Source organism: Salmo salar, chromosome ssa24 (genome assembly GCF_905237065.1).
Source record: "Salmo salar chromosome ssa24, Ssal_v3.1, whole genome shotgun sequence".
Classification (NCBI taxonomy): domain Eukaryota; kingdom Metazoa; phylum Chordata; class Actinopteri; order Salmoniformes; family Salmonidae; genus Salmo; species Salmo salar.
The window spans coordinates 41389029-41519269 of record NC_059465.1 but is presented as its reverse complement, the minus strand read 5'-3'; the positions used below and the strand labels follow the sequence as shown (position 1 = coordinate 41519269).

The following is a 130241-nucleotide window of genomic DNA, read 5'->3' as shown; positions in this document are numbered from 1 at the left end:
ATGTTAACGTGAATGCTAGCTGTCATGAAAATGTATATTTCAAATGAATATTTCCAATAAAATATAGAGTTTTTTGTAAAATGTTTGTTATCTGAGACATGATTCTACCCAAAATGTTTGAATTGTCGTACTTTATTGGGGCAATCATAACACATTTTAATAATTTATTTATAATTTTTCCTGACATATTGTCCAATAAGACGCAACAAACTATTTTTAAAACTTTGTTTAACGTGCTATTTGAGTCTTTATATGGTTTACTTGAAACCTTACAAACCATTTTAAAAGAGACAACATGAAAAATGTACTTCTGTGACCGTTTATCCTTTATGTTCCACACCTATAAGGTGTGAAACGCAGGTTTTATATATTACAGGTGTGAAACGCAGGTTTTATATATTACAGGTGTGAAACGCAGGTTTTATATATTACAGGTGTGAAACGCAGGTTTTATATATTACAGGTATGAAACGCAGGTTTTATATATTACAGGTGTGAAATGCAGGTTTTATATATTACAGGTGTGAAACGCAGGTTTTATATATTACAGGTGTGAAACGCAGGTTTTATATATTACAGGTGTGAAACGCAGGTTTTATATATTACAGGTGTGAAACGCAGGTTTTATATATTACAGGTGTGAAACGCAGGTTTTATATATTACAGGTATGAAACGCAGGTTTTATATATTACAGGTATGAAACGCAGGTTTTATATATTACAGGTGTGAAACGCAGGTTTTATATATTACAGGTGTGAAATGCAGGTTTTATATATTACAGGTGTGAAATGCAGGTTTTATATATTACAGGTGTGAAATGCAGGTTTTATATATTACAGGTGTGAAATGCAGGTTTTATATATTACAGGTGTGAAACGCAGGTTTTATATATTACAGGTGTGAAATGCAGGTTTTATATATTACAGGTATGAAACGCAGGTTTTATATATTACAGGTGTGAAACGCAGGTTTTATATATTACAGGTGTGAAATGCAGGTTTTATATATTACAGGTGTGAAACGCAGGTTTTATATATTACAGGTGTGAAACGCAGGTTTTATATATTACAGATGTGAAAACACTTGGAGTAAATGAAGCTGCTATGGGACTATCTGTTATTCATTAGTAACTACCCCAGGGGCAGCAGAATCAGTAGTATCTGCTATAGTAACTACCCCAGGGGCAGCAGAATCAGTAGTCTCTGCTATAGTAACTACCCCAGGGGCAGCAGAATCAGTAGTATCTGCTATAGTAACTACCCCAGGGGCAGCAGAATCAGTAGTCTCTGCTATAGTAATTACCCCAGGGGCAGCAGAATCAGTAGTCTCTGCTATAGTAACTACCCCAGGGGCAGCAGAATCAGTAGTATCTGCTATAGTAACTACCCCAGGGGCAGCAGAATCAGTAGTCTCTGCTATAGTAATTACCCCAGGGGCAGCAGAATCAGTAGTATCTGCTATAGTAACTACCCCAGGGGCAGCAGAATCAGTAGTATCTGCTATAGTAACTACCCCAGGGGCAGCAGAATCAGTAGTCTCTGCTATAGTAACTACCCCAGGGGCAGCAGAATCAGTAGTATCTGCTATAGTAATTACCCCAGGGGCAGCAGAATCAGTAGTATCTGCTATAGTAACTACCCCAGGGGCAGCAGAATCAGTAGTCTCTGCTATAGAAACTACCCCAGGGGCAGCAGAATCAGTAGTCTCTGCTTTAGTAACTACCCCAGGGGCAGCAGAATCAGTAGTCTCTGCTTTAGTAACTACCCCAGGGGCAGCAGAATCAGTAGTCTCTGCTATAGAAACTACCCCAGGGGCAGCAGAATCAGTAGTATCTGCTTTAGTAACTACCCCAGGGGCAGCAGAATCAGTAGTATCTGCTATAGTAACTACCCCAGGGGCAGCTACACGAGGCAGGAGCATATTGCTGCCCCTAGAACGAACACATGCACACACATGCTTTCAAATGAATCTAGGGGAATGACCCCAAGAGGCCTAGGTCAAAGGTTCTCCATCCTGTAGTGTTACCCAGGGTGCACTAGGGCACTGCTGGGAGGCGATGAGGGAGATGCTGTGACCGCGACACCATGACTCTTTCTCAATAAATGTTCCTGTGATTACCCACATCCTATCAACTCGCCTTTTTCTCAACAACATTGAAAGAGAAGTTCCAAGCCCCCCCGGACACAAGGAGAGATGATGCAAGCGAATGCAGAAAGATGAATTGATAAAGAGCCAATGACCTAGACACTGTGCAGTTTCCTTATGTTCAATCCCTCCTACATATACAGCCTGGACACACAGTACCTACATTCATTTCCCGACACTGTCTGGGAATGTGCCAAACTCTGCTCGCAATGGATGTCCTTCTGCTTCAGCTTATTCTATAAAAAGTGTGAAATCCAGTAGTCTGGGGAATTACCCAAATCATTCCAGTAGTAGAGAAACCACTTCCACTTCCAAGAAACACTTAGAGGAAAATGAAACCTAACTCTGTTTGAGAGTAACTTGCGGTTTTATTGACTCTCATAACACTTAAAGGGGCAATTTACAATTCTAAAAATCAACAAAGCGTTCACCGTGCCTCTTAATTTGGCACAAACAGCGGAGGGATGGGGCCACTCATATTTCTATACAGAGCTCTGGATGTTTTAAAGCTATACAGGGTTTGTTTATAATTAAAACAAGATTACATTTTTGGGTTCTGATGGGGTACGACAGTTGAACTAAGCTCATGTGGCATATATAAATGATATATTCTTCAAGAATCAATGGGTATACTATTCATTTAATAGTCAAATAATGTATGACATAATTGTAGATTGCCCCTTTAAATCCTGCAATACCCTGCTAAAGAGCAAATATTTATTGTTACCGGTATTTTCTATGAAAGAGCTAGTTACACACAGATATTGATGCGATCCTTTGCAGAAGTGAAAATTCCATTCCAATCAGGGCATGTACTCACAACCCTCATTGCTGTAAAAAGCACACCCAAGAAGAAGTACTGTCAATACCACTGATCCCATGAATCCAGGGCCACAGTACTGTACTTCTAGGTCTCTGGCAGGAAGGCAGCAGCGTTGCACTTAGCCATCGACTACACAGTGGGTTCAGGGGACCACGTTGGAAACAAGTATAATCACTTTAACGTGTTATTCCCTGGGTTGTAATCAGTGTATCTTTTTCCAATAAATCAGCGTACTGATTGACTTCCTCATATTGACATGATATCGGGCTAAGAGAGGTTAACCCACGGTATTATGTTATATTTCTATGTGTTAACCACTGATACGTAACACAAGTACATTGGAGATTTTGTTAGGCACAGTCAGTGTCACACAAAGATCAAATCAAATTAAAATGTATTGGTCGCATATGCATATTTAGCAGATGTTATTGCCGGTGTAGCGAAATGCTTGTGTTCCTAGTTCCAACAGTGCAGTAATATCTAACAATACACAACCATACACACAAATCCAAAAGCAAAATAGATAATTTTATAACGAGCAGTGTCGGAGTCCGTAGCATAAATATATATATGGACTTGGTCTTTTACCAAATAGGGATATCTTCTGTATACCATCCCTACCTTGTCACAACACAACTGATTGGCTCAAATGCACTAAGAAGGAAAGAAATTCCACAATTTTTAACAATGCATTCCAAAAATGCATTGAAATGCATTCCAGGTGACTACCTCATGAAGCTGGTTGAGAGAATACCAAGAGTGTGCAAAGCTATCATCAAGGCAAAGGGTGGATTCTTTGGAAAATATCTAATATAAAATATATTATATTTGTTTAACAATTTTTTGGTTACTACTTGATTCCATATGTGTTATTTTATAGTTCTGATGTCATCACTATTATTCTATAGTAGTAAAAACAATTTAAAAAAAAGAAAAACCCTGGAATGAGTAGGTGTGTCCAAACTTTTGACTGTTACTGTATATATATATATATATATATATATATATATATACTACCGTTCAAAAGTTTGGGGTCACTTAGAAATGTCATTGTTTTTGAAAGAAAAGCACATTTTTTTGTCCGTTAAAATAACATCAAATTGATCGGAAATGCAGTGTAGACATTGTTAATGTTGTAAATGACTATTGTAGCTGGAAACGGCAGATTTTTTTATGGAATATCTACATAGGCGTACAGAGGCCCATTATCAGCAACCATCACTCCTGTATTCCAATGGCACATTGTGTTAGCTAATGCAAGTTTCTCATTTTAAAAGGCTAATTGATCATTAGAAAACCCTTTTGTAATTATGCTAGCAAAGCTGAAAACTGTTGTGCTGATTAAAGAAGCAATACAACTGGCCTTCTTTAGACTAGTTGAGTATCTGGAGCATCAGCATTTGTGGGTTCTACTACAGGCTCAAAATGGCCAGAAACAAAGACCTTTCTTCTGAAACTGGTCAGTCTATTCTTGTTCTGAGAAATGAAGGCTATTTTTCCATGCGAGAAATTGCCAAGAAACTGAAGATCTCGTGCAACGCTGTATACTACTCCCTTCACAGAACAGCGCAAACGGCCTCTAACCAGAATAAAAAGAGGAGTGGGAGGCCCCGGTGCACAACTGAGCAAGAGGACAAGTACATTAGAGTGTCTAGTTTGAGAAACAGATGCCTCACAAGTCCTCAACTGGTAGCTTCATTAAATAGTACCCGCAAAACACCAGTCTCAATGTCAACAGTGAAGAGCAACTCTGGGATGCTGGCCTTCTAGGCAGAATTTCTCTTTCAAGTGTCTGTGTTATTTTGCCCATCTTAATTTTTTATTTTTATTGGCCAGTCTGTGATATGGCTTTTTCTTTGCAACTCTGCCTAGAAGGCCAGCATCCCGGAGTCGCCTCTTCACTGTTGACGTTGAGACTGGTGTTTTGCGGGAGCAAGACGTCAGTGTCCGTGGCGTGGCTGGTTTTCCCTTTGTAATCCGTGATTGTCTGGAGTCCCTGCCACATACGTCTCGTGTCTGAGCCGATGAATTGCAACTCCACTTTGTCTCTGTACTGACGTTTTGCCTGTTTGATTGCCTCAAGGAGGGCATAACTGGACTGTTTGTATTCAACCATATTCCCAGTCACCTTGCCATGGTTAAATGTGGTGGTTCGCGCTTTCGGTTTTGCACGAATGCTGCCATCTATCCATGGTTTTTGGTTTGTCTAGGTTTTAATCGCTACAGTGGGAACAACATCTCCTATACACTTCCTGATGACCTCAGTCACTGTGTCAGTATATATGTCAATGTTAATCCCAGAGTCAACCAGGAACATATCCCAGTCCGCATGACCAAAACAATTTTGAAGCATAGATTCCGATTGGTCAGACCAGTGTTGAATAGACCTTAGCATGGGTACTTCCTGTTTAAGTTTCTGCCTATAGGAAGGGAGGACTTGAGTTCCTGTACATTACCACAATCACACCATGAGTAGTTAATCATGAAACATATACCTCTGCGTTTTTTCTTCCCAGCTGGCTGTATGGACAGGGACAGTATATCTGGAGAGAGCCAGGATTCCGTGAAACAGAGTACGTTACAGTCCCCGATGTCTCTCTGGAAGGAGATCTTCACCCTGAGCTCGTCTACTTTATTGTCCAGTGACTGAACATTAGCGAATAATGTACTTGGAAGGGGTGGATGGTGTGCATGCCTCCTGACTTGGACTAAAAGTCCACTCCGAATACCTCTTCTCTGCTGTCGGCATCTTGGAGCAGCCTCTGGGATAAGTTACATTGCCCTGGGGTGTACAAACAAAGGATCAAATTCCGGAAAGTTGTATTTCTGGTCGAAATACCGGTGAGTTACCACTGCTCTGATATCCAAAAGTTATTTCCGGCTGTATGTAATAATGCAAAAAACAATCTGGACTAATACTGTAAGAAATAACACACACAAAAAACAAAATACTGCAAAGTTGCTTAGGAGCTAGAAGCAGAGCAGCCATGTCTGCTCAGTTAGTTGACCGTTTCAACATCTACAGATCTTTAGGACACAATCTAAAAAAAGTGGTATTTGAAGAGACGATATTAAGGTAGGTCTCAAACACACATTTTATTTAACCAGGGAGTCACATTGAGATTCGTAACGGTCGTCTGGAAGAGGGGACCAAGATGCAGCGTGGTAAGTGGTCATAATGATTTTTAATGATACACTTCAAAAAACAAACAGGGAAAACGAAAGCCAACAGTTCTGTCGGTGCAAACCACACAACAGAAACAACTACCCACAAAACCCCAAAGGAAAACAGGCTGCCTAAGTATGATTCCTAATCAGAGACAACGATAGACAGCTGCCTCTGATTAGGAACCATACTCGGCCCAAAACAAAGAAATACAAAAACATAGAAAAAGGAACATAGAATGTAACACCCTGGCCTAACCAAAATAAAGAACAAAAAACCCCTCTCTATGGCCAGGGCGTTACAAGATTAAAAATCTATTTTACAAGAGAGGCCTGCACACATTACAATAACAACAGAATGATAAAACAACACACACACGTGTATAAAACAATATAATTCAGCACAATAAACAAAAAAAATAACATTTCATAAAAGGAATCACATTCAACTACATAGAGGTTCTCAATCACACACACACACACACACACACACACACACACACACACACACACACACACACACACACACACACACACACACACACACACACACACACAATAGATATATGGGTTGATGAATGACCAGTAGGAGGGGCAGTCTGAGGTTTACCAAAAGACCAATGGGGAGTTTGTGTGACTAAAAGTGAAACTGGATAGAGCCTATAAGGACAGGGAGGTAGTGTAATCACAAAGCAGAGCTAACAGCATGCTAGGAACCATCACACAACAGGGTAAGACAGACTTGTGGAAATCCTTACATAACATCAATAACAGACAAAATCTACACTTCACACACTTCACTTCTCCAGAAGGCATCCTCACTCACACACACATATCTTCAGACACACAGTTTTAGTCCAGTCCAGACCCATCAGAACAGCTCAGGTTATCGGTGACCAGTCATGATGTCTGCCGTGGGCATTGCCAAGATCCTCTTCTGTGTTCTGTTCCTCTACAGCTGCTGCCAGGGTAAGTCCTCTGTTACTGTTCCTCTACAGCTGTTGCCAGGGTCAGTCCTCTGTTACTGTTCCTCTACAGCTGTTTCCAGGGTCAGTCCTCTCAGTTACTGGACGGCTTGGTTACTTAATCATCATAACGGGATGTAGATATGTCTTTATTAGTGGGTTTATTACTTTACAACAAGATAAACAGATACTCACGAGGCACACACTCACACAACAGACAGGCAGGCAGGCAGGCAGGCAGACAGACAGACAGACAGACAGACAGACAGACAGACAGACAGACAGACAGACAGACAGACAGACAGACAGACAGACAGACAGACAGACAGACAGACAGACAGACAGACAGACAGACTGACTGACTGACTGACTGACTGACTGACTGACTGACACACATACACCGTAAAAATGTAGTTGATTCAATTAATTATTATTCAGCAACTGGTTCCTGTCTTTTTTTTGGTTTACTCAACTTTTTGGTCAAAGTGCTACCTGAACATAACATTTTTAGTTGGTTCGAACTTAGCTCCTATTTGGAAAATTTAGGCAGAAAGTAGATTAGGGACATTCAAATAGTGCTTTTAACATACGACATTTTCAGATTACATATTTGACACACGTTCACTTTGTGTATGTAACATTAACCTAATAAAAATGAGGTTTGTGCAGTAGGTCTAATACATTACCACATCATATTGGCTACATGCCTGGCTTGACAATATTGTTCTTCTCAGACCATATTATATTTCAAAACTCGAGCTTTGATAACAAAATAGATCTGTTGGTGTAGCACTTGCGAGGCACAGCTGAGCATAAATTTAAATAATTCACTTTTTTATTTAGCTGGACTGATGGTACCTACATCTGATGGGCATGGTGGGTTCAATGCCGCGTTCATAACAACTGGGAACTCGGAAATCTTGCGAGCTCCGACTGGGAAAAATCGCTTTGAACGGTCATCCACCTCGGAATTCCAAGTCGGGGAACTTGGGCCTCTTTGTAGATCTCCGACTTTCCGACCTGAAGATCACGGACATCATGACTTGACCTCAGAGTTCCCAGAGCACCACATGACAACTGGGAATTCTGGTTAAAAAAAAATGTGTTTAAATCAGGATGTCAGTGATCTTCAGGTCGTAACATTGGAGCTCTAACTCAAGTTTCCTACTTGGTATTCCGACTTTTTCCCAGTCGGATCTCAATTTTTTTCTGAGTTCCCAGTTGTCTTGAACACACTGAAGTCTGAGATTCCCGAGTTCCCAGTTGTTTTGAACACACTGAAGTCGGAAGTCTGAGATTTCAGAGTTCCCAGTAGTTTTGAACACCGCATTAGTCTCAGCGGAGGGAGGGAGAGAACAGCAGAGGGTCCGCCTCACACGGTCCTGCTCTCTCCTTCCTTTCCTCCGGTGAGACTGACCAGAGAGAGGGGACAACGTCTTCCACCTGATGGCTAAAGTCGAGTCACACCGCATCTGCCTCCGGCACAAATTCATGTTGTTCCTATGACCAGAGAAAGTTAAATATCCCTCCCTATTAAAATAGACAGGACGAGCTACTACTAATAATAAAAACACAGCGCTATCGATACACTTGGCAACTCATTCACTGCATTTGCAGCTCAAGTGGAAGTGGAAGTAGAGAGAACACGTTTTATGTTTTGTAATAGTGTTGAATAAAAACAGTGTTGACAATGCTGAATAGAAAGTTAAAAACTTAAACTCAGCAGCTGTTTGCTGTATTCTTTGACAGTCTCTCTCTCTGGTCGTGGTTTTAAACATTATGAAATCTCACGTAGGCTGGTATCAAACTTTTCTATGGCCAGGGTCGTGGAATCTGTATGCACGGTTATGTGAGCTATCTGACTGGCCAGTGCAGTAGATTGGACCAACTAAAATGTAAAAAATATTTCAAATCAGGTCCCATTTTGATCAAACATTTTCAGAAACTAAAAAAGTGCAGGCACACACACACACACACACACACACACACACACACACACACACACACACACACACACACACACACACACACACACACACACACACTAGAAAATACTTTGTCATCATATGAGGTCCTTGAATAGTCAACTCATGTTATAACCTCTCCCACCAGGAAACTAAATGTTGGCACTCAGTGAATAGAATTCTGTTAACAGAGAAGGAGTGTGTGTGTGCGTGTGCAAATGTGTGTGTGTGTGTGTGTGAACGAGCTATTACCTAACACTACCATATAGTTTGACCGTCTAGTGTCTGTAGTGTTATAAAGTTACAGGGGAATTCCCAGCCAGATAAAAGAGATAGACATGCATCATTTAACTACAGTGTCAAATCAACATGAACACTACTGATTTCTCTCACTCTCGCTCCCTTAAATCTCTCGCTCTCTCCCTCCACTTCCTGTCCATGTCTCTCTCCCTCTCTTTCTCCCGCCCTCCCTCTCACTCACTCACTATCTTTATTTCTCCCTCTCTGTGTTCATGTGTGCTCTGCTACGTCCACAATAGTGTGTTGGACTGAAATAACCATTAGAAATCATTGGACATGGTCCATCACCCTGTTTCCCACAACTAAAACGACATAACTCCTGAGAAAGTCAAGCCATGCCTAATCAGAGGCTCACGATAAAGGGAGTGTTACATTACAGATGTAGTCTTACACAACTTAAAACTGTTTAACCATATTTCTGTTTTCAGATACCCAAAAAAGGGGACACTCAATCACTCCCACAAAGACACACATTGGCAAACACACACCCGTGCACGCGCACGCGCACACGCACATGCGCGCACACACACACACTAATCTCTGTAATACGTGTGGCCTGTTCACCTCAGGTTCCCTCCTCCCCTTTTCCTACATCTGTTTCTCTCTCTTTCTCACATTTCGTTCTTTAACCTCCATCTTTCTATCCCTCCCCTCTCTTTCTGTATTCAATAAAATGCTATCTCGTCTTATTTTCAATGGTTGCACAGTTAAACAATAGTTATTTTCTCACTTTTAGGTGTGATGCATTGTTGCTCTGTCCCAGGAATGGAAATGGTTGCGTTTTCAAAACCAATGGTCAAACTCCCATGATGCGTCAATTGCCCCACGTTTGAAACCGTGGATGATGCGTTGGTACACTTGTTTATTGCAGGAATGATCATCATCTGAAGATCTCAAGTCATAGTGGTTTGCTAGTTTCGGAGAAATTCCCCAAACTTTGGTGAGAGATACCAATCTTTGAAATGCTCTTGAAATAAAGACAACCTGGACCATGCCCAGAATTTTTGTGTTGACACTTACATCATGTCACAGTGCATTGTGAAGAATCAGGATGGATGTGGCTATGATAAGTGTGCAAAGGCCAGATGGAAGAGATTGCACAAAATAAACATTGTTCACAAGATAAAAAATGGTGACATAGGAGAAAGGGTACATTCTCTATGCAATTTGTTTCACTTTTGGATACAGAAGTTCTGCTGCAAAGCTAATGTTTGCTAGCACCTCTGTCCTACCTAGCTAGCTAGGAAACGTTAGCTAGCTAGCTAACTAGCTTTAGGTAAAATCTAAAACATATTTTTGAATGTAGAAATTCTGCTAAATGATTTAGCACGAGATAATCTTTGGCATGATATAGTTAGCTAGCGAAGTAGATCATGTTTGCTGGCTAGTTTAGATTAGTACGCTAGCTAGCTAGTTATCTAACCTTTGAACTCAGGTACTGTCTTTAGCTAGGTAACGTTAGCTGGTAATTTAGCTAGCTAGCATCCTTTGTCAGCACAGTAGTAGTTCCAATTTTAAGACTAACTTACTATCTAGCTAGCTAGCTAACAGGCTAGTTAGTGTATTAGCAAAAATAGGGATAACTAGCTAACCCCTTTAATCAGTGGTTGCTGGCTATTAGTGTTGGCAAGTAATGTTAAACACTAGCTAGCTAGCTATTATTATTATTAGCTAGCAGTGAATAACATAACTAGCTAAGCCTAAATCATGATAGCAGAGATATCTGTAGCTAGAGTGTCTATGCTAAATTGACATACATCCTACATTTAACCCAACCCCTCTGAATCAGAGAGGTGCAGGGGGGCTGCCTTGATTGACATCCACGTCTTCAGCACCTGGGGAACAGTGGGTTAACTGCCTTGGTCAGGGGCAGAATGACAGATTTTTACCTTGTCAGCTCAGGGATTTGATCCAGCAACCTTTCGGTTACTGGCCCAACGCTCTAACCACTAGGCTACCTGCCGCCCCTTCTTTTCAACCATACCGGGCAGATGGTGTTGTGTGGGCAAGCGGTTTACTGATGTCAACGTTGTGAACAGAGTGCCCCATGGTGAACGTAGGGTTATGGTATGGGCAGGCATAAGCTATGGACAACAAACACAATTGCATTTTATTGATGGCAATTTGAATGCACAGAGATACAGTGATGAGATCCTGAGGCCTATTGTTATGCCATTCATCCAACGCCATCACCTCATGTTACAGCATGATAATGCACGGCCTCATGACGCAAGGATCTGTACACAATTCCTGGAAGCTGAAAATGTCCCAGTTCTTCCATGGCCTGCATAACAGACATGCCACCCATTGAGCACGTTTGGGATGCTCTGGATCGACATGTACAACAACGTGTTCCAGTTCCTGCCAATATCCAACAACTTCGCACAGCCATTGAAGCGGAGTGGGACAACATTCCACAGGCCACAATCAACAGCCTGATCAACTCTATGCAAAGGAGACGTGTTGAGTTGCATGAGGTAAATGGTGGTCTGATCCATGCCATGTCACGCCTTGGCCATAGAGAGGGTTTTATTCTCTATTTTGGTAAGACCAGGGTGTGACTAGGGTGGGCATTCTATGTCCTTTTTTCTATGTTTTGTATTTCTTTGTTTTGGCCGGGTATGGTTCTCAATCAGGGACATTGACATTTACATTTACGTGATTTAGCAGAAGCTCTTATCCAGAGCGACTTACAAATATCGTTGTCTCTGATTGGGAGCCATACTTAGGCAGCCTGTTTTCCTTGGGTTTTGTGGGTGGTTAATTTCTGTTTAGTGTTGCTAACCTGACAGAACTGTTTGGCCGTCGGTTTTTGTTTCTTTGTTTATGTGTTCTCAGTACAATAAATACATGATGAGCACTCAACACGCTGCGCCTTGGTCTACTCCCTGCAACAGCCGTTACAGAACCACAAGAAGACCAAGCAGCGTGGATTGGAGCACCGGGGAGAAGGATGGACATGGAAGTTGGAACGTCGATTCTGGCAGAACAAGTTAAGGGAGCTACAGGAGCCTGAGAGGCAGCCCCCAAATGTTTTTTTTGGGGGGGGCACACGGGGAGTTGGGGTAAGTCAGGCAATAGACCTGAGCCAACTCCCCGTGCTTACCGTGGGGAGCGGTTGACGTGGAGAGCACCGTGCTATGCGGAAGTGCGCACGGTGTCGCCCATCCCCACGCACAGTCCGGTGCGGTCGATACCAGCCCCCCGCAAGTGCCGTGCTAGAGTTGGCACTCAGCCAGGAAGAAGTGCGCCGGCGCAGCACATCTGGACACCAGTGCATCTCCTAGGTCCAGCCTACCCTGCGCCTGCTCTACGCACGGCAGCCATCATTCCCCAGCACAGCCCAGTTCGCCCTGTGCCAGTGCTCCGCCCATGCCGGGCTATAGTGACAACTCAGCCAGGACGGGTTGTGCAGGCCGTCCGCTCCAGACCTCCAGTGCGTCTCCAGGACCCGGTCTATCCTGTGCCTGCTCCCAGAGCCAGACCTCCTGCAAGTCTCCCCAGCCTGGTGAGTCCTGTGCCTGCGCCCAGAGCCAGGCCTCCTGCAAGTCTCCTCAGCCTGGTGAGTCCTGTGCCTGCGCCCAGAGCCAGGCCTCCTGCAAGTCTCCCCAGCCTGGTGAGTCCTATGCCTGCGCCCAGAGCCAGGCGTCCTGCAAGTCTCCTCAGCCTGGTGAGTCCTGTGCCTGCTCCCAGAGCAAGGCCTCCTGCATGTCTCCTCAGGCTGGTGAGTCCCGTGCCAGAGTCGCCCGCCTGTCCGGAGCTGCCGGAGTCGCCTGCCAGTCCGGAGCTGCCGGAGTCGCCCGCCAGTCCGGAGCTGCCTGAGTCGCCCTCCAGTCCGGTGCTGCCGGAGTCGCCCTCCAGTCCGGAGCTGCCGGAGTCGCCCTCCAGTCCGGAGCTGCCGGAGTCGCCCTCCAGTCCGGAGCTGCCGGAGTCGCCCTCCAGTCCGGAGCTGCCGGAGTCGCCCACCAGTCCGGAGCTCCCGGAGTCGCCCACCAGTACGGAGCTCCCGGAGTTGCCCTCCAGTCCGGAGCTCCCGGAGTCGCCCTCCAGTCCGGAGCTCCCGGAGTCGCCCTCCAGTCCGGAGCTCCCGGAGTCGCCCTCCAGTCCGGAGCTCCCGGAGTCGCCCTGCAGTCTGGGCCCGAGGCGAGGGACCCCGCTCTAGAGTCGCCACCAAAGAGCCGCCACCGCGGATAGATGCCTACTCGGACCCTTCCCTATAGGTTTAGGTTTTGCGGCCGGAGTCCGCACCTTTGGGGGGGGGGGGGTATACTGTCACGCCCAGGCCATAGAGAGGGTTTTATTCTCTATTTTGGTTAGACCAGGGTGTGACTAGGGTGGGCATTCTATGTCCTTTTTCTATGTTTTGTATTTCTTTGTTTTGGCCGGGTATGGTTCTCAATCAGGGACAGCTGTATATTGTTGTCTTTGATTGGGAGCCATACTTAGGCAGCCTGTTTTCCTTGGGTTTTGTGGGTGGTTAATTTCTGTTTAGTGTTGCTAACCTGACAGAACTGTTTGGCCGTCAGTTTTTGTTTCTTTGTTTATGTGTTCTCAGTACAATAAATACATGATGAGCACTCAACACGCTGCGCCTTGGTCTACTCCTTTTGACGGCCGTTGCACGCCCCTACTATTTTTTTAAGGTAAATGTGACTAACAGATGCATATATGTATTCCCAGTCATGAAATCCACATTAAAAAAAAATAAGTTAATGTTGCCAAATCACGCTTTAGTCGGCAATTTTGAATGATTTTATTTACATTTGTATAGATAGGAGTAGGCTAATTAGGCTATATAATTTTGGCAATTTAATTAAATTTACTTTAGGGATAGCTTCCACCAGCCTCATGGACCGGCTTATATATTAAAACAGCTTTAACACATGTAACCTCCATTCGCTATTCGAGCGCAGGCTACGAATATTTTGTTTGTTTGTTTGGGGCCATTCTAAATAAAAAATAATTCCAAATTTATATCAGTAGAATACATGTAAAGACCAGATTAAATTAAGAATCAATAGTCTGATTGGTGAGATAAGTATTAAGTGCTTGTCAAATCAAATAGTGAATGAGAGAAGTGTCTGCACAAGAAACAGAGCTCATGCCTTTCATGTTACTTTTTTTTCGAATCATCATTAGTGTCGAACATGCAGCCTTAGAATGTAATAAAAATCCAAACATATAGCCTGATGTTTGTACTGTATCACAACTAAAGTTGCATAAATAACTCTAAATTAAGTGTATAGGAGGCAGTGCTGTGTATTCATGGATGCCAAGGGAAGCCAGCTAGCGAGCATTTTAGCCAGGACAACAAAAACTAAAAGCATATGAAAGAGTCAATAAAGGGGCGAGGATGGCATTTCTGGGTGAGTCAACATGTTTGTTTCTACTTGCGCACACACACTCGCACACACACGCATACAGTGCCTTCTGAAAGTATTCAGACCACATGACTTTTTCCACATTTTGTTAGGTTACAGCCTTATTCTAAAACTGATTAAATTGTTTTTCCCCCTCATCAATCTACACAAAATACTCCATAATGACAAAGGAAAAACTGTTTTATTTTTGCAAATTTATTGTTTTGTTTTTTAACTGAAATATCACATTTACAGAAGTATTCAGACCCTTTACTTAGTACTTTGTTGAAGCACATTTGGCAGCGATTACAGCCTTGAGTCTTCTTGGGTATGATGCTACAAGCTTGGCACACCTATATTTGGGGAGTTTCTCCCATTCTTCTCTGCTGATCCTCTCAAGCTCTGTCAGGTTGGATGGGGAGCGCTGCTGCACAGCTATTTTCAGGTCTCTTCAGAGATGTTCGATCGGGTTCAAGTCTGGCTCTGGCTTGGCTACTTAAGGACATTCAGAGACTTGTGCCCGAAGCCACTCCTGCATTGTCTTGGCTGTGTGCTTAGGGTCGTTGTCCTGTTGGGAGGTGAACCTTCGCCCCCAGTCTGAGGTCCTGAGTGCTCTGGAACAGGTTTTCATCAAGGATCTCTCTGTACTTTGCTCCATTCATCTTTGCTTCGATCTTCACTAGTCTCCCAGTCCCTGCCGCTGAAAAACATCCCCACAGCATGATGCTGCCACCACCATGCTTCGCTGTAGGGATGCTACCAGGTTTCCTCCCGACGTGACCCTTGGCATTCAGGCCAAAGAGTTCAATCTTGGTTTCATCAGACCAGAGAATCTTGTTTCTCCAAGCGGGCTGTCATGTGCCTTTTACTGAGGAGTGGCTTCCGTCTGGTCACTCTACCATAAAGGCCTAATTAGTGGAGTGCTGCAGAGATGGTTGTCCTTCTAGAAGGTTCTCCCATCTCGACAGAGGAACTCTAGATCTCTGTCAGAGTGAACATCGGGTTCTTGGTGACCTCCCTGACCAAGATCCTCCTCCACTGATTGCTCAATTTTGCCGGGCCACCAGCTCTACGAAGAGTCTTGGTGGTTCCAAACTTCTTCCATTTAAGAATGATGGAGGCCACTGTGTTCTTGGGGACCTTCAATGCTATAGACATTTTTGGTAATCTTCCCCAGATCTGTGCCTCGACACAATTCTGTTTCAGAGCTCTACAAACAATTCCTTCGACCTAATGGCTTGCTTTTTGATCTGACATGCACTGTCAACTGTGGGACCTTAAATAGACAGGTGTGTGCCTTTCCAAATCATGTCCAATCAATAGAACTTACCATAGGTGGACTCCAATCAAGTTGTAGAAACATCTCAAGGATAATCAATGGAAACAGTATGCACCTGAGCTCAATTTTGAGTCTCATAGCAAAGGGCCTCAATACTTATGTACCTCTTTGGGATCGGTGTCCCGCTAGCGTGCCACTACGACAACATCCGGTGAAATTGCAGAGCGCGAAATTCAAAATACAAAAATCGTAATATTAAACATTCATGAAAATACAAGTGTCTTACATCGTTTAAAAGCGTAACTTCGTGTTAATCCAACCGCGTTGTCAGATTTCAAAAAGGCTTTACGGCGAAAGCATACCATGCGATTATCTGAGGACAGCGCCCCACATGAAAATACTTTTTCAAACCAGCACAGGTGTCACAAAATCCCAAATAGCGATAAAATAAATCACTTACCTTTGAAGATCTTCCTCTGTTTGCAATCCCAAGGGTCCCAGCTACACAATGAATGGTTGTTTTGTTCGATAATGTCCCTCTTTATATCCAAAAAAGTCAGTTTAGTTGGCGCCATTTATTTCAGTAATCCACTCATTCAACATGCATACAAACGAATCCAAAAAGTTACTTGTAAAGTTCGTCCAAACAAGTCAAACAGGTACTCTAATATCTAAATAAACAATAAAATTCACGCGCGCAACAAGACTACTTTTCTAATGAAGGACACCTTGGAAAAACTACAACTACTTGTTCATTTGTCAAGAAACAAGCCTGAAACCCTTTCTAAAGACTGTTGACATCTAGTGGAAGCCATAGGAACGGCAATCTGGGTCCTATCTATTTGTTTTTCCCATAGGCTAGCATTGAAATGGCCTGTGACCTCAAAAACTAATTTTCCGGATGGATTTACCTCAGGTTTTCGCCTGCCATATCAGTTCTGCTATACTCACTGACATTATTTTAACAGTTGTAGAAACGTCAGAGTGTTTTCTATCCAATGCTACCAATTATATGCATATCCTAGCTTCTGGGCCTGAGTAACAGGCAGTTTACTTTGGGCATGTCATTCATCCAAACTTCCGAACACTGCCCCCTAGTCTTAAGAGGATATATATTACGTAAATAAGGTATTTCTGTTTTTAATTTTTAATACATTTACAAAAATGTATTACGGGGTATTGTGTGTAGATTGCTAAGGATATTTTTTTATTTAATCCATTTTAGAATAAGGCTGTAACGTAAAAATTCTTGGAAAAATTCAAGTGGTCTGAATACTTTCCAAAAGGCACTGTATAGCCGCAGGAAGTAGTTTAGTCTCCACTATACTACTATATCGGTCAGCTAATACAGGACTAGTAAAGGCCCAGGCACCCTCAGCACCCCTACTTCCCGCGGCTATGCACACACACACAGAAATCAGTGACATGGACAGCCATATCACATATATAATTTTTTAATTAATATTTGTTTGTTATTCAGATTTTTTTTGGGGGTGCTGCAGCCCCCTCAGCACCCCTACTTCCCGCGGCTATGCACACACACACAGAAATCAGTACCATGGACAGGCATATCATATTTCATTTACATTGTTTGGACTAAATTGTTTTTGGTATCTTAGTTGTCTTAGCTATCACTATTAGACTAAGCATACTGTAGGTGATTAAATGATGTTGAAATATTGAAGTTGAAATGGTGCTGGAGTAGTGGAGGCAGCTCCTGTTTTCTTTGCAACTTTCGGTAACTAACTGTGGGTCTAAATCAATAGTTGTTTAGTAGTCAGAAAATGTCAGAAACATGAACTTGCTTGACCATGCTGTAGATCATGTAACTGTTCGTGGACTGGACAGAGGTTGCTCTCTGGTTTTGTGATGAAACAAAGGTGTGGTTGAATTTATTCTGCCAATGTGTCTTCTTATTGTCTTGACCGTTAGGCCTATATTTCACGGTGGCAAGGGATGTGAACTAACAGGTTATAGAGCAAACAACACAAATATGTAATATGGCTTTTTTTTCCTGGCTTCCTTTGTGATTTTACCCACGCACCATTTCTGATAGGAGGACCTGTTTTTTGTTAACCGCCCAACAAAGAATAGTCGTTTGGGGAAAATATCCCTTCTATTTCATTCAGCTATGTTCAATGATGCTAAAAAGGTTTATGTTAATTAATGACCAATTACAGTGAGACCGGCAGTTATTTGCATGAAAATCACAGGCTGACAAAATTTCATGACCGTCACAGCCCTAGGTATCAGTAACAAAACATTCAACGTTGTGAGAGGATGCCTCCTCCGCTGTTTCACCAACTAGTGATATTAAGGTTACCATTTCACACCAGAGCGTTCACCATACTTGGACGATTACAGAGAAGTGGTAAGTGTGTTGATATAATCTGGTAAGGAATTAGGAATGATGATTGAATAATGTCCTGGATGTAAAGGGTTTCAAAGGTGGGTCAAGACGCATCATGAAAACCAACCTTTTCTATTCCTGGGACAGAGCACCAATTATATCACACCTAAAAGTGAGAAAATAACTATTGTTCAACTGTGCAACTATTGAAAATAAGGATGCATGATGATACATAAGGGTTCAATATTATAAGCGTTTGTAAGTGCATTTATAAATGGTTAGTAACTGGACATAATATTGGCAAACACTGACCAGTTATTGAACTATTTTTATCAATGATTTATAACCATTTATTAATGGTTTATAATGCATTTACAAATAATTAAATAATCGTAATTTAAAAAAGTAATAACCCCTTTACAAATGAAACATTATTGTAAAGTGTCCATTATTTGTTGTTGAGGCAATTATCTGCTGACTGTTTGATTGATTACCTTCTCTTTCTCTCCTCTCTCAGTGACTCAGGGCCAGATGTTAATGGACTGCTGTCTGACGGTCAGTCAGAGAGAGATCCCTAGACACGTTGTCGTAGGTTACCAGTCTCAGGTCAGAGGTCAAGGCTGCTCCATCGACGCTGTGGTGTAAGTGAAAAACTTGTATTTCATTGGTTTGGATTTACAACGACCACCCACTGTGGAGTTGAGAGGATTGTATAGGTATTACTGCATTGTCGGAACTAAAAGCACAAGCATTTCGCTACACTCGCATTAACATCTCCTATCCATGTGTATGTGACAAATAACATTTGATTTGATTTGATTTGGTATAAGAAATATGGTGAAAACTCCACATGCCTTATAAGAAAGCAAGGCTGGGCTGTTATTATACTTAACAAAGACATAAACGTAACATGGAACAATTTCAAAGATTTTACTGAGTTACAGTTCATAGACGGAAACCAGTTAATTGAAATAAATTCATTAGGCCCTAATCTATGGATTTCACATGACTGGGCAGGGGCGCAGCCATGGGTGGGCCTAGGAGGGCATAGGCCCACCCACTCAGGAGCCTGGTCCAGCCAATCAGAATGAGTTTTTCCCCACAAAAGGGCTTAATTACAGACAGAAATTCTCCTCAGCACCCCCTCCCCCCTCCTCAGACGATCCCACAGGTGAAGAAGCCGGATTTGGAGGTCTTTAGTTGGCATGGTTACATGTGGTCTGAAGTTGTGAGGCTGGTTGGATGTACTGCAAAGTTCTCTAAAATTACATTGGAGGAGGCTTATGGTAGAGAAATTAACATTCAATTCTCTGGCGACTGCTCTGTTGAACATTACTGCAGTCAGCATGCCAATTAGACACTCCCTCAAAACTTGAGAGATCTATGGCATTGTGTTGTGTGACAAAACTGCACATTTTAAAGTGGCCTTTTATTGTCCCCAGCACAAGGTGCACCTATGTAACGGTCATGCTGTTTAATCAACTTATTGATGGATTATCTTGGCAAAGGAGAAATGCTTACTAACAGGAATGTAGACAAATTAGTGCACAAATTTTAGAGAAATAAGCTTTTTGTGCGTATGGAACATTTCTGGGACCTTTTACTTCATCACATGAAAAATGCCACCAACACTTTACATGTTGAGTTTATATTTTGTTCAGTATATCTTGCTTATACCTTACCCTGTCTACTTACATAATTCTAATCAATGAAGGTGTTGTATTGTCTAGTCCGTACAGTGCGTGGTAGGTCTATAGCAGAAACCTTTCCAAAGCATTGTCTAGTAGTGGTAGCACTGCTGACTAGACTACACATGCCCCCCAGTAGCCATAGCAACGGTAGTTTGGGGATACTGGGCGGGATTTGCTGAAGATGTCTATATATCTGTCCACTAATACAGGACTAGAAAAGGCCCAGTTCACTACTTTAGTGAAAACATTTCAAACTTGAGTCTGATAATTATCTGTACAAAACAATTAATCTGATAATACTTGTGGAATATAAGAATACTTGCTTGATACGTATATGTTTTCCAGGTTCTTGAAATACTTTGCAAATTATTTCTACGTGAAAACTAAAATGGTCTATTCATTCCTTTTCCATTTTTAGTAGACTCCCTCTTGTCCAGAGTAACTGCATACATGTTCATACTGGTCCCCCTTTAGGAACCGAATCGACAATCCTAGCAAGCACCATGCACTCTCTATCAACTGAGCCACATCATCATTAACAACTTGTTGTCTCAATGTACTCAACTACTGGATTGGTCATTGTTTTATCGTCGTGGGGATGGAAAGACTACAGGTACAAACCTAGATGACCAGCCTACAGTTGAAGTCGGAAGTTAACATACACCTTAGCCAAATACATTTAAACTCAGTTTTTCACCATTTCTGACATTTAATCCTATTAACAATTCCCTGTTTTAGGTCAGTTAGGATCACTACTTTATTTTAAGAATGTGAAATGTCAGAATAATAGTAGAGAGAATGATTTATTTCAGCTTTTATTTCTTTCATCACATTCCCAGTGGGTCAGAAGTTTACATACACTCAATTAGTATTTGGTAGCATTGCCTTTAAATTGTTTAACTTTGGTCAAACGTTTCGGGTAGCCTTCCATAAGCTTCCCACAATAAGTTGGGTGAATTTTGGCCCATTCCTCCTGACAGAGCTGGTGTAACGGAGTCTGGTTTGTAGGCCTCCTTGCTCGCACACACTTTTTCAGTTCTGCCCACAAATTTTCTATAGGATTGAGGTTAGGGCTTTGTGATGGCCACGCCAATACCGTGACTTCGTTGTCCTTATTAAGCCATTTTGCCACAACTTTGGCAGTATTCTTGGGGTCATTGTCCATTTGGAAGACCCATTTGCGACCAAGCTTTAACTTCCTGACTGATGTCTTGAGATGTTGCTTCAATATATCCACATCATTTTCCTACCTCATGATGCCATCTATTTTGTGAAGTGCACCAGTCCCTCCTGAAGCAAAGCACCCCCACAACATGATGCTGCCACCCCCGTGCTTCACAGTTGGGATGGTGTTCTTCGGCTTGCAAGGCTCCCCCTTTTTCCTCCAAACATAACGATAGTCATTATGGCCAAACAGTTCTATTTTTGTTTCATCAGACCAGAGGACATTTCTCCAAATAGTATGATCTTTGTCCCCATGTGCAGTTGCAAACTGTAGTCTGGCTTTTTTATGGAGGTTTTGGAGCAGTGGCTTCTTCCTTGCTGAGCGACCTTTCAGGTTATGTCGATATCAGTTATTAGGTTTAGGGGGCAATTACTTTGTCACATAGGGCCATGAAGGTTCGGATAGCTTTTTTCCCCTAATAAACAAAAATATCACTTAAAAACTGCATTTTGTGTTTTCTTGGGTTATCTTTGTGTAGTATTAAAATGTGTTTGATGATCTGAAACATTTAAGTGTGACAAATGTGCAAAAAAAAAAAGAAATCAGGAAGGGGGCAAATCATTTTTCACAGCACTGTAGATACTTTTGTACCTGAAATTGTTCCCAAGGATGAACCAGACTTGTGGAGGTCTACAATTTTTTTTCTGAGGTCTTGGCTGATTTCTTTTGATTTTCCCATGATGTCAAGCAAAGAGGCACTGAGTTTGAAGGTAGGCCTTGAAATACATCCACAGGTACACCTCCAATTGACTCAAATTATGTCAATTAGCCTATCAGAAGCTTCTAAAGCCATGACATCATTTTCTGGAATTTTCCAACCTGTTTAAAGGCACAGTCAACTTAGTGTATGTAAACTTCTGACCCACTGGAATTGTGATACAGTGAATTATAAGTTAAATAATCTGTCTGTAAACAATTGTTGGAAAAATGACTTGTGTCATGCACAAAGTAGATGTCCTAACCGACTTGCCAAAACTATATTTTGTTTTTGTTGACTTCACCCTAAGTGTATGTAAACTTCCAACATCAACTGTATGTACAATACAGTAATGCACATTTACATTAAGTGGTTTGTAAGCAGTGGCGGTCAGTGAGGGAAGACAATTATTTTTCCATGAGCATGACCTTACTTCTATTACAGCATATTAGATGACTCTCACTCATTTTCCATTCACCCAGTTCAATGTAACAGTGATAGGTTTAAGCTACTATACCGATCATGAGGTTGCTACAACCTAGCCTCTGTGGCAATAAAAAAAAAAGGTTTACCTTAACTTGGAAGAGTTCCAGTGTTGTGTTGGATAGTCATAGCCAGCTAGCTAACATAGCATCCCTCTGTTTGAGCAGGGTGTTTGAGTAGGCAAAACTAGCTAGCTGCATTTGCTAGCTAAGTAAGTGAAACTGAAAGTGGGGGAAAAAATGATGAAATATCTCTCTCTTTCTCTCTCTTAATTCTCCTTCATTTTGGAAGATATTAATTTGTTTAAAACTGTTCAACTATTGTCTTTCTCTCTCTTTGAGTCAACTAGCTAGCTGTAGTTTATGCTTTCAGTACTAGATTCATTCTCTGATCCTTTGCTTGGGTGGACAACATGTAAGTTGATGCTGCAAGAGCTTTGATAGCTTGGAAGACGTTCTCCGGAAGTTGCCTTAATTACTGTGTAAGTCTATGGATGGGGGTGAGAACCATGAGCCTCCTCGGTTTTGTATTGAAGTCAATGTACCCAGAGGAGGACGGAAGCTAGCTGTCCTCCGGCTACACAATAGCGCTACCCTACAGAGTTCTGTTGATGCTACTGTAGACTTTAATTTCAAAATAGTGTGTTTTAATCAATTATATGGTGAAATGTGATTATATTTAGTATAGTTTCATCTACAAAGGAAAACTTTTAAAATGCTTTACATTTTTTATTTTTATGAAATTCACTGAGGAGGATGGTCCTCCCCTTCGTCCTCTGAGTAGCCTCCACTGTTTGTAAGGATGGTAAATTAATACTGCACAAAAAGTGGTTATTTGCCATATTATTTGATCAAGAAATATATTTAATTTGATGTAGATGTATTGTGTCTTTGCCCATAACTTTGCATCTTTTGAAGTAAATGTTTGACAACGGGGTTTTGTTCTTTCTGGATCCCATTAGAATGACAATAGCAGAGAAAGGGACAGGGCAACCAACAACTTTTACAATTACAACTATTAAATCCTGCAAGATACTGTTCTTAATTATACAGCTACCTTTTTTTGTCGAAGCAGAGATGATGAAAAACTGTTTTTGCTCATGCTACAGACGTCTATATCGGTCCGCTAATACTAGTAAAGGCCCAATGGACTACTTTTGTGAAATATACATTTTTCTAAAAATACATTTATTTATTTTTTATTCAGATTTTTCAGTGGGTTCTGCCGGCACCCTCAGCACCCCTACTTCCCACGGCTACAGTGAGGGGAAAAAGTATTTGATCCCCTGCTGATTTTGTACGTTTGCCCACTGACAAAGAAATGATCAGTCTATAATTTTAATGGTAGGTTTATTTGAACAGTGAGAGACAGAATAACAACAACAAAAAATCCAGAAAAACGCATGTCAAAAATGTTATAAATTGATTTGCATTTTAATGAGGGAAATAAGTATTTGACCCCCTCTCAATCAGAAAGATTTCTGGCTCCCAGGTGTCTTTTATACAGGTAACGAGCTGAGATTAGAAGCACACTCTTAAAGGGAGTGCTCCTAATCTCAGTTTGTTACCTGTATAAAAGACACCTGTCCACAGAAGCAATCAATCAATCAGATTCCAAACTCTCCACCATGGCCAAGACCAAAGAGCTCTCCAAGGATGTCAGGGACAAGATTGTAGACCTACACAAGGCTGGAATGGGCTACAAGACCATTGCCAAGCAGCTTGGTGAGAAGGTGACAACAGTTGGTGCGATTATTCGCAAATGGAAGAAACACAAAAGAACTGTCAATCTCCCTCGGCCTGGGGCTCCATGCAAGATCTCACCTCGTGGAGTTGCAATGATCATGAGAACGGTGAGGAATCAGCCCAGAACTACACGGGAGGATCTTGTCAATGATCTCAAGGCAGCTGGGACCATAGTCACCAAGAAAACAATTGGTAACACACTACGCCGTGAAGGACTGAAATCCTGCAGTGCCCGCAAGGTACACCTGCTCAGGAAAGCACATATACATGCCCATCTGAAGTTTGCCAATGAACATCTGAATGATTCAGAGGACAACTGGGTGAAAGTGTTGTGGTCAGATGAGACCAAAATGGAGCTCTTTGGCATCAACTCAACTTGCCGTGTTTTGTGGAGGAGGAATGCTGCCTATGACCCCAAGAACACCATCCACACCGTCAAACATGGAGGTGGAAACACTATGCTTTGGGGGTGTTTTTCTGCTAAGGGGACAGGACAACTTCACCGCATCAAAGGGACGATGGACGGGGCCATGTACCATCAAATCTTGGGTGAGAACCTCCTTCCCTCAGCCAGGGCATTGAAAATGGGTCGTGGATGGGTATTCCAGCATAACAATGACCCAAAACACACGGCCAAGGCAACAAAGGAGTGGCTCAAGAAGAAGCACATTAAGGTCCTGGAGTGGCCTAGCCAGTCTCCAGACCTTAATCCCATAGAAAATCTGTGGAGGGAGCTGAACGTTCGAGTTGCCAAACGTCAGCCTCGAAACCTTAATGACTTGGAGAAGATCTGCAAAGAGGAGTGGGACAAAATCCCTCCTGAGATGTGTGCAAACCTGGTGGCCAACTACAAGAAACGTCTGACCTCTGTGATTGCCAACAAGGGTTTTGCCACCAAGTACTAAGTCATGTTTTGCAGAGGGGTCAAATACTTATTCCCCTCATTAAAATGCAAATCATTTTATTACATTTTTGACATGCGTTTTTCTGGATTTTTGTTGTTGTTATTCTGTCTCTCACTATTAAAATAAACCTACCATTAAAATTATAGACTGATCATTTCTTTGTCAGTGGGCAAATGTACAAAATCAGCAGGGGATCAAATACTTGTTTCCCTCACTGTATGCCAGTAGTAGGAGCTTGATCCCAGCATATGCCTTACTCTCTGTACCTCCCTGTAACCTGTCTCCCCTCTCATTCCTTACTCTCTGTACCTCCCTGTAACCTGTCTCCCCTCTCATTCCTTACTCTCTGTACCTCCCTGTAACCTGTCTCCCCTCTCATTCCTTACTCTCTGAACCTCCCTGTAACCTGTCTCCCCTCTCATTCCTTACTCTCTGTACCTCCCTGTAACCTGTCTCCCCTCTCATTCCTTACTCTATATACCTCCCTGTAACCTGTCTCCCCTCTCATTCCTTACTCTCTGAACCTCCCTGTAACCTGTCTCCCCTCTCATTTCTTACTCTCTGTACCTCCCTGTAACCTGTCTCCCCTCTCATTCCTTACTCTATATACCTCCCTGTAACCTGTCTCCCCTCTCATTCCTTACTCTCTGTACCTCCCTGTAACCTGTCTCCCCTCTCATTCCTTACTCTCTGAACCTCCCTGTAACCTGTCTCCCCTCTCATTCCTTACTCTCTGTACCTCCCTGTAACCTGTCTCCCCTCTCATTCCTTACTCTATATACCTCCCTGTAACCTGTCTCCCCTCTCATTCCTTACTCTCTGAACCTCCCTGTAACCTGTCTCCCCTCTCATTCCTTACTCTCTGGACCTCCCTGTAACCTGTCTCCCCTCTCAGTCCTTACTCTCTGTACCTCCCTGTAACCTGTCTCCCCTCTCATTCCTTACTCTCTGTACCTCCCTGTAACCTGTCTCCCCTCTCATTCCTTACTCTCTGGACCTCCCTGTAACCTGTCTCCCCTCTCATTCCTTACTCTCTGGACCTCCCTGTAACTTGTCTCCCCTCTCATTCCTTACTCTCTGTACCTCCCTGTAACCTGTCTCCCCTCTCATTCCTTACTCTCTGTACCTCCCTGTAACCTGTCTCCCCTCTCATTCCTTACTCTCTGTACCTCCCTGTAACCTGTCTCCCCTCTCATTCCTTACTCTCTGTACCTCCCTGTAACCTGTCTCCCCTCTCATTCCTTACTGCAGCTTCACTACCAGGAGGGGACTCAAGCTGTGTGCTCCCGCTGACCCCACCTGGGTTACAGACCTGATGAATCTCATGGACCGCCTCATCAAGAAGTGCCACGAAACCAACTTCAAGGTACTGTCCTTACAAGCAATGTGTATGTAGAGTACAAGCAATGTGTTTGTAGATTACTACATAGATTACAGTGTATAGTAGATATAGTACTGTGTAGATTACATACCCGGAATATCTGCATTGTGTCCCGCCGCCCACCACCCGCCAATCCCCTCCTTTACATTACTGCTACTCTCTGTTTATCATATGCATAGTAACGTACATACTACCTCAATTAGCCTGACTAACAGGTGCCTGTATATAGCCTCGCTACTGTATATAGCCTCACTACTGTATATAGCCTCTCTACTGTATATAGCCTCTCTACTGTATATAGCCTCGCTACTGTATATAGCCTCTCTACTGTATATAGCCTCGTTACTGTTATTTTTCACTGTCTTTTTACTGTTGCATTTATTTCTTTACTTATCTATTGTTCACTTAATACCAATTTTCTACTTTAAAATTGCACTGTTGGTTAGAGCCTGTAAGTAAGCATTTCACTGTAAGGTCTACACCTGTTGTATTCGGCGCACGTGACAAATAAACTTTGATTTGACATAGATTGTAGTATATAGTAGCCGTCTTCATCGACCTGGCCAAGGCTTTCGACTCCGTCAATCACCGTATTCTTATCGGCAGACTCAACAGCCTTGGTTTCTCAAATGACTGCCTCGCCTGGTTCACCAACTACTTCTCAGACAGAGTTCAGTGTGTCAAATCGGAGGGCCTGTTGTCCGGACCTCTGGCAGTCTCTATGGGGGTACCACAGGGTTCAATTCTCGGGCCGACTCTTTTCTCTGTATATATCAACGATGTCGCTCTTGCTGCTGGTGATTCCCTGATCCACCTCTACGCAGACGACACCATTCTGTATACTTCTGGCCCTTCTTTGGACACTGTGTTAACTAACCTCCAGACGAGCTTCAATGCCATACAACCCTCCTTCCGTGGCCTCCAACTGCTCTTAAACGCTAGTAAAACCAAATGCATGCTTTTCAACCGTTCGCTGCCCACACCCACCCACCTGACTAGCATCACTACTCTGGACAATTCTGACTTTGAATATGTGGACAACTACAAATACCTAGGTGTCTGGCTAGACTGTAAACACTCCCTCCAGACTCATATTAAACATCTCCAATCCAAAATTAAATCTAGAATCGGCTTCCTATTTCGCAACAAAACCTCCTTCACTCACCCCGCCAAACATACCCTCGTAAAACTGACTATCCTACCGATCCTCAACTTCGGCGATGTCATTTACAAAATAGCTTCCAATACTCTACTCAGCAAACTGGATGCAGTCTAGCCTTCCCTGTAGCTCAGTTGGTAGAGCATGGTGTTTGCAACACCAGGGTTGTGGGTTCGATTCCCACGGGGGGCCAGCACAGTAAAAAAAAAAAAAAAATGTATGAAATTGTATGAAATGTATGCATTCACTACTGTAAGTCGCTCTGGATAAGAGCGTCTGCTAAATGACTAAAAATGTAAAAATGTAAAAAAATGTATCACAGTGCCATCCGTTTTGTCACCAAAGCACCTTATACCACCCACCACTGCGACCTGTGTGCTCTAGTCGGCTGGCCTACATATTCGTTGCCAGACCCACTGGCTCCAGGTCATCTATAAGTCTATGCTAGGTAAAGCCCCGCCTTATCTCAGCTCACTGGTCACGATAACAACAACCACCCGTAGCACGTGCTCCAGCGGGTATATCTCACTGGTCATCCCCAAAGCCAACACCTACATTGGCCGCCTTTCCTTCCAGGTCTCTGCTGCCAATGACTGGAACGAATTGCAAAAATCGCTGAAGCTGGAGACTTATATTTCCCTCACTAACTTTAAACATCAGCTATCTGAGCAGCTAACCGATCACTGCAGCTGTACATAGCCCATCTGTAAATAGCCCACCCAATCTACCTACCTCATCCCCATATTGTTTTTATTTACTTTTCTGCTCTTTTGCACACCAGTATTACTACTTGCATATCATCATCTGCTCATCTGTCACTCCAGTGTTAATCTGCTAAATTGTAATTACTTCGCTACTATGGCCTATTTATTACCTTACCTCTTCACGCCATTTGCACACACTGTATATAGACTTTCTTTTTTTTCTTCTATTGTGTTATTGACTGTACGCTTGTTTATTCCATGTGTAACTCTGTGTTGTTGTTTGTGTGGCACTGCTTTGCTTTATCTTGGCCAGGTCACAGTTGTAAATGAGAACTTGTTCTCAACTAGCTTACCTGGTTAAATAAAGGTGAAATAAAATCATAATTAAATAAAATATAGTACTGGGTAGATGACATAGATTACAGTATATAGTACTGGGTAGATTACATAGATTACAGTATATAGTAGATATAGTACTGGGTAGATAACAGATTACAGTATATAGTAGATATATTACTGGGTAGATAACATAGATTACAGTATATAGTAGATATAGTACTGGGTAGAATACATAGACTACAGTATATAGTAAATATAGTACTGGGAAGATTACATAGATTGCAGTATATAGTAGGTATAGTGCTGGGTAGATAACATGCTAAATTAGTCAGAATTATGATTTGGTAGTTGGCTTAATCTCTTGCAAATCCTCCAGGTGTTTTTAGCTGCAAGCATTGAACAATTGAACAACAATGGTGTTGAGTCACAAAACGAAGAAGTAAAAAAACCCCCGATGTGATTCAGCAGTTACTAAACCACTAAACTCTGGAATTTAAAAGAAACTTACTTTAGCTAGTGACCTAACTCTATGTGTGTCTGTGTGTTTGCAGGCTAAACACTGTAAGAAGCTGAAGAACAATAGTCCCTAAGGTCCTTGTCGGAGCCCCTCCTACCACCAACACCACCACCTCCACCCCCATCTCCCGGTCAAAACAACCATGACAGAGTCTGAGAAGAACCTTCCAAGTGGGTGAAGAACAGGGTGGGAGAAGTAAAACAAACAAAAAAAGACAAATGTGATTCCTCTTACCACTAATGCACTTTTTAAGTTTCCTTCTGTCTTCAGTCTTTAGTTTAACCAACAGACTGTCTTGCTTAAAAGATGCCATGCGGTTTCTCAGTGGCACGTTCACGTACAAGACGTTTTTTATTCTTTTTATGTGACAAAATATTCAATATTCCAAAAAGAGTAGACTGGCTTTGACCCTTGACCCCAAATTTGAACTGACCCTTAAAGCTACAGTCTGGGATTTGATAAGCAACAGTCTGGGATTCTGTAAAGCAACAAAATGGCAGAAGTAATTGAAATGACCAGATTCCTAGATCCCAGACTAATTTTGTCATCAAATACAATTTTATTTGTCACATGCTTCATGAACAACAGCTGTATTCTAACAGTGAAATGCTTACTTACACATCATTTTCCAACAATGAGGTCAGGGGTCAAGGGGTCAGGGGTCAAGGTGCTGGCAGCTGGTTAGAACACCCATCTGCCTAATCTATACGTAAATCTCAGAGAATTCCATATTTCTTATCATTTGTGAACCTACAATGTATTTGACAAATTCTTGTTTTTTCATGGACCTTTTGTTTTTTCAATAAAGACTTTTCCAAGTCAATGTTCTGAGTGAACATATTTCTGTATATTTTGAGGACGAGAGTGTATGGGCTGGTTTCCCGGACACAGATTAAGCTCATGGACCCAAATCTGTAAACAAGAATAACTATTCTCCAATAGAGGGGACAAGCTAGATTACTATTATTTTATTTAACTAGGCAAGTCAGTTAAGAAAAATTCTTATTACAATGACGGCCTACCATGGAACAGTGGATTGACTGTCTTGTTCAGGGGCAGAACAACAGATTTTTACCTTGTCAGTTAGAGGGATTTGATCCTGCAACCTTCTGGTTACTGGCCCAACACTCTAACCACTAGTCTACCTGACGCAACGCTAGTGGCTATTTTTAGCCTGCCACTGCAAAGGTTATTAGATATGCCTGACGAGATTCTGGAGGGGAATCGGAGGAGCCTAAAGCATTGCCTAAACCAAATAACCACAATTAACCTTTCCACCCTGACTGTCTGTGAGTCAGTACGTAGTGAGGGTTTCCCCTGACAGGCGGTTGTCTAACCTACAGTATTTATAGCCAAGATGTGTGAGTGTTTTAGGAAACGGGAGATCACTGCAGTATTCAGCAAGGGCTTCTCCTGGGCTGGCTGGCAGTACGTATTTATGGTTCTACCATCCATAGGAAACAGGAAGAGGATCACCACAGTAGATATGTGTGCTTTTTAGGATCAGGCCTCTGATGTAATACATACCCAACAACACAACACATACTCAACAATGCAGTAATCACAGTGACGTCATCAATCAATCAATCAATGAAATGTATTTATAAAGCCCTTTTTACATCAGCCGATGTCACAAAGTGCTATACAGAAACCCAGCCTAAAACCTCAAACATCAAGCAATGCAGATGTAGAAGCACGTGAGTGCGATGCATGCTGAACGCGGAATGAGAGAGAGCTCGGTTTCTGAAAAATTGTTTACTAACCTACCTGTTTAATTTGGATCCCGTGATGCAGTTATTCTCAGTTGCTGAGACCGCTACTATCTGTCCTGGGATACTGCTAAACCCTTAAAGTCTGAAGAGCTGATGGTTGGTGAAGCAGCTAGCCTAGCTGCTAGCTATCAAGCTAGCCAGGTTTCCTTGACAGTTTGAACACAATGCGACTAGCACAGCTAGCCCACAATGCGATTAGCCCCTGTGTCCCAGGCTTGTGGCTGTTTAAATATACTACTACACAAACAAGTCCTATAAGCATGGTTGGTTCCTGCATGAGACTGACTGATACCACACCAGGCTTCTTACCTTGAAACTGAGATACTCCTTTTGGTTCCCAGAGTAATGTTCTGGATGTACTGACAAATTGCTTATCAGAGATAGTGTGGATTCCTCCCATGTACAGTCAATCAGTCACTGGCATGAACCCAACCAAGACAGGTTATTAGAAAAGCAGCATTATGCAAAAACACACGATCTGATACACACAGAAAACATTTCCATCACAGTAGTTTCCATGGTTTTTAACACAGTGTAACGGCCGTCATAGGGAGTAGACCAAGGCGCAGCGTGGCGAGTGCTCGTCATTTAATTTTAATAGAACACTTTAAACAAAACAAGAAAATGAACGACAGCCAAACAGTTCTGTCAGGAACATCAACTCTAAACAGATATTGTGTGTGACTAACACATTTCAGTTATCAAATTCCAATTGTCGTGTGTGACCACAGGTTATTCCATTGTATTGACCAGATACTCAAGTGACCGTTCTAACAATTAAAAGAAATGTCTTCAAAAATGGAAGGCAGTTAACCTGGGAAACAGTCTTTTTAGGTAGTCCACTCCATGTACTCCATGTCATGTTGCCAAAGAAAAAAACACCACAGAATTTAGGCCCAGTTTTCCCTCTTGCGTCACCTCACAACTTTCAGTTAATAATGGGCCAATCAGTCAAACATTTTAAATGACGGATCTCTATGGCAAGACGCATCATTCACCCAAGTTTCATCATGTTTCGGGCCAGTTCTGTCTGAGATATCGCGTGTGACTAATGTACAAACAGACAGACGAACGGAGACCAATCCACAGTCCCCTGCCCAATTTCACCGTGGGGGACAAAAAATGGTTACTCGCCTTTGTTTTGGTAAGAAGCTGAGGCGGGACCATGGGAAGATTTCAATTGCATACTCCTTGTGTCCTCTCTCCTCGTCTTCTTCTCAAAAACATTGGATGAGAAATCCAGAGGTCCCGCCCCTCTGACCTTCTCCTCCAATGGGTTTTGAGAAGGAGGCGAGGAGAGAGGATGCGAGGAGTATGCAATTGAGATCTTCCCATTGTCTATGTTCTTTCAGCCCTATGTCCCCTCAGCCCTATGTCCCCTCAGCCCTATGTTCCCTCAGCCCTATGTTCCCTCAACTCCATATTCCCTCAGCCCTGTGTTCCCTCAGCTCTATGTTCCCTCAACCCTACATTCCCTCAGTCAAATGTTCCCTCAGTACCCACTAACCAATTTTCAAACAAAATTGGCACACATGCTTATTGTTTTAAAGGGCAATTTCGCCATGTTTCAACCTCATATTCATTATCTCCAGCACAATACCTGTGTCTACCAGTAAAGGCTGGTGGGAGGAGCTATAGGAGGACAGGCTCATTGTAATGTCTGGAATGGCATTAATGGAATGGAGTCTATAGTGGTTTCCATATGTTTGTATTCAATTTGCTCATTATTCTTTTCAAACATTTTCAAGCTCTGTCAAATGGGTTGTTAATCATTGCTTGACAATCATTTTTAGGTCTTGCGATAGATTTTCAAGCAGATTTAAATAAAAACTGTAACTCGGCCACTCAGGAACATTCACTGTCTTCTTGGTAAGCAACTTCAGTGTAGATTTGGCCTTGTGTTTTAGGTTACTGTCCTGCTGAAAGATACACCGAGTGTCTGGTGGAAAGTAGACTGAACCAGGTTTTCCTTTAGGATTTTGAGGTTCCTTTTTTATCCTGAAAAACTCCCCAGGCCTTAATGATTACAAGCATACCCATGACATGATGCAGCCACCACAATACTTGAAAATATGGAGAGTGGTACTCAGTAATGTCTTGAATTGGATTTGCCTCAAATATAACACTTTGTTTTAGTCACCATTGGCCCCATTGGCCCCATGAGCAATTGAGTTAGGAAGGATGCCTGTATCTTTGTTGTGACTGGGTGTAAAGTGTAATGAATAACTTCACCATGCTCAAAGGGATAGTCAATATCTCCCAATAGGTGCCTTTCTTTGCAAGGCATTGTAAAACATCCCTGGTCTTTGTGGTTTAATCTGTGTTTGAAATTCACTGCTCGACTGAGGGACCTTAAAGATGATTGTACGTGTGGGGTACAGAGATGAGTTAGTCATTTAAAATCATGTTAAACACTGTTACACACAGAGTGAGTCCATGCAACTTATTATGTGACTTGTTAAGCACATTTTTACTCCTGAACTTATTTAGACTTGAGAAAGGGGTTGAATACTTATTGATTCAAGACATTTCAGCTTTTCATTTGTGATTAATTTATAAAATGTGGAAAAACATAATTCCACTTTGACATTGTGGTATTGCGTGTAGGCCAGTGACAACAAATCTCAATTTAGTACATTTTTAATCAGGCTGTAACACAACAAAATGTGGAAAAAGACAAGCGGCGTGAATACTTTCTGAAGGCATTGTATATATTATTAATTTATAAGTCCAACAATGAGTGTAGAAACCACAGATTACCCCTTTAACCCAACCAGTCCTGTAACAATGTACACTGAGAGTCAGGAAGCTCAGGGAGTGAGTGTCTTAATAAATACAATTAACAATGAACACGAAAAACAAAACAACGCAACGACATGAAAACAGAGTCAATAACACCTGAGGAAAGAACCAAGGGGAGTGACAGATGTAGGGAAGATAATCAAGGAGGTGATGGAGTCCAGGTGAGTGTCATGAGGCGCAGCTGCGCGAGACGATGGTGACAGGTGTTAATAAGGTGATAATCAGCAGCCTGGTGACCTAGAGGCCGGAGAGGGAGTATACGTGACTGTACCCCCTCCCCGACGCGCGGCTCCGTCCATAGGACGCCGTCAAAGGGGACGAACCCGGGGATCTTCATTTTGGTCGGCGTCCAGCGGCTGGAGCTGCGCGTCTAGGTCACCAGGCTGCTCGTTATGGCGCACACCTGTCACCATCGTTACGCGCACCTGTGTGTCGTCAGACTCACCTGGACTCCATCACTTCCCTGATTACCTGCCCTATATATGTCACTTCCTGTGGTTCCTTCCCCAGGCGTTATTGTTTCTGTTTCATGTTAGTGGTTCTTGTTCTGGTTCTTTTATTAAATGTATTCACTCCCTGAACTTGCTTCCTGACTCTCAGTGTAGATCGTTACAAGTCCCAAGTCATGGCAGTGATTTACGACATCGAACCCCTTTTAAAGACATTCTTCTCTACTTTTGTATACTTTTTAGCCAGTAGTTCTGAATGTAACACTCAAAAGTGGTCCCCAAAAATTGTGTACTACGCCACATATGTGCAGATATGCTCCGTCTCTCGCTCTGCTGTGTGCGCATCTTTGCTAGCTGTCACTCAAATGGTGAGAGGCTGAAGCTCATTGGCTAGAACTGAAGTTTGCTAGGAGGCTGGCCCATGTGGGGGAAAATGTGGGGGAAATGGCACAGCACAACTTCCAGAAAAACAGTTGCTTTCAAACTAGGGATTTTCGTGGCTAATTAAGATAAGACAGTAATTCTGCTCATAGATTATGCATGAATGAACGACACATTGACACATCAGGGGTTAGAGGTCAGGGGTCAAAGCGTTATGTTTGAAAAAAAGAAAAAAAAGACTTAGTAGTCACCAAAGATCTGGAGCATGTCTTTAATTAAGCATGGTGTGTTTGAGCTTCCAGACTAATGGTTTCTATTGGATATGTCTATTTCTTCTGCATCCATTGATGTGTGATTGTCACGTCCTGGCCAGTATAAGGCTTAATTGTTATTGTAGTTTGGTCAGGACGTGGCAGAGGGTATTTGTTTTATGTGGTTCAGGGTGGTGTGTTTGTTGAAGGGGCATTTGATTTAAGTATTCCGGGGTTTGTTGGGCACTGTCTGATATTCATGTATTCTATGTTTAGTCTAGTGAGTCTGTTTCTATGTTTGGTTAATTGGGGTTGGGACTCTCAGTTGAAGGCAGGTGTTGTCTATTTGCCTTTGATTGAGAGTCCCATATATTATGGTGTGTTTGTCATTTGTGGGAGATTGTTCTGTGTTTAGCCTTGTGCCTTGCCAGACTGTTTGTTGATCGGTCGTTCTTTTGGTGTTCATTTTGAATTTATTAAACGTCAAGATGAGCATACACATACCTGCGGCATTTTGGTCCTCCTTTACCAACGACATCCGTGACAGTGATTAACATCTGTAGAGTCTGAATGGTTTCGGCTATTAAAAGCTATCTATGAAAAGCTGAGACTCTCGGAGTCATTGGAAGGAGTGATACACAGAAGACCACAGGAAATCCCAGGACATTGTGTCTATAATACTGTATCACATAGTTTCTGTCACAAACATCACACTGACTAGTTGGATATTCATTCAATGAGCAAACCATTTCTGAACTTCATATAAATTCATTTTGATCAGGTGTTTTGGTTTGGAGGGCCTTCTGTTTTTCTATATAGAAACTCATGAATGCAACTGTTTATGTCAACTAGTTTTGTGTTCTACTTGTAGCCCTGGTTGTCCTGAAAAGATAAAACACTTCATTGTGACGCTAAATGTTAAATGAAAAGATGATTTTTGCATAAAAACGTATAAAGTCGGAGGCGCTGCCTGCTTATGGTAGTTTGGCTGTCTTGTCAATCAATGGGCGGGCTGGTGGTGGTTTCTCCTGAGGGATTGGATAACGTGCACTGCAGCACACTCAGCAGCTGTGCTCCAGATGATATTATTACTGCCAGCCTTGATTAGAATGTGCCAAGCAGCAGTCCCATGTGGGCAGGCTTGAAATCTAACCAAACCAAGGAAAAATGTGACTTTCTAGTTTCCTAAATCTCCAAATTGGAAGATACCAACTTTATGACCAAAATGTTCCTATTTACACTTTGCCACTAGAACACGATGGGCCGTTTTTCAACCAGAGAAGTTTGTTTTTGGGTTCCGCTCCCCTTTAATGAAACAGGTGGTGTGATTAGATACCAGCAAGGGCTTCTGGTTGAATCCCTGGTCTGTTGACTACCGCTCTCCTAGTGTTTGGATGCAGTGTGCCTAATGAACACCACCCTGATTCTGATCCAACAAATTGCATAAAACATAATGAAGAGGATTAGAATATTAAAGTTGACTGTTATTCTGACAGTTGGACATAAGCACATGGCCCTGTCCGGGGGATAAATTGCAGGACTATAAAGGAGAGGCTCCTGTCATCAGGTCTTCAGTCATTCTAGATATAACAACAACCATAGAGGTCAAAGCTGTTACCACAACAGCAGTTAAACTTGGCAACCTTCTATCAACTCATTCACAGGCAGACAGAAACACTTTCCATTTTCCACATGATTTACATTCAGAAGGTACTCAGACCCCTTGACATTTTCAAGATTTAGTTACCTTACAGCCTTATTCTAAAATGGATTTCATTAATTATTTTCCTCCTCAATCTACACACAATAGCCCATAATGACAAATCTAAAAAAGGTTTTTAGAAAATTTAGCAAAAAAAATACATAAAAAAATAAACAGAAATACCTTATTTACATAAGTATTCAGACCCTTTGCAATGAAACATCAAAATTGAGCTCAGGATCATCCTGTTTCCATTGATCATTCTTGAGATGTTTCTACGACTTGACTGGAATCCACCTGTGGTAAATTCAATTGATTGGACATGATTTGGAAATGCACACACGTCTATATAAAGGTCCCACAGTTGACAGCGCATTCCAGAGCAAAAACCAGGCCATGAGGGCGAAGGAATTGTCTGTAGAGCTCCGAGACAGGATTCTGTCGAGGCACAGATCTGGGGAAGGGTACCAAAACATGTCTGCAGCATTGAAGGTCCCGAAGAACACAGTGGCCTCCATCATTCCACCAAGACTCTTCCTAGAGCTGGCTGCTCGGCCAAACTGAGCAATATGGGGAGAAGGGCTTGGTCAGGGAGGTGACCAAGAACCCGATGGTCACTCTGACAGAGATCCAGAGTTCCTCTGTGGAGATGGGAGAACCTTCCAGAAAGACAACATTCTCTGCAGCACTCTATCAATTGGGTCTTTATGGTAAAGTGGCCAGACAGAAGCCACTCCTCAGTAAAAGGCACATAACAGCCCGCTTAGAGTTTGACAAAAGGCTCCTAAATGACTCTCAGACCATGAGAAACAAGATTCTCCGGTCTGATGAAACCAAGATTGAACCCTTTGGCCTGAATGCCAAGGGTCATGTCTGGAGGAAACCTGGCACCATCCCTACGGTGAAGCATGGTGGTGGCAGCATCATGCTGTGGGGATGTTTTCAGCGGCAGGGACTGAGAGACTAGTAAATATCGAGGGAAAGATGAATGGAGCAAAGTAGAGAGAGATCTTTGATGAAAACCTGCTCCAGAGTGCACAGGACCTCAGACTGTGGCAAATGTTCACATTCCAACAGGACAACGACCCTAAGCACACATTCAAGACAACGCAGGAGTGGCTTTGGGACAAGTCTCAATGTCCTTGAGTGGCCGTGCCAGAGCTCAGACTTGAACCAGATCGAACATCTCTGAAGAGACCTGAAAATAGCTGTGCAGCAACGCTCCCCATCTAGCCTGACAGAGCTTGAGAAAATCTGCAGAGAAGAATGGGAGAAACTCCCCAAATACAGGTGTGCATGGCTTGTAGCGTCATACCCAAGAAGACTCAAGGCTGTAATCGCTGCCAAAGGTTCTTCAACAAAGTATTGACTAAAGGTTCTGAATACTTATGTAAATGTAATATATAGTTTTTAAAATGTGTAATTAATTGCAAAAATGTCTTAAACCTGTTTTTGGCTTTGTCATTATGAGGTATTGTACGTAGATGGATGTGTGGAAAACAACAATTTCATCCATTTTAGAATATGGCTGTAATGTACCAAAATGTATAAAAGGTCAAGGGGCCTGAATCCTTTCCGAATGCACTGTATATCAGCCTTCAAATTGCACGACTGATGTGAAGTGTTTCACTCTTAAACATTGATCACTGGCGTCAGGCAATCTAGTGGATTCAGCTGTAACTTGTCCTGACTCTTCCAAAGGCTTGGCTCGTCCCCTGTTCACCAAGACACTTGTTCCAGCAGCTGCAGCTGAAGGGAGGGTGTGGGATTCACCGTTTTATTTATGTTCTCCAATATGGACTTTCCTTTTCTTGTCCTTGACTTTGTCTTCCTACAATCTGTGCTGTTTACATTTGTAGTGTGTCAAGATATTACTAAAAATGATCAATCGGGGCGCTTGTCCGTTATTGGACATAATGTGTAATTTAAGAAGACCTGACTTTTTTGTTACGACCCTTTGTTTGAGAAAGAGAGACAGAGAGAGAGAGAGAGAGAGAGAGAGAGCTTGTAAGAACTCTGTTTAGTCAATAAGAGTTCAGTATTATGTTTGACATTTAAAATGACATATTTGAAAGTCTTCAAATGAAGCTGTCCAATAAGATGGTCCGTTTAATGGCCATATCAGGTATAAGTCGGTTTCTTCTATGTCCTCAGGTGCACGTCTCAAGTGGCAGCAGATCTGCCACCAAGCAATAAAGCAATGCTGTGTGGAAGTGGGATGTATTTCTGGCACACTCGTTTCTGAACATGGCCATATTGGGCTGGTAAATGATCTGTCGCTTGTTGATCTGTTGCTAACTCTGGCAGAAAATTGAACTACATCTTGTAACTCTACCATTTATGCCTTTTAGTATGTTTGTCCAGAGATCTGTAATGCACAATACAGTAGCTCCCCATTTGGTCAAAGTGTTTATCCTCGTAAATGTATGAGATTAATATTAAATGTACCCCTCCATTGAATTCACTGTGCATGCTGCTGAAAAGTGAAGACCTCATCACCTATACTCTGGACCACAGAGAGATCCGATACAGGCCAGCACATTATTTTGACCTTATTAGTCGACCATAAGGTCCTTACATTGCTGACATTGGCCACCATAATAGATGTACAGTTCAGGGGAACCGTGCCACAGCATGTGACATTTCCAATCCAGATTTAGATTTTTACTGTGTGTGACATTTTAATGGCTTGAATCATGTTACAATTCCTTATGTCAGCTAAGGCATCGGGGTGTCTCAGGCACACTCCTGTCTGTGTTGATTAAAAAGGGCTGTTAAACAAATAGAGTACATTTGGGGTATTTAACTTGGTCATTAATTAAAACTATTCATCTCAAGAGGTTGAATAAAATAAAAATGATACTTGGTAAGTGCCAGTAAAGTGTCAATAAAGAGGTGTGATCATTACAGAGTTGAGGTTTTCATTCTATCAGCCATGAATCCCCTTGTGACAGGTGGAATGGAAGCTGTTGTGCGCAACAGGGAGGGGAAATTAAATGCTAGTTTAAATTTGTTTAGAAATTATTAATACATTTCTACTATATCTATCTATGGGTTAAAGGGTTGACATGTTGTGCTCGAAGTGCTCAGTTTTCCACCACAAAACGCCAGAAAATGGCCAAAAAGACTAGAACCAGCTCACCTGTTTTTACACTATGAGTTGGCTGTTAGATGTTCAATGTTTCTCTTGAAAACATCATTTCAAAAATAATATTTTCAACATATTAAAATGAGACTTCAGTTCACGTTGACCTAACAATGAGGTACAAACATAAATGAATTACTAATCATATGAAATAAGTAATAATATTCAAAAATGTATTAACATAACCAGGGCTTTACAATGATGGAAAAAACGTGAAGAAATGTTGGGGTTAAATGGGTTCAAATCTTCCTTGAAGTCAGATGAACATGATGACTACTTTGCGAGCACAGACAGACGTTTAAAGCACCGTTAAAATGTTTTGGATTAAGAGTTACTGTCTGATCCTCATAAGGTCCTGCCAAAATATGTCAAATATTTACAATGACAGTTTTAATGCTTAATGACATTTGTCAGTTAACAGATGTCCCGTCCCCCCTTAATTGTTGTTGGTCATATGTCATGTAAGACCTTTGCACATTAAAATAACTTGAATGACATAAACTCTTAGTCTGCATGGTGCGAATGTTCTCTTAATCCACAAACACTCCAAGTAAATAGCATCTGTCTAATAACAGTGATATCAGTGCCAGAAACAGGCTGTGTGGAAACGGTGGGAGATATAGTAAACAATAAACCTTGGCTGCAGTGAAGACGAGCACAGTCCAAGAAATGAAAAGACCTCGACGGGGTTCTTCCAGATGGTCAGCTCAGCCACTTGCTCAACTAGTGCATACAGCTTCTCCCCCTATGGGGCTTCTTGTACTGATGTGCTGGCCACTGCAGCTGGAAACAAAACAGGGTGTATTCAGTGAGGTGAAATGTTCTGAGTACAGCTGATAGAAATGTATTGACTAGAGCAGAAACAATTCCCTATTCTACCTGACAGACAGTCATATCTGTTCTACATAAAACATTTCTATAAGAACGTTCTGTAAGGTTTCACCCTGTTGAACTGCACCATATTAGACACAAAGAATATTTAAATGCTGAGGTTAGAAAACAGAAAATATTTGATACACATTGAAGACTGTGAATGAAATGCCTGACTTAAAATAACTTGCTACATTACATGCGTTAAACAAAATGTGGCTCCTTCAAAAGTTGCTTTCTTAAAAAAAATTGATTTAAATGTAAAGGGATCTGTTACTTTATTGTAACTATAAGTTTTATATCAGTTTTATTGAAGCCAGCTCAGCAGCTTAGTGGTTTACTTCAGTGCAATATAAAAGTTTAAGGCAGCTTTCTTGCTGTCAGCAATATGAGTGGAGAATATTATTGAAATACTGTACTGGTGTCATGTTAGAATCCTAAGAAGTCTTAACAATCCTACTGGACCGTTTTAGCCAACTGAAATGTGAGACAAATAAAAACGTCTCCAGCATCTTCAATAGATCATAATGTAGATAAATAACTACACATTAGATTTAAACATTTTATGAGCTGTAATTGAAAGCCTACATGTTTCTGTTGTAGCTTTGAAATATTGAATATGGTTTCACCAGGGTGATAAATCAAACTAAGCACAGCACGAGGTCAAGTCCGTCCCAAGCATGAGGTGAAGAGAGAGTTCAGATGGTTTAATAAGCAAAACAATATAAGAAAAAGAATGGGTAAATATAAATATATCAAGTGATTGATGAAGATTAGTGCCACTAAAATCTAAGTAAATAAGGTCAGATTAGATTTCATTTAAACTATTTTAGTGGTAGTGGGGCAATATGGACTCAGTCCATTACAGTAGTTGAGGGACATTGGTAGTAACATTGGAATCAATTTTATGAATCAATCTTTTGATATTGTCCTAACTATTAATAATGACATTTCTCATTTGCGTAAATTCACTGAAAATGAATTCAGACCAATATTCCATTAAGAAGTCATGTAATGGCAGTGTGACGCTCCTGGAAGTTGGTGAAGCTGGTGATACACAGACACACAGCTCTGGGGGAGGTCTCTCATCCAATCCATTTCCTTCAGCAGACTGGTCCATAATTAACTTCTGCTGGGTTGGCACTTCCAACCAGATATAAGGAGGCTGAGGACCCAGTATCCATAAGTCAGATACCTTCTTCCTCTGTGGTAAGACTCTCTCCACATCTTTAGAGTTGTACATTTGTAACATCTTTGAGTTCAGAATCTGAGGCAGTAGCTAACTGCACTGTTTGAATTGAGTTCTGCATTTTATTTTTACTTGTCTTATGTATTATTTGAAAATATGCAATCAAGTGTCATTGATTTAAAATGTTAGTTTAAAAAAAATTGTGTTTAACTTGAAATGTGCTTTACTTAAAATCTGTAACTTTTAATTGAGGTTAAAAGTGTTGCTCCTGCACTTGTTTGTAAGTTAGGGGTTGGTCTAGAATGTAAGTGGGTTTTCAGGGGTATTTATTTGAATTCTTGACAGAATATGTAGTAAAGTGAGTTGCCATTATGAAAATGAAAGTTACCAGTTGCACCAATAGTTGAATTGGACATGGCCGTAATGATTGAGTTGAAGGGTGCCGTTTTCTAGCCCTTCGGGGGCTAAATGATAGGACTTTAGACTTGTGCATATTCACAACACCCTAATGTTTCACAGGTTCCTCCAAGAAGTACAAATTCATCTGTAGGAGGGGAAAAACAAGGTGAGGAATGGTTTGAGTCTTCACATAAAAAGTGATGAAAATATTCTGTGAGATACCTTTCACCTTACTCTGTTGACTGGGAAGGTAGCACCACAGAATCAATCATGTGTCTTGTTTCATATCTTTCCTAGTAATCCGTCACCATGAGTACGGACGCGGAGATGCAAATCTACGGCAAGGCTGCCATATACCTCCGTAAGCCTGAGAAGGAGAGGATGGAGGCACAAGCTGCACCCTTTGACTCAAAGAACGCTTGTTATGTGTCAGACGTCAAAGAGCTGTACCTTAAGGGCTTGGTCACTGCCAGGGCCGACGGAAAGTGTACTGTGACAGTCACCAATCCTGATGGCTCCAAGCAGGTAAGTCTGATTTGAAAAGAATTCAAGTTCAATTTTGTGCAATTACTTTATTTATTTAAAAAATCACCAACAGTAAAAAAAAATTGAAAATCAATAACAAAAGAGATAAAAAATCATTGCTTGTTTTTTGTAATTAGAATATAATATTCAAACATAATTTTTATTGCTGTTATTTAAAAATTGCATTGATTTTTTTTTTTTTTACAAATATAAGTCAAGAATCACTATGTACTCTGCGTACACCAATCATTAGGAACACCTACCAATATTGAGTAATAACAGCCTCAATTCGTTGGGATGTGGACTCCACAAGGTGTCGAAAGCATTCCACAGGGATGCTGGCCCATATTGACTCTAATGCTTCCAACAAATTTGCTGGATGTCTTTAGGCTGGTAAAATATTCTTGATACACAAGGGAAACTGTTGAGTGTGAAAAAACTAGCAGCGTTGCAGTCCTTGACACCAACCGGTGTGCCTGGCACAGACTACCATACCCCGTTCAATGGCACTTAAATATTTTGTCCTTCATCCTCTGGTCCAGTGTGACTCAGTTGGTAGAGCATAGTGTTTTCAAAGCCAGGGTTGTGGGTTTGATTCCCACAGGGGACCAGTATGAAAACGCATGAACTCACTACTGTCAGTCGCTTTGGATAAGAGCTTCTGCTAAATGACGTAAATGAATGGTACACAATCCATGTCTCAAGGGTTAAAAAACCTTCTTTAACCTGTCTCCTCCCCTTCATCTACTCTGATTGAAGTGGATTTAACAAGTTACATCAATAAGAGATTATAGCTTTCACCTGGATTCACCTGGTCAGTCTATGTCAAGGATGGGAAACTGGCAGCCCAAACCCCCATCAACGTTCCCCATCCCTGGTCTATGTCATGGAAAGAGCAGGTGTTCTTAATGTTTTGTATACTCAGTGTATGTGTCAGTGGGTGATAAAGTAGTAGGATTAAATGGAGGTATGAATTTAAAAAAAGACTGAACTTGTATTTAATGAGCAAAAAGCATTCAGTCAAGTCCAGTTTGATCTGTGTGTAATGTAGATTTCTGACTGTTTCAGGAAGGAAAAGAGTTCAAAGATGCAGACGTCTATGAGATGAACCCCCCTAAATACGACAAGATTGAGGACATGGCCATGATGACCTACCTGAATGAAGCCTCTGTGTTGTATAACCTCAAAGAGCGTTATGCAGCATGGATGATCTATGTAAGATATCTGCATAAACGTACACAATTACATGAACATTAAAAATACATACATAGAGTGCGACACATTAACACATACAGTACTACACATTAACACATACAGTACTACACATTAACACATACAGAACTACACATGAACAAGTACAGTACTACACATATTAATACTGTACTACACATTAACAAATACAATGCTACACATTAACACATACCGTACTACACATAAACACACACAGAACTACACATACCAATACAGTACTACACATAAACACATACCAATACAGTACTACACATACCAATACTGCAGACCCAAATAACCGAAGTACACCAACATCCTCACATAAATCCAGGGAAAAGTCTATCAGATTTTGTTAATCCCCTAATTTAATTTGATCACTTTCATCCAGACCTACTCTGGGCTCTTCTGTGCCACGGTGAACCCCTACAAGTGGCTCCCCGTGTACGACATGGAGGTTGTTAACGCCTACAGAGGGAAGAAGAGGATGGAGGCTCCACCCCATATCTTCTCCGTCTCTGACAACGCCTTCCAGTTCATGCAGATTGGTACGAGCTCTCATGGATGGATGGATGGATGGATGGATGGATGGATGGATGGATGGATGGAAGTAAAAATATGCTTTAGAGAGGTACACACTGAAAATAAATGGTTCTCTTTAGGGTTAATTGGCTTGAAACAATAGTGGATCTCTTTATGGTGCTACAAAGGCCTTTCCTGTGGTTCTACCAAGACAACATCAAAAAGGGTTCCGCTGTCATTACAACCCTTTTTGGTCCCATATAGAAACCTTCTAAATGGTTCTATATAGAACCTTAATGGAGAACGATTCTTTCAAAGAACCTTTTGAATAACCATAAGGGTTCTTTTTTCTGATTAGTCATAATAAGTTACAATTCTGTAGGTTTTATTATTAGTTAATTGACAAGTTAAATCAGGTGTGTTAGCTCTGGAACGAAGGGGGTTCCTATGGAGAGAATTAAACAACACTGATTTTAGTTCTCAAAAAACGCAAGGCCACACACACACACACACTAGTCTTTCACAAGACACAAGCACTGGCCATACTAATCATTTAGTAAGTGCTTATATTTGCCCTGTTTTACATACATACTTATAATACAAGTGTGTACACGTGTGTGAAATAGAAATGTATTTTTTTTTTGCACATCCAAACATCCTCAGAGAGTGGGGTCGTGGCCAGTGTCAGCCATTATCAAAGGTACACCTGGAGTAATTTTAACCTTGTCAGCGCAACGATTCAAACAAGCAACCTTTCAGTTACTGGCTCAACACTCTAACCACTAGGCTCCCTGCATTGTGATGACAGTACACAACAGATTAGATAAACTGGAATGACAGTCTCACTCACAGTTGAACAAAAACGAGCTGTGAGTAAACCACACCCCAAAATATTCTAATGAGCCGCCCCTACATTTTAATTATCACTAAAAGAGGAAAGATCCTTTTCTCAACTGCAAAGAACCATTGAAGAGCTCTAAATGTTCTCTGAGTCATTATGGTTCCACATAGAACCATCACCCTTCCCAAAGAACCCTTGAGGAACCCTCTTTTCTAAGTGTGTATCTAGTGTTTTCTAGTCTAGGTCAAGAACAGTTTGATGGGAATATCTGATTTCACTGGCCTTGAATGGAGAGTGTTCCATACTGAAATTCATGATGATGCTATGAATGCTATAATGTACCCATAATGCTCCTTGGGTATGATAAGCAATATGTATTTTGGTTACAGATAACGAGAACCAGTCCGTCCTGATTACGTAAGTTGTTTACTAAAATGTCACTTGAGAGAGGGTTTCTATTGTAATATGTTTGGTCACTTGGTGTGAAGAACATACATGACATTATGAATGGATTAGGCAATGTGTAATAATGATTCGATAAGTGGGAATATTTGTTAATTATTTATGTTAGAAAACAGGTCAACAGTGAAATTGTTCAATGCTATTTCTTAGTGAAAGCCAATTTTGCACTCAAACATGTAACTAAAACCCCTGTTTCTCTGTCATATAAACCAGTGGAGAATCCGGTGCAGGAAAGACTGTCAACACCAAGCGTGTTATTCAGTACTTTGCCACCATTGCAGTGTCTGGTGCCAAGAAGGAAGTGGACCCCAACAAAATGCAGGTCTGTTGTGCTTATGTTTCTCTTTTTAACACCTTTCAGATTGGTTGGGTGTCAAAACCTGTTTCAATGAAAATGAATGTTCCAAAAAAATCTAGAAAAACAAACTTGACCACTTTACCAGTTTCTGAGCAACTTGTGTTTGTCTCAATCAGGGGTCTCTTGAGGATCAGATCATTGCTGCTAACCCTCTGCTGGAGGCTTACGGTAATGCCAAGACAGTGAGGAATGACAACTCGTCTCGCTTTGTAAGTATAAAGGGCACACTGTGGAAGTTATCTTATATTGTAAACATTTATTTCAGTAGTTCTCTGTTGCTGCATCAATAGATGTCCAACAAACTGTAACATCTAAAGGGGTCTATCAAAGTAAGATGTTACATTTATTTAGTTGACCTATCTCCAACCTCCATGCTCTACTATAGGGTAAATTCATCAGGATTCACTTCCAAGGAGGAAAACTGGCTAAAGCTGACATTGAGACCTGTGAGTTGGTTTTCCTTGTTTCTCAATGCTTTTCTAAATTCACAGAGATCATTTTTTGGAGATCATATCATCACAATAATTTGTATCTCATGTTCTCTCTGTCTCCGTCTCTCTCTCTCTCTCTCTCTCGTTTTCTCTGTCTCTGTCTCGCTCTCTTTGTCTCTCAGACCTGCTGGAGAAGTCCAGAGTGTCCTTCCAGCTGCCCGATGAGAGAGGCTACCACATCTTCTTCCAGATGATGACCAACCACAAACCTGAGATTGTTGGTACGGCAAAGCAGAGGTTCAGGGGAAATTATTCCCACCATCTGTGGAACTTGTAAAATAAAAAATAAAATACCATTACAATTCCAAGGTAACAAGACATCTAGACATGGGTCAGGTCTTTGGGGAAGATCAATGAAGTAATGCACTGTGATGCATCAGTCCAGGAGCCTTTTATGATGCTATTTATTATATACTACATGTATCCTTGAGTCCCATATATTGAGTAAAGGAGGGAGAGATACTGTGAAGGTAGGACAGAAGAATTCTGAGAGATTTAACTGACAAGCCGTTCTCCGCTGTCGACAGAAATGTCACTCATCACCACCAACCCCTATGACTTCCCCATGTGCAGCCAGGGTCAGATCACTGTGGCCAGCATCAACGACAAGGAAGAGCTGGATGCCACAGACGTGAGTTATACAAAGGGTTAACCAAACTCTACATATGGAATGGGTAGGACCACCATACACACTGAATGCATTGTGCAATTCCAACTAAATGCCCTGTGTTAGTTAGGCATGTGCCTCAAGGCACTCTTCATGCCTTCACACTTCACCTTGAGGCACATACATGTAAAACATCCACAAGAGAGTGCCATTAAGTGGCCTGTGGAACAATGTAAAACTCCTTTTGTGCTGCCATCTACTAGTGTGTTGGCCAAGCGGTATCATGTGGAGCTGAGAAGCCAGTGAAATCTATCCATCCCATTTGTTCTGGAGTGAGCTGGAACTGAGCAATCTGCTGTTCACTTCATCACTGTTGTACTTCCTCTCTAATGCCAGGATGCCATTACAATCCTGGGCTTCACCAATGAGGAGAAGGTGAGTATCTACAAGCTGACAGGAGCTGTACTGCACCATGGAAACTTGAAATTCAAGCAGAAGCAGCGTGAGGAGCAGGCCGAGCCAGACGGCACAGAAGGTGAGTCCCAGTCATAGATATACAATATGTAGAGCATTAGCCCCATTCCCAGTCTCCAGCATAGAAATGGGACATGTAAAACAGACAGTGCCACATGAAAGTCAGGTAGGAGATTTTGGAGACCAAATTCCAACCTCCAGAAATGATTTGAAATGGATGTGGGTGAAAATCAAAACCTAATCCACAAAAGAATTGACCAAAGTGTTTTGTTAGTGTGACATCAGAAACATCTTGTGTGCCTAAGTCTGTTGTTGTTTCTCTCTCCAGTGGCTGATAAAATCGCCTACCTGCTGGGCCTGAACTCAGCTGAGATGTTGAAGGCTCTGTGCTACCCCAGAGTGAAGGTCGGCAACGAGTATGTGACTAAGGGACAGACTGTGCCTCAGGTAAGGCAGTCAAACACAGCATCAACCATTTTCTCTCCACCGCAATTATTTTGGGGACGAGTGCATAGCTTATTTTGAATAGTGATGTTGTTTTTCCCCAAGCTCTCATCACCTTATCACTAGACATGGTCAATATCTCATGTATTCATTGAAGGTATAATCATTGCAGGTTAATAACTCAGTGAGTGCCCTGGCTAAGTCCATCTATGAGAGGATGTTCTTGTGGATGGTCATCCGTATCAACGAGATGTTGGACACCAAGAATCCAAGGCAGTTCTATATCGGTGTGCTGGACATTGCTGGGTTTGAGATCTTTGATGTGAGTATGAGACCAGAACAAGACAGTTAGTTGTGATTGAGAGGGATTACAGCCTTGTATGATGAAATGATCACTTATAAGCTTCCATTAACAGTACAACAGCATGGAGCAGCTGTGCATCAACTTCACCAATGAGAAACTGCAACAGTTTTTCAACCACACCATGTTCGTCCTGGAACAAGAGGAGTACAAGAAGGAGGGAATCGTCTGGGCCTTCATTGACTTCGGCATGGACTTGGCTGCCTGCATTGAGCTTATTGAGAAGGTAAGCTGTCTGAGGATTATAATGGACCACAACAGCAAAGCTCATAGGGAGCGCTGTGTGAGATATTATCACTGGGGTATAACGTATCTGACTGTTGATAACTCAATATGTTTCCTGTTATTTGCCCCTAAGTGAATATAATCCTATAACAGCATGTTTGCTAAAGGAATGAATGTGATCCTAAATGTAAATATCACTAATTTGATATACATCTCTTTTCGTAAAGCCATTGGGTATCTTCTCCATCCTTGAAGAGGAGTGCATGTTCCCCAAGTCTTCAGACACTACCTTCAAGGACAAGCTGTACGCCCAGCATCTTGGCAAAACCAAGGCGTTTGAGAAGCCCAAGCCTGCCAAAGGCAAGGCAGAGGCCCACTTCTCCCTGGTGCACTACGCCGGTACTGTGGACTACAACATCACTGGCTGGCTGGAGAAGAACAAGGACCCTCTGAATGATTCAGTTATTCAGCTGTATGGGAAGTCTTCAGTCAAACTGTTGGTTGCCCTGTATCCCGCTGCTCCACCTGAGGGTAAGACTAGCATCACGTCAAATGATTTATTTAAGCACTAGTTACAACTCAGATCCACATTTTCTTTAAAGTCTTGGAATGTGTCACAATTTCTCAGGTTTATTCACTGGGTACATTTAAGTGGTGTTATTTTACACAATCTCATTAGCACCATTTGCGTTAAGATGAGTGTGAAGTTAACCCCATATTGTCTCATTTCTAATTAGTGTGCTTGCTGAAGACAGCACCACTCTAGATTTCTTACATACTCTTATTATTATTATTATTCTATTTATTCCGCCCGCTACAGGAAATGGACTTGTTTAGTTATCTTTTACTTTGCCCATTTGAACAGATAATACCAAGAAGGGAGGCAAGAAGAAGGGAGGTTCCATGCAGACTGTGTCCTCCCAGTTCAGGGTGAGCTTCTGAAATGTGGATATTCAGTCCTTCAAAAGGTGCATTGATTATCATGAATGATTTGTGAGAAAATGCTTTGTAACCCTCTTACAGGAGAACTTACATAAGCTGATGACCAACTTGAGGAGCACTCATCCTCACTTTGTGCGCTGCCTGATCCCCAACGAGTCAAAGACTCCAGGTACAATACATGTTGAGTTAAATATGACATCTTATCAGTTCAGTATCAGTAACCTTAACAAACTAATCTTTAATCTGTTTAATAGTATTAAAAGAGACTTGGTTTGTTTTACCAGGTCTGATGGAGAACTTCCTGGTTATCCACCAGCTCAGGTGTAATGGTGTTCTGGAGGGTATCAGGATCTGCAGAAAGGGCTTCCCCAGCAGAATCATCTATGCTGACTTCAAGCAGAGGTACACAACACACAACTACTAATAAACACGTGCAAGCATGGACATGCACACGCACAAAGGTCTGCTCCAAGGGTTTTAACTAGAGGTCGACCGATTAATCGAAATGGCCGATTAATTAGGGCCGATTTCAAGTTTTCATAACAATCGGTAATCTGCATTTTTGGACACCGATTGTGGTGATTACATTGCACTACACGAGGAGACTGCGTGACAGTCTGACTACCTGTTATGCGAGTGCTGCAAGAAGCCAAGGTAAGTTGCTAGCTAGCATTAAACTTATCTTATAAAAAACAATCAATCTTAACATTATCACTAGTTAACTACACATGGTTGATGATATTACTAGTTTATCTAGCTTGTTGCATATAATCGATCCGGTGCCTATTAATTTCTCATCGAATCACAGCCTACTTCGCCAAACGAGTGATGATTTAGCAAGCGCATTCGCGAAAAAAGCACTGTCGATGCAGCAATGTGTACCTAACCATAAACATCAATGCCTTTCTTTAAAATGAATACACAAGTATATATTTTTAAACCAGCATATTTAGTTATTATTGCCTGCTAACATGAATTTCTTTTAACTAGGGAAATTGTGTCACTTTTCCGCATTCCGTGCAAGCAGAGTCAGGGTATATGCAGCAGTTTGGGCCACCTGGCTCGTTGCGAACTATGTGAAGACCATTTCTTCCGAACAAAGACCGTAATTAATTTGCCAGAATTGTACATAATTATGACATAACTTTGAAGGTTGTGCAAGGTAACAGCAATATTTAGACTTAGGGATGCCACCGTTAGATAAAATACGGAACGATTCCGTATTTCACTGAAAGAATAAACATTTTGTTTTCGAAATGATAGTTTCTGGATTTGACCATATTAATGACCTAAGGCTCGTATTTCTGTGTGTTATTATGTTATAATTAAGTCTATGTTTTGATATTTGATAGAGCAGTCTGACTGAGCAGTGTAGGCAGCAGCAGGCTCGTAAGCATTCATTCAAACAGCACTTTCGTGCATTTGCCAGCAGCTCTTCGCTGTGCTTCAAGCATTGAGCTGTTTATTACTTCAAGCCTATCAACTCCCAAGATTAGGCTGGTGTAACCGATGTGAAATGGCTAGCTAGTTAGCGGGGTGCGCGCTAATAGAGTTTCAATCGGTGACGTCACTCGTGCTGAGACCTTGAAGTAGTTGTTCCCCTTGCTCTGCAAGGGCTTTTGTGGAGCGATGGGTAACGATGCTTCGAGGGTGGCTGTTGTTGATGTGTGCCTGGTTCGAGCCCAGGTAGGGGCGAGGAGAGGGACGGAAGCTATAATGTTACCCTGGCAATACTATAGTGCCTATAAAAACATCCAATGTTCTGAGCAAGGAACTTAAATGTTAGCTTTTTAACATGGCAAATATTGCACTATTATTTTCTTCTCCAACACTTTGTTTTTGCATTATTTAAACAGAATTGAACATGTTTCATTATATTTTTTTGGCAAAATTGATTTTATGGATGTATTATATTAAGTTAAAATAAAAGTGTTCATTCAGTATTGTGTAATTGCCGTCATTACAAATAAATAAATAAATAAATAAATCGGCCGATTAATCGGTATCGGCGGTGTTTGGCCCTCCAATAATCGGTATCGGCATTGAAAAATCATAATCGGTCGACCTCTAGTTTTAACAGCATCAGAGTAGTCTTACCTTTATGTAATATAATTGACCTATTACATGTTTAAACATTTTCCTCATTCAGGTACAAAGTACTGAATGCCAGTGTCATCCCTGAGGGCCAGTTCATGGACAACAAGAAGGCTTCTGAGAAGCTGCTTGGGTCCATTGATGTGAATCACGATGATTACAAGTTTGGACACACCAAGGTCAGTCACAAACACCCTGCAAATGTAGTCCCAAAAATAGATGTGTAAACTGCAGAATGCCCCTTTAAGTAATGGAAAAGCTGTAAAAACAATGTAGTGTTGTTTTCTTTAAAGTCGTACATCACAAGCATGGAAGAGAAAGTCAAATCATTGTCATGTGCATTGTGTTGGAAAGGGATGGCTGCAGTTATCTGTATCTGTGTTCATTAACTCTCTACGACTGTACAATAACAACTTAGAAACAACCAATCACGTAGTTTGTTTGTAAGCATTTCAATGCTTATGTTGTTCAAATCAATCTAGTGTTGTTGTTCCTCTTCTTTTGATTCTGCCCCTTTTTATCTGTCACCATCTCACTGTGGTTTCATCATTGACCATGTTTACCTGTGTCTCAGGTGTTCTTCAAAGCCGGTCTGCTGGGTGTCCTGGAGGAGATGAGAGATGAGAAGCTGGCCTCTCTGGTCGGCATGGTCCAGGCTCTCAGCCGTGGATTCCTCATGAGGAGAGAGTTCACCAAGATGATGGAGAGGAGGTAAGGAATAGTAGACATCTTGGCAAAGCTTTCCGTCAACCAGCTGTATCTAATGCATTATGATCACATAGTGTATATGATGTGAGTTGATCAGAATGAGGAAGTACGTCTTATAATATTCTATTAAAGCTGTAGTTTGGGATTTGGAAAGCTGTTGAATTGTTATTTAAATGTGCGATATTTGCCCATTTATTGTTGAAGAATATAAAATGCCTCATGAGCTTAGCATGAGCTGTCAGTCCTCACATCTAAAGATCTGTCTATGAATTCAAGAGGGGTTACATTTCCCTAGCCCCATTCCTCAGCTGTACACAAAAGTATCGGGGGGGGTCAGTTTTGTGGTTCTTGGAATACCAGAATGTAGCTTCATTAAACATGTCACTCACCATACCACTCTGTCTTTCTGTCGACCAGAGATTCCATCTTCTCCATCCAGTACAACATCCGTTCATTCATGAATGTTAAAACCTGGCCATGGATGAAGTTGTACTTCAAGATCAAGCCCCTGCTGCAGAGCGCTGAGACTGAGAAGGAGCTGGCCAACATGAAGGAGAACTATGAGAAGATGCAGACAGACCTGGCCAAGGCTCTGGCCAAGAAGAAGGAGCTGGAGGAGAAGATGGTGTCTCTGCTGCAGGAGAGGTCTGACCTGGCGCTCCAAGTCGCATCTGTGAGTGAGCAACGACCATCATGACGGCACATTTACACACGTATGATCACAGACACGAACGCACACGCGAACAAACACACACACAATCACACTGTGACGTATGTGGCTAAGTCACGTATTTCTATTACCTATGTTAGCAAGGCTACCTATATTTCATGCATTTCTATTGATTTGCTCTGACCTCTTTGACTAAATTACGTCCATCTGTTGATACACAAAGTGAAGCGGCAGATTTTTTCTGCTGTTCTGAAACCAGGATTCAGAGAATCTGAACGATGCTGAGGAAAGGTGTGAGGGGCTCATCAAGAGCAAGATCCAGCTGGAGGCCAAACTCAAAGAGACGACCGAGAGGCTGGAGGACGAGGAGGAGATGAATGCTGAGTTGACTGCCAAGAAGAGGAAGCTGGAGGATGAGTGCTCTGAGCTGAAGAAGGACATTGATGACCTGGAGCTCACCTTGGCCAAAGTGGAGAAGGAGAAGCATGCCACCGAAAACAAGGTCTCGTAGACAGTCTAACAAAACAATAATCCAAACAATAACCAACTCAAAACGTAGCTAAACAGAAATTGAATTCAAGTTGTTTTGTGGGTGCAGGGAAAATCAAGACCCAAAATAGTGGAATGTCAGTTTCGGGGTACTTCCCACATCCGTTGCATGTTCTGCTCCCCCTCGTTTCTGACTTCCCCTTCCTTAGTACACTGGCATGGAGTACACAACCATCTAGTGTTGAATCTATAGTACAGTATTTGTTGACATTATTAATTAATCTAAATGAAATATATATCTAACTCAATCTCTCCTTTATGGTGATGTGACCAATGAGTAATTTTGGCTGTGGCTGTTTTCAGGTTAAAAACCTGACCGAGGAGATGGCGTCTATGGATGAGAGTGTTGCCAAGCTGACCAAAGAGAAGAAAGCCCTCCAAGAGGCCCACCAGCAGACACTGGACGACCTGCAGGCAGAGGAGGACAAAGTCAACACTCTGACCAAGTCCAAGACCAAGCTGGAACAGCAAGTGGACGACGTGAGTGGAGTTTGACATTTTGGACATGATAAAATGATATTATCTTCAGTTATTTAGATTTGAACAATACGTGTGTGTTTTTATCTTGTAGCTTGAGGGTTCTCTGGAGCAAGAGAAGAAGCTCCGTATGGACCTTGAGAGAGCCAAGAGAAAGCTGGAGGGAGATCTGAAACTGGCCCAGGAGTCCATAATGGACCTGGAGAATGACAAGCAGCAGTCTGATGAGAAAATCAAGAAGTAAACACAAACAAATGTTTACAGTATTACTGTCATATTGATCATAATGGTTGTTCTTGACATATTCTTGTAATTATGAATTAGCATTTGCATGTGATTCTTAAAAGAAAAAGTGAATGGTATGATATTCTCCCGTTACACTATCAAACCAAAATCAACTCTGCAATCGACGTGTTTGTGTTTCTTAGGAAGGACTTTGAGACCACCCAGCTCCTCAGCAAGATTGAGGATGAGCAGTCTCTGGGAGCTCAGCTACAGAAGAAGATCAAGGAACTCCAGGTAAAACAGGATCTATGCTCCAGTACAGGAAAGAACACACCTAAATCATTTCCTTCAAAGATGTATTCTGGTAGCACACATTCTTCCTGGTGGCTTCTGATGGCTCAGTAAGTTTGAAGATGGTGCTTCTTACCATTGTGGTTTTGGTTGGCACATGGGACACTGGTTGGCACATTTAATATATTAGTGTAACTGACTTTTTATTTACACATTTATGCAAAATATACAAACTCTTATTCATTAGTGTTTCAACTGTATTGTAGTGTTCATTCCCCCCTGCTCCTGCCCCCTGTTCTAGGCCCGTATTGAGGAGCTGGAGGAGGAAATTGAGGCTGAGCGTGCTGCCAGGGCTAAGGTTGAGAAGCAGAGGGCCGATCTCTCCAGGGAACTTGAGGAGATCAGCGAGAGGCTGGAGGAGGCCGGAGGCGCCACTGCTGCTCAGATTGAGATGAACAAGAAGCGCGAGGCTGAGTTCCAGAAGCTGCGTCGTGATCTTGAAGAGTCCACCTTGCAGCATGAGGCCACAGCCGCCGCTCTGCGCAAGAAGCAGGCCGATAGTGTGGCTGAGCTCGGGGAGCAGATCGACAACCTTCAACGTGTCAAGCAGAAGCTGGAGAAAGAGAAGAGTGAGTACAAGATGGAGATTGATGACCTCTCCAGCAACATGGAGGCTGTCGCCAAGGCTAAGGTGAGTAGTGATGTTTTGGTCAAGCAGTGTTAAGGGGGGTCAACTTCATTAATATTCAAGTGAACTGAAGTTGACAGGAGTCCCATATATAAAGTAATGATGGAACTTGTTTCACTAACAGGGAAATCTGGAGAAGATGTGCCGTACTCTTGAGGACCAGCTGAGCGAGCTCAAGACTAAGAATGATGAGAATGTTCGCCAGGTCAACGACATCAGCGGACAGAGGGCCAGACTCCTGACAGAAAATGGTACCATCAACAATGAACAAAAAACCAACGTAGTGTACAATAACGTGTTGGGGGCTGCATCTATAAAGTCCGGTCCACATATTGTAGATTCTACTGTACTATTCACCACCTAACATTGCCCTACGATACCTCAAAATACATTTTCAATTGTAGTGAACAGAGACCCCATTAACAAGATGTCCCTCTATCCCTGCAGGTGAGTTTGGACGCCAGCTGGAGGAGAAGGAAGGCCTGGTGTCTCAGCTGACAAGAGGCAAACAGGCCTTCACCCAGCAGGTTGAGGAGCTGAAGAGACTGGTTGAGGAGGAGGTCAAGGTAAGGAATGCAAAATGGACACCACCGACCACAGAGTTTAGAGCCAAATCTTCAAAAAGATTGTGACTACGCCACCTCAGACTTCTACTGTCATTTGTTTTACTCTTTTTGTCTTTATCTTTGTCTCTCACAGGCTAAAAACGCACTGGCCCACGGTGTCCAGTCTGCCCGCCATGACTGTGACCTCCTGAGAGAGCAGTTTGAAGAGGAGCAGGAGGCCAAGGCAGAGCTGCAACGTGGAATGTCCAAGGCCAACAGCGAGGTGGCTCAGTGGAGGACTAAGTATGAAACTGATGCCATCCAACGCACAGAGGAGCTGGAGGAGGCCAAGTGAGTCACACGCAACAGCAAAAACTCAAATATAGGGTGTGGATGGTGAGGGTGGTAGGGGGCTCTGAGAAAATGTTACATCAATATGTATTGTAACTTATTGTAGCATTTGTTTTGCAACAAATTGGTCACAATAAAAACCACCATCTTATCGTCCAACAGGAAGAAGCTGGCCCAGCGTCTGCAGGAGGCTGAGGAGACCATTGAGGCGACCAACTCCAAGTGCGCCTCCCTGGAAAAGACCAAGCAGAGGCTGCAGGGAGAGGTGGAGGACCTCATGATTGACGTTGAGAGAGCCAACGCAATGGCCGCCAACCTCGACAAGAAGCAGAGGAACTTTGACAAGGTGAAAATGAATTTTCTGTCTGCTGCATGTGATCAATTGAAGTAAAATGTTTCTGATTCAAAACTCTTCATTACTGACTTCTAATGAAAATCCCATGGATTTCCCTAGGTTCTGGCAGAGTGGAAGCAGAAGTATGAGGAGGGCCAGGCTGAGCTGGAAGGAGCTCAGAAGGAGGCTCGCTCTATGAGCACTGAACTCTTCAAGATGAAGAACTCCTACGAGGAGGCTCTGGATCATCTGGAGACTCTGAAGAGAGAGAACAAGAACCTGCAACGTGAGATTTTGAAAAAATATCTATTGGGTTCATGTTTGACTAGTGTTTTGAAAATGGAAGAAACTGTAATCATCAAAATTACTTTTCACACCATCTCAGTGTTTTTATGTACACTTTGAAATATTATGATTTAGTAATCGGTATTGCTTTGAAAAACCCAAGGAAGTGCAGGGCAATTAGATTTGCAAGACCGTATGAAGTGCTGTTCTTTAATGAACTGTTATTATGATTTAATGTCAACTTGAGAGTATTGGTTATTTCCACTGAAAATCTAAAGTCTAAACTGCTCCTTTGTTTGTGTGTGCAGAGGAGATCTCTGACCTGACTGAGCAGATCGGAGAGACTGGCAAGAGCATCCATGAGCTGGAGAAGGCCAAGAAGACTGTGGAGACAGAGAAGTCTGAGATCCAGACCGCTCTGGAGGAGGCTGAGGTACAAACTACAACTGCATGATGTGAAAAGGAGTGTTACACTAGCCCAGGGCTTCTAAAACTTTTTCAGCTCGAGACTCAAAAGAGAAATTGACCATCCTCATGAGACCCAAATCGTCCTCCCATGACCCAAATTAAGAAGAAATAGTGTGTGATTATAAATATATTTTCATAACTCGCGACTCACCTCTGACATGCCCAGGCCCCAGTTTAGGTCCTGACCCATAGTTTAAGAAACCCTGCCAATTCCAGCAACAGTCTAATGTTCCCTGTACTGGTGTTTATTGTTGTCATATATATTTCATTCCTTGTGTTATACACATCCAAATGTAATAAAGACAATTCGCTTGACTGTTTCTCTTTGTCCAGGGCACACTGGAGCACGAGGAATCCAAGATTCTGCGTGTGCAGCTGGAGCTGAACCAGATCAAGGGTGAGGTGGACAGGAAGATCTCTGAGAAGGATGAGGAGATGGAGCAGATCAAGAGGAACAGCCAGAGGGTGGTTGACTCCATGCAGAGCACCCTGGACTCTGAGGTCAGGAGCAGGAATGACGCCCTGAGGGTGAAGAAGAAGATGGAGGGAGACCTGAACGAGATGGAGATCCAGCTGAGCCATGCCAACAGGCAGGCCGCTGAGTCCCAGAAACAGCTGAGGAACGTCCAGGGACAGCTCAAGGTAAAGGGACTGGGACATCAGGCTCAAACATCTGAACATGGGGAGGTATTTGTTTGTGAATCTGTAGAAAAGAAGAGAACAGAGGAATTGAATAGTGGATTAATATACTGTGAAACTGGGGAAATTCTTACCAATTGACATTTCTATCAATGACAGTATCGCCCCTACTTGCCAATGAGTCCTAATGAACCTATGTCATTGTGAACCCCAGGATGCCCAATTGCACCTTGATGACGCCGTCCGTGCCTCAGAGGACATGAAGGAGCAGGCAGCCATGGTGGAGCGCAGAAACGGCCTGATGGTGGCTGAAATTGAGGAGCTGAGAGTTGCTCTGGAGCAGACAGAGAGAGGCCGCAAAGTGGCTGAGACTGAGCTGATAGACGCCAGCGAGCGCGTCGGACTGCTGCACTCCCAGGTATGGGTGAAAAGCCATTTCTAATGAAGCACAACCAAGCATCTTGAATTCGACACTGCTGCCTTTCACATTTTCATAATTTCTGCCCTGTGACTTGTAAGTTCTCTTGAGCATCAAAACAAATCGTCTTGTTTCCTCCTCCAGAACACCAGCCTTCTGAACTCCAAGAAGAAGCTGGAGACTGACCTGGTGCAGGTGCAGGGAGAGGTGGACGACATTGTCCAGGAGGCCAGGAACGCAGAGGAGAAAGCCAAAAAGGCCATCACTGATGTGAGTCCTTATGATCGATTGAATAATGTCAACTTGATTTGTCCCAAAGGGCCAATGGTAGCTGGGCTGGTTAACCACAACAAGGATCTCAGAGGGAAGTTATGATTGGTGTAGTTTTGGAAATCCCAGATGTAGGGCAACAGCACTTGGTCTGAGAAATGTGTCAGATTTTTTGGGCCAATTTGGGGTAGGTGCTCTTCAGACAGACAAATCTACCAACAAATCATGAGTTTGGCCAGGCGGGGCTTAGAAATAATCTCAACGGAAACATGACAAAGGCAGACACACAATGCGGACACAGATAGCTAGGCTAATTTAAGTCACAGCCAGTCATTATTATTATTACTATTACTATTATCATCATGACGCATTGTAAACTACTTACATGTACTTGTGAAATACACTAATTGACAATATGCTTCATCTAGCTAGCAACTGTAAATGTTTGGCAGGGTTCTGGACAGATTTTACGGCGTCCCACTCTGCCCTTTCCTCTCTGCCAAGCCGACGGTTGTTTTAGTGCACCCATGTATGCTGGAACGTTGGTAACCCATCTGTCTGGGAGGCAACACATCTGTCTAGAGAGACTATGATTGGTGCCAATTGGTGCATAAATTCAACAAATGACCATTCCAGGCAGCCATGATGGCTGAGGAGCTGAAGAAGGAGCAGGACACCAGCTCTCACCTGGAGAGGATGAAGAAGAACCTGGACGTGACAGTCAAGGACCTGCAGCACCGCCTGGATGAGGCTGAGAATCTGGCCATGAAGGGAGGCAAGAAGCAGCTCCAGAAACTAGAGTCCAGGGTGAGTTAACAGCAGGGTGGATTAGGGTGGATTGAAAGAATGAATGCTGGACATTTATTTCATTATAATAAAATACACAGGACCATTGAGTTATGACTTTCTGTCAATAATCCACCTAGACAATGAAAAGCTGTTATCATTACAGACCCTTCAATTCAAAAAGTTAAACTACATAGAAACAGACAACAATTGTGCCTCTTTGACTGAGTAGAATAATATACCTGTTTTGAAAAGATTTGATTTGTTCCGTCTGATTTCACCACCTCAAATGTCTACGTTAATTTCTTCCACAAAGGTGCGTGAGCTCGAGACTGAGGTGGAGGCCGAGCAGAGAAGAGGTGTAGACGCGGTCAAGGGAGTCCGCAAGTATGAGCGCAGAGTCAAGGAGCTCACTTACCAGGTAAGAGAAAGTGTCTTCTTCACACACTTGACACTAACACAGACAGGTTTGTGTATAAAACTATGTGCTATTGATTCTTTGATCCTCTCCCACAGACTGAGGAGGATAAGAAGAACGTTAGCAGACTTCAGGACCTGGTAGATAAGCTGCAGATGAAAGTCAAGGCCTACAAGAGGCAGGCTGAGGAAGCGGTGAGTCATAGTCAAATACTCTGAAATCATACATTCAAAAAGATATATTTTTCCCCCCCTAGTAGACATTACAAAACTGAATGTCCATATAGTTTAGTGTAAGTGCTACCACACATCAGTCCACAATGACTCAACTGAAGAACATGTACATTTCTGAGAGCCTCCCATACATCTCTATGCCTATGTGTTGTTAGAAACTTAAAGAAGAGGGGGTTGAATATTTATTTACTGTTCCGGGGGCTGGTCTAGTGGTGGTGCTGCCGCCCCTGGAGTCAGTGGTTTGATCCACCGTTCTGCAACTCACTTTCTCTGCTGTATCATCCATCTCCCTATTTAAATGCTGATGTTATGCTCTCCTATTTCCCCTCACCCAGGAGGAAGCAGCTAACCAAAACATGTCTAAGTTCAGGAAGGTTCAGCATGAGCTGGAGGAGGCTGAGGAGCGTGCTGACATCGCTGAGACTCAAGTCAACAAGCTCAGAGCCAAGACCCGCGACAGTGGGAAGGTACAGAGATGCTGCTGAACCTACACCTGACTCATCTTCAGATATGATCACATCAACACCACCTATGATTCAGCCTTCACTGAGGTCAATACTGACCTTTTACACTCACTCAAATGTATTGAACATCTCCAAGAAGCACATCAGGGTAACAACAAAAAAGATTCATTCAAACTAATTTGGTACTTCAAAAATGAAAAATAAAGCTTAGTCCATGCTTGGTCCATCATGCTTTATAGTGTTATATCTTTAGCATGTTTATAATTAATACTGATCCATTCCTGTCTTTCTTCTTACAGGGCAAAGAAGCTGCTGAATAAACGATGATCAAAGGATTGAACATTAAAGTCTTTTCATTTTCCTGTGTTGCATAAAATATGATTTTCATGGTTAAATGTTGAGCATTGATTAAAAACACTTAGGCCTACGTACACTTCCTTTGTGACTGTGGATTTATTACTCAGATAACAGCTTTTTCGTACTATATATTGTGCTTTAATTAAAGGAGCAATCTGGGATTCCAACAACAATTAAACGTCACCCCAACAAAGAGGTCACTTTTTTTTGCTAAACATCTGAGGGATGAGGTTGGAGAAATGTAACAACTCAAATTCATACAGAGCTATGGATGAATGGACTGACCATCCATAACATCAAGATAATAGTTTTAACCCTTTACAATCGGTGGAATTGGCCGATGTGGAGAGGCCCAAATTGAAACGTTTGGTGGACAGACTAGTAAACATACAGTGCCTTCAGAGTATTCATAATGCTTCCACATTTTGATGTTACAGCCTGAATTAAAACATTATTACATTTTCTCACCCATCTACACACAGTACCCCATAATGACAAAGTGAAAACATGTTTTTAGACTTTTTTTGCAAATGTATTGAAAATGAAAAACATAAATATCTTATTTACATAAGTATTCACACCACTTTGCTATGACACACCAAATTGATCTCAGTGCATCCAATTTCCTTTGATCATCCTTTAGATGTCACTACAACTAGATTTAAATCCACATGTGGCCAATTAAATAGTTTGGACCTGATTTAGAAAGAAACACACCTGTTTATATAAGGTCCCACAGCTGGCAGTGCATGTCGGGACAGAAGTAACGCTTGATTCCTCATTCCTTGTTGGAGTGCGATTCATGGAAAGACGGTGAATGATGCATTCAGAGTGACCAGGAGTGGTATGATGTTGATTTCATGTGCGTTAAAAGGAGAAAGCACTGTGGATGCACAAATTATCGACGCATGAAGTGGAACGCTGTGATTCTTGGAGTAGGGCACCGATAAAAGGTGTCATATCTGGCATCTCGAGGAATATTGAGGCTTCATGGTTTAAGATGAACATGCCAGGAGTATTTGATTCACGTCGTTTTTAACCCGTACTGTGAATAGAAAGGAGGAAAGTATTAATGTATTATTGATGTTTGATAAAGAAGTTCTCCCGATCCATGTAAAACTGGGCTATATGAGATATGCGGTGCAAGCTTAAGAGCAAAAGCCAATGTCATAAATGTAAAACGTTCGGTCAAGTGTTTGCAAATGGAATATCATTGTTGAAGAGTCTGAGGATGAACGATGTTGAAATTGTGATGGGAATCACGTTCCCTGAATGGCCTGTTAGTGTGAAGGAGGTGAAAGTAGGAAGGATCAGGGCTGTCAACAAGGTCTCCGTTGCAGAGGCGGTGAAAATTGTCGAAGTAGTGAGTAGAGATGATGAAACTACGGCAGTGAATGATGCCCAACAGTCTGGATGTCAGTCAGTTGAGAGATTCTGAAATACTTTTCGTTACGAAAGTCACAGAGCTCTTCAATACGGGCCATACTGCCAAAGTTTGTCTATGGAGATTGTATGGCTGTGTTTTATACACCTGTCGGCAAATAACTCATTTGAAGGGGTGTCCACATACTTTTGTATATACTGTATAGTTTCAACAGGGAGGAAGAGGCGAAGGGAGAGGGCTCACTCTCGCCAAAATCTGTCCAGAATAAACCCAATGCATTTCTATCAGGGGCGAAAATCTGATATCAACTTTGGAGGGGACAATTACATTACATTTTCTCAAGAGCAATTCCTGAGGGGGACACCAAAAGTAGTGCTGTAACACATAGCCTACGTTTAATATGGTAAATGTATATTGAGGAACCAAAGAAATAAGGTGTTTGCCGTACTCCTAACTACCGGTACCCAAAACTACACAACTAATCACAACAGCAATACCATTGCCTTTAACAAATCTTAGTTCAGTCACCAGTTTAAGTTGAGAGTGGGGGTATCCATGGCATTTTCCAATTATGTTCCTATTTTACAAGTTAAAAAAAATTGAGAACCTTTCATAATGTTGCCAAACAAAGACTCAACAAACTTACCTGAGACTCCCTGTCTCTGCCAGTCTGTCCCTGCATATCTGTCCCCAACTCTGCTGTCTGTGTGCCATCTGTTGCCTAATCTGCCTAATGACATCATTGTGAAACATTTCCATTAGAATTTCATTTCTTTCTTATGAACATTTTATCAACTAGTCTTTGAGATATTAGGCTACTAGGGTTCTTACTTTGCGTTTTAGTGTACTGAAAAATACTCTGATGTCCGTCTTTTATTTTTCTGCCATTTTTATACCTGGCTGGCTGGCTGGCTGGCTAGGTTATTTACAGTAGGAAATGGGCTTCTATCATCTTATCTTCTATCATTCTATATGGGCTTCGATCTAAAAGGTAGCTAGCAAATGTGAAACGGATTGCAGTGACAAGAGTTGACAGCTGTATGAGTTCACCATTTACACAACATATGCTGCAACTTTTTGTAATTTTAATCGTTTGTTTCATATTGGCTGGCTTCTAACAATAGCTGAATTTGCAAAGCTAGCGAGCACCAATTCAGTGGTGTTTGCTATAATCTTTGCTACCCGGGTTAAATAAAGGTGAAATAAAATATATAAATAAAAGTTCCCTTGCGACAATTTAGCTTTTGCAACGAGACCATTAAATATATTTAAAACAATGGTAGAAGAGAGTGTAGTTCTGTTCAGTTTATCGCTAACCTTATCACAGGGACTTTGAAGCACTAACTTACATGCATGCTGATCTTGGAATAAATTGACGATAGCAAAGATTCCATCTTTGACGACGCCACATAAATGGAATAGGTACTAGCTAGCTTAATAGTTAATATTTGCGCGCTAGCTCTGCATATTCAGCTAGTGTGTGTGCGCGAATGACTGGATTAACGTTACCTGCAAGCTAAGGAACTGGCAGTGGATCAAACCATTGTGAAGCAAAGGGTGGGGGGGGGTCGCAATCTTTTGAAACTTAAAAACTAGCTATTAAGTGTCTATAATCAGCACAATTGCTTTCATTGCGTATTATTAATATTATTTAAATTACATAGTTATGTTTCAGTGATATATTGGGGGGGACAAATCATATTTTTCCCAGGGTGGGGGGGTCGTGTCCCCCCCGTCCCCCCCGGGATTTCTGCCCCTGATTTCTATGTGTAAAGTATGCAGACCTAAGCCTGTCGAATGCTTTCTCTCCATTGGGTCAAAGACTCCCAGTGTTAGGACGGAGACATGAACATCTCATCATTACATATAGATCTGTGGTTTCAGCTTCTTCTAAATTGGAAAGGAAAAGTTGTCGGATGCACCGTTAGGATGCTGGATACCCCTAAAGTAAATAGATGTTTCGCCAAAATGATATAATTACTCTAAATAAAATAATTCACCAGGGAGCAGAGGATAATTTGTTTATTTTAATTGTATTTTTTATAGCTGTGGATTATTTCAAATCACAGGTGTGTGTGCATATGCCTATTTGGGAAGCCCACAATTTGAGTTGTGTGCGTGGTAATAGGTCTAGCTGATTGAGTTGTGGATGTCAGTGATAAACATCTAAAATATGTGTGAAGATAATGTGTCTTCAGTATCATTTTAAATGTTGCAAGAAGAAGAGTGCGTGACGAAGATATGGCGCAGTCTCCAGAATGCGCTCAGCTGTCTCCCGCCACTTCTTGCATTTTCATTGTGTGAATTGTTTGCCCTTTTATCAATTCCCTATTGGCATATCTCACCAGTTGGCCTAGTAAATATACCATAAATACCATCCTTTGGTTACATTTATGTATGTTAATGTGTGTATTAATTCGTCTACAGTCATTTACCGTTCTCATTCTCCGACTGGAAACGTTGTTTGCAGAGTTCACAACCTGCTACACTTGTGAGAAACAAGTTTTGGTTTATTTCATAACCATTTTTTAAAATAAATATATTCATTGTCTTTTGTTTGGGGTGCTACGTGTGAGCAGTGAGCATGTCTCTGGTTTCTCTGTCCTGATAAATTTGAGGGAGCGCTCACCTGAACGCGCACAGGAGTAGGCATACCTGGTCCGCTGCGTGCCAAAGTAGGAAAGTGCACATTTGGCCATTTCTGATTTCTGATTGTCATACTTCACTACATCCACCACTAAAAGCTGAGCTTCTCAGTCATTTTTTATTCACCTCACACTGTAAGTCAATGAAGTACAGTATATTATTTAAAAACAATTACATGCATTGCGAATGATACTTCCTCAGTATTTGAAAAATCTTTCCAGCTCTCCCGCAAAATCACCAAGGGTCTTATCTGGTGCTCTTGTCTTATTTGGACTTTTAGATTTGTATCATTTTATTGAAGATTATGATTCACCACGTGGCAATGATTTTGAGAAACTATTGAAATTAAACAGTTCCATGAAAGTGCATATAAAAATAATCATAACTGGCACGCAGATCGGTAGAAATGGTAGGATACATTTTAAGCTTCCCAAAACTTGAAACTTACGAGCTGCCAATGGTCTTGACTATAATAAAACCAATTTTAAATTGTGAACCTGCAAGTGCGTGCACACATAGGAAGTCCCGTGAAAAACGTCCCCTCCATTGGAAATCAAAGGCCCCTCCAAATGATCTGGTGTCGACCTTGTCAATTTGTATATACAGCGCATTCAGAAAGGATTCGCATCCCTGGACTTTTTCCATATTTTGTCGTGTTACAAAGTTGGATTGAAATGGATTTAATTGTCTTTTTGCCAACGATCTACACAAAATACTCCAATGTAGAAGTGGAATAAATGTTTTTAACATTGGTTAAAAAAAAAATGCATGAAAAATATAACAATAATATATTTTGATTTGACAAGTATTCAACCACTGTGTCAATACATGTTAGAATCACCTTTGGCAGCAATTGCAGTCTCTAAAAGCCTTGCACACCTGGATCCTGGATTGTGCAGAAAATGTTCAAGCTCTGTCAAATTGGTTGTTAATCATTGCTAGACAACCATTTTCAGGTCTCGCCATAGATTTTCAAGCAGATTTAAGTCAACTGTAACACAGCCACTATGGAACATTCACTGTCTTCTTGTTAAGCAACCCCAGTGTAGATTTGTCCTGCTGAAAGCTACATTCAGCTCCCAGTGTCTGGTTGAAAGCAGACTGAACCAGGTTTTTACGCTAGGATTTTGCCTGTGCTTAGCTCAATTCGGCTCATACCCCCCCCCCCCCAACACCCCCCTGAAAAACTCCTTAATGATTACAAGTAAACCCATAACATGATGCAGCCACAACTGTGCTTTGAAATATTGAGAGTGGTACTCAGTAATGTGTTGTATTGGATTTGCCTCAAACATAACACTTTGTGTTCAGGACAAAAAGTTAATTGTGTTGTCACATTATTTTGGTTTATTACTTTAATGTCTTCTTTCAAGGAGGATTCTTGTCTTTGAATATAATTTTATTCTGTACAGGCATCCTTCTTTTCACTCTGTCAATTAAGTTAGTATTGTGGACTAACTACAATGTTGTTGATCCATCCTCAGTTTTCTCCTGTCACAACCATTAAACTCTGTAAATGTTTGAAAGTCACCATTGGCCTCATAGTGAAATCCCTGAGCGATTTCCTTCCTCTCCGTCAACTGAGTTAGGAAGGACGCCTGTATCTTTGTAGTGACTGGGTGTATTGATACACCATCCAAAGTTTAATTAATAACTTCACCATTCTCAAAGTTATATTCAACATCTGTTTTTAATTTTTTTACCCATGTAACAATAGGTTTCTTTCTTTGTGAGTCATTGGAAAACCTCCCTGGTCTTTGTATTTGAATCTGTGTTTAAAATTAACTGAGGGACCTTACAGATAATTGTATGTGTGGGGTACAGAGATGAGGTAGTCATTCAAAATCATGTTAAACACTATTATTGCACACAGAGTGAGTCCATGCAACTTATTATGTGACTTGTGAAGCACATTTTTATTCCTGAATTTATTTAGGCTTGCCATAACAAAGGGGTTGAATAATTATTGAACCAAGACATTTCAGCTTTTCATTTTTTATTAATTTGTAAAAATGTAGAAAAACATAATTCCAATCTGACATTATGGGGTATTGTGTGTGTGGGCCAGTGACAACAAATCTCAATTTGATCCATTTTAAATTCAGGCTGTAACACAACAAAATTTGGAAAAAGTCAAGGGGTGTGAATACTTTCTGAAGGCATTGTATATATTATTAATTTATAAGTCCAACAATGAGTGCAGAAACCACAGATTACCCCTTTAACCCAACCAGTCCCAAGTCATGGCAGTGATTTAGGATGTCAAACCCCTTTTTAAAGAGATTATCCGGTACCTTTGTAAACTTTTTAGCCGGTAGTTCTGAAAGTAGCATAAAAATATATAAAGTCAGAGGCGCTGCATACGTATGGTTAGTTCAGCAGTCTTGTCAATCAATGGGCGGGCTGGTGGTGGTTTCTCCTGAGGGATTGGATAACGTGCACTGCAGCACACTCAGCAGCTGTGCTCCAGATGATATTATTACTGCCAGCCTTGATTAGAATGTGCCAAGCAGCAGTCCCATGTGGGCAGGTTTGAAATCTAACCAAACCAAGGAAAAATGTGACTTTCTAGTTTCCTAAATCTCCAAATTGGAAGATACCAACTTTATGATCAAAATGTTCCAATTTACACTTTGTAGTACATTTTGCCACTAGAACACGATGGCCCGTTTTCAACCAGAGAAGTTTGTTTTTGGGTTCCGCTCCCCTTTAATGAAACAGGTGGTGTGATTAGATACCAGCAAGGGCTTCTGGTTGAATACCTGGTCTGTTGACTACCGCTCTCCTAGTGTTTGGATGCAGTGTGCCTAATGAACACCACCCTGATTCTGATCCAACAAATTGCATAAAACATAATGAAGAGGATTAGAATATTAAAGTTGACTGTTATTCTGACAGTTGGACATAAGCACATGGCCCTGTCCGGGGGATAAATTGCAGGACTATAAAGGAGAGGCTCCTGTCATCAGGTCTTCAGTCATTCTAGATATAACAACTACCATAGAGGTCAAAGCTGTTACCACAACAGCAGTTAAAGTTGGCAACCTTCTATCAACTCATTCACAGGCAGACAGAAACACTTTCCATTTTCCACATGATTTACATTCAGAAGGTACTCAGACCCCTTGACATTTTCAAGATTTAGTTACCTTACAGCCTTATTCTAAAATGGATTTCATTAATTATTTTCCTCCTCAATCTACACACAATAGCCCATAATGACAAATCTAAAAAAGGTTTTTAGAAAATTTTGCAAAAAATAAAATACAAAAATAAACAGAAATACCTTATTTACATAAGTATTCAGACCCTTTGCAATGAAACATCAAAATTGAGCTCAGGATCATCCTGTTTCCATTGATCATTCTTGAGATGTTTCTACGACTTGATTGGAATCTACCTGTGGTAAATTCAATTGATTGGACATGATTTGGAAATGCACACACGTCTATATAAAGGTCCCACAGTTGACAGCGCATTCCAGAGCAAAAACCAAGCCATGAGGGCGAAGGAATTGTCTGTAGAGCTCCGAGACAGGATTGTGTCGAGGCACAGATCTGGGGAAGGGTACCAAAACATGTCTGCAGCATTGAAGGTCCCGAAGAACACAGTGGCCTCCATCATTCCACCAAGACTCTTCCTAGAGCTGGCTGCTCGGCCAAACTGAGCAATATGGGGAGAAGGGCTTGGTCAGGGAGGTGACCAAGAACCCGATGGTCACTCTGACAGAGATCCAGAGTTCCTCTGTGGAGATGGGAGAACCTTCCAGAAAGACAACCATCTCTGCAGCATGCTACCAATTGGGTCTTTATGGTAAAGTGGCCAGATAGAAGCCAGTCCTCAGTAAAAGGCACATGACAGCCCGCTTAGAGTTTGACAAAAGGCTCCTAAATGACTCTCAGACCATGAGAAACAAGATTCTCTGGTCTGATGAAACCAAGATTGAACCCTTTGGCCTGCGTGCCAAGGGTCACGTCTGGAGGAAACCTGTCACCATCCCTATGGTGAAGCATGGTGGTGGCAGCATCATGCTGTGGGGATGTTTTCAGCTACAGGGACTGGGAGACTAGTCAACATCGAGGGAAAGATGAATGGAGCAAAGTATATAGAGATCTTTGATGAAAACCTGCTCCAGAGTGCTCAGGACCTCAGACTGTGGCAAAGGTTCACGTTCCAACAGGACAATGACCCTAAGCACACATTCAAGACAACGCAGGAGTGGCTTTGGGACAAGTCTCTGAATGTCCTTGAGTGGCCGAGCCAGAGCTCAGACTTGAACCAGATCGAACATCTCTGAAGAGACCTGAAAATAGCTGTGCAGCAACGCTCCCCATCTAGCCTGACAGAGCTTGAGAGGATCTGCAGAGAAGATAGGGAGAAACTCCCCAAATACAGGTGTTCAAGGCTTGTAGCGTCATACCCAAGAAGACTCAAGGCTGTAATCGCTGTCAAAGGTTCTTCAACAAAGTACTGAGTAAAGGTTCTGAATACTTATGTAAATGTGATATATACTTTTTTTTATTTGTAATTCATTGCAAAAATGTCTTAAACCTGTTTTTGGCTTTGTCATTATGAGGTATTGTACGTAGATGGATGTGTGGAAAACAACAATTTCATCCATTTTAGAATATGGCTGTAATGTACCAAAATGTATAAAAGTCAAGGGGCCTGAATCCTTTCCGAATGCACTGTATATCAGCCTTCAAATTGTACGAATGATGTGAAGTGTTTCACTATTAAACATTGATCACTGGCATCAGGCAATCTAGTGGATTCAGCTGTAACTTGTCCTGACTCTTCCAAAGGCTTGGCATCAGGCCATCTAGTGGATTCAGCTGTAACTTGCCCTGACTCTTCCAAAGGCTTGGCATCAGGCCATCTAGTGGATTCAGCTGTAACTTGTCCTGACTCTTCTAAAGGCTTGGCATCAGGCAATCTAGTGGATTCAGCTGTAACTTGTCCTGACTCTTCCAAAGGCTTGGCATCAGGCAATCTAGTGGATTCAGCTGTAACTTGTCCTGACTCTTCCAAAGGCTTGGCATCAGGCAATCTAGTGGATTCAGCTGTAACTTGTCCTGACTCTTCCAAAGGCTTGGCATCAGGCAATCTAGTGGATTCAGCTGTAACTTGTCCTGACTCTTCCAAAGGCTTGGCTCGTCCCCTGTTCACCAAGACACTTGTTCCAGCAGCTGCAGCTGAAGGGAGGGTGTGGGATTCACCGTTTTATTTATGTTCTCCATTATGGACTTTCCTTTTCTTGTTCTTGACTTTGTCTTCCTACAATCTGTGCTGTTTACATTTGTAGTGTGTCAAGTTATTAATAAAAATGATCAATCGGGGCGCTTGTCCGTTATTGGACATAATGTGTAATTTAAGAAGACCTGACTTTTTAGATACGACCCTTTGTTTGAGAGAGAGAGAGACAGAGAGAGAGAGAGAGAGAGAGAGAGAGAGAGCTTGTAAGAACTCTGTTTAGTCAATAAGAGTTCAGTATTATGTTTGACATTTAAAATGACATATTTGAAAGTCTTCAAATGAAGCTGTCCAATAAGATGGTCCGTTTAATGGCCATATCAGGTATAAGTCGGTTTCTTCTATGTCCTCAGGTGCACGTCTCAAGTGGCAGCAGATCTGCCACCAAGCAATAAAGCAATGCTGTGTGGAAGTGGGATGTATTTCTGGCACACTCGTTTCTGAACATGGCCATATTGGGCTGGTAAATGATCTGTCGCTTGTTGATCTGTTGCTAACTCTGGCAGAAAATTGAACTACATCTTGTAACTCTACCATTTATGCCTTTTAGTATGTTTGTCCAGAGATCTGTAATGCACAATACAGTAGCTCCCCATTTGGTCAAAGTGTTTATCCTCGTAAATGTATGAGATTAATATTAAATGTACCCCTCCATTGAATTCACTGTGCATGCTGCTGAAAAGTGAAGACCTCATCACCTATACTCTGGACCACAGAGAGATCCGATACAGGCCAGCACATTATTTTGACCTTATTAGTCGACCATAAGGTCCTTACATTGCTGACATTGGCCACCATAATAGATGTACAGTTCAGGGGAACCGTGCCACAGCATGTGACATTTCCAATCCAGATTTAGATTTTTACTGTGTGTGACATTTTAATGGCTTGAATCATGTTACAATTCCTTATGTCAGCTAAGGCATCGGGGTGTCTCAGGCACACTCCTGTCTGTGTTGATTAAAAAGGGCTGTTAAACAAATAGAGTACATTTGGGGTATTTAACTTGGTCATTAATTAAAACTATTCATCTCAAGAGGTTGAATAAAATAAAAATGATACTTGGTAAGTGCCAGTAAAGTGTCAATAAAGAGGTGTGATCATTACAGAGTTGAGGTTTTCATTCTATCAGCCATGAATCCCCTTGTGACAGGTGGAATGGAAGCTGTTGTGCGCAACAGGGAGGGGAAATTAAATGCAAGTTTAAATTTGTTTAGAAATTATTAATACATTTCTACTATATCTATCTATGGGTTAAAGGGTTGACATGTTGTGCTCGAAGTGCTCAGTTTTCCACCACAAAACGCCAGAAAATGGCCAAAAAGACTAGAACCAGCTCACCTGTTTTTACACTATGAGTTGGCTGTTAGATGTTCAATGTTTCTCTTGAAAACATCATTTCAAAAATAATATTTTCAACATATTAAAATGAGACTTCAGTTCACGTTGACCTAACAATGAGGTACAAACATAAATGAATTACTAATCATATGAAATAAGTAATAATATTCAAAAATGTATTAACATAACCAGGGCTTTACAATGATGGAAAAAACGTGAAGAAATGTTGGGGTTAAATGGGTTCAAATCTTCCTTGAAGTCAGATGAACATGATGACTACTTTGCGAGCACAGACAGACGTTTAAAGCACCGTTAAAATGTTTTGGATTAAGAGTTACTGTCTGATCCTCATAAGGTCCTGCCAAAATATGTCAAATATTTACAATGACAGTTTTAATGCTTAATGACATTTGTCAGTTAACAGATGTCCCATCCCCCCTTAATTGTTGTTGGTCATATGTCATGTAAGACCTTTGCACATTAAAATAACTTGAATGACATAAACTCTTAGTCTGCATGGTGCGAATGTTCTCTTAATCCACAAACACTCCAAGTAAATAGCATCTGTCTAATAACAGTGATATCAGTGCCAGAAACAGGCTGTGTGGAAACGGTGGGAGATATAGTAAACAATAAACCTTGGCTGCAGTGAAGACGAGCACAGTCCAAGAAATGAAAAGACCTCGACGGGGTTCTTCCAGATGGTCAGCTCAGCCACTTGCTCAACTAGTGCATACAGCTTCTCCCCCTATGGGGCTTCTTGTACTGATGTGCTGGCCACTGCAGCTGGAAACAAAACAGGGTGTATTCAGTGAGGTGAAATGTTCTGAGTACAGCTGATAGAAATGTATTGACTAGAGCCGAAACAATTCCCTATTCTACCTGACAGACAGTCATATCTGTTCTACATAAAACATTTCTATAAGAACGTTCTGTAAGGTTTCACCCTGTTGAACATTCATTTAGCTGCACCATAGTAGACACAAATAATATTTAAATGCTGAGGTTTGAAAACAGAAAATATTTGATACACAATGAAGGCTGTGAATGAAATGCCTGACTTAAAATAACTTGCTAAATTACATGCGTTAAACAAAATGTGGCTCCTTCAAAAGTTGCTTTCTTAAAAAAAATGGATTTAAATGTAAAGGAATCTGTTACTTTATTGTAACTATAAGTTTTATATCAGTTTTATTGAAGCCAGCTCAGCAGCTAAGTGGTTTACTTCAGTGCAATATAAAAGTTTAAGGCAGCTTTCTTGCTGTCAGCAATATGAGTGGAGAATATTATTGAAATACTGTACTGGTGTCATGTTAGAATCCTAAGAAGTCTTAACAATCCTACTGGACCGTTTTAGCCAACTGAAATGTGAGACAAATAAAAACGTCTCCAGCATCTTCAATAGATCATAATGTAGATAAATAACTACACATTAGATTTAAACATTTTATGAGCTGTAATTGAAAGCCTACATGTTTCTGTTGTAGCTTTGAAATATTGAATATGGTTTCACCAGGGTGATAAATCAAACTAAGCACAGCACGAGGTCAAGTCCGTCCCAAGCATGAGGTGAAGAGAGAGTTCAGATGGTTTTATAAGCAAAATAATATAAGAAAAAGAATGGGTAAATATAAATATATCAAGTGATTGATGAAGATTAGTGCCACTAAAATCTAAGTAAATAAGGTCAGATTAGATTTCATTTAAACTATTTTAGTGGTAGTGGGGCAATATGGACTCAGTCCATTACAGTAGTTGAGGGACATTGGTAGTAACATTGGAATCAATTTGATGAATCAATCTTTTGATATTGTCCTAACTATTAATAATGACATTTCTCATTTGCGTAAATTCACTGAAAATGAATTCAGACCAATATTCCATTAAGAAGTCATGTAATGGCAGTGTGACGCTCCTGGAAGTTGGTGAAGCTGGTGATACACAGACACACAGCTCTGGGGGAGGTCTCTCATCCAATCCATTTCCTTCAGCAGACTGGTCCATAATTAACTTCTGCTGGGTTGGCACTTCCAACCAGATATAAGGAGGCTGAGGACCCAGTATCCATAAGTCAGATACCTTCTTCCTCTTTGGTAAGACTCTCTCCACATCTTTAGAGTTGTACATTTGTAACATCTTTGAGTTCAGAATCTGAGGCAGTAGCTAACTGCACTGTTTGAATTGAGTTCTGCATTTTATTTTTACTTGTCTTATGTATTATTTGAAAATATGCAATCAAGTGTCATTGATTTAAAATGTTAGTTTAAAAAAAATTGTGTTTAACTTGAAATGTGCTTTACTTAAAATCTGTAACTTTTAATTGAGGTTAAAAGTGTTGCTCCTGCACTTGTTTGTAAGTTAGGGGTTGGTCTAGAATGTAAGTGGGTTTTCAGGGGTATTTATTTGAATTCTTGACAGAATATGTAGTAAAGTGAGTTGCCATTATGAAAATGAAAGTTACCAGTTGCACCAATAGTTGAATTGGACATGGCCGTAATGATTGAGTTGAAGGGTGCCGTTTTCTAGCCCTTCGGGGGCTAAATGATAGGACTTTAGACTTGTGCATATTCACAACACCCTAATGTTTCACAGGTTCCTCCAAGAAGTACAAATTCATCTGTAGGAGGGGAAAAACAAGGTGAGGAATGGTTTGAGTCTTCACATAAAAAGTGATGAAAATATTCTGTGAGATACCTTTCACCTTACTCTGTTGACTGGGAAGGTAGCACCACAGAATCAATCATGTGTCTTGTTTCATATCTTTCCTAGTAATCCGTCACCATGAGTACGGACGCGGAGATGCAAATCTACGGCAAGGCTGCCATATACCTCCGTAAGCCTGAGAAGGAGAGGATGGAGGCACAAGCTGCACCCTTTGACTCAAAGAACGCTTGTTATGTGTCAGACGTCAAAGAGCTGTACCTTAAGGGCTTGGTCACTGCCAGGGCCGACGGAAAGTGTACTGTGACAGTCACCAATCCTGATGGCTCCAAGCAGGTAAGTCTGATTTGAAAAGAATTCAAGTTCAATTTTGTGCAATTACTTTATTTATTTAAAAAAATCACCAACAGTAAAAAAAAATTGAAAATCAATAACAAAAGAGATAAAAAATCATTGCTTGTTTTTTGTAATTAGAATATAATATTCAAACATAATTTTTATTGCTGTTATTTAAAAATTGCATTGATTTTTTTTTTTTTTACAAATATAAGTCAAGAATCACTATGTACTCTGCGTACACCAATCATTAGGAACACCTACCAATATTGAGTAATAACAGCCTCAATTCGTTGGGATGTGGACTCCACAAGGTGTCGAAAGCATTCCACAGGGATGCTGGCCCATATTGACTCTAATGCTTCCAACAAATTTGCTGGATGTCTTTAGGCTGGTAAAATATTCTTGATACACAAGGGAAACTGTTGAGTGTGAAAAAAACTAGCAGCGTTGCAGTCCTTGACACCAACCGGTGTGCCTGGCACAGACTACCATACCCCGTTCAATGGCACTTAAATATTTTGTCCTTCATCCTCTGGTCCAGTGTGACTCAGTTGGTAGAGCATAGTGTTTTCAAAGCCAGGGTTGTGGGTTTGATTCCCACAGGGGACCAGTATGAAAACGCATGAACTCACTACTGTCAGTCGCTTTGGATAAGAGCTTCTGCTAAATGACGTAAATGAATGGTACACAATCCATGTCTCAAGGGTTAAAAAACCTTCTTTAACCTGTCTCCTCCCCTTCATCTACTCTGATTGAAGTGGATTTAACAAGTTACATCAATAAGAGATTATAGCTTTCACCTGGATTCACCTGGTCAGTCTATGTCAAGGATGGGAAACTGGCAGCCCAAACCCCCATCAACGTTCCCCATCCCTGGTCTATGTCATGGAAAGAGCAGGTGTTCTTAATGTTTTGTATACTCAGTGTATGTGTCAGTGGGTGATAAAGTAGTAGGATTAAATGGAGGTATGAATTTAAAAAAAGACTGAACTTGTATTTAATGAGCAAAAAGCATTCAGTCAAGTCCAGTTTGATCTGTGTGTAATGTAGATTTCTGACTGTTTCAGGAAGGAAAAGAGTTCAAAGATGCAGACGTCTATGAGATGAACCCCCCTAAATACGACAAGATTGAGGACATGGCCATGATGACCTACCTGAATGAAGCCTCTGTGTTGTATAACCTCAAAGAGCGTTATGCAGCATGGATGATCTATGTAAGATATCTGCATAAACGTACACAATTACATGAACATTAAAAATACATACATAGAGTGCGACACATTAACACATACAGTACTACACATTAACACATACAGTACTACACATTAACACATACAGAACTACACATGAACAAGTACAGTACTACACATATTAATACTGTACTACACATTAACAAATACAATGCTACACATTAACACATACCGTACTACACATAAACACACACAGAACTACACATACCAATACAGTACTACACATAAACACATACCAATACAGTACTACACATACCAATACTGCAGACCCAAATAACCGAAGTACACCAACATCCTCACATAAATCCAGGGAAAAGTCTATCAGATTTTGTTAATCCCCTAATTTAATTTGATCACTTTCATCCAGACCTACTCTGGGCTCTTTTGTGCCACGGTGAACCCCTACAAGTGGCTCCCCGTGTACGACATGGAGGTTGTTAACGCCTACAGAGGGAAGAAGAGGATGGAGGCTCCACCCCATATCTTCTCCGTCTCTGACAACGCCTTCCAGTTCATGCAGATTGGTACGAGCTCTCATGGATGGATGGATGGATGGATGGATGGATGGATGGATGGATGGATGGATGGATGGATGGAAGTAAAAATATGCTTTAGAGAGGTACACACTGAAAATAAATGGTTCTCTTTAGGGTTAATTGGCTTGAAACAATAGTGGATCTCTTTATGGTGCTACAAAGGCCTTTCCTGTGGTTCTACCAAGACAACATCAAAAAGGGTTCCGCTGTCATTACAACCCTTTTTGGTCCCATATAGAAACCTTCTAAATGGTTCTATATAGAACCTTAATGGAGAACGATTCTTTCAAAGAACCTTTTGAATAACCATAAGGGTTCTTTTTTCTGATTAGTCATAATAAGTTACAATTCTGTAGGTTTTATTATTAGTTAATTGACAAGTTAAATCAGGTGTGTTAGCTCTGGAACGAAGGGAGAGAATTAAACAACACTGATTTTAGTTCTCAAAAAACGCAAGGCCACACACACACACACACTAGTCTTTCACAAGACACAAGCACTGGCCATACTAATCATTTAGTAAGTGCTTATATTTGCCCTGTTTTACATACATACTTATAATACAAGTGTGTACACGTGTGTGAAATAGAAATGTATTTTTTTTTTGCACATCCAAACATCCTCAGAGAGTGGGGTCGTGGCCAGTGTCAGCCATTATCAAAGGTACACCTGGAGTAATTTTAACCTTGTCAGCGCAACGATTCAAACAAGCAACCTTTCAGTTACTGGCTCAACACTCTAACCACTAGGCTCCCTGCATTGTGATGACAGTACACAACAGATTAGATAAACTGGAATGACAGTCTCACTCACAGTTGAACAAAAACGAGCTGTGAGTAAACCACACCCCAAAATATTCTAATGAGCCGCCGCCCCTACATTTTAATTATCACTAAAAGAGGAAAGATCCTTTTCTCAACTGCAAAGAACCATTGAAGAGCTCTAAATGTTCTCTGAGTCATTATGGTTCCACATAGAACCATCACCCTTCCCAAAGAACCCTTGAGGAACCCTCTTTTCTAAGTGTGTATCTAGTGTTTTCTAGTCTAGGTCAAGAACAGTTTGATGGGAATATCTGATTTCACTGGCCTTGAATGGAGAGTGTTCCATACTGAAATTCATGATGATGCTATGAATGCTATAATGTACCCATAATGCTCCTTGGGTATGATAAGCAATATGTATTTTGGTTACAGATAACGAGAACCAGTCCGTCCTGATTACGTAAGTTGTTTACTAAAATGTCACTTGAGAGAGGGTTTCTATTGTAATATGTTTGGTCACTTGGTGTGAAGAACATACATGACATTATGAATGGATTAGGCAATGTGTAATAATGATTCGATGAGTGGGAATATTTGTTCATTATTTATGTTAGAAAACAGGTCAACAGTGAAATTGTTCAATGCTATTTCTTAGTGAAAGCCAATTTTGCACTCAAACATGTAACTAAAACCCCTGTTTCTCTGTCATATAAACCAGTGGAGAATCCGGTGCAGGAAAGACTGTCAACACCAAGCGTGTTATTCAGTACTTTGCCACCATTGCAGTGTCTGGTGCCAAGAAGGAAGTGGACCCCAACAAAATGCAGGTCTGTTGTGCTTATGTTTCTCTTTTTAACACCTTTCAGATTGGTTGGGTGTCAAAACCTGTTTCAATGAAAATGAATGTTCCAAAAAAATCTAGAAAAACAAACTTGACCACTTTACCAGTTTCTGAGCAACTTGTGTTTGTCTCAATCAGGGGTCTCTTGAGGATCAGATCATTGCTGCTAACCCTCTGCTGGAGGCTTACGGTAATGCCAAGACAGTGAGGAATGACAACTCGTCTCGCTTTGTAAGTATAAAGGGCACACTGTGGAAGTTATCTTATATTGTAAACATTTATTTCAGTAGTTCTCTGTTGCTGCATCAATAGATGTCCAACAAACTGTAACATCTAAAGGGGTCTATCAAAGTAAGATGTTACATTTATTTAGTTGACCTATCTCCAACCTCCATGCTCTACTATAGGGTAAATTCATCAGGATTCACTTCCAAGGAGGAAAACTGGCTAAAGCTGACATTGAGACCTGTGAGTTGGTTTTCCTTGTTTCTCAATGCTTTTCTAAATTCACAGAGATCATTTTTTGGAGATCATATCATCACAATTATTTGTATCTCATGTTCTCTCTGTCTCCGTCTCCCTCTCTCTCTCTCTCGTTTTCTCTGTCTCTGTCTCGCTCTCTTTGTCTCTCAGACCTGCTGGAGAAGTCCAGAGTGTCCTTCCAGCTGCCCGATGAGAGAGGCTACCACATCTTCTTCCAGATGATGACCAACCACAAACCTGAGATTGTTGGTACGGCAAAGCAGAGGTTCAGGGGAAATTATTCCCACCATCTGTGGAACTTGTAAAATAAAAAATAAAATACCATTACAATTCCAAGGTAACAAGACATCTAGACATGGGTCAGGTCTTTGGGGAAGATCAATGAAGTAATGCACTGTGATGCATCAGTCCAGGAGCCTTTTATGATGCTATTTATTATATACTACATGTATCCTTGAGTCCCATGTATTGAGTAAAGGAGGGAGAGATACTGTGAAGGTAGGACAGAAGAATTCTGAGAGATTTAACTGACAAGCCGTTCTCCGCTGTCCACAGAAATGTCACTCATCACCACCAACCCCTATGACTTCCCCATGTGCAGCCAGGGTCAGATCACTGTGGCCAGCATCAACGACAAGGAAGAGCTGGATGCCACAGACGTGAGTTATACAAAGGGTTAACCAAACTCTACATATGGAATGGGTAGGACCACCATACACACTGAATGCATTGTGCAATTCCAACTAAATGCCCTGTGTTAGTTAGGCATGTGCCTCAAGGCACTCTTCATGCCTTCACACTTCACCTTGAGGCACATACATGTAAAACATCCACAAGAGAGTGCCATTAAGTGGCCTGTGGAACAATGTAAAACTCCTTTTGTGCTGCCATCTACTAGTGTGTTGGCCAAGCGGTATCATGTGGAGCTGAGAAGCCAGTGAAATCTATCCATCCCATTTGTTCTGGAGTGAGCTGGAACTGAGCAATCTGCTGTTCACTTCATCACTGTTGTACTTCCTCTCTAATGCCAGGATGCCATTACAATCCTGGGCTTCACCAATGAGGAGAAGGTGGGTATCTACAAGCTGACAGGAGCTGTACTGCACCATGGAAACTTGAAATTCAAGCAGAAGCAGCGTGAGGAGCAGGCCGAGCCAGACGGCACAGAAGGTGAGTCCCAGTCATAGATATACAATATGTAGAGCATTAGCCCCATTCCCAGTCTCCAGCATAGAAATGGAACATGTAAAACAGACAGTGCCACATGAAAGTCAGGTAGGAGATTTTGGAGACCAAATTCCAACCTCCAGAAATGATTTGAAATGGATGTGGGTGAAAATCAAAACCTAATCCACAAATGAATTGACCAAAGTGTTTTGTTAGTGTGACATCAGAAACATCTTGTGTGCCTAAGTCTGTTGTTGTTTCTCTCTCCAGTGGCTGATAAAATCGCCTACCTGCTGGGCCTGAACTCAGCTGAGATGTTGAAGGCTCTGTGCTACCCCAGAGTGAAGGTCGGCAACGAGTATGTGACTAAGGGACAGACTGTGCCTCAGGTAAGGCGGTCAAACACAGCATCAACCATTTTCTCTCCACCGCAATTATTTTGGGGACGAGTGCATAGCTTATTTTGAATAGTGATGTTGTTTTTCCCCAAGCTCTCATCACCTTATCACTAGACATGGTCAATATCTCATGTATTCATTGAAGGTATAATCATTGCAGGTTAATAACTCAGTGAGTGCCCTGGCTAAGTCCATCTATGAGAGGATGTTCTTGTGGATGGTCATCCGTATCAACGAGATGTTGGACACCAAGAATCCAAGGCAGTTCTATATCGGTGTGCTGGACATTGCTGGGTTTGAGATCTTTGATGTGAGTATGAGACCAGAACAAGACAGTTAGTTGTGATTGAGAGGGATTACAGCCTTGTATGATGAAATGATCACTTATAAGCTTCCATTAACAGTACAACAGCATGGAGCAGCTGTGCATCAACTTCACCAATGAGAAACTGCAACAGTTTTTCAACCACACCATGTTCGTCCTGGAACAAGAGGAGTACAAGAAGGAGGGAATCGTCTGGGCCTTCATTGACTTCGGCATGGACTTGGCTGCCTGCATTGAGCTTATTGAGAAGGTAAGCTGTCTGAGGATTATAATGGACCACAACAGCAAAGCTCATAGGGAGCGCTGTGTGAGATATTATCACTGGGGTATAACGTATCTGACTGTTGATAACTCAATATGTTTCCTGTTATTTGCCCCTAAGTGAATATAATCCTATAACAGCATGTTTGCTAAAGGAATGAATGTGATCCTAAATGTAAATATCACTAATTTGATATACATCTCTTTTCGTAAAGCCATTGGGTATCTTCTCCATCCTTGAAGAGGAGTGCATGTTCCCCAAGTCTTCAGACACTACCTTCAAGGACAAGCTGTACGCCCAGCATCTTGGCAAAACCAAGGCGTTTGAGAAGCCCAAGCCTGCCAAAGGCAAGGCAGAGGCCCACTTCTCCCCTGGTGCACTACGCCGGTACTGTGGACTACAACATCACTGGCTGGCTGGAGAAGAACAAGGACCCTCTGAATGATTCAGTTATTCAGCTGTATGGGAAGTCTTCAGTCAAACTGTTGGTTGCCCTGTATCCCGCTGCTCCACCTGAGGGTAAGACTAGCATCACGTCAAATGATTTATTTAAGCACTAGTTACAACTCAGATCCACATTTTCTTTAAAGTCTTGGAATGTGTCACAATTTCTCAGGTTTATTCACTGGGTACATTTAAGTGGTGTTATTTTACACAATCTCATTAGCACCATTTGCGTTAAGATGAGTGTGAAGTTAACCCCATATTGTCTCATTTCTAATTAGTGTGCTTGCTGAAGACAGCACCACTCTAGATTTCTTACATACTCTTATTATTATTATTATTCTATTTATTCCGCCCGCTACAGGAAATGGACTTGTTTAGTTATCTTTTACTTTGCCCATTTGAACAGATAATACCAAGAAGGGAGGCAAGAAGAAGGGAGGTTCCATGCAGACTGTGTCCTCCCAGTTCAGGGTGAGCTTCTGAAATGTGGATATTCAGTCCTTCAAAAGGTGCATTGATTATCATGAATGATTTGTGAGAAAATGCTTTGTAACCCTCTTACAGGAGAACTTACATAAGCTGATGACCAACTTGAGGAGCACTCATCCTCACTTTGTGCGCTGCCTGATCCCCAACGAGTCAAAGACTCCAGGTACAATACATGTTGAGTTAAATATGACATCTTATCAGTTCAGTATCAGTAACCTTAACAAACTAATCTTTAATCTGTTTAATAGTATTAAAAGAGACTTGGTTTGTTTTACCAGGTCTGATGGAGAACTTCCTGGTTATCCACCAGCTCAGGTGTAATGGTGTTCTGGAGGGTATCAGGATCTGCAGAAAGGGCTTCCCCAGCAGAATCATCTATGCTGACTTCAAGCAGAGGTACACAACACACAACTACTAATAAACACGTGCAAGCATGGACATGCACACGCACAAAGGTCTGCTCCAAGGGTTTTAACTAGAGGTCGACCGATTAATCGAAATGGCCGATTAATTAGGGCCGATTTCAAGTTTTCATAACAATCGGTAATCTGCATTTTTGGACACCGATTGTGGTGATTACATTGCACTACACGAGGAGACTGCGTGACAGTCTGACTACCTGTTATGCGAGTGCTGCAAGAAGCCAAGGTAAGTTGCTAGCTAGCATTAAACTTATCTTATAAAAAACAATCAATCTTAACATAATCACTAGTTAACTACACATGGTTGATGATATTACTAGTTTATCTAGCTTGTTGCATATAATCGATCCGGTGCCTATTAATTTCTCATCGAATCACAGCCTACTTCGCCAAACGAGTGATGATTTAGCAAGCGCATTCGCGAAAAAAGCACTGTCGATGCAGCAATGTGTACCTAACCATAAACATCAATGCCTTTCTTTAAAATGAATACACAAGTATATATTTTTAAACCAGCATATTTAGTTATTATTGCCTGCTAACATGAATTTCTTTTAACTAGGGAAATTGTGTCACTTTTCCTGCATTCCGTGCAAGCAGAGTCAGGGTATATGCAGCAGTTTGGGCCACCTGGCTCGTTGCGAACTATGTGAAGACCATTTCTTCCGAACAAAGACCGTAATTAATTTGCCAGAATTGTACATAATTATGACATAACTTTGAAGGTTGTGCAAGGTAACAGCAATATTTAGACTTAGGGATGCCACCGTTAGATAAAATACGGAACGATTCCGTATTTCACTGAAAGAATAAACATTTTGTTTTCGAAATGATAGTTTCTGGATTTGACCATATTAATGACCTAAGGCTCGTATTTCTGTGTGTTATTATGTTATAATTAAGTCTATGTTTTGATATTTGATAGAGCAGTCTGACTGAGCAGTGTAGGCAGCAGCAGGCTCGTAAGCATTCATTCAAACAGCACTTTCGTGCATTTGCCAGCAGCTCTTCGCTGTGCTTCAAGCATTGAGCTGTTTATTACTTCAAGCCTATCAACTCCCAAGATTAGGCTGGTGTAACCGATGTGAAATGGCTAGCTAGTTAGCGGGGTGCGCGCTAATAGAGTTTCAATCGGTGACGTCACTCGTGCTGAGACCTTGAAGTAGTTGTTCCCCTTGCTCTGCAAGGGCTTTTGTGGAGCGATGGGTAACGATGCTTCGAGGGTGGCTGTTGTTGATGTGTGCCTGGTTCGAGCCCAGGTAGGGGTGAGGAGAGGGACGGAAGCTATAATGTTACCCTGGCAATACTATAGTGCCTATAAAAACATCCAATGTTCTGAGCAAGGAACTTAAACGTTAGCTTTTTAACATGGCAAATATTGCACTATTATTTTCTTCTCCAACACTTTGTTTTTGCATTATTTAAACAGAATTGAACATGTTTCATTATATTTTTTAGGCAAAATTGATTTTATGGATGTATTATATTAAGTTAAAATAAAAGTGTTCATTCAGTATTGTGTAATTGCCGTCATTACAAACAAATAAATAAATAAATAAATCGGCCGATTAATCGGTATCGGCGGAGTTTGGCCCTCCAATAATCGGTATCGGCATTGAAAAATCATAATCGGTCGACCTCTAGTTTTAACAGCATCAGAGTAGTCTTACCTTTATGTAATATAATTGACCTAATTAACAGATGTTTAAACATTTTCCTCATTCAGGTACAAAGTACTGAATGCCAGTGTCATCCCTGAGGGCCAGTTCATGGACAACAAGAAGGCTTCTGAGAAGCTGCTTGGGTCCATTGATGTGAATCACGATGATTACAAGTTTGGACACACCAAGGTCAGTCACAAACACCCTGCAAATGTAGTCCCAAAAATAGATGTGTAAACTGCAGAATGCCCCTTTAAGTAATGGAAAAGCTGTAAAAACAATGTAGTGTTGTTTTCTTTAAAGTCGTACATCACAAGCATGGAAGAGAAAGTCAAATCATTGTCATGTGCATTGTGTTGGAAAGGGATGGCTGCAGTTATCTGTATCTGTGTTCATTAACTCTCTACGACTGTACAATAACAACTTAGAAACAACCAATCACGTAGTTTGTTTGTAAGCATTTCAATGCTTATGTTGTTCAAATCAATCTAGTGTTGTTGTTCCTCTTCTTTTGATTCTGCCCCTTTTTATCTGTCACCATCTCACTGTGGTTTCATCATTGACCATGTTTACCTGTGTCTCAGGTGTTCTTCAAAGCCGGTCTGCTGGGTGTCCTGGAGGAGATGAGAGATGAGAAGCTGGCCTCTCTGGTCGGCATGGTCCAGGCTCTCAGCCGTGGATTCCTCATGAGGAGAGAGTTCACCAAGATGATGGAGAGGAGGTAAGGAATAGTAGACATCTTGGCAAAGCTTTCCGTCAACCAGCTGTATCTAATGCATTATGATCACATAGTGTATATGATGTGAGTTGATCAGAATGAGGAAGTACGTCTTATAATATTCTATTAAAGCTGTAGTTTGGGATTTGGAAAGCTGTTGAATTGTTATTTAAATGTGCGATATTTGCCCATTTATTGTTGAAGAATATAAAATGCCTCATGAGCTTAGCATGAGCTGTCAGTCCTCACATCTAAAGATCTGTCTATGAATTCAAGAGGGGTTACATTTCCCTAGCCCCATTCCTCAGCTGTACACAAAAGTATCGGGGGGGTCAGTTTTGTGGTTCTTGGAATACCAGAATGTAGCTTCATTAAACATGTCACTCACCATACCACTCTGTCTTTCTGTCGACCAGAGATTCCATCTTCTCCATCCAGTACAACATCCGTTCATTCATGAATGTTAAAACCTGGCCATGGATGAAGTTGTACTTCAAGATCAAGCCCCTGCTGCAGAGCGCTGAGACTGAGAAGGAGCTGGCCAACATGAAGGAGAACTATGAGAAGATGCAGACAGACCTGGCCAAGGCTCTGGCCAAGAAGAAGGAGCTGGAGGAGAAGATGGTGTCTCTGCTGCAGGAGAGGTCTGACCTGGCGCTCCAAGTCGCATCTGTGAGTGAGCAACGACCATCATGACGGCACATTTACACACGTATGATCACAGACACGAACGCACACGCGAACAAACACACACACAATCACACTGTGACGTATGTGGCTAAGTCACGTATTTCTATTACCTATGTTAGCAAGGCTACCTATATTTCATGCATTTCTATTGATTTGCTCTGACCTCTTTGACTAAATTACGTCCATCTGTTGATACACAAAGTGAAGCGGCAGATTTTTTCTGCTGTTCTGAAATCAGGATTCAGAGAATCTGAACGATGCTGAGGAAAGGTGTGAGGGGCTCATCAAGAGCAAGATCCAGCTGGAGGCCAAACTCAAAGAGACGACCGAGAGGCTGGAGGACGAGGAGGAGATGAATGCTGAGTTGACTGCCAAGAAGAGGAAGCTGGAGGATGAGTGCTCTGAGCTGAAGAAGGACATTGATGACCTGGAGCTCACCTTGGCCAAAGTGGAGAAGGAGAAGCATGCCACCGAAAACAAGGTCTCGTAGACAGTCTAACAAAACAATAATCCAAACAATAACCAACTCAAAACGTAGCTAAACAGAAATTGAATTCAAGTTGTTTTGTGGGTGCAGGGAAAATCAAGACCCAAAATAGTGGAATGTCAGTTTCGGGGTACTTCCCACATCCGTTGCATGTTCTGCTCCCCCCTCGTTTCTGACTTCCCCTTCCTTAGTACACTGGCATGGAGTACACAACCATCTAGTGTTGAATCTATAGTACAGTATTTGTTGACATTATTAATTAATCTAAATGAAATATATATCTAACTCAATCTCTCCTTTATGGTGATGTGACCAATGAGTAATTTTGGCTGTGGCTGTTTTCAGGTTAAAAACCTGACCGAGGAGATGGCGTCTATGGATGAGAGTGTTGCCAAGCTGACCAAAGAGAAGAAAGCCCTCCAAGAGGCCCACCAGCAGACACTGGACGACCTGCAGGCAGAGGAGGACAAAGTCAACACTCTGACCAAGTCCAAGACCAAGCTGGAACAGCAAGTGGACGACGTGAGTGGAGTTTGACATTTTGGACATGATAAAATGATATTATCTTCAGTTATTTAGATTTGAACAATACGTGTGTGTTTTTATCTTGTAGCTTGAGGGTTCTCTGGAGCAAGAGAAGAAGCTCCGTATGGACCTTGAGAGAGCCAAGAGAAAGCTGGAGGGAGATCTGAAACTGGCCCAGGAGTCCATAATGGACCTGGAGAATGACAAGCAGCAGTCTGATGAGAAAATCAAGAAGTAAACAAAAACAAATGTTTACAGTATTACTGTCATATTGATCATAATGGTTGTTCTTGACATATTCTTGTAATTATGAATTAGCATTTGCATGTGATTCTTAAAAGAAAAAGTGAATGGTATGATATTCTCCCGTTACACTATCAAACCAAAATCAACTCTGCAATCGACGTGTTTGTGTTTCTTAGGAAGGACTTTGAGACCACCCAGCTCCTCAGCAAGATTGAGGATGAGCAGTCTCTGGGAGCTCAGCTACAGAAGAAGATCAAGGAACTCCAGGTAAAACAGGATCTATGCTCCAGTACAGGAAAGAACACACCTAAATCATTTCCTTCAAAGATGTATTCTGGTAGCACACATTCTTCCTGGTGGCTTCTGATGGCTCAGTAAGTTTGAAGATGGTGCTTCTTACCATTGTGGTTTTGGTTGGCACATGGGACACTGGTTGGCACATTTAATATATTAGTGTAACTGACTTTTTATTTACACATTTATGCAAAATATACAAACTCTTATTCATTAGTGTTTCAACTGTATTGTAGTGTTCATTCCCCCTGCTCCTGCCCCCTGTTCTAGGCCCGTATTGAGGAGCTGGAGGAGGAAATTGAGGCTGAGCGTGCTGCCAGGGCTAAGGTTGAGAAGCAGAGGGCCGATCTCTCCAGGGAACTTGAGGAGATCAGCGAGAGGCTGGAGGAGGCCGGAGGCGCCACTGCTGCTCAGATTGAGATGAACAAGAAGCGCGAGGCTGAGTTCCAGAAGCTGCGTCGTGATCTTGAAGAGTCCACCTTGCAGCATGAGGCCACAGCCGCCGCTCTGCGCAAGAAGCAGGCCGATAGTGTGGCTGAGCTCGGGGAGCAGATCGACAACCTTCAACGTGTCAAGCAGAAGCTGGAGAAAGAGAAGAGTGAGTACAAGATGGAGATTGATGACCTCTCCAGCAACATGGAGGCTGTCGCCAAGGCTAAGGTGAGTAGTGATGTTTTGGTCAAGCAGTGTTAAGGGGGGTCAACTTCATTAATATTCAAGTGAACTGAAGTTGACAGGAGTCCCATATATAAAGTAATGATGGAACTTGTTTCACTAACAGGGAAATCTGGAGAAGATGTGCCGTACTCTTGAGGACCAGCTGAGCGAGCTCAAGACTAAGAATGATGAGAATGTTCGCCAGGTCAACGACATCAGCGGACAGAGGGCCAGACTCCTGACAGAAAATGGTACCATCAACAATGAACAAAAAACCAACGTAGTGTACAATAACGTGTTGGGGGCTGCATCTATAAAGTCCGGTCCACATATTGTAGATTCTACTGTACTATTCACCACCTAACATTGCCCTACGATACCTCAAAATACATTTTCAATTGTAGTGAACAGAGACCCCATTAACAAGATGTCCCTCTATCCCTGCAGGTGAGTTTGGACGCCAGCTGGAGGAGAAGGAAGGCCTGGTGTCTCAGCTGACAAGAGGCAAACAGGCCTTCACCCAGCAGGTTGAGGAGCTGAAGAGACTGGTTGAGGAGGAGGTCAAGGTAAGGAATCCAAAATGGACACCACCGACCACAGAGTTTAGAGCCAAATCTTCAAAAAGATTGTGACTACGCCACCTCAGACTTCTACTGTCATTTGTTTTACTCTTTTTGTCTTTATCTTTGTCTCTCACAGGCTAAAAACGCACTGGCCCACGGTGTCCAGTCTGCCCGCCATGACTGTGACCTCCTGAGAGAGCAGTTTGAAGAGGAGCAGGAGGCCAAGGCAGAGCTGCAACGTGGAATGTCCAAGGCCAACAGCGAGGTGGCTCAGTGGAGGACTAAGTATGAAACTGATGCCATCCAACGCACAGAGGAGCTGGAGGAGGCCAAGTGAGTCACACGCAACAGCAAAAACTCAAATATAGGGTGTGGATGGTGAGGGTGGTAGGGGGCTCTGAGAAAATGTTACATCAATATGTATTGTAACTTATTGTAGCATTTGTTTTGCAACAAATTGGTCACAATAAAAACCACCATCTTATCGTCCAACAGGAAGAAGCTGGCCCAGCGTCTGCAGGAGGCTGAGGAGACCATTGAGGCGACCAACTCCAAGTGCGCCTCCCTGGAAAAGACCAAGCAGAGGCTGCAGGGAGAGGTGGAGGACCTCATGATTGACGTTGAGAGAGCCAACGCAATGGCCGCCAACCTCGACAAGAAGCAGAGGAACTTTGACAAGGTGAAAATGAATTTTCTGTCTGCTGCATGTGATCAATTGAAGTAAAATGTTTCTGATTCAAAACTCTTCATTATTGACTTCTAATGAAAATCCCATGGATTTCCCTAGGTTCTGGCAGAGTGGAAGCAGAAGTATGAGGAGGGCCAGGCTGAGCTGGAAGGAGCTCAGAAGGAGGCTCGCTCTATGAGCACTGAACTCTTCAAGATGAAGAACTCCTACGAGGAGGCTCTGGATCATCTGGAGACTCTGAAGAGAGAGAACAAGAACCTGCAACGTGAGATTTTGAAAAAATATCTATTGGGTTCATGTTTGACTAGTGTTTTGAAAATGGAAGAAACTGTAATCATCAAAATTACTTTTCACACCATCTCAGTGTTTTTATGTACACTTTGAAATATTATGATTTAGTAATCGGTATTGCTTTGAAAAACCCAAGGAAGTGCAGGGCAATTAGATTTGCAAGACCGTATGAAGTGCTGTTCTTTAATGAACTGTTATTATGATTTAATGTCAACTTGAGAGTATTGGTTATTTCCACTGAAAATCTAAAGTCTAAACTGCTCCTTTGTTTGTGTGTGCAGAGGAGATCTCTGACCTGACTGAGCAGATCGGAGAGACTGGCAAGAGCATCCATGAGCTGGAGAAGGCCAAGAAGACTGTGGAGACAGAGAAGTCTGAGATCCAGACCGCTCTGGAGGAGGCTGAGGTACAAACTACAACTGCATGATGTGAAAAGGAGTGTTACACTAGCCCAGGGCTTCTAAAACTTTTTCAGCTCGAGACTCAAAAGAGAAATTGACCATCCTCATGAGACCCAAATCGTCCTCCCATGACCCAAATTAAGAAGAAATAGTGTGTGATTATAAATATATTTTCATAACTCGCGACTCACCTCTGACATGCCCAGGCCCCAGTTTAGGTCCTGACCCATAGTTTAAGAAACCCTGCCAATTCCAGCAACAGTCTAATGTTCCCTGTACTGGTGTTTATTGTTGTCATATATATTTCATTCCTTGTGTTATACACATCCAAATGTAATAAAGACAATTCGCTTGACTGTTTCTCTTTGTCCAGGGCACACTGGAGCACGAGGAATCCAAGATTCTGCGTGTGCAGCTGGAGCTGAACCAGATCAAGGGTGAGGTGGACAGGAAGATCTCTGAGAAGGATGAGGAGATGGAGCAGATCAAGAGGAACAGCCAGAGGGTGGTTGACTCCATGCAGAGCACCCTGGACTCTGAGGTCAGGAGCAGGAATGACGCCCTGAGGGTGAAGAAGAAGATGGAGGGAGACCTGAACGAGATGGAGATCCAGCTGAGCCACGCCAACAGGCAGGCCGCTGAGTCCCAGAAACAGCTGAGGAACGTCCAGGGACAGCTCAAGGTAAAGGGACTGGGACATCAGGCTCAAACATCTGAACATGGGGAGGTATTTGTTTGTGAATCTGTAGAAAAGAAGAGAACAGAGGAATTGAATAGTGGATTAATATACTGTGAAACTGGGGAAATTCTTACCAATTGACATTTCTATCAATGACAGTATCGCCCCTACTTGCCAATGAGTCCTAATGAACCTATGTCATTGTGAACCCCAGGATGCCCAATTGCACCTTGATGACGCCGTCCGTGCCTCAGAGGACATGAAGGAGCAGGCAGCCATGGTGGAGCGCAGAAACGGCCTGATGGTGGCTGAAATTGAGGAGCTGAGAGTTGCTCTGGAGCAGACAGAGAGAGGCCGCAAAGTGGCTGAGACTGAGCTGATAGACGCCAGCGAGCGCGTCGGACTGCTGCACTCCCAGGTATGGGTGAAAAGCCATTTCTAATGAAGCACAACCAAGCATCTTGAATTCGACACTGCTGCCTTTCACATTTTCATAATTTCTGCCCTGTGACTTGTAAGTTCTCTTGAGCATCAAAACAAATCGTCTTGTTTCCTCCTCCAGAACACCAGCCTTCTGAACTCCAAGAAGAAGCTGGAGACTGACCTGGTGCAGGTGCAGGGAGAGGTGGACGACATTGTCCAGGAGGCCAGGAACGCAGAGGAGAAAGCCAAAAAGGCCATCACTGATGTGAGTCCTTATGATCGATTGAATAATGTCAACTTGATTTGTCCCAAAGGGCCAATGGTAGCTGGGCTGGTTAACCACAACAAGGATCTCAGAGGGAAGTTATGATTGGTGTAGTTTTGGAAATCCCAGATGTAGGGCAACAGCACTTGGTCTGAGAAATGTGTCAGATTTTTTGGCCAATTTGGGGTAGGTGCTCTTCAGACAGACAAATCTACCAACAAATCATGAGTTTGGCCAGGCGGGGCTTAGAAATAATCTCAACGGAAACATGACAAAGGCAGACACACAATGCGGACACAGATAGCTAGGCTAATTTAAGTCACAGCCAGTCATTATTATTATTACTATTACTATTATCATCATGACGCATTGTAAACTACTTACATGTACTTGTGAAATACACTAATTGACAATATGCTTCATCTAGCTAGCAACTGTAAATGTTTGGCAGGGTTCTGGACAGATTTTACGGCGTCCCACTCTGCCCTTTCCTCTCTGCCAAGCCGACGGTTGTTTTAGTGCACCCATGTATGCTGGAACGTTGGTAACCCATCTGTCTGGGAGGCAACACATCTGTCTAGAGAGACTATGATTGGTGCCAATTGGTGCATAAATTCAACAAATGACCATTCCAGGCAGCCATGATGGCTGAGGAGCTGAAGAAGGAGCAGGACACCAGCTCTCACCTGGAGAGGATGAAGAAGAACCTGGACGTGACAGTCAAGGACCTGCAGCACCGCCTGGATGAGGCTGAGAATCTGGCCATGAAGGGAGGCAAGAAGCAGCTCCAGAAACTAGAGTCCAGGGTGAGTTAACAGCAGGGTGGATTAGGGTGGATTGAAAGAATGAATGCTGGACATTTATTTCATTATAATAAAATACACAGGACCATTGAGTTATGACTTTCTGTCAATAATCCACCTAGACAATGAAAAGCTGTTATCATTACAGACCCTTCAATTCAAAAAGTTAAACTACATAGAAACAGACAACAATTGTGCCTCTTTGACTGAGTAGAATAATATACCTGTTTTGAAAAGATTTGATTTGTTCCGTCTGATTTCACCACCTCAAATGTCTACGTTAATTTCTTCCACAAAGGTGCGTGAGCTCGAGACTGAGGTGGAGGCCGAGCAGAGAAGAGGTGTAGACGCGGTCAAGGGAGTCCGCAAGTATGAGCGCAGAGTCAAGGAGCTCACTTACCAGGTAAGAGAAAGTGTCTTCTTCACACACTTGACACTAACACAGACAGGTTTGTGTATAAAACTATGTGCTATTGATTCTTTGATCCTCTCCCACAGACTGAGGAGGATAAGAAGAACGTTAGCAGACTTCAGGACCTTGTAGATAAGCTGCAGATGAAAGTCAAGGCCTACAAGAGGCAGGCTGAGGAAGCGGTGAGTCATAGTCAAATACTCTGAAATCATACATTCAAAAAGATATATTTTTCCCCCCTAGTAGACATTACAAAACTGAATGTCCATATAGTTTAGTGTAAGTGCTACCACACATCAGTCCACAATGACTCAACTGAAGAACATGTACATTTCTGAGAGCCTCCCATACATCTCTATGCCTATGTGTTGTTAGAAACTTAAAGAAGAGGGGGTTGAATATTTATTTACTGTTCCGGGGGCTGGTCTAGTGGTGGTGCTGCCGCCCCTGGAGTCAGTGGTTTGATCCACCGTTCTGCAACTCACTTTCTCTGCTGTATCATCCATCTCCCTATTTAAATGCTGATGTTATGCTCTCCTATTTCCCCTCACCCAGGAGGAAGCAGCTAACCAAAACATGTCTAAGTTCAGGAAGGTTCAGCATGAGCTGGAGGAGGCTGAGGAGCGTGCTGACATCGCTGAGACTCAAGTCAACAAGCTCAGAGCCAAGACCCGCGACAGTGGGAAGGTACAGAGATGCTGCTGAACCTACACCTGACTCATCTTCAGATATGATCACATCAACACCACCTATGATTCAGCCTTCACTGAGGTCAATACTGACCTTTTACACTCACTCAAATGTATTGAACATCTCCAAGAAGCACATCAGGGCAACAACAAAAAAGATTCATTCAAACTATTTTGGTACTTCAAAAATGAAAAATAAAGCTTAGTCCATGCTTGGTCCATCATGCTTTATAGTGTTATATCTTTAGCATGTTTATAATTAATACTGATCCATTCCTGTCTTTCTTCTTACAGGGCAAAGAAGCTGCTGAATAAACGATGATCAAAGGATTGAACATTAAAGTCTTTTCATTTTCCTGTGTTGCATAAAATATGATTTTCATGGTTAAATGTTGAGCATTGATTAAAAACACTTAGGCCTATGTACACTTCCTTTGTGACTGTGGATTTATTACTCAGATAACAGCTTTTTCGTACTATATATTGTGCTTTAATTAAAGGAGCAATCTGGGATTCCAACAACAATTAAACGTCACCCCAACAAAGAGGTCACTTTTTTTGCTAAACATCTGAGGGATGAGGTTGGAGAAATGTAACAACTCAAATTCATACAGAGCTATGGATGAATGGACTGACCATCCATAACATCAAGATAATAGTTTTAACCCTTTACAATCGGTGGAATTGGCCGATGTGGAGAGGCCCAAATTGAAACGTTTGGTGGACAGACTAGTAAACATACAGTGCCTTCAGAGTATTCATAATGCTTCCACATTTTGATGTTACAGCCTGAATTAAAACATTATTACATTTTCTCACCCATCTACACACAGTACCCCATAATGACAAAGTGAAAACATGTTTTTAGACTTTTTTTGCAAATGTATTGAAAATGAAAAACATAAATATCTTATTTACATAAGTATTCACACCACTTTGCTATGACACACCAAATTGATCTCAGTGCATCCAATTTCCTTTGATCATCCTTTAGATGTCACTACAACTAGATTTAAATCCACATGTGGCCAATTAAATAGTTTGGACCTGATTTAGAAAGAAACACACCTGTTTATATAAGGTCCCACAGCTGGCAGTGCATGTCGGGACAGAAGTAACGCTTGATTCCTCATTCCTTGTTGGAGTGCGATTCATGGAAAGACGGTGAATGATGCATTCAGAGTGACCAGGAGTGGTATGATGTTGATTTCATGTGCGTTAAAAGGAGAAAGCACTGTGGATGCACAAATTATCGACGCATGAAGTGGAACGCTGTGATTCTTGGAGTAGGGCACCGATAAAAGGTGTCATATCTGGCATCTCGAGGAATATTGAGGCTTCATGGTTTAAGATGAACATGCCAGGAGTATTTGATTCACGTCGTTTTTAACCCGTACTGTGAATAGAAAGGAGGAAAGTATTAATGTATTATTGATGTTTGATAAAGAAGTTCTCCCGATCCATGTAAAACTGGGCTATATGAGATATGCGGTGCAAGCTTAAGAGCAAAAGCCAATGTCATAAATGTAAAACGTTCGGTCAAGTGTTTGCAAATGGAATATCATTGTTGAAGAGTCTGAGGATGAACGATGTTGAAATTGTGATGGGAATCACGTTCCCTGAATGGCCTGTTAGTGTGAAGGAGGTGAAAGTAGGAAGGATCAGGGCTGTCAACAAGGTCTCCGTTGCAGAGGCGGTGAAAATTGTCGAAGTAGCGAGTAGAGATGATGAAACTACGGCAGTGAATGATGCCCAACAGTCTGGATGTCAGTCAGTTGAGAGATTCTGAAATACTTTTCGTTACGAAAGTCACAGAGCTCTTCAATACGGGCCATACTGCCAAAGTTTGTCTATGGAGATTGTATGGCTGTGTTTTATACACCTGTCGGCAAATAACTCATTTGAAGGGGTGTCCACATACTTTTGTATATACTGTATAGTTTCAACAGGGAGGAAGAGGCGAAGGGAGAGGGCTCACTCTCGCCAAAATCTGTCCAGAATAAACCCAATGCATTTCTATCAGGGGCGAAAATCTGATATCAACTTTGGAGGGGACAATTACATTACATTTTCTCAAGAGCAATTCCTGAGGGGGACACCAAAAGTAGTGCTGTAACACATAGCCTACGTTTAATATGGTAAATGTATATTGAGGAACCAAAGAAATAAGGTGTTTGCCGTACTCCTAACTACCGGTACCCAAAACTACACAACTAATCACAACAGCAATACCATTGCCTTTAACAAATCTTAGTTCAGTCACCAGTTTAAGTTGAGAGTGGGGGTATCCATGGCATTTTCCAATTATGTTCCTATTTTACAAGTTAAAAAAATTGAGAACCTTTCATAATGTTGCCAAACAAAGACTCAACAAACTTACCTGAGACTCCCTGTCTCTGCCAGTCTGTCCCTGCATATCTGTCCCCAACTCTGCTGTCTGTGTGCCATCTGTTGCCTAATCTGCCTAATGACATCATTGTGAAACATTTCCATTAGAATTTCATTTCTTTCTTATGAACATTTTATCAACTAGTCTTTGAGATATTAGGCTACTAGGGTTCTTACTTTGCGTTTTAGTGTACTGAAAAATACTCTGATGTCCGTCTTTTATTTTTCTGCCATTTTTATACCTGGCTGGCTGGCTGGCTGGCTAGGTTATTTACAGTAGGAAATGGGCTTCTATCATCTTATCTTCTATCATTCTATATGGGCTTCGATCTAAAAGGTAGCTAGCAAATGTGAAACGGATTGCAGTGACAAGAGTTGACAGCTGTATGAGTTCACCATTTACACAACATATGCTGCAACTTTTTGTAATTTTAATCGTTTGTTTCATATTGGCTGGCTTCTAACAATAGCTGAATTTGCAAAGCTAGCGAGCACCAATTCAGTGGTGTTTGCTATAATCTTTGCTACCCGGGTTAAATAAAGGTGAAATAAAATATATAAATAAAAGTTCCCTTGCGACAATTTAGCTTTTGCAACGAGACCATTAAATATATTTAAAACAATGGTAGAAGAGAGTGTAGTTCTGTTCAGTTTATCGCTAACCTTATCACAGGGACTTTGAAGCACTAACTTACATGCATGCTGATCTTGGAATAAATTGACGATAGCAAAGATTCCATCTTTGACGACGCCACATAAATGGAATAGGTACTAGCTAGCTTAATAGTTAATATTTGCGCGCTAGCTCTGCATATTCAGCTAGTGTGTGTGCGCGAATGACTGGATTAACGTTACCTGCAAGCTAAGGAACTGGCAGTGGATCAAACCATTGTGAAGCAAAGGGTGGGGGGGGGGTCGCAATCTTTTGAAACTTAAAAACTAGCTATTAAGTGTCTATAATCAGCACAATTGCTTTCATTGCGTATTATTAATATTATTTAAATTACATAGTTATGTTTCAGTGATATATTGGGGGGACAAATCATATTTTTCCCAGGGTGGGGGGGTCGTGTCCCCCCCGTCCCCCCCCGGGATTTCTGCCCCTGATTTCTATGTGTAAAGTATGCAGACCTAAGCCTGTCGAATGCTTTCTCTCCATTGGGTCAAAGACTCCCAGTGTTAGGACGGAGACATGAACATCTCATCATTACATATAGATCTGTGGTTTCAGCTTCTTCTAAATTGGAAAGGAAAAGTTGTCGGATGCACCGTTAGGATGCTGGATACCCCTAAAGTAAATAGATGTTTCGCCAAAATGATATAATTACTCTAAATAAAATAATTCACCAGGGAGCAGAGGATAATTTGTTTATTTTAATTGTATTTTTTATAGCTGTGGATTATTTCAAATCACAGGTGTGTGTGCATATGCCTATTTGGGAAGCCCACAATTTGAGTTGTGTGCGTGGTAATAGGTCTAGCTGATTGAGTTGTGGATGTCAGTGATAAACATCTAAAATATGTGTGAAGATAATGTGTCTTCAGTATCATTTTAAATGTTGCAAGAAGAAGAGGAGGGGTGCGTGACGAAGATATGGCGCAGTCTCCAGAATGCGCTCAGCTGTCTCCCGCCACTTCTTGCATTTTCATTGTGTGAATTGTTTGCCCTTTTATCAATTCCCTATTGGCATATCTCACCAGTTGGCCTAGTAAATATACCATAAATACCATCCTTTGGTTACATTTATGTATGTTAATGTGTGTATTAATTCGTCTACAGTCATTTACCGTTCTCATTCTCCGACTGGAAACGTTGTTTGCAGAGTTCACAACCTGCTACACTTGTGAGAAACAAGTTTTGGTTTATTTCATAACCATTTTTTAAAATAAATATATTCATTGTCTTTTGTTTGGGGTGCTACGTGTGAGCAGTGAGCATGTCTCTGGTTTCTCTGTCCTGATAAATTTGAGGGAGCGCTCACCTGAACGCGCACAGGAGTAGGCATACCTGGTCCGCTGCGTGCCAAAGTAGGAAAGTGCACATTTGGCCATTTCTGATTTCTGATTGTCATACTTCACTACATCCACCACTAAAAGCTGAGCTTCTCAGTCATTTTTTATTCACCTCACACTGTAAGTCAATGAAGTACAGTATATTATTTAAAAACAATGACATGCATTGCGAATGATACTTCCTCAGTATTTGAAAAATCTTTCCAGCTCTCCCGCAAAATCACCAAGGGTCTTATCTGGTGCTCTTGTCTTATTTGGACTTTTAGATTTGTATCATTTTATTGAAGATTATGATTCACCACGTGACAATGATTTTGAGAAACTATTGAAATTAAACAGTTCCATGAAAGTGCATATAAAAATAATCATAACTGGCACGCAGATCGGTAGAAATGGTAGGATACATTTTAAGCTTCCCAAAACTTGAAACTTACGAGCTGCCAATGGTCTTGACTATAATAAAACCAATTTTAAATTGTGAACCTGCAAGTGCGTGCACACATAGGAAGTCCCGTGAAAAACGTCCCCTCCATTGGAAATCAAAGGCCCCTCCAAATGATCTGGTGTCGACCTTGTCAATTTGTATATACAGCGCATTCAGAAAGGATTCGCATCCCTGGACTTTTTCCATATTTTGTCGTGTTACAAAGTTGGATTGAAATGGATTTAATTGTCTTTTTGCCAACGATCTACACAAAATACTCCAATGTAGAAGTGGAATAAATGTTTTTAACATTGGTTAAAAAAAAAAAGCATGAAAAATATAACAATAATATATTTTGATTTGACAAGTATTCAACCACTGTGTCAATACATGTTAGAATCACCTTTGGCAGCAATTGCAGTCTCTAAAAGCCTTGCACACCTGGATCCTGGATTGTGCAGAAAATGTTCAAGCTCTGTCAAATTGGTTGTTAATCATTGCTAGACAACCATTTTCAGGTCTCGCCATAGATTTTCAAGCAGATTTAAGTCAACTGTAACACAGCCACTATGGAACATTCACTGTCTTCTTGTTAAGCAACCCCAGTGTAGATTTGTCCTGCTGAAAGCTACATTCAGCTCCCAGTGTCTGGTTGAAAGCAGACTGAACCAGGTTTTTACGCTAGGATTTTGCCTGTGCTTAGCTCAATTCGGCTCATACCTCCCCCCCCAACACCCCCCTGAAAAACTCCTTAATGATTACAAGCATACCCATAACATGATGCAGCCACAACTGTGCTTTGAAATATTGAGAGTGGTACTCAGTAATGTGTTGTATTGGATTTGCCTCAAACATAACACTTTGTGTTCAGGACAAAAAGTTAATTGTGTTGTCACATTATTTTGGTTTATTACTTTAATGTCTTCTTTCAAGGAGGATTCTTGTCTTTGAATATAATTTTATTCTGTACAGGCATCCTTCTTTTCACTCTGTCAATTAAGTTAGTATTGTGGAGTAACTACAATGTTGTTGATCCATCCTCAGTTTTCTCCTATCACAACCATTAAACTCTGTAAATGTTTGAAAGTCACCATTGGCCTCATAGTGAAATCCCTGAGCGATTTCCTTCCTCTCCGTCAACTGAGTTAGGAAGGACGCCTGTATCTTTGTAGTGACTGGGTGTATTGATACACCATCCAAAGTTTAATTAATAACTTCACCATTCTCAAAGTTATATTCAACATCTGTTTTTAATTTTTTTACCCATGTAACAATAGGTTTCTTTCTTTGTGAGTCATTGGAAAACCTCCCTGGTCTTTGTATTTGAATCTGTGTTTAAAATTAACTGAGGGACCTTACAAATAATTGTATGTGTGGGCTACAGAGATGAGGTAGTCATTCAAAATCATGTTAAACACTATTATTGCACACAGAGTGAGTCCATGCAACTTATTATGTGACTTGTGAAGCACATTTTTATTCCTGAATTTATTTAGGCTTGCCATAACAAAGGGGTTGAATAATTATTGAACCAAGACATTTCAGCTTTTCATTTTTTATTAATTTGTAAAAATGTAGAAAAACATAATTCCAATCTGACATTATGGGGTATTGTGTGTGTGGGCCAGTGACAACAAATCTCAATTTGATCCATTTTAAATTCAGGCTGTAACACAACAAAATTTGGAAAAAGTCAAGGGGTGTGAATACTTTCTGAAGGCATTGTATATATTATTAATTTATAAGTCCAACAATGAGTGCAGAAACCACAGATTACCCCTTTAACCCAACCAGTCCCAAGTCATGGCAGTGATTTAGGATGTCAAACCCCTTTTTAAAGAGATTATCCGGTACCTTTGTAAACTTTTTAGCCGGTAGTTCTGAAAGTAGCATAAAAATATATAAAGTCAGAGGCGCTGCATACGTATGGTTAGTTCAGCTGTCTTGTCAATCAATGGGCGGGCTGGTGGTGGTTTCTCCTGAGGGATTGGATAACGTGCACTGCAGCACACTCAGCAGCTGTGCTCCAGATGATATTATTACTGCCAGCCTTGATTAGAATGTGCCAAGCAGCAGTCCCATGTGGGCAGGCTTGAAATCTAACCAAACCAAGGAAAAATGTGACTTTCTAGTTTCCTAAATCTCCAAATTGGAAGATACCAACTTTATGATCAAAATGTTCCAATTTACACTTTGTAGTACATTTTGCCACTAGAACACGATGGCCCGTTTTCAACCAGAGAAGTTTGTTTTTGGGTTCCGCTCCCCTTTAATGAAACAGGTGGTGTGATTAGATACCAGCAAGGGCTTCTGGTTGAATCCCTGGTCTGTTGACTACCGCTCTCCTAGTGTTTGGATGCAGTGTGCCTAATGAACACCACCCTGATTCTGATCCAACAAATTGCATACAACATAATGAAGAGGATTAGAATATTAAAGTTGACTGTTATTCTGACAGTTGGACATAAGTCCCTCAGCACATGGCCCTGTCCGGGGGATAAATTGCAGGACTATAAAGGAGAGGCTCCTGTCATCAGGTCTTCAGTCATTCTAGATATAACAACTACCATAGAGGTCAAAGCTGTTACCACAACAGCAGTTAAAGTTGGCAACCTTCTATCAACTCATTCACAGGCATACAGAAACACTTTCCATTTTCCACATGATTTACATTCAGAAGGTACTCAGACCCCTTGACATTTTCAAGATTTAGTTACCTTACAGCCTTATTCTAAAATGGATTTCATTAATTATTTTCCTCCTCAATCTACACACAATAGCCCATAATGACAAATCTAAAAAAGGTTTTTAGAAAATTTTGCAAAAAATAAAATACAAAAATAAACAGAAATACCTTATTTACATAAGTACAGGATTGTGTCGAGGCACAGATCTGGGGAAGGGTACCAAAACATGTCTGCAGCATTGAAGGTCCCGAAGAACGCAGTGGCCTCCATCATTCCACCAAGACTCTTCCTAGAGCTGGCTGCTCGGCCAAACTGAGCAATATGGGGAGAAGGGCTTGGTCAGGGAGGTGACCAAGAACCCGATGGTCACTCTGACAGAGATCCAGAGTTCCTCTGTGGAGATGGGAGAACCTTCCAGAAAGACAACATTCTCTGCAGCACTCTATCAATTGGGTCTTTATGGTAAAGTGGCCAGATAGAAGCCAGTCCTCAGTAAAAGGCACATGACAGCCCGCTTAGAGTTTGACAAAAGGCTCCTAAATGACTCTCAGACCATGAGAAACAAGATTCTCTGGTCTGATGAAACCAAGATTGAACCCTTTGGCCTGAGTGCCAAGGGTCACGTCTGGAGGAAACCTGTCACCATCCCTATGGTGAAGCATGGTGGTGGCAGCATCATGCTGTGGGGATGTTTTCAGCTACAGGGACTGGGAGACTAGTCAACATCGAGGGAAAGATGAATGGAGCAAAGTATATAGAGATCTTTGATGAAAACCTGCTCCAGAGTGCTCAGGACCTCAGACTGTGGCAAAGGTTCACGTTCCAACAGGACAACGACCCTAAGCACACATTCAAGACAACGCAGGAGTGGCTTTGGGACAAGTCTCTGAATGTCCTTGAGTGGCCGAGCCAGAGCTCAGACTTGAACCAGATCGAACATCTCTGAAGAGACCTGAAAATAGCTGTGCAGCAACGCTCCCCATCTAGCCTGACAGAGCTTGAGAGGATCTGCAGAGAAGATAGGGAGAAACTCCCCAAATACAGGTGTTCAAGGCTTGTAGCGTCATACCCAAGAAGACTCAAGGCTGTAATCGCTGCCAAAGGTTCTTCAACAAAGTATTGACTAAAGGTTCTGAATACTTATGTAAATGTAATATATAGATTTTAAAATTTGTAATTAATTGCAAAAATGTCTTAAACCTGTTTTTGGCTTTGTCATTATGAGGTATTGTACGTAGATGGATGTGTGGAAAACAACAATTTCATCCATTTTAGAATATGGCTGTAATGTACCATAATGTATAAAAGGTCAAGGGGCCTGAATCCTTTCCGAATGCACTGTATATCAGCCTTCAAATTGCACGACTGATGTGAAGTGTTTCACTCTTAAACATTGATCACTGGCATCAGGCAATCTAGTGGATTCAGCTGTAACTTGTCCTGACTCTTCCAAAGGCTTGGCTCATCCCCTGTTCACCAAGACACTTGTTCCAACAGCTGCAGCTGAAGGGAGGGTGGGATTCACGCTTTATTTATGTCTCCAATATGGACTTTCTTTCTTGTCCTTGACTTTGTCTTCCACTGGCATCAGCAGAAATCTAGTGGATTCAGCTGCTTAACTTGTCCCGGACTCTTCCAAAGGCTTGGCTCTCTGTTCACCAAGACACTTGTTCCAACAGCTCGCAGCCGGAAGGAGGTGTGGGATTCACCGTTTTATTTATGTTCTCCAATAGGACTTTCCTTTTCTTGTCCTTGACTTTGTCTTCCTACAATCTGTGCTGTTTACATTTGTAGTGTGTCAAGATATTACTAAAAATGATCAATCGGGGCTCTTGTCCATTATTGGACATAATGTGTAATTTAAGAAGACCTGACTTTTTAGATACGACCCTTTGTTTGAGAAAGAGAGAGAGAGACAGAGACAGAGAGAGCGAGAGTTTGTAAGAACTCTGTTTAGTCAATAACAGTTCAGTATAAAGTTCAACATTTGACATTTAAAATGACATATTTGAAAGTCTTGAAATGAAGCTGTCCAATAAGATGGTCCGTTTAATGGCCATATCAGGTATAAGTCGGTTTCTTCTATATCCTCAGGTGCACGTCTCAAGTGGCAGCAGATCTGCCACCAAGCAATAAAGCAATGCTGTGTGGAAGTGGGATGTATTTCTGGCACACTCGTTTCTGAACATGGCCATATTGGGCTGGTAAATGATCTGTCGCTTGTTGATCTGTTGCTAACTCTGGCAGAAAATGGAACTACATCTTGTAACTCTACCATTTATGCCTTTTAGAATGTTTGTTCAAAGATCTGTAATGCACAATACAGTATCTCCCCATTTGGTCAAAGTGTTTATCCTCGTAAATGTATGAGATTAATATTAAATGTACCCCTCCATTGAATTCACTGTGCATGCTGCTGAAAAGTGAAGACCTCATCACCTATACTCTGGACCACAGAGAGATCCGATACAGGCCAGCACATTATTTTGACCTTATTAGTCGACCATAAGGTCCTTACATTGCTGACATTGGCCACCATAATAGATGTACAGTTCAGGGGAACCGTGCCACAGCATGTGACATTTCCAATCCAGATTTAGATTTTTACTGTGTGTGACATTTTAATGGCTTGAATCATGTTACAATTCCTTATGTCAGCTAAGGCATCGGGGTGTCTCAGGCACACTCCTGTCTGTGTTGATTAAAAGGGCTGTTAAACAAATAGAGTACATTTGGGGTATTTAACTTGGTCATTAATTAAAACTATTCATCTCAAGAGGTTGAATAAAATAAAAATGATACTTGGTAAGTGCCAGTAAAGTGTCAATAAAGAGGTGTGATCATTACAGAGTTGAGGTTTTCATTCTATCAGCCATGAATCCCCTTGTGACAGGTGGAATGGAAGCTGTTGTGCGCAACAGGGAGGGGAAATTAAATGCTAGTTTAAATTTGTTTAGAAATTATTAATACATTTCTACTATATCTATCTATGGGTAAAAGTGTTGACATGTTGTGCTCGAAGTGCTCAGTTTTCCACCACAAAACGCCAGAAAATGGCCAAAAAGACTAGAACCAGCTCACCTGTTTTTACACTATGAGTTGGCTGTTAGATGTTCAATGTTTCTCTTGAAAACATCATTTCAAAAATAATATTTTCAACATATTAAAATGAGACTTCAGTTCACGTTGACCTAACAATGAGGTACAAACATAAATGAATTACTAATCATATGAAATAAGTAATAATATTCAAAAATGTATTAACATAACCAGGGCTTTACAATGATGGAAAAAACGTGAAGAAATGTTGGGGTTAAATGGGTTCAAATCTTCCTTGAAGTCAGATGAACATGATGACTACTTTGCGAGCACAGACAGACGTTTAAAGCACCGTTAAAATGTTTTGGATTAAGAGTTACTGTCTGATCCTCATAAGGTCCTGCCAAAATATGTCAAATATTTACAATGACAGTTTTAATGCTTAATGACATTTGTCAGTTAACAGATGTCCCATCCCCCTTAATTGTTGTTGGTCATATGTCATGTAAGACCTTTGCACATTAAAATAACTTGAATGACATAAACTCTTAGTCTGCATGGTGCGAATGTTCTCTTAATCCACAAACACTCCAAGTAAATAGCATCTGTCTAATAACAGTGATATCAGTGCCAGAAACAGGCTGTGTGGAAACGGTGGGAGATATAGTAAACAATAAACCTTGGCTGCAGTGAAGACGAGCACAGTCCAAGAAATGAAAAGACCTCGACGGGGTTCTTCCAGATGGTCAGCTCAGCCACTTGCTCAACTAGTGCATACAGCTTCTCCCCCTATGGGGCTTCTTGTACTGATGTGCTGGCCACTGCAGCTGGAAACAAAACAGGGTGTATTCAGTGAGGTGAAATGTTCTGAGTACAGCTGATAGAAATGTATTGACTAGAGCCGAAACAATTCCCTATTCTACCTGACAGACAGTCATATCTGTTCTACATAAAACATTTCTATAAGAACGTTCTGTAAGGTTTCACCCTGTTGAACATTCATTTAGCTGCACCATAGTAGACACAAATAATATTTAAATGCTGAGGTTTGAAAACAGAAAATATTTGATACACATTGAAGGCTGTGAATGAAATGCCTGACTTAAAATAACTTGCTAAATTACATGCGTTAAACAAAATGTGGCTCCTTCAAAAGTTGCTTTCTTAAAAAAATGGATTTAAATGTAAAGGAATCTGTTACTTTATTGTAACTATAAGTTTTATATCAGTTTTATTGAAGCCAGCTCAGCAGCTAAGTGGTTTACTTCAGTGCAATATAAAAGTTTAAGGCAGCTTTCTTGCTGTCAGCAATATGAGTGGAGAATATTATTGAAATACTGTACTGGTGTCATGTTAGAATCCTAAGAAGTCTTAACAATCCTACTGGACCGTTTTAGCCAACTGAAATGTGAGACAAATAAATACGTCTCCAGCATCTTCAATAGATCATAATGTCGATAAATAACTACACATTAGATTTAAACATTTTATGAGCTGCAATTGAAAGCCTACATGTTTCTGTTGTAGCTTTGAAATATTGAATATGGTTTCACCAGGGTGATAAATCAAACTAAGCACAGCACGAGGTCAAGTCCGTCCCAAGCATGAGGTGAAGAGAGAGTTCAGATGGTTTAATAAGCAAAACAATATAAGAAAAATAATGGGTAAATATAAATATATCAAGTGATTGATAAAGATTAGTGCCACTAAAATCTAATTAAAAAAGGTCAGATTAGATTTCATTTAAACTATTTTAGTGGTAGTGGGGCAATATGGACTCAGTCCATTACAGTAGTTGAGGGACATTGGTAGTAACATTGGAATCAATTTTATGAATCAATCTTTTGATATTGTCCTAACTATTAATAATGACATTTCTCATTTGCGTAAATTCACTGAAAATGAATTCAGACCAATATTCCATTAAGAAGTCATGTAATGGCAGTGTGACGCTCCTGGAAGTTGGTGAAGCTGGTGATACACAGACACACAGCTCTGGGGGAGGTCTCTCATCCAATCCATTTCCTTCAGCAGACTGGTCCATAATTAACTTCTGCTGGGTTGGCACTTCCAACCAGATATAAGGAGGCTGAGGACCCAGTATCCATAAGTCAGATACCTTCTTCCTCTGTGGTAAGACTCTCTCCACATCTTTAGAGTTGTACATTTGTAACATCTTTGAGTTCAGAATCTGAGGCAGTAGCTAACTGCACTGTTTGAATTGAGTTCTGCATTTTATTTTTACTTGTCTTATGTATTATTTGAAAATATGCAATCAAGTGTCATTGATTTAAAATGTTAGTTTAAAAAAAAATTGTGTTTAACTTGAAATGTGCTTTACTTAAAATCTGTAACTTTTAATTGAGGTTAAAAGTGTTGCTCCTGCACTTGTTTGTAAGTTAGGGGTTGGTCTAGAATGTAAGTGGGTTTTCAGGGGTATTTATTTGAATTCTTGACAGAATATGTAGTAAAGTGAGTTGCCATTATGAAAATGAAAGTTACCAGTTGCACCAATAGTTGAATTGGACATGGCCGTAATGATTGAGTTGAAGGGTGCCGTTTTCTAGCCCTTCGGGGGCTAAATGATAGGACTTTAGACTTGTGCATATTCACAACACCCTAATGTTTCACAGGTTCCTCCAAGAAGTACAAATTCATCTGTAGGAGGGGAAAAACAAGGTGAGGAATGGTTTGAGTCTTCACATAAAAAGTGATGAAAATATTCTGTGAGATACCTTTCACCTTACTCTGTTGACTGGGAAGGTAGCACCACAGAATCAATCATGTGTCTTGTTTCATATCTTTCCTAGTAATCCGTCACCATGAGTACGGACGCGGAGATGCAAATCTACGGCAAGGCTGCCATATACCTCCGTAAGCCTGAGAAGGAGAGGATGGAGGCACAAGCTGCACCCTTTGACTCAAAGAACGCTTGTTATGTGTCAGACGTCAAAGAGCTGTACCTTAAGGGCTTGGTCACTGCCAGGGCCGACGGAAAGTGTACTGTGACAGTCACCAATCCTGATGGCTCCAAGCAGGTAAGTCTGATTTGAAAAGAATTCAAGTTCAATTTTGTGCAATTACTTTATTTATTTAAAAAAATCACCAACAGTAAAAAAAATTGAAAATCAATAACAAAAGAGATAAAAAATCATTGCTTGTTTTTTGTAATTAGAATATAATATTCAAACATAATTTTTATTGCTGTTATTTAAAAATTGCATAGATTTTTTTTTTTTTTACAAATATAAGTCAAGAATCACTATGTACTCTGCGTACACCAATCATTAGGAACACCTACCAATATTGAGTAATAACAGCCTCAATTCGTTGGGATGTGGACTCTACAAGGTGTCGAAAGCATTCCACAGGGATGCTGGCCCATATTGACTCTAATGCTTCCAACAAATTTGCTGGATGTCTTTAGGCTGGTAAAATATTCTTGATACACAAGGGAAACTGTTGAGTGTGAAAAAAAACTAGCAGCGTTGCAGTCCTTGACACCAACCGGTGTGCCTGGCACAGACTACCATACCCCGTTCAATGGCACTTAAATATTTTGTCCTTCATCCTCTGGTCCAGTGTGACTCAGTTGGTAGAGCATAGTGTTTTCAAAGCCAGGGTTGTGGGTTTGATTCCCACAGGGGACCAGTATGAAAACGCATGAACTCACTACTGTCAGTCGCTTTGGATAAGAGCTTCTGCTAAATGACGTAAATGAATGGTACACAATCCATGTCTCAAGGGTTAAAAAACCTTCTTTAACCTGTCTCCTCCCCTTCATCTACACTGATTGAAGTGGATTTAACAAGTTACATCAATAAGAGATTATAGCTTTCACCTGGATTCACCTGGTCAGTCTATGTCAAGGATGGGAAACTGGCAGCCCAAACCCCCATCAACGTTCCCCATCCCTGGTCTATGTCATGGAAAGAGCAGGTGTTCTTAATGTTTTGTATACTCAGTGTATGTGTCAGTGGGTGATAAAGTAGTAGGATTAAATGGAGGTATGAATTTAAAAAAGACTGAACTTGTATTTAATGAGCAAAAAGCATTCAGTCAAGTCCAGTTTGATCTGTGTGTAATGTAGATTTCTGACTGTTTCAGGAAGGAAAAGAGTTCAAAGATGCAGACGTCTATGAGATGAACCCCCCTAAATACGACAAGATTGAGGACATGGCCATGATGACCTACCTGAATGAAGCCTCTGTGTTGTATAACCTCAAAGAGCGTTATGCAGCATGGATGATCTATGTAAGATATCTGCATAAACGTACACAATTACACAAACATTAAAAATACATACATAGAGTGCGACACATTAACACATACAGTACTACACATTAACACATACAGTACTACACATTAACACATACAGAACTACACATGAACAAGTACAGTACTACACATATTAATACTGTACTACACATTAACAAATACAATGCTACACATTAACACATACAGTACTACACATAAACACATACAGAACTACACATACCAATACAGTACTACACATAAACACACACCAATACAGTACTACACATACCAATACTGCAGACCCAAATAACCGAAGTACACCAACATCCTCACATAAATCCAGGGAAAAGTCTATCAGATTTTGTTAATCCCCTAATTTAATTTGATCACTTTCATCCAGACCTACTCTGGGCTCTTCTGTGCCACGGTGAACCCCTACAAGTGGCTCCCCGTGTACGACATGGAGGTTGTTAACGCCTACAGAGGGAAGAAGAGGATGGAGGCTCCACCCCATATCTTCTCCGTCTCTGACAACGCCTTCCAGTTCATGCAGATTGGTACGAGCTCTCATGGATGGATGGATGGATGGATGGATGGATGGATGGAAGTAAAAATATGCTTTAGAGAGGTACACACTGAAAATAAATGGTTCTCTTTAGGGTTAATTGGCTTGAAACAATAGTGGATCTCTTTATGGTGCTACAAAGGCCTTTCCTGTGGTTCTACCAAGACAACATCAAAAAGGGTTCCGCTGTCATTACAACCCTTTTTGGTCCCATATAGAAACCTTCTAAATGGTTCTATATAGAACCTTAATGGAGAACGATTCTTTCAAAGAACCTTTTGAATAACCATAAGGGTTCTTTTTTCTGATTAGTCATAATAAGTTACAATTCTGTAGGTTTTATTATTAGTTAATTGACAAGTTAAATCAGGTGTGTTAGCTCTGGAACGAAGGGGGGTTCCTATGGAGAGAATTAAACAACACTGATTTTAGTTCTCAAAAACGCAAGGCCACACACACACACACACTAGTCTTTCACAAGACACAAGCACTGGCCATACTAATCATTTAGTAAGTGCTTATATTTGCCCTGTTTTACATACATACTTATAATACAAGTGTGTACACGTGTGTGAAATAGAAATGTATTTTTTTTTGCACATCCAAACATCTTCAGAGAGTGGGGTCGTGGCCAGTGTCAGCCATTATCAAAGGTACACCTGGAGTAATTTTAACCTTGTCAGCGCAACGATTCAAACAAGCAACCTTTCAGTTACTGGCTCAACACTCTAACCACTAGGCTCCCTGCATTGTGATGACAGTACACAACAGATTAGATAAACTGGAATGACAGTCTCACTCACAGTTGAACAAAAACGAGCTGTGAGTAAACCACACCCCAAAATATTCTAATGAGCCGCCGCCCTACATTTTAATTATCACTAAAAGAGGAAAGATCCTTTTCTCAACTGCAAAGAACCATTGAAGAGCTCTAAGGGTTCTCTGAGTCATTATGGTTCCACATAGAACCATCACCCTTCCCAAAGAACCCTTGAGGAACCCTCTTTTCTAAGTGTGTATCTAGTGTTTTCTAGTCTAGGTCAAGAACAGTTTGATGGGAATATCTGATTTCACTGGCCTTGAATGGAGAGTGTTCCATACTGAAATTCATGATGATGCTATGAATGCTATAATGTACCCATAATGCTCCTTGGGTATGATAAGCAATATGTATTTTGGTTACAGATAACGAGAACCAGTCCGTCCTGATTACGTAAGTTGTTTACTAAAATGTCACTTGAGAGAGGGTTTCTATTGTAATATGTTTGGTCACTTGGTGTGAAGAACATACATGACATTATGAATGGATTAGGCAATGTGTAATAATGATTCGATGAGTGGGAATATTTGTTCATTATTTATGTTAGAAAACAGGTCAACAGTGAAATTGTTCAATGCTATTTCTTAGTGAAAGCCAATTTTGCACTCAAACATGTAACTAAAACCCCTGTTTCTCTGTCATATAAACCAGTGGAGAATCCGGTGCAGGAAAGACTGTCAACACCAAGCGTGTTATTCAGTACTTTGCCACCATTGCAGTGTCTGGTGCCAAGAAGGAAGTGGACCCCAACAAAATGCAGGCCTGTTGTGCTTATGTTTCTCTTTTAACACCTTTCAGATTGGTTGGGTGTCAAAACCTGTTTCAATGAAAATGAATGTTCCAAAAAAATCTAGAAAAACAAACTTGACCACTTTACCAGTTTCTGAGCAACTTGTGTTTGTCTCAATCAGGGGTCTCTTGAGGATCAGATCATTGCTGCTAACCCTCTGCTGGAGGCTTACGGTAATGCCAAGACAGTGAGGAATGACAACTCGTCTCGCTTTGTAAGTATAAAGGGCACACTGTGGAAGTTATCTTATATTGTAAACATTTATTTCAGTAGTTCTCTGTTGCTGCATCAATAGATGTCCAACAAACTGTAACATCTAAAGGGGTCTATCAAAGTAAGATGTTACATTTATTTAGTTGACCTATCTCCAACCTCCATGCTCTACTATAGGGTAAATTCATCAGGATTCACTTCCAAGGAGGAAAACTGGCTAAAGCTGACATTGAGACCTGTGAGTTGGTTTTCCTTGTTTCTCAATGCTTTTCTAAATTCACAGAGATCATTTTTTGGAGATCATATCATCACAATTATTTGTATCTCATGTTCTCTCTGTCTCCGTCTCTCTCTCTCTCTCTCTCGTTTTCTCTGTCTCTGTCTCGCTCTCTTTGTCTCTCAGACCTGCTGGAGAAGTCCAGAGTGTCCTTCCAGCTGCCCGATGAGAGAGGCTACCACATCTTCTTCCAGATGATGACCAACCACAAACCTGAGATTGTTGGTACGGCAAAGCAGAGGTTCAGGGGAAATTATTCCCACCATCTGTGGAACTTGTAAAATAAAAAATAAAATACCATTACAATTCCAAGGTAACAAGACATCTAGACATGGGTCAGGTCTTTGGGGAAGATCAATGAAGTAATGCACTGTGATGCATCAGTCCAGGAGCCTTTTATGATGCTATTTATTATATACTACATGTATCCTTGAGTCCCATATATTGAGTAAAGGAGGGAGAGATACTGTGAAGGTAGGACAGAAGAATTCTGAGAGATTTAACTGACAAGCCGTTCTCCGCTGTCGACAGAAATGTCACTCATCACCACCAACCCCTATGACTTCCCCATGTGCAGCCAGGGTCAGATCACTGTGGCCAGCATCAACGACAAGGAAGAGCTGGATGCCACAGACGTGAGTTATACAAAGGGTTAACCAAACTCTACATATGGAATGGGTAGGACCACCATACACACTGAATGCATTGTGCAATTCCAACTAAATGCCCTGTGTTAGTTAGGCATGTGCCTCAAGGCACTCTTCATGCCTTCACACTTCACCTTGAGGCACATACATGTAAAACATCCACAAGAGAGTGCCATTAAGTGGCCTGTGGAACAATGTAAAACTCCTTTTGTGCTGCCATCTACTAGTGTGTTGGCCAAGCGGTATCATGTGGAGCTGAGAAGCCAGTGAAATCTATCCATCCCATTTGTTCTGGAGTGAGCTGGAACTGAGCAATCTGCTGTTCACTTCATCACTGTTGTACTTCCTCTCTAATGCCAGGATGCCATTACAATCCTGGGCTTCACCAATGAGGAGAAGGTGGGTATCTACAAGCTGACAGGAGCTGTACTGCACCATGGAAACTTGAAATTCAAGCAGAAGCAGCGTGAGGAGCAGGCCGAGCCAGACGGCACAGAAGGTGAGTCCCAGTCATAGATATACAATATGTAGAGCATTAGCCCCATTCCCAGTCTCCAGCATAGAAATGGGACATGTAAAACAGACAGTGCCACATGAAAGTCAGGTAGGAGATTTTGGAGACCAAATTCCAACCTCCAGAAATGATTTGAAATGGATGTGGGTGAAAATCAAAACCTAATCCACAAATGAATTGACCAAAGTGTTTTGTTAGTGTGACATCAGAAACATCTTGTGTGCCTAAGTCTGTTGTTGTTTCTCTCTCCAGTGGCTGATAAAATCGCCTACCTGCTGGGCCTGAACTCAGCTGAGATGTTGAAGGCTCTGTGCTACCCCAGAGTGAAGGTCGGCAACGAGTATGTGACTAAGGGACAGACTGTGCCTCAGGTAAGGCAGTCAAACACAGCATCAACCATTTTCTCTCCACCGCAATTATTTTGGGGACGAGTGCATAGCTTATTTTGAATAGTGATGTTGTTTTTCCCCAAGCTCTCATCACCTTATCACTAGACATGGTCAATATCTCATGTATTCATTGAAGGTATAATCATTGCAGGTTAATAACTCAGTGAGTGCCCTGGCTAAGTCCATCTATGAGAGGATGTTCTTGTGGATGGTCATCCGTATCAACGAGATGTTGGACACCAAGAATCCAAGGCAGTTCTATATCGGTGTGCTGGACATTGCTGGGTTTGAGATCTTTGATGTGAGTATGAGACCAGAACAAGACAGTTAGTTGTGATTGAGAGGGATTACAGCCTTGTATGATGAAATGATCACTTATAAGCTTCCATTAACAGTACAACAGCATGGAGCAGCTGTGCATCAACTTCACCAATGAGAAACTGCAACAGTTTTTCAACCACACCATGTTCGTCCTGGAACAAGAGGAGTACAAGAAGGAGGGAATCGTCTGGGCCTTCATTGACTTCGGCATGGACTTGGCTGCCTGCATTGAGCTTATTGAGAAGGTAAGCTGTCTGAGGATTATAATGGACCACAACAGCAAAGCTCATAGGGAGCGCTGTGTGAGATATTATCACTGGGGTATAACGTATCTGACTGTTGATAACTCAATATGTTTCCTGTTATTTGCCCCTAAGTGAATATAATCCTATAACAGCATGTTTGCTAAAGGAATGAATGTGATCCTAAATGTAAATATCACTAATTTGATATACATCTCTTTTCGTAAAGCCATTGGGTATCTTCTCCATCCTTGAAGAGGAGTGCATGTTCCCCAAGTCTTCAGACACTACCTTCAAGGACAAGCTGTACGCCCAGCATCTTGGCAAAACCAAGGCGTTTGAGAAGCCCAAGCCTGCCAAAGGCAAGGCAGAGGCCCACTTCTCCCTGGTGCACTACGCCGGTACTGTGGACTACAACATCACTGGCTGGCTGGAGAAGAACAAGGACCCTCTGAATGATTCAGTTATTCAGCTGTATGGGAAGTCTTCAGTCAAACTGTTGGTTGCCCTGTATCCCGCTGCTCCACCTGAGGGTAAGACTAGCATCACGTCAAATGATTTATTTAAGCACTAGTTACAACTCAGATCCACATTTTCTTTAAAGTCTTGGAATGTGTCACAATTTCTCAGGTTTATTCACTGGGTACATTTAAGTGGTGTTATTTTACACAATCTCATTAGCACCATTTGCGTTAAGATGAGTGTGAAGTTAACCCCATATTGTCTCATTTCTAATTAGTGTGCTTGCTGAAGACAGCACCACTCTAGATTTCTTACATACTCTTATTATTATTATTATTCTATTTATTCCGCCCGCTACAGGAAATGGACTTGTTTAGTTATCTTTTACTTTGCCCATTTGAACAGATAATACCAAGAAGGGAGGCAAGAAGAAGGGAGGTTCCATGCAGACTGTGTCCTCCCAGTTCAGGGTGAGCTTCTGAAATGTGGATATTCAGTCCTTCAAAAGGTGCATTGATTATCATGAATGATTTGTGAGAAAATGCTTTGTAACCCTCTTACAGGAGAACTTACATAAGCTGATGACCAACTTGAGGAGCACTCATCCTCACTTTGTGCGCTGCCTGATCCCCAACGAGTCAAAGACTCCAGGTACAATACATGTTGAGTTAAATATGACATCTTATCAGTTCAGTATCAGTAACCTTAACAAACTAATCTTTAATCTGTTTAATAGTATTAAAAGAGACTTGGTTTGTTTTACCAGGTCTGATGGAGAACTTCCTGGTTATCCACCAGCTCAGGTGTAATGGTGTTCTGGAGGGTATCAGGATCTGCAGAAAGGGCTTCCCCAGCAGAATCATCTATGCTGACTTCAAGCAGAGGTACACAACACACAACTACTAATAAACACGTGCAAGCATGGACATGCACACGCACAAAGGTCTGCTCCAAGGGTTTTAACTAGAGGTCGACCGATTAATCGAAATGGCCGATTAATTAGGGCCGATTTCAAGTTTTCATAACAATCGGTAATCTGCATTTTTGGACACCGATTGTGGTGATTACATTGCACTACACGAGGAGACTGCGTGACAGTCTGACTACCTGTTATGCGAGTGCTGCAAGAAGCCAAGGTAAGTTGCTAGCTAGCATTAAACTTATCTTATAAAAAACAATCAATCTTAACATAATCACTAGTTAACTACACATGGTTGATGATATTACTAGTTTATCTAGCTTGTTGCATATAATCGATCCGGTGCCTATTAATTTCTCATCGAATCACAGCCTACTTCGCCAAACGAGTGATGATTTAGCAAGCGCATTCGCGAAAAAAGCACTGTCGATGCAGCAATGTGTACCTAACCATAAACATCAATGCCTTTCTTTAAAATGAATACACAAGTATATATTTTTAAACCAGCATATTTAGTTATTATTGCCTGCTAACATGAATTTCTTTTAACTAGGGAAATTGTGTCACTTTTCCTGCATTCCGTGCAAGCAGAGTCAGGGTATATGCAGCAGTTTGGGCCACCTGGCTCGTTGCGAACTATGTGAAGACCATTTCTTCCGAACAAAGACCGTAATTAATTTGCCAGAATTGTACATAATTATGACATAACTTTGAAGGTTGTGCAAGGTAACAGCAATATTTAGACTTAGGGATGCCACCGTTAGATAAAATACGGAACGATTCCGTATTTCACTGAAAGAATAAACATTTTGTTTTCGAAATGATAGTTTCTGGATTTGACCATATTAATGACCTAAGGCTCGTATTTCTGTGTGTTATTATGTTATAATTAAGTCTATGTTTTGATATTTGATAGAGCAGTCTGACTGAGCAGTGTAGGCAGCAGCAGGCTCGTAAGCATTCATTCAAACAGCACTTTCGTGCATTTGCCAGCAGCTCTTCGCTGTGCTTCAAGCATTGAGCTGTTTATTACTTCAAGCCTATCAACTCCCAAGATTAGGCTGGTGTAACCGATGTGAAATGGCTAGCTAGTTAGCGGGGTGCGCGCTAATAGAGTTTCAATCGGTGACGTCACTCGTGCTGAGACCTTGAAGTAGTTGTTCCCCTTGCTCTGCAAGGGCTTTTGTGGAGCGATGGGTAACGATGCTTCGAGGGTGGCTGTTGTTGATGTGTGCCTGGTTCGAGCCCAGGTAGGGGCGAGGAGAGGGACGGAAGCTATAATGTTACCCTGGCAATACTATAGTGCCTATAAAAACATCCAATGTTCTGAGCAAGGAACTTAAATGTTAGCTTTTTAACATGGCAAATATTGCACTATTATTTTCTTCTCCAACACTTTGTTTTTGCATTATTTAAACAGAATTGAACATGTTTCATTATATTTTTTTGGCAAAATTGATTTTATGGATGTATTATATTAAGTTAAAATAAAAGTGTTCATTCAGTATTGTGTAATTGCCGTCATTACAAATAAATAAATAAATAAATAAATCGGCCGATTAATCGGTATCGGCGGTGTTTGGCCCTCCAATAATCGGTATCGGCATTGAAAAATCATAATCGGTCGACCTCTAGTTTTAACAGCATCAGAGTAGTCTTACCTTTATGTAATATAATTGACCTATTACAACTTAACAGATGTTTAAACATTTTCCTCATTCAGGTACAAAGTACTGAATGCCAGTGTCATCCCTGAGGGCCAGTTCATGGACAACAAGAAGGCTTCTGAGAAGCTGCTTGGGTCCATTGATGTGAATCACGATGATTACAAGTTTGGACACACCAAGGTCAGTCACAAACACCCTGCAAATGTAGTCCCAAAAATAGATGTGTAAACTGCAGAATGCCCCTTTAAGTAATGGAAAAGCTGTAAAAACATTGTAGTGTTGTTTTCTTTAAAGTCGTACATCACAAGCATGGAAGAGAAAGTCAACTCATTGTCATGTGCATTGTGTTGGAAAGGGATGGCTGCAGTTATCTGTATCTGTGTTCATTAACTCTCTACGACTGTACAATAACAACTTAGAAACAACCAATCACGTAGTTTGTTTGTAAGCATTTCAATGCTTATGTTGTTCAAATCAATCTAGTGTTGTTGTTCCTCTTCTTTTGATTCTGCCCCTTTTTATCTGTCACCATCTCACTGTGGTTTCATCATTGACCATGTTTACCTGTGTCTCAGGTGTTCTTCAAAGCCGGTCTGCTGGGTGTCCTGGAGGAGATGAGAGATGAGAAGCTGGCCTCTCTGGTCGGCATGGTCCAGGCTCTCAGCCGTGGATTCCTCATGAGGAGAGAGTTCACCAAGATGATGGAGAGGAGGTGAGGAATAGTAGACATCTTGGCAAAGCTTTCCGTCAACCAGCTGTATCTAATGCATTATGATCACATAGTGTATATGATGTGAGTTGATCAGAATGAGGAAGTACGTCTTATAATATTCTATTAAAGCTGTAGTTTGGGATTTGGAAAGCTGTTGAATTGTTATTTAAATGTGCGATATTTGCCCATTTATTGTTGAAGAATATAAAATGCCTCATGAGCTTAGCATGAGCTGTCAGTCCTCACATCTAAAGATCTGTCTATGAATTCAAGAGGGGTTACATTTCCCTAGCCCCATTCCTCAGCTGTACACAAAAGTATCGGGGGGGGGGGTCAGTTTTGTGGTTCTTGGAATACCAGAATGTAGCTTCATTAAACATGTCACTCACCATACCACTCTGTCTTTCTGTCGACCAGAGATTCCATCTTCTCCATCCAGTACAACATCCGTTCATTCATGAATGTTAAAACCTGGCCATGGATGAAGTTGTACTTCAAGATCAAGCCCCTGCTGCAGAGCGCTGAGACTGAGAAGGAGCTGGCCAACATGAAGGAGAACTATGAGAAGATGCAGACAGACCTGGCCAAGGCTCTGGCCAAGAAGAAGGAGCTGGAGGAGAAGATGGTGTCTCTGCTGCAGGAGAGGTCTGACCTGGCGCTCCAAGTCGCATCTGTGAGTGAGCAACGACCATCATGACGGCACATTTACACACGTATGATCACAGACACGAACGCACACGCGAACAAACACACACACAATCACACTGTGACGTATGTGGCTAAGTCACGTATTTCTATTACCTATGTTAGCAAGGCTACCTATATTTCATGCATTTCTATTGATTTGCTCTGACCTCTTTGACTAAATTACGTCCATCTGTTGATACACAAAGTGAAGCGGCAGATTTTTTCTGCTGTTCTGAAACCAGGATTCAGAGAATCTGAACGATGCTGAGGAAAGGTGTGAGGGGCTCATCAAGAGCAAGATCCAGCTGGAGGCCAAACTCAAAGAGACGACCGAGAGGCTGGAGGACGAGGAGGAGATGAATGCTGAGTTGACTGCCAAGAAGAGGAAGCTGGAGGATGAGTGCTCTGAGCTGAAGAAGGACATTGATGACCTGGAGCTCACCTTGGCCAAAGTGGAGAAGGAGAAGCATGCCACCGAAAACAAGGTCTCGTAGACAGTCTAACAAAACAATAATCCAAACAATAACCAACTCAAAACGTAGCTAAACAGAAATTGAATTCAAGTTGTTTTGTGGGTGCAGGGAAAATCAAGACCCAAAATAGTGGAATGTCAGTTTCGGGGTACTTCCCACATCCGTTGCATGTTCTGCTCCCCCTCGTTTCTGACTTCCCCTTCCTTAGTACACTGGCATGGAGTACACAACCATCTAGTGTTGAATCTATAGTACAGTATTTGTTGACATTATTAATTAATCTAAATGAAATATATATCTAACTCAATCTCTCCTTTATGGTGATGTGACCAATGAGTAATTTTGGCTGTGGCTGTTTTCAGGTTAAAAACCTGACCGAGGAGATGGCGTCTATGGATGAGAGTGTTGCCAAGCTGACCAAAGAGAAGAAAGCCCTCCAAGAGGCCCACCAGCAGACACTGGACGACCTGCAGGCAGAGGAGGACAAAGTCAACACTCTGACCAAGTCCAAGACCAAGCTGGAACAGCAAGTGGACGACGTGAGTGGAGTTTGACATTTTGGACATGATAAAATGATATTATCTTCAGTTATTTAGATTTGAACAATACGTGTGTGTTTTTATCTTGTAGCTTGAGGGTTCTCTGGAGCAAGAGAAGAAGCTCCGTATGGACCTTGAGAGAGCCAAGAGAAAGCTGGAGGGAGATCTGAAACTGGCCCAGGAGTCCATAATGGACCTGGAGAATGACAAGCAGCAGTCTGATGAGAAAATCAAGAAGTAAACACAAACAAATGTTTACAGTATTACTGTCATATTGATCATAATGGTTGTTCTTGACATATTCTTGTAATTATGAATTAGCATTTGCATGTGATTCTTAAAAGAAAAAGTGAATGGTATGATATTCTCCCGTTACACTATCAAACCAAAATCAACTCTGCAATCGACGTGTTTGTGTTTCTTAGGAAGGACTTTGAGACCACCCAGCTCCTCAGCAAGATTGAGGATGAGCAGTCTCTGGGAGCTCAGCTACAGAAGAAGATCAAGGAACTCCAGGTAAAACAGGATCTATGCTCCAGTACAGGAAAGAACACACCTAAATCATTTCCTTCAAAGATGTATTCTGGTAGCACACATTCTTCCTGGTGGCTTCTGATGGCTCAGTAAGTTTGAAGATGGTGCTTCTTACCATTGTGGTTTTGGTTGGCACATGGGACACTGGTTGGCACATTTAATATATTAGTGTAACTGACTTTTTATTTACACATTTATGCAAAATATACAAACTCTTATTCATTAGTGTTTCAACTGTATTGTAGTGTTCATTCCCCCTGCTCCTGCCCCCTGTTCTAGGCCCGTATTGAGGAGCTGGAGGAGGAAATTGAGGCTGAGCGTGCTGCCAGGGCTAAGGTTGAGAAGCAGAGGGCCGATCTCTCCAGGGAACTTGAGGAGATCAGCGAGAGGCTGGAGGAGGCCGGAGGCGCCACTGCTGCTCAGATTGAGATGAACAAGAAGCGCGAGGCTGAGTTCCAGAAGCTGCGTCGTGATCTTGAAGAGTCCACCTTGCAGCATGAGGCCACAGCCGCCGCTCTGCGCAAGAAGCAGGCCGATAGTGTGGCTGAGCTCGGGGAGCAGATCGACAACCTTCAACGTGTCAAGCAGAAGCTGGAGAAAGAGAAGAGTGAGTACAAGATGGAGATTGATGACCTCTCCAGCAACATGGAGGCTGTCGCCAAGGCTAAGGTGAGTAGTGATGTTTTGGTCAAGCAGTGTTAAGGGGGGGTCAACTTCATTAATATTCAAGTGAACTGAAGTTGACAGGAGTCCCATATATAAAGTAATGATGGAACTTGTTTCACTAACAGGGAAATCTGGAGAAGATGTGCCGTACTCTTGAGGACCAGCTGAGCGAGCTCAAGACTAAGAATGATGAGAATGTTCGCCAGGTCAACGACATCAGCGGACAGAGGGCCAGACTCCTGACAGAAAATGGTACCATCAACAATGAACAAAAAACCAACGTAGTGTACAATAACGTGTTGGGGGCTGCATCTATAAAGTCCGGTCCACATATTGTAGATTCTACTGTACTATTCACCACCTAACATTGCCCTACGATACCTCAAAATACATTTTCAATTGTAGTGAACAGAGACCCCATTAACAAGATGTCCCTCTATCCCTGCAGGTGAGTTTGGACGCCAGCTGGAGGAGAAGGAAGGCCTGGTGTCTCAGCTGACAAGAGGCAAACAGGCCTTCACCCAGCAGGTTGAGGAGCTGAAGAGACTGGTTGAGGAGGAGGTCAAGGTAAGGAATGCAAAATGGACACCACCGACCACAGAGTTTAGAGCCAAATCTTCAAAAAGATTGTGACTACGCCACCTCAGACTTCTACTGTCATTTGTTTTACTCTTTTTGTCTTTATCTTTGTCTCTCACAGGCTAAAAACGCACTGGCCCACGGTGTCCAATCTGCCCGCCATGACTGTGACCTCCTGAGAGAGCAGTTTGAAGAGGAGCAGGAGGCCAAGGCAGAGCTGCAACGTGGAATGTCCAAGGCCAACAGCGAGGTGGCTCAGTGGAGGACTAAGTATGAAACTGATGCCATCCAACGCACAGAGGAGCTGGAGGAGGCCAAGTGAGTCACACGCAACAGCAAAAACTCAAATATAGGGTGTGGATGGTGAGGGTGGTAGGGGGCTCTGAGAAAATGTTACATCAATATGTATTGTAACTTATTGTAGCATTTGTTTTGCAACAAATTGGTCACAATAAAAACCACCATCTTATCGTCCAACAGGAAGAAGCTGGCCCAGCGTCTGCAGGAGGCTGAGGAGACCATTGAGGCGACCAACTCCAAGTGCGCCTCCCTGGAAAAGACCAAGCAGAGGCTGCAGGGAGAGGTGGAGGACCTCATGATTGACGTTGAGAGAGCCAACGCAATGGCCGCCAACCTCGACAAGAAGCAGAGGAACTTTGACAAGGTGAAAATGAATTTTCTGTCTGCTGCATGTGATCAATTGAAGTAAAATGTTTCTGATTCAAAACTCTTCATTATTGACTTCTAATGAAAATCCCATGGATTTCAATAGGTTCTGGCAGAGTGGAAGCAGAAGTATGAGGAGGGCCAGGCTGAGCTGGAAGGAGCTCAGAAGGAGGCTCGCTCTATGAGCACTGAACTCTTCAAGATGAAGAACTCCTACGAGGAGGCTCTGGATCATCTGGAGACTCTGAAGAGAGAGAACAAGAACCTGCAACGTGAGATTTTGAAAAAATATCTATTGGGTTCATGTTTGACTAGTGTTTTGAAAATGGAAGAAACTGTAATCATCAAAATTACTTTTCACACCATCTCAGTGTTTTTATGTACACTTTGAAATATTATGATTTAGTAATCGGTATTGCTTTGAAAAACCCAAGGAAGTGCAGGGCAATTAGATTTGCAAGACCGTATGAAGTGCTGTTCTTTAATGAACTGTTATTATGATTTAATGTCAACTTGAGAGTATTGGTTATTTCCACTGAAAATCTAAAGTCTAAACTGCTCCTTTGTTTGTGTGTGCAGAGGAGATCTCTGACCTGACTGAGCAGATCGGAGAGACTGGCAAGAGCATCCATGAGCTGGAGAAGGCCAAGAAGACTGTGGAGACAGAGAAGTCTGAGATCCAGACCGCTCTGGAGGAGGCTGAGGTACAAACTACAACTGCATGATGTGAAAAGGAGTGTTACACTAGCCCAGGGCTTCTAAAACTTTTTCAGCTCGAGACTCAAAAGAGAAATTGACCATCCTCATGAGACCCAAATCGTCCTCCCATGACCCAAATTAAGAAGAAATAGTGTGTGATTATAAATATATTTTCATAACTCGCGACTCACCTCTGACATGCCCAGGCCCCAGTTTAGGTCCTGACCCATAGTTTAAGAAACCCTGCCAATTCCAGCAACAGTCTAATGTTCCCTGTACTGGTGTTTATTGTTGTCATATATATTTCATTCCTTGTGTTATACACATCCAAATGTAATAAAGACAATTCGCTTGACTGTTTCTCTTTGTCCAGGGCACACTGGAGCACGAGGAATCCAAGATTCTGCGTGTGCAGCTGGAGCTGAACCAGATCAAGGGTGAGGTGGACAGGAAGATCTCTGAGAAGGATGAGGAGATGGAGCAGATCAAGAGGAACAGCCAGAGGGTGGTTGACTCCATGCAGAGCACCCTGGACTCTGAGGTCAGGAGCAGGAATGACGCCCTGAGGGTGAAGAAGAAGATGGAGGGAGACCTGAACGAGATGGAGATCCAGCTGAGCCATGCCAACAGGCAGGCCGCTGAGTCCCAGAAACAGCTGAGGAACGTCCAGGGACAGCTCAAGGTAAAGGGGCTGGGACATCAGGCTCAAACATCTGAACATGGGGAGGTATTTGTTTGTGAATCTGTAGAAAAGAAGAGAACAGAGGAATTGAATAGTGGATTAATATACTGTAGAAAGGTAGGGAAACTGGGGAAATTCTTACCAATTGACATTTCTATCAATGATCGTATCGCCCCTACTTGCCAATGAGTCCTAATGAACCTATGTCATTGTGAACCCCAGGATGCCCAGTTGCACCTTGATGACGCCGTCCGCGCCTCAGAGGACATGAAGGAGCAGGCAGCCATGGTGGAGCGCAGAAACGGCCTGATGGTGGCTGAAATTGAGGAGCTGAGAGTTGCTCTGGAGCAGACAGAGAGAGGCCGCAAAGTGGCTGAGACTGAGCTGATAGACGCCAGCGAGCGCGTCGGACTGCTGCACTCCCAGGTATGGGTGAAAAGCCATTTCTAATGAAGCACAACCAAGCATCTTGAATTCGACACTGCTGCCTTTCACATTTTCATAATTTCTGCCCTGTGACTTGTAAGTTCTCTTGAGCATCAAAACAAATCGTCTTGTTTCCTCCTCCAGAACACCAGCCTTCTGAACTCCAAGAAGAAGCTGGAGACTGACCTGGTGCAGGTGCAGGGAGAGGTGGACGACATTGTCCAGGAGGCCAGGAACGCAGAGGAGAAAGCCAAAAGGCCATCACTGATGTGAGTCCTTATGATCGATTGAATAATGTCAACTTGATTTGTCCCAAAGGGCCAATGGTAGCTGGGCTGGTTAACCACAACAAGGATCTCAGAGGGAAGTTATGATTGGTGTAGTTTTGGAAATCCCAGATGTAGGGCAACAGCACTTGGTCTGAGAATTGTGTCAGATTTTTTGGGCCAATTTGGGGTAGGTGCTCTTCAGACAGACAAATCTACCAACAAATCATGAGTTTGGCCAGGCGGGGCTTAGAAATAATCTCAACGGAAACATGACAAAGGCAGACACACAATGCGGACACAGATAGCTAGGCTAATTTAAGTCACAGCCAGTCATTATTATTATTACTATTACTATTATCATCATGACGCATTGTAAACTACTTACATGTACTTGTGAAATACACTAATTGACAATATGCTTCATCTAGCTAGCAACTGTAAATGTTTGGCAGGGTTCTGGACAGATTTTACGGCGTCCCACTCTGCCCTTTCCTCTCTGCCAAGCCGACGGTTGTTTTAGTGCACCCATGTATGCTGGAACGTTGGTAACCCATCTGTCTGGGAGGCAACACATCTGTCTAGAGAGACTATGATTGGTGCCAATTGGTGCATAAATTCAACAAATGACCATTCCAGGCGGCCATGATGGCTGAGGAGCTGAAGAAGGAGCAGGACACCAGCTCTCACCTGGAGAGGATGAAGAAGAACCTGGACGTGACAGTCAAGGACCTGCAGCACCGCCTGGATGAGGCTGAGAATCTGGCCATGAAGGGAGGCAAGAAGCAGCTCCAAAAACTAGAGTCCAGGGTGAGTTAACAGCAGGGTGGATTAGGGTGGATTGAAAGAATGAATGCTGGACATTTATTTCATTATAATAAAATACACAGGACCATTGAGTTATGACTTTCTGTCAATAATCCACCTAGACAATGAAAAGCTGTTATCATTACAGACCCTTCAATTCAAAAAGTTAAACTACATAGAAACAGACAACAATTGTGCCTCTTTGACTGAGTAGAATAATATACCTGTTTTGAAAAGATTTGATTTGTTCCGTCTGATTTCACCACCTCAAATGTCTACGTTAATTTCTTCCACAAAGGTGCGTGAGCTCGAGACTGAGGTGGAGGCCGAGCAGAGAAGAGGTGTAGACGCGGTCAAGGGAGTCCGCAAGTATGAGCGCAGAGTCAAGGAGCTCACTTACCAGGTAAGAGAAAGTGTCTTCTTCACACACTTGACACTAACACCGACAGGTTTGTGTATAAAACTATGTGGTATTGATTCTTTGATCCTCTCCCACAGACTGAGGAGGATAAGAAGAACGTTAGCAGACTTCAGGACCTGGTAGATAAGCTGCAGATGAAAGTCAAGGCCTACAAGAGGCAGGCTGAGGAAGCGGTGAGTCATACTTAGTCAAATACTCTGAAATCATACATTCAAAAATATATATTTTTCCCCCCTAGTAGACATTACAAAACTTAATGTCCATATAGTTTAGTGTAAGTGCTACTACACATCAGTCCACAATGACTCAACTGAAGAACATGTACATTTCTGAGAGCCTCCCATACATCTCTATGCCTATGTGTTGTTAGAAACTTAAAGAAGAGGGGGTTGAATATTTATTTACTGTTCCGGGGGCTGGTCTAGTGGGGGTGCTGCCGCCCCTGGAGTCAGTGGTTTGATCCACCGTTCTGCAACTCACTTTCTCTGCTGTATCATCCATCTCCCTATTTAAATGCTGATGTTATGCTCTCCTATTTCCCCTCACCCAGGAGGAAGCAGCTAACCAAAACATGTCTAAGTTCAGGAAGGTTCAGCATGAGCTGGAGGAGGCTGAGGAGCGTGCTGACATCGCTGAGACTCAAGTCAACAAGCTCAGAGCCAAGACCCGCGACAGTGGAAAGGTACAGAGATGCTGCTGAACCTACACCTGACTCATCTTCAGATATGATCACATCAACACCACCTATGATTCAGCCTTCACTGAGGTCAATACTGACCTTTTACACTCACTCAAATGTATTGAACATCTCCAAGAAGCACATCAGGGCAACAAAAAAAATTGAGTCATTCAAACTAAGTTGAAAATTAAAGCTTAGCATTGAGGCTTAAATGCTTGGTCCATGATGCGTTCAAGTTTTATATATTTAGCATGTTTATAATTAATACTGATCCATTCTTGTCTTTCTTCTTACAGGGCAAAGAAGCTTCTGAATAAACGAAGATCAAAGGATTGAACATTAAAGTCTTTTCATTTTCCTGTGTTGCATAAAATATGATATTCATGGTTAAATGTTGAGCATTGATTAAAAACACTTAGGCCTACGTACACTTCCTTTGTGACTGTGGATTTATTACTCAGATAACAGCTTTTTCGTACTATATATTGTGCTTTAATTAAAGGAGCAATCTGGGATTCCAGCAACAATACAGCGGTCACTTTTTTTGGTAAACATCTGAGGTATGAGGCTGGAAAAATGTAACAACGCTCAAATTCATACAGAGCTATGGATGAATGGACTGACCAGTCATAACATCAAGAAAATAGTTTTAACCCTTTACAGTTGGGGGGGAAAAGAAAACAAGGCAACGGTAAACATGTTATCCTCCACATTCGGTGCAAGAAGAGTACCGTTTTAAGTGTTTTTTTCACAAGATTCTAAATGGCGTATAATCTATAATGGCGGACCATATGGGGCCCTGAGGCAAATGTGTCATTCGTGAGGAGAGGGATCTACAGTACGTACAGAATTTCATGACATTAGGTCAAACGGGGTGAGGGGTGTGAACTTTCAAAGTTAGCATTTTCAATTTCTTATAGCGCCACCATCTGGCCAAGACGCATCATTCACCCAAATCGTCAAAATCGGGCCAGTGCTGTCTGAGACATCGTGTGTGATGTTGTACGAATGTTGGAATGTACAAATGGACAGAGTCAGATTCATAGTCCCCTCCTTGATTTCATCGTGGTGGACAAAAATAAGACAAACACGATAATCTCCCTTGGACAGACTACGTAAACATTAACGGTAATCGAGCATCTGACCAAATGACTTGAGATTTTATTTCTGGGTTATTATCAGAGATCACACATAATTGGAAAAGGAAATGACGAACACGATATTGAGTGATTTTCGGCAGACGTACACTTACAGTTGGCCTAGTGTTGGGCCAGTAACCGAAGGTTGCCAGTTCGAACCCCTGAGCAGACAAGGTGAAAAGGATCTGTCGTTCTGCTCTTGAGCAACGCAGATAACGCCACACAACAACAGCTCCACGGGTGCCCATTTGTGGGCCATCAGTTGATTGACAGACGTAGGCCTTAATTAATTAATTTATTTATTATTAGTTATTTATTTTATTTGTCACATGGCGAATACAACAGGTGTAATCCTAACCATGAAATACTTACTTACAAGCCCTTAACCAACAATGCAGTTTTATGAAAATAGAGTTAAGAAAATATTTACAAAAACTAAAGTCAAAAATAAATAATTGAAAAAAGTAACAATAAAATAACAATAACGAGGCTATATACAGGGTGTACTGGTACCGAGTCAATGTGTGGGGGTACAGGTCTGTCGAGGTAATTTGTACATGTAGGTAGGGGTAAAGTGACTATGCATAGATAATAAACAGCGAGTAGCAGCAGTGTAAAAATAAAGGTGGTGGGGGTGTGTCAATGTAAATAGTCCGGGTGGCCATTTGAGTAATTGTTCAGCAGTCTTATGGCTTGGGGGTAGAAGCTGTTAAGGAGCCTTTTGGACCTAGAACAGTCTATGACTTGGGTGACTGGAGTCTTTGACAATTTTATGGGCATTCCTCTGACACTGCCTGTTATATAGGTCCTGGATTGCAGGAAGCTTGGAAGCGGTACGCACTACCCTCTGTAGTGCCTTACTGTCGGATGCCGAACAATTGCCATACCAGGCGGTGATGCAACTGGTCAGGATGCTCCCGATGGTGCAGCTGAATAACTTTTTGAGGATCTGGGGACCCATGCCAAATCTTTTCAGTCTCCTGAGGGGGGAAAAAGGCATTGTTGTGCCCTCTTCACAAGTTTCTTGGTGTGTTTGGACCATGATAGTTTGTTGGTGATGTGGACACCAAGGAACTTGATAAACTCTCGACCCACTCCACTGCAGCCCCGTCGATGTGAATAAGGGCGTGTTCGGCCCTCCTTTTCCTGTAGTCCACAATCAACTCCTTTGTCTTGCTCACGTTGAGGAAGAGGTAGTTGTCCTGGCACCACACTGCCAGGTCTCTGACCTCCTCCCTATAGGCTGTCTCATAGTTGTCGGTGATCAGGCCTAACACTGTTGTGTCATCAGAAAACTTAATGATGGTGTTGGAGTAATGCTTGGCTACGCAGTCGTGGGTGAACAGGGAGTACAGGAGGGGACTAAGCACGCACCTCTGAGGGGCCCCGTGTTGAGAATCAGCGTGGCAGATGTGTTGTTGCCTACCTTTACCACCTGGGGCGGCCTGTCAGGAAGTCCAGGATCCAGTTGCAGAGGGAGGTGTTTAGTCCCAGGGTCCTTAGCTTAGTGATGAGCTTTGTGGGCACTATGGTGTTGAACCCTGAGCTGTAGTCAATGAACAGCATTCTCACATAGGTGTTCCTTTTGTCTAGAGTTTCTGGGATGATGGTGTTGATGTGAGCCTTTCAAAGCACTTCATGGCTACCGACATGAGTGCTACGGTGTGGTAGTCATTTAGACAGGTTACCTTCACTATCTTGGGCACAGGGACTATGGTGGTCTGCTTGAAACATGTAGGTATCACCAACTCGGTCAGGGAGAGGTTGAAAATGTCAGTGAAGACACTTACACATGCTCTGACTACACTTCCTGGTAATTTGTCTGGCCACGCGGCCTTGTGAATGTTGAGCTGTTTAACCTCTCTGGGTTATGTGGGACGCTAGCGTAATTCATAATTCAAATTCCTCAAACGTACAACTATTATATGCCATTTTAAAGATACATTTCTCGTTAATCCAACCACAGTGTCCGATTTCAAAAAGGCTTTACGGCGAAAGCATAACATTAGATTATGTTAGGACAGGGCCTAGACAAGAACAACCACACACCCATTTTCCAAGCAAGGAGAGGCGTCACAAAAACCAGAAATACAGCTAAAATGAATCACTAACCTTTGATGATCTTCATCAGATGGCACTCATAGGACTTCATGTTACACTATACATGTGTGTTTTGCTCGATAAAGTTCATATTTATATCCAAAACCCCCATTTTACATTGGCGTGTAATGTTCAGAAATGTTTTGCCTCCCAAAACGTCCAGTGAATGAGCACATCAATTTACAGAAATACTCATCATAAACGTTGATAAAATATACAACTGTTATGCAAAGAATTATAGATACACTTCTCCTTAATGCAACCGCTGTGTCAGATTTCAAAAAAGCTTTACGGTGAAAGCAAACTTTGCAATAATCTGAGTACAGCGCTCAGATATCAAAACAAGCCATACAGATACCCGCCATTTTGGAGTCAACAGAAGTCACAAATAACATTATAAATATTCACTTACCTTTGATGATCTTCATCGGAATGCACTCCCAAGAATCCCAGTTCCACAATAAATGTTTTTTTTGTTCGATAAAGTTCATATTTATGTCCAAATACCTCCATTTTGTTTGCGCGTTCAGTCGAGTAATCCAAATGCACTGTGCTCGCGCAGTAAGTTCAGACGAAAAGTCAAAAAAGTTATATTACAGTTCGTAGAAACATGTCAAACGATATGTAGAATCAATCTTTAGGATGTTTTTATCATAAATCTTCCATAATATTCCAACCGGACGATTCCTTTGTCTTCAGAAATGAAAAGGAACAAACCTAACTCTCAGTGCGTGCGATTGAGCTCATGTCATTTTCTCAGTCATCTGACTCCATATGCTCTTATTCTCTCCCCATTCACAGTAGAATCATGAAGCAACGTTCTAAAGACTGTTGACATCTAGTGAAAGCCGTAGGAAGTGCAAAATGACCCCACAGATACCGCATATTGGATAGGGAATCACTTGAAAAACTACAAACCTCAGATTTCCACACTTCCTGGTTGGATTTCTTCTCAGGTTTTTGCCTGCCATATGAGTTCTGTTATACTCACAGACATCATTCAAACAGTTTTAGAAACTTCAGAGTGTTTTCTATCCAAATCTACTAATAATATGCATATCCTACCTTCTGGGCCTGAGTAGCAGGCAGTTTACTACGGGCACGCTTTTCATCCGGACGTCAAAATACTGCCCCCTACCCAAGAGAGGTTAAAGGTCTTGCTCACATCTGGTACGTAGAGCGTGATCACACAGTTGTCCGGAACAGCTGGTGCTCTCATGCATGCTTCAGTGTTGCTTGCCTCAATGCGCGCATAAAATGAATTTAGCCAGTATGGTAGGCTCGCGTCACTGGGCAGCTCGCGGCTGGGTTTCCCTTTGTAGTCCGTAATCGTTTGCAAGCCCTGCCACATCCGACGAGCGTCAGAGCCGGTGTAGTAGGATTCAATCTTAGTCCTGTATTGACACTTTGCCTGTTTGATGGTTCGTATGGTGGCATAGTGGGATTTCTTATAAGGATTAGTGTCCCGTTCCTTGAAAGCGGCAGGTCTAGCCTTTAGCTCGGTGTGGATGTTGCCTGTAATCCATGGTTTTTGGTAGGAATATGTACGTACGTTCACTGTGGGGATGACTTCGTCGATGCACCGGTGACTGAGGTGATGTACTCCTCAATGCCATTGGCTGAATCCTGGAACATATTCCAGTCTGTGCTAGCAAAATAGTCCTGTAGCTTAGCATCCACGTCATCTGACCACTTATATATTGAGCGAGTCACTGGTACTTCCTGCTTTAGTTTTTGCTTGTAAGCAGGAATCAGGAGGATAGAATTATGGTCAGATTTGCCAAATGGAGGGTGAGGGTGAGGGAGAGCTTTGTACGCATCTGTGTGTGTGGAGTAAAGGTGGTCTAGAGTTTTTTTTCCTCTGGTTGCACGTGACATGCTGGAAGAAATTAGGTAAAACGGATTTATGTTTTCCTGCATTAAAGTGCCCTGACACTAGTAGCGTCGCTTTTAGATGAGCATTTCCTTGTTTGCTTATGGCCTTATACAGCTTGTTGAGTGCGGTCTTAGTGCCAGCGTCGGTTTGTGGTGGTAAATAGACGGCTATGAAAAATATCGATGAAAACTCTCTTGGTAAATAGCAGTAGCAGAAGCATATGTGACGAGTCAAAAGAATTAGTGCAAAAGGGGGTCAATCCAGATAGTATCTATTTGGTTAACTATTTATCAGTCTTATGGCTTGGGAGTAGAATCTGTTCAGGGTCCTGTTGGTTCCAGACTTGGTGCATCAGTACTGCTTGCCGTGCGACAGCAGAGAGAACAGTCTATGACTTGGGTGGCTGGAGTCATTGACAATTTTTAGGGCCTTCGTCTGACACTGCCTTGTACAGAGGTCCTGGATGGCAGGGAGCTCGGCCCCTGGGAGATCGACCAATCCATTATAACCCATTTATTAATAGTTTATAATGCATTTACAAATGATTAAAGACATGCTCCGGTACTTTGACCACTAAGAAAGTATTTGTTAAACCTCCCGCTGTGGGCTAGATATGTCAATGTGTAGTTCCTACATGCATAATCTATGAGCAGAATTACTGCCACGAAATCCCTAGTTTGAAAGCGGGTGTTTTCTTGAAGTTGTGCCAGACCTTTAGCAATTCGAGTTCTAGCCAATGAGCTTCAGCCCCTCGCATTTGAGTGACAGCTAGCAATAGGCCTGCCCAGCGTTATCCAATGAGGTCGCAGGGTAGGCCCGACGGCTCGGTGGACACAGCAGAGAGAAAGAAAGAGCAATGGTGGTGCACATATCTGCGCACAATGTATGTGACATACATATATGTATATATATATACCATTTTCGGGAACCACTTTTGGCTTGTGAGTGATACTTTCAGAACTACTGGCTAAAAGTACCAAATTATCTCTTTAAATAACAATTTAATTATTAACTTTAGAAACCCTTTACAAATAGAACCTTATTGTAAAGTGTTACCATAAAACGTGCTGATATAGTCCCTAGCTACTATTGTTGATGCAGGTTTAGGGTAGTTCCTAATTGGCCCATTCTCTACATACTGTAGTGTCCTATTGGGCCTGGTCAATGCATGTTTACAATTTATGTTTTATTTTATGTTCACAGTTTCCTGTTAAAATAGTGTGTGTGTGTGTGTGTGTGTGTGTGTGTG

At 41.7% G+C, this 130241-nt stretch overlaps 4 protein-coding genes and 1 pseudogene across 5 annotated transcripts; all 5 read left to right on the top strand.

Annotated features, from left to right (window-relative positions):
- The first annotated feature begins 6746 nt into the window (after positions 1-6746).
- On the top strand, positions 6747-30021 carry ccl19a.1 (chemokine (C-C motif) ligand 19a, tandem duplicate 1). Of its 2 annotated transcripts, XM_045706844.1 has the most exons (5): positions 6747-6865; positions 6977-7103; positions 18870-18993; positions 26350-26464; positions 29233-30021. In XM_045706844.1, the coding sequence occupies exons 2-5, from the start codon at positions 7037-7039 to the stop codon at positions 29269-29271; spliced, it is 345 nt and encodes a 114-aa protein (XP_045562800.1). In that variant the 5' UTR covers positions 6747-6865; positions 6977-7036; the 3' UTR covers positions 29272-30021. The 2 variants fall into 2 exon arrangements, with proteins under 2 accessions (XP_045562800.1, XP_045562799.1); XM_045706843.1 differs by having other exon boundaries at positions 6795-7103.
- An 11681-nt stretch (positions 30022-41702) lies between these two features.
- LOC106597281 (myosin heavy chain, fast skeletal muscle-like) lies at positions 41703-60983 on the top strand. Its single transcript, XM_045706865.1, has 41 exons — positions 41703-41779; positions 42279-42324; positions 42456-42683; positions 43752-43898; positions 44302-44458; positions 45663-45690; positions 45949-46057; positions 46210-46302; positions 46479-46539; positions 46707-46805; positions 47112-47215; positions 47588-47726; positions 47994-48112; positions 48282-48431; positions 48526-48696; positions 48923-49226; positions 49561-49625; positions 49719-49806; positions 49922-50039; positions 51787-51910; positions 52306-52442; positions 52857-53112; positions 53369-53611; positions 53962-54138; positions 54230-54375; positions 54564-54654; positions 54953-55342; positions 55464-55590; positions 55787-55905; positions 56039-56235; positions 56398-56581; positions 56690-56855; positions 57163-57287; positions 57656-57964; positions 58176-58379; positions 58524-58649; positions 59286-59456; positions 59752-59856; positions 59952-60047; positions 60422-60553; positions 60850-60983. The coding sequence occupies exons 3-41, from the start codon at positions 42468-42470 to the stop codon at positions 60868-60870; spliced, it is 5814 nt and encodes a 1937-aa protein (XP_045562821.1). The 5' UTR covers positions 41703-41779; positions 42279-42324; positions 42456-42467; the 3' UTR covers positions 60871-60983.
- A 12593-nt stretch (positions 60984-73576) lies between these two features.
- LOC123730372 (myosin heavy chain, fast skeletal muscle-like) lies at positions 73577-92835 on the top strand (annotated as a pseudogene).
- Positions 92836-105014: 12179 nt separating this feature from the next.
- On the top strand, positions 105015-122755 carry LOC123730373 (myosin heavy chain, fast skeletal muscle-like). The gene is made up of 37 exons (XM_045706693.1): positions 105015-105091; positions 105592-105637; positions 105769-105996; positions 107066-107212; positions 107616-107772; positions 108966-108993; positions 109252-109360; positions 109512-109604; positions 109781-109841; positions 110007-110105; positions 110412-110515; positions 110888-111026; positions 111294-111412; positions 111582-111731; positions 111826-111996; positions 112223-112526; positions 112861-112925; positions 113019-113106; positions 113222-113339; positions 115098-115221; positions 115617-115753; positions 116171-116426; positions 116683-116925; positions 117276-117452; positions 117544-117689; positions 117878-117968; positions 118266-118655; positions 118778-118904; positions 119101-119219; positions 119353-119549; positions 119712-119895; positions 120004-120169; positions 120477-120601; positions 120970-121278; positions 121501-121704; positions 121849-121973; positions 122610-122755. The coding sequence occupies exons 3-37, from the start codon at positions 105781-105783 to the stop codon at positions 122617-122619; spliced, it is 5298 nt and encodes a 1765-aa protein (XP_045562649.1). The 5' UTR covers positions 105015-105091; positions 105592-105637; positions 105769-105780; the 3' UTR covers positions 122620-122755.
- Positions 122619-124194, top strand: LOC123730386 (myosin-7-like). Its single transcript, XM_045706827.1, has 5 exons — positions 122619-122780; positions 123076-123180; positions 123276-123371; positions 123749-123880; positions 124174-124194. The coding sequence occupies exons 1-5, from the start codon at positions 122619-122621 to the stop codon at positions 124192-124194; spliced, it is 516 nt and encodes a 171-aa protein (XP_045562783.1).
- Positions 124195-130241: the final 6047 nt, after the last annotated feature.

What these genes read in the sequence shown, in the direction of transcription:
- LOC123730386 (XM_045706827.1), top strand. Translation starts at nt 122,619, where the DNA reads ATGGCTGAGGAGCTGAAGAAGGAGCAGGACACCAGCTCTCACCTGGAG. An exon ending in TCCAAAAACTAGAGTCCAGG is followed by an intron (nt 122,781 to 123,075) that starts GTGAGTTAACAG and finishes TCTTCCACAAAG; the next exon opens with GTGCGTGAGCTCGAGACTGA. An exon ending in AGAGGCAGGCTGAGGAAGCG is followed by an intron (nt 123,372 to 123,748) that starts GTGAGTCATACT and finishes CCCCTCACCCAG; the next exon opens with GAGGAAGCAGCTAACCAAAA.
- ccl19a.1 (XM_045706844.1), top strand. Translation starts at nt 7,037, where the DNA reads ATGATGTCTGCCGTGGGCATTGCCAAGATCCTCTTCTGTGTTCTGTTC. An exon ending in CCTCTACAGCTGCTGCCAGG is followed by an intron (nt 7,104 to 18,869) that starts GTAAGTCCTCTG and finishes CTCCTCTCTCAG; the next exon opens with TGACTCAGGGCCAGATGTTA. An exon ending in TGCTCCATCGACGCTGTGGT is followed by an intron (nt 18,994 to 26,349) that starts GTAAGTGAAAAA and finishes TCCTTACTGCAG; the next exon opens with CTTCACTACCAGGAGGGGAC.
- LOC123730373 (XM_045706693.1), top strand. Translation starts at nt 105,781, where the DNA reads ATGAGTACGGACGCGGAGATGCAAATCTACGGCAAGGCTGCCATATAC. An exon ending in ATGCAGCATGGATGATCTAT is followed by an intron (nt 107,213 to 107,615) that starts GTAAGATATCTG and finishes ACTTTCATCCAG; the next exon opens with ACCTACTCTGGGCTCTTCTG. An exon ending in AAGAGCTGGATGCCACAGAC is followed by an intron (nt 110,516 to 110,887) that starts GTGAGTTATACA and finishes CTCTAATGCCAG; the next exon opens with GATGCCATTACAATCCTGGG.
- LOC106597281 (XM_045706865.1), top strand. Translation starts at nt 42,468, where the DNA reads ATGAGTACGGACGCGGAGATGCAAATCTACGGCAAGGCTGCCATATAC. An exon ending in ACAAGTTTGGACACACCAAG is followed by an intron (nt 51,911 to 52,305) that starts GTCAGTCACAAA and finishes CCTGTGTCTCAG; the next exon opens with GTGTTCTTCAAAGCCGGTCT. An exon ending in AGAAGATCAAGGAACTCCAG is followed by an intron (nt 54,655 to 54,952) that starts GTAAAACAGGAT and finishes CCCCTGTTCTAG; the next exon opens with GCCCGTATTGAGGAGCTGGA.